The sequence below is a fragment of the Lytechinus pictus genome, chromosome 10 (genome assembly GCF_037042905.1).
Source record: "Lytechinus pictus isolate F3 Inbred chromosome 10, Lp3.0, whole genome shotgun sequence".
NCBI classification, from domain to species: Eukaryota; Metazoa; Echinodermata; class Echinoidea; order Temnopleuroida; family Toxopneustidae; genus Lytechinus; species Lytechinus pictus.
In genome coordinates, this window is record NC_087254.1 from 1985050 (window position 1) to 2106945 (window position 121896).

Genomic DNA, 121896 nt, shown 5'->3' on the forward strand with positions numbered 1-121896 from the left:
TTGTCATTTGAGCTTGGTCGCGTCGCTGTCTCGCTTTCAAGATTTTTTTGAGAAACTTTACGCGCGTCCTAGCTGCTCCCTCCCCCCCCCCCCCCGGTAAAAATTCTGTGTAAGCTAGGCCATGATGATAATGTGATAAAAATAATGAAAATGAAAAGTACATATAAATCAATGTGTCATATGCTCTTTTGAGCATGGCCGTTCACAGAATTTCTTTCGGGGGGTGGGGGCAGACGCGCGTAAACGTTCTCAAGTTGAAAGCGACACAGCGAAGCGACCAAGCTTGTCATTTGGGCACTTTTTGGAGTTTTAAAAGTGAAATACGAAGGCTTTCGTGCACACTTTTGGTGAATTTTGTGATAATTTTCAATAGAAAAATAAGTTTTTAAAAATTTAGGGGTCATCATGCCCCCGTATTGCGATCGTTGCGAGCATTTTGGGGCCAGGGTGAAATCGCCCCAAACGCCTCAAACAGACACTCCAAAATGTATTTGAAGTGCATTATTAGAACTGAAACTTATCTCTACACCAGGAAAAATTAACTTAACAAAAAAAGCAACAAGAAATATTTATAAAAAGTAGAAGGGCCTGTACAAGTACACTGATATTTCACTCTCTCAGCTCATATGCACTTGATCGACTTCCATCGAGGATTCGGGCTAAATTCCGCCCGCCACTTCCGGGGACCAACCAACGTAGTATTTCGATGAAGAGCACTCCGTCGATTCACCGGTTGTCCCTACGATACACGCGCGCCTATGGGGATTGTGAACTGTAGGAAAAATCGTATAAAATTACACTTTTTGATATTTCTACGAAGACGAAGTTATATAGAAAATGAAGAATATTACAATCAGACCATATCCCTAGAAAATTGCTTCAAGAAATGTCATTATGAAGAGGAAATGGACAAAAATTTGTGAAGAAAAATCACGAAAAAGGAAATCGCATCATGAATATTCATATCATGGGCGGTCCCACATTTGCATGTTATAGCGAGTTTTCCATTATTTAATAAATAATGGCATTATTTAATAAATAATGGAATTATTTAATAAATAATGGTTATTTGTTTATAAATAATGATTATTTGTATATAATGGCAAACTGTAAAAATTGTTTATAAATAATGATTATTTATAAATAATGGGATATTGAAACAAAATTATTATTTATAAATAATGAAGTAGATATTTCTTTATTTAACAAATAATCTTTATTTATAAATAATGGAAAACTTGAACATTAAATAATGATTATTTATAAATAATGAGAATAATGGTGCACTCGAAAAAATTATTTATAAATAATGAAGTAGACGTTTTCATTATTTAACAAATAATCATTATTTATAAATAATGGAAAACTCAACAAATTATTTATAAATAATGAAAAACAAATAATCATTATTTATAAATAATGAAAAACAAATAATCATTATTTGTAAATAATGAAAAACAAATAATCATTATTTATAAATAATGAAAAACAAATAATCATTATTTATAAATAATGAAAAACAAATAATCATTATTTGTAAATAATGAAAAACAAATAATCATTATTTATAAATAATGAAAAACAAATAATCATTATTTATAAATAATGAAAAACAAATAATCATTATTTATAAATAATGAAAAACAAATAATCATTATTTGTAAATAATGAAAAACAAATAATCATTATTTATAAATAATGGAATGTCGAACTATTATTATTTACAAATAATGAAGTATTACTTGGAATTATATATAAATAATTAGAAATGATATTTTATAATATAGTAGTTATTTACAAATAAAATGCAAATTATATATAAATAATAGTTATTATTTAATGAATAATGATTATATAACAAATAATTGTTCTATATAATATTGGTACATTCGGCGCCTCATAAGGCCCTCCTGACCTTGAGTATTTAGCAATGTAATCTTGATGATTAGAATGAAACTGCACTCAATCTAAAGGCTCCATAAATATTAAAATCATTGGAAAGATGTTAACAGTCAAACTTTCCTGAAATGAAAAGACGTTTGAAATAGAATTCACATACTTGTAGTTGAATTAAACTTAATGACTTAACTAATCCCCCAAACAAAAATCAACAATAAGTGAGGATTAAAAAACACATACCTTTGAATTTGACAACTTGTGGGGGTGGACTTTATACATACATGTATGTTCTGCTGATGTGATGAGGGGTTGTATATAGGCATTGGTTTTAAAGTGACTAGACAAAAGTTACAAATTATGGGAAAATGGAATTATTTTTATGGGGGAAGGTAATGGGAGGAAGGTCTTCAGTCATTGTCATGTTCTTGTAGTGTTATCATTGTCAAGCCAACATAGTACACAATTCTATTTAGTTTTCTGTAAGCTCAGAAATCAAACCAGTTCAATAAGGTTTGACCCATTAATAATAATTTGAGTGATCAGAGTTATGGAACAGAGGAGAGATTTTTATTCGTGCATAATACTCTGCAATTTATACACCCAAGCATCTGGTTGTTAACATTTGAGCTATGCCCTATTAATAAAAGTCCTTGAATATTTGAATATCATGTATTTATAGATCAATATTCCTTTTAAATTTTCTATCATTTCCTGTGTGTAATATGCTCTTATATAGTGCATTAGTGTCCTTGACATCATGAAATTAATGAGTATAAACCTGCCAGCTTTTCAAAGTTGTTTATTGCCCTTTTAAAAGATTAATTGCGTTTTATGTTCTCTGTATTTCAAAATAACTTCATAGCCTGGAGAATGAGAATTTGATACACACAGATTTGTATCACATTTTAGGACGATGTGTGGCTAATTTTGTTTGTCCAGACAGGATATGACAGTGACAGCTAACTTTCGTATTTTCATCTCCAGAATATTACTATTATATTTCCTATCAGCAAGCTATGCCTGAATTATGAGCTTAATTTTGACCATGACTTTAATGACAGGAAGAGGAACAACTGCCCTCCCTCTCATTCCATGCCAAATCTACTTAGCCAGTCTTTTTTTTCTTTAGCTAGTGATAGAAATTTATGAATTTATGAAGTATTTTGGGGAGAAATGTTATTTTCTCATGTTATGGGTTAAGGTCCTCATTATACACCAGAATCATATGGTAATTATCTTTCTGTGAGTTATTCTGCACATAAATAAGCTTGTCAATTTTGCGCTTACATGAGCCATATGGTGAATACTTGAGAAGCAGGGAACAATACCCTGCTTGAAGTGATCCTCAGTTTATACTCAGAGCAGAAAATTAATTATCTCTACATAAATAGAACAAAATTCACCAAGCAAATTGCTGGAAATTTCATTAAAATCTGATGACAAATAACAAAATTATTGAATTTTAAAGCTTATCAATATTTTGTGAAAACAATAGTATGTACATCATGAATATTCATTAGGTGGGCTAATGATGTCATGTCCCCACTTTTCTTTTTCTTATGCTATTACATGGAATCATAATTATTGCATATTTTCATACAAGTCGTTGGTTTTCATCCGAACCCTCGTTTCAGTCAATTTTGGGCAAAAACAAATTGATTTTGAGATTTTGCAGAAAATATAAGTACAAGTCCTACTCAGTACATGATTAAATTGCAAGGGAGCAATTTATTTCAGTTTCTGAGATATGTGGGGATTTTCAAGACGATACCATACAAATTTTTGATAAAATGCGCAAATCCCATTGGGAACGTGTACTATTGCACAGCAAACAACAGCTGTGCATGCACACTTAATATGCAAATTCGCAGTCAGCCAAACTGTTGTATCTGCAAGGCATTGACTTTGCACGTGAAAAGAAGTGTTACGTTTTGCTGATCGTGCATTCTGAAAGTGTGGCCAGCATTGAATTCCCTTTGGAGTTTTTATACAGGGAAAATCTTAACCGCTTCAATCCTCTGATTTTAGTTTTTAAGGATACCAATATCAAGCAATTGTCGTGGTCTTTCCTACCATGTATTTTTCTAGCAATGAAAATGTTGTAAGACTGGGGATAAAAATGTGGAAATGATGGAAATCTTTGAAGTTGATTTTCTCTGAGATGGGTTTGCACCATCGTATCGTATTCGGCTGACCGTTGACGATGTGTGTATGTGCATAATGAGTTGCAGCAATGAATATTAAATGCATGTACATGTAATAAGTTGTCAATTCATATTTCAATTCATTGATGGCAAGATTTGAAACATATTTTCATAAACTGTAATATAATACAAAAAAACAAGTGGGGATGTGACATCTTTCATTTGCTCATTGAATATTCATGAAGACATGCATAGGACTGTTTCACTGAAATAATTCAAATCTTCAAAATGTCATAACTTTGTTTAAATTCCTTGTCTGATCTTGATCAAATTGTCTGTGTTTTGTCTGAATTTTCTTTATCTGTTCAAATTATACCATTTTCAGCCCGGAGTACCCTTTTATGTAGTGAGCTGATGACTGTCAATGTAAGCATTGTAAGAATTATTAGCAGTCTTAGTTTGGTTTGAACATCAGATGTTTATAAAAGGAGAATGAAACCCTTGGGACAAGTTACATGTAGTTTGTGTGAAAGCAAAAAAATCAAGAATAAGATGAACAAAAGTTTGAGTAAAATTGGAAAAGCAATAAGAAAGTTATAAACATTTCAATGTTGATTGTTGAGATCACTGATGCTATGAAGATCCTCCTATTGACAATGTGAACAAGATCTGTGATTTGCCTGTACAACTCCTCCCCTTTGGACGCTGAAAACATACACCCAAAACATCTCCTTTTGCTCATGAGTATAATATGAGTAATTCAGCCCTGATGTAATGCTATGAAACCTCTGTAACATGTCCTCTCATTAAAAAGAACGCTTGATCTTGCAATAGACTATAGATAAAAGATAAAATTTATGCATGGAGTTTAAAAGGGACCTCCAAACTCCTTGATTTAAGTGAAATCATGTATCACAGATCTTAGTTGCATTGCCAATAGGAGGAGGATATCCATACTGTAGCATTTGATTTATATGTAGCTTGTTTACTTCAGCAGTTTACCGTAATACTATATAATAAATGTTCAAAGTTTTCTCTTTATGCAAATACAAGGGCCTGATCATAAAGATGGTGTATAGATAAAATAAATATCTTACATGTATCTTGATTAGTGACTGTTATTTTGACATGTTGACAAATACATGCATCGCTGTAAGGCATCTGACCACCCCTTCCATTTTCTATGTAAATTAATGAAAAATATTTTTGTGAGTTCATTGGGTCGCCTGACCTCTGTTCTAGCCATGTGACTTACTGGTATGCTAATTTATGGTCTTTAGCATACCTTTTATCAATATAACCTTTGATTTTGGTTTTTATTTTGTGTGTATCTACTCTTTATTGGACTGCAATTTCAACCATATTGCATTCTTCTAGCCTCCCCCCCCCCACCGCATAGGGAATACAAAAGAATCAAATGAAAATAACAAAAATGTATCAAAACAAACAAGATGAAAACTATTTTTTTAGAATTTCATGGAAAGAATTAGAGTAGGTTGGGATGGGGAAGAATTATGTGAAATTGATATTGGCTAGTCGTATAAGTGTTTACAGTTTATGAAAAGAGCCCTGACAATATATTTGATTTCCTCTTCCAACCTCGAATGCCTAACATGTGTATTTCACTGTAGCCTGAAATAAAAAGAATACATGTAGATGAATAAAAAAGGCATTGAGTTAGATAAAACATGTTGACAAGGTTTGAAATATTAAAAATACTGGTCCTGGACACTGGCTTTCTGTACATCCGTTACAAGGTGCTTCAAGTCGAAACCTTTTTTTGTACTGTTGATGTGGTTGAGCAGAGAAACATATCAATGAATGATGAGGTTTTTGTTTGGCATTTTAATCTCTACCCCATCATTTTCTCTGAAAAGGTTAGCCTTTGTTGAAGGATATGGATGCTAGTTTGGCATATATCCACAATGTAGTTTGGCATATATCCACATGAAATGAGTCTGGGGAGCCAATGAAAAATAAAATATGAGGCAACTTAATAAGACTGTATATAATTATGTTTGACTCTGAAGCAATTTAATAAGAGAAGAAATAAAAATATGTGCAGATGTGGTTATTTTTTCAAAATGCTTGGCTATATATTTCTCTCAGCATAGTCAGGGTATATATCGTAAAACAAAAAAGTATATATTTTTTTAAGGAGGGGGGATGATGCTGTTTGAAGGGTGTTATGTCTTGCACACCTAAAACATGAATTAATTGAATTATTATTTTGTAAACATTTGTATAATGTTTAGAAAAATGCTCTATAATTATATAGTTTATTAAATGGATGAGATATGATTATGTTTTTTAAGTTGAATATATTTCTGCATAGATCTGAAGTGAAGCTTATGAATTCCCATTTCTACGTACCTTTAATTTATCTTGGAAATATGATTAAACCATAAAAGAGAGTTCCAAGCATGATATGTGCAAATCTCCCTTGTATGTTATCACATGATAGTGGATAAGGAGGGCTTGATATTGCTGATTTTTTACACTTTTTAACCTGCATTGAAGGAACTCTGTCCGAATACTATAAACAATATTGCAAATCCACAAAAAGTACAGTAATCAAGTAAATAAACATTAAAGGAAATATCTCTAAATATTTATAGAGGATAAATTTACATTGTTTTAACACTGATTGTCAGGTAAATCTTTAGAATTTTTGTATTAATTAGTAACGATTTGGTGCCAACCCATGCATGGTGTCTCTCTTTGACAATTTCTTAAAGTTAAATTTCCATTTTACAATCTCTTTCTTTTTCAAAATGTATTTACCCAGTGAAGGTCAGTTCATGAGAGATTTTTTTAAAATCACAATATTTGTTCATGGAGCATGACAATTTGAACCAGTTTTACTTTTGAGAGGGATGAGAATTGACCTTTAGCATGGTGCATTGGATTTGAGAGTCTACCATGTGGACAACACCCCCCCCCCCCTTTGATCTCATTTTAATCTACTATCTGCCAATGTTTCTTTTTGGTAGAAGTTTTGGAAACAGTATACTGTCATAAATCTTGCCAGAAAAGCACCAAATATTGTGTACATAACCCTTGCCATAGTTCCTTTGATAAACCCTTTCATACTAACCTCCTCCCTGTTACCTATTGAAATTGCCAACTCTTCCACCCATTACATGGTCTACTTTCATGGTCTAATGCCATTCTGTCCATCAACATTTCGTCTTGACAACCATTTGTTATCATTTGGTCCAATCCTTTCGTCTATTCACCAGTTCGTCTTTGACCATTTTGTCTCATAACCAGTCGGTGTAATTTCCCTTTTATTTTCATTCATTTGGCCAAATTACCACTAAGTCCAATTAGACCAAATGGTACATGGACTAAATGGCTATTGGATTAACTGGTTATTAGACAAAATGGTGAGTGGAAAAAAGAGCAATTAAACCATATGGATAGTAGACGAACTGATGGTAGACAAAATGATAGTAGATGAGTTTGTATTTGGACGAATTGGCATTAGACCGATTGAAAATAAACCTTGAAATTCACTGCTCAAGTTTACAAGCACTTCATTGGGGAAATATCCCATTCACACTACCCTCACCTGTGAATTGGATGCATCCAATGTAAAACAAGCTGCGATAATGAATGGCATGTGCATGGTATTAATGTTCTGGGTTGATCTGATCTTTGAAATTATTAAACAGAAAAATTTGTATCATCTCTTTCATTCAGAGAGTGTTAAATTGCTTTAGCAGTTAACTTCACCATCTCATGAGAGATTAAAGTCCCTTTTTCAGCTTCACGGATGCAACACGGATCATCCAGGATTGCCAATCCGGGGTTATCCGTGTACAGTCCTTCAGGATTACCATGCTCATACCTGCTACCCATCCAGTGCTATCCTTGATGTACCTGCATGTCCGTTGAAAGTTTTCAATTTTTCATCTCTGACTACACGGACGGATAATTATCCGTGTTCATCCTTGTAGCCACCTTGTACATCCGTGTAGCTACCGAATGCATCCGAGAGGCTCCGTGTAAGAATCGGTAGGTCTTTGTAAACAAAGGCTATATTCAGGGTCAAAATTTTCCTAATGTTTGCGAACATGAACAACAGTCGGTTTTTGTGGCCATCCAAATGTATGTGTCAGACATTGCAAAAAGGAAATAACTTCAATCTTGGCCAATGCTCCAGAGATATCCCAGTAGAGACAGTGAGTCACCATGAAGGTCCATGTAAGGACCCAGTATTAAACATACGTGTATTCCGTGTTGACTACTGGTAGCATATCAAGCATATCTGTAGCGCTACCTTGTCTATCCTTGAAGAAACCGCACTTTTCCATACAGTGCTAGAAAAATATTAATTTGGCACCCCGGATCACCTCGGACTGAGACCCTTGATGATCTGTAATGCATAGGTGTAAAAGGGGCTTAAGTTCATGGGAACTTTTCACATTTGCCTTTCTAATCATTGTCATTATGCCAATGTAGATTTCATTATAGGCCTACTTGTATATAACCTTTATACATGTTATAAAATGAAATCAATTACGGTATATTCATTAGACATTGCAAAAAGGAAATCAGTAGAGACAGTGAGTCACGAAGCGATCTTCCAAACCGGTTCATAAAGCCACCTCACAATGTAGTTTTCAAGATCGCTGTGCCTCGTTAAACTGGTTTTAGCGTGAGGACACAACCATTCTTCAGGAAGCTATCTTCATACATTTTGAGCACGCTACTCCACACACTGTGTGTAGAATGCTTACGCTGTGGGTTTAAATTTCGCTCGAAACATGTCACCCCACTGAGAGCGTTCCCATAGCAACAAGATCGCTTGATGTAAAGTGATCTTGAAAATCACTTTTGGGTGATCAAATGGGAAGGCTAGCAAAGCAATCTTCCAAACTGGTTTCCTGAACCGGTTTCCAGTAAACTAGGAGGCCGTTCTCATTACGCTTTCTAGAACTAGTTTACTGGAAACCGATTCAGGAAACCACTTTGGAAGATCGCTTTGCTAGCGTTCCCACTTGATCACACGAAAGTGGTTTTCAAAATTACTTCATGTACAGCGCTCTTGTTGCTTTGGAAATGCTCTCAGTGGGGTGACACGTTTCGCGCGAAATTTGAAACCGCAGCATAGGCATTCTACACCTGTCGTGTGGAGTAATGCGCTCAAAATGTGCGAAGATTGCTTCCCGAAGAACGGTTGTGTCCTCATTACGCTAAAACCAGTTTAACGAGGCAAAGCGATCTTGAAAACTACATCGCGAGGTGGTTTTCCAAACTGGTTTGGAAGATCGCTTCCAAGACCGCTTTGACCGTTCTCACTACGCGTTAAACTAGTTTCCACTAAACTAGTTTCCAGTAAACTAGTTTTAGGAACGTAGTGAGAACAGCCTCTAGTTTTATGAAGTGTTATGAGATCGGGGTCTTAGAAAGTATATAGACCTTGTTCATAAAACTTGGACATAGGGTAATCAAGTATCGAGTTTCAGGTCACATGACCAAGATCAAAGGTCATTTAGGGTCAATGAACTTTGGCAATGTTGGGGGTATTTGTTGATTTCCATTATAACTTTGAAAGTTTATGGACCTGGTTCATGAAACTTGGACCTAAAAGTAATCAAGTATCACTGAACATCCTTTGTGAGTTTCAGGTCACATGACCAAGGTCAAAGGTCATTTAGGTTTAATGAACTTTGATTATTTTGATTATTTGGGGGGAATCAAAACAAATTCTTATCCAAGGTTGTTTTTTAAATATAACTATGAAAGTATGTGGATCTAGTTCATGCTCCCTCCGTAGAAATTTTCAAATCGTCACTTAAAGCTCACCTTTTCTCATAACTTTTTTTTTTTTTTTTTTTGACCGATTGACTGTATATTATTATAATCTGCCAACCTGTGCGCTTTGAAACACCAGTATAAAGCGCCCTACAAATGTTATTATTATTATTATTATATGGACACTTAATAAGACTAATCAATCATCAGTAAACTTCCTGCGTGAGTTTCAGGTCACATGACCAAGGTCAATGAACTTTGGCCATGTGGGGGTATTTGTTCAATAGCTATCATCACTTTGAAAGTTTATGGATGTTGTTCATGAAATGTGGACATGAAGGGTAATCAAGTATGACTGATCATCTTGCACAAGACTTCTGGTCACATGATCAAGGTCAAATGTCATTTAGGCTCAATGGACATTATATTTTACCATCATATGAATGGTGTTTTTTGCGAATGATTATTCTATAGTCGTTTTCAAAGTCAGCACTGCTGCTATATTGAGTCGCGTAATGCAGGCGAGACTGCCAGAGGTGCTCCACTTGTTTTATTATGACGTACATGTAGATGGATAAAAAAAGAATAGCGAGCCATAAAGCCATATTATTAATGCAGTCTCTGACGGTGAGTCTTCGTAGACTGTAATATGACAGATATTACTTGATCTAGTTATTTGATAAATAACTCCCCTCTGAAGCTCTATTTTTCCCCTGGAGAACATTTCCCATCTGTGTTTGCATGCTTCGGGCAATAATCCCTTGGGAAAAATATAACTCCATTGGGGAAATTAAATATTATGTGAAAAATCTAGGTAGGCAATACCTATGCTCTCAAATTAGGTGGTTTCAGACCGCCTCGAAGTTCGCCAGTTTCAGGTATTCTCTGATCGGGAAATTTACCCCGATCAGAAAATACCAGGTATTTTGGCGGTGTGAAAGCAAACTACGCGTAATATCCCCGAAAGAAAATACCCGATAAATAGTAGGTACTTGGCGAAATTACGAGAACTTTCGCGGGGATTTTTCCAAGGTCGTGGGTATTTTGGCGGTCTGAAAGCAAATTACGGGAACTTTTAGCCCAGCGTGTCGTTGGGTGCGGCGCCGTGCATGGGTTGCTGCTGGGCTAGTGATTTTGAATTTCGCGCCTTGCTGCTTATCAGACCATATTGCGCATGCTCGTAACTTCAGGAACTTATTCCGAAGGGTATGTTTCAGGGCGGTGTGAATGCAGGAATAATTAATGGGTATTTTTTCAGCCTAAAAAAGTTCTCGTATTAAGGGGATTCTTGTGATCGAGGCGGTTTGAAACCACCTATTGATATATATTTTTTTCACACTGGTAATGTTTTTTTTTTAAATTTTACTTTAACCCCACCATTTGGCTATTATATATCTACAAAATGCTTCAATGAATTTGGTACTAAATGGAAGACATGCCTACAACTTTGTTGACCTAGCTAACATGTCTAAATGACAGGAAATATGTCTGAATGAGATAATACGAGTGATTCATACATATTTGTGTTGAGCTAGTGATTTCAGTTTTTTGGATCTTATCTTTTTTACTGATAATCTGAAGATCTTTAACCTGTAGTTCCTTTGAATTATGGATCTTTTCAATGAACTTATGGCTAATCCATAATTCATTGAATTTTAATGTAACCTAATATTGAAACATTTGCGTAGTATACATGTATATGGAACTATTCACATCTCTGTATAGGATATCTTTTACTTGACAAGCAAGTTTACAAGATTATAGTATTAAAATTTCCATGAGAAATTTATCAAATGGCTACATTAATTTTCAAGTATATACAGCACCCACATGCCTATGCCCAATGTACTTGGTGGCATGCAGAGACTGTAGAAGTTAAAGTACAAGTCCACCCCAACAAAAAGTTGATTTGAATAAAAAGAGATAAATCTAACGAGCATAAGACTGAAAATCTCATCGAAATTGGATGTAAAATAAGAAAGTTATGACATTTTAAAGTTTCGCTTAAAAAACAAAACAGTTATATGCACATCCTGGTTGGTATGCAAATGAGGAAAGTGATGACATCATCTACTCACTATTTCCTTTGTATTTTATTATATGAAATATTAAATATTCTAATTTTCTCCTCATTGACAAGTGAAACAACAATGATTCCTCCTTGAACATGTGGTATTAGCATTGTTTAATACTATATGGTTCAGTCAAGCTGGTCCTTATTGTTAAATCTGTAAAAAATGAAATAATGTTTAATTCAAACAATAAAAACAAAAGAAATAGTGAGTGATGGACATCATCGACTGACTCATTTGCATGTCATATCACTGTTTTGTGAAAAATAAGCGAAACTTTAAAATGTCATAACTTTCTAATTACACATTCGATTTTGATGAAATTTTCAGCAATATGCTGGTTTGAATTTTCTCTATTTATTCAAATCAACATTTTCCTGGGGTGGACTTGACCTTTAATTTGTATATACACTGTGACCTTGGAAAGTCCCTGTGAACATTCTTGTAATGTTGTACATACTCGTTAACAGTGTTTTCTTTCATGAAAATTCCAAGTAATTACAAGCAGATGTACTTTTACACTGATAAAAATACCTGGTATTATCAGGGAAGATATCCGGATCAAAAATGTAATTTTGGTATTTATGTAAGTCTGAAAGCAACATAAGATTTTGTTTCAGTGTGGGATATTCTATTCCTAACTAGAGTGGATTGTTGTCCCATGTAAAACAGGACACAAAGGGCCTACACCATTTATAAAGGGTTGTTGCAGTGTGAAATGGTACTGCATTAAGTGCAAGAAGGATCCTATAAAATGGTTAGCGGTGCAAAGTTGAGCACATGGAGGTGGATGGGGGCATACCTTAGGCCCAAAGTCACTTGGGCTTGATCTTACAAGCAAACATAGTCTGTATTCACCATGTGTTTAGGGAAGCTTAATGATTGTATTGAAGAAATAAGAGACCATTTACGTACAAATTGTCATTCACAAGGTAGAGAAGAGATTGGAGGAATTGCATTTTCTATTCATAGCTATACCCATGCATTGTGTCTTTTGAGAAGAAGAAAAATATGCGAGGACTGACATTCAGTTTGTGCTGTCCTAATTCACAAACTGTATATATATTATACTCTCTGCCTGCAGATAGGGGTACACTTAACTACATACATGTATATATGGCTAATGCATTTCTCTTGTAAAGGATTCAATTTTTTCTGGATTGCTTCTGTCTGATGTTTTACAATTATAATAATCATTTGAGGGGGAAATATCTAGATGTTTGTCTTCTCCACTTCTCTAGTCTACTCAAATAGGAGAGTTTGTTACAGTTTCCAACCTGATATCAGGGAGATGGGTCACTGCACAAGGAATTTTCTGTGTTATTGTCTTCGGTTAGTCATTCATGTGGATGAATAGCAGTAGTTAAAGGGATGCATCCCAGTTATTGAAATAAATCTGAAATTCAATGGTCAAGTTCACCAAAAAAATGACTTGAAGTTGACTTGAAGATATGCATAATGCTGAAAATTTCATCAAAATAAGGAAGTTATGACATTTTAAAATTCGTGATCGGAAGATGTATCAACCACTTCCAAAGCATTTCAGAGAAGCAAAAAAAAGTACAAAACATGTGCAAAAATATGCTCCTCAAAGTCCCAATGCTTGGTCAGTCAAAACGTTGTATCGCTTTTCACGTTCAAAGTCAATGCAGTGCCAATGGCCGATACGATGGTTTGGCTGACCGCGCGCATTGAAATCGCGGTCAGTCAAAATGTTGTATCGCTCTGCTACACACAGCACACGTTTCTAATGAGATTTCATTAAAAATTTTAATGGCATCACCATGAAAATCCCCTCATATCTCAGAAACTAAAATAAATTGCTGCCTAGAAATTTAGTTATGAATAGAATAGGACATGTACTTTCATTTTCTGCTAAAATCTCAAAATCGATCGGATCGGATGAACGCCGTCAAATTTAACAATACGTTATTTAATTATTGTACAATTGATAACAAAGAAAAAATAAATATCAATTTAATAAACAATGTTAAGTATTATTTACACAAATTTGTAAACAAGCAGGACAAACTGCAATCCGAAACCATGCCTGAATCAGCTTTGGAAAACTAAAAATGGCTCTCGAAATTTTTTCTAAATGGCTCCCCAAAAAAAAAATTCATTTTCCTCTTTACATGTATAATTTCAAATATTTTTAAAATGTGTTGAAAAGGTTCATTGTCAATTTGACAGTTTGAATAGTATCACTTGAAAATGAGTTTATAAACAAAATTCATTCACTTGACATGAACATTTTGTTTTCCAACAAAGATGACACGAATGATTATAACAGTATATCGTATACTGTATACATTAGTAATACCCACATGATACGTATGATTATTTGAACATCTCATATTGTCCTGTTCTTGTAAAGATATACATAACGGCCACGAAATCGTTGTGTTTTTGTACCCTGGGAGAAATTTGAATGAAAATAAACTTTGTTTAGTTTGAAATGTTTACTTTGTAAAATGATCCTTCATCTCTGTCTTAGTAACCCACCTAGTAACTGTCTGATGTAAGAACTAGCTTATCTTTGATGAATTCCTCTCTCCTGTGTTTGAAAAGCAAGAGTTAACCAGCATTTTGTTGTTTTCCCCCCAAAAAGGATGGAGTTGGTTGGAATCATTGTGTAGGGCTTGGATAATGGGTCCACATTCTAGCAGAGCTCTCTTGTGCAGAAGTGACAACAAAGGAAAGAGCCCCAAAACACTCCAAATACCCTTTTATTCCTGTTTTTGTTGTGTCTTTCCACAGGGAGGATCTTTTCACCAGTTTTGCCTATTTCCTTCCACACAAAAGAATGTCTTGGTGTAATTTCCTCTTATGAGAAAATTGATTTGATGTCATAGGTTTATTCAGACCGAATGGAAGTTTGAGAATAGCATGTTTTACCTGATCAGGAAATTTATTTGGATCCATCCTGATCACAAAATACCAGGTATTTTTGCTAATGTGAAAATAAAATGCTAGTAATATTCCTGAAAGAAAATACCCACTAAAAAGTAGGTACATGTACTCTTTGAATTTACAGGAACTTTCACAATTGATGCTTTTTCCAGGGTCACTAGTATTCTTGCAGTGTGACAGCAAATTACAAGATTTTTTTAAATCTGACGAGTAGCTGATTGTGGTGGCTGTGGGCTGCTGAGCTAGTGATTTTGAATCACACACACGAATGCATGCTTATCAGACCATATTTTACGTTACTCTATGTACGCAGCAGCCAATGTGGAGAACCTCTCGACAGAATTTTCAATTATTTTTAACAGGGGATCCCCAGGCATTGGCTGGTGCTTAATTTTATATATCTCTTTTAATGTTTCTATTGTATCTGTCATGTTTGTTCTTTATTATAAATGAATAAAAGAAAATATTGCACATGCTTATAACTTCAAGAACTTACCTTGAAAGGGTCTGCTTCAGGTAGTTATAAATGTGGGAAATATTTGTCACGTATTTTGTAGCCTTTAACAAGTTCTTAAAATTTAACAAATATTCTGGTGATCGTATCGGTCTGAATACACCTCTTCTGCTACACTTAGTAGTTCAGTTCCATTTCCCCTCTTTTTATTCAATCTGATATCAATTACTCCATTGCATCCATTAAATAACAACTGGTCCTTTAATGATTTCAAATACTTGATGATGTCAAATGAAATGAGCTACTAGTATGTATACTTAGTAAATGACCTCCAAGGAACAATTGAATTTCGATGTCATATTACAGCCTCTTATACTATTTGTATTAGACTTACTTATATTCAGCAATTATGTTTCCTTCATCAAATTTCATTGGTATGCATTATCTTTAACCCTAAAAGAGCTGGGTTATTTGGATCCCTCTCACGGGAGGGGGGGGGGGATTCCGGGGACAAAAATAGCCTGGCAATCCTATCTAACTACTCTAACAGAATAATCAGTAGCCCGGACTAGTGGTAGTCATTCATTGAATGCTTATCTCTGATTGGACTATTCATTGAATGCTTAAAGATAAATGAAAGTAGTTGCAGTAAACACTGATTTCACAAGAAAGTCTGTAAAACCAGGCTTAATTGTCACTATATCATCGAGGATCTAGATCTGGTACAGTTACATAAACTGAACTTTGTGAAATCTTGAAATCTACGCTGAAAAATGTTCACACTGAAGATCACCAACACAGATAAGTGCAAGTGGGACAGTGTATTATTATTGCTTTGAATGTCGGCCCGATGCTTGACCCGAATCCCGTGCCTATTTGCTAATTTCTCATCAATTACACAATTTCTTCCAGAATCCTTTGGCACATATTTTTTATTTATACAAACAGACACTTTGTGGTCATTTTATTAGATTCTGTATGAACTCATTTTGAAATCGTTACCACAACTGGCATTTATCTTTAACTCTGATTGGACAACAGCACTGTCTATATTGTGCTTAGGGCAAAAATGAAGCACCAACTGTGCCTTGGCCGGGTTAACCCTGCACTTTCAGGCTTAACACCGGGATTGCCAGCTAACTCTGCTATTTTACTATATTGTAGGTTGGGTTAGCCCACTATGCCAAAACACTGTGCTGTGAAAAGATGGTGGGCTAAGCTTTACCACGGACCATAGGTGGGGCTAGCTTGCCATTTATCCCCACCTGTAGTATGGGTTAAGGAAAATTTGGCCTGTGAGAAAAGGGTATTTATGCTAGGTTTTCACTAAGAGGCTGTTCTCATTACGCTTCCTAAAACTAGTTTACTGGAAACCGATTCAGGAAACCACTTTGGAAGATCGCTTTGCTAGCGTTCCCACTTGATCACACGAAAGTGGTTTTCAAAATCACTTCACGTAAATCGCTCTTGTTGCTATGGAAATGCTCTCAGTGGGGTGACACGTTTCACACGAAATTCGAAACCGTAGCATAGGCATTCTACACCTGTCGTGTGGAGTAGCGCACTCAAAATGTGCGAAGATCGCTTCCCGAAGAACGGTTGTGTCCTCACTTACGCTAAAACCAGTTTAACGAGGCAAAGCGATCTTGAAAACTACATCGCGAGGTGGTTTTCCAAACTGGTTTGGAAGATCGCTTCCAAGACCGCTTCGACCGTTCTCACTACGCGTTAAACTAGTTTCCACTAAACTAGTTTCCAGTAAACTAGTTTTAGGAACGTAGTGAGAACAGCCTCTAACACAATACACTAGATCTGTGCTGTGGTTATGTAACTTGGTCAGTCCTTCTTTTCATTTTATTTCAGTCTCTATACCTGCTCACTTGGCCCTCAATTTATTTTATACCCCACAGAGATAAATTTCTGAAAGCCATTTGTTTTTGTTTTTTAGATAGATCCTTAAATGTAACCATATTGTGTCAATGGAAAAGAGATTTGTGCATTCTTTTATTTTTCATTTAATGTTTGTAATTGCCCTTATTATCTAGCCAAATATAAAGTTAGAATAAAATAGAAATGCAGGTTTCATTATTAGCTCCCTTTTTATCTTGAGTGTGTGAATTTAAATTCTTTGTAGTAAGTTTAACTTCAGCCTGTAGGGCTCAAGCTTTTTCGTTAAAGGCACTGTAGAATAGCACTTTTTGACATTTCAATGTTTTTTTAATGCAGATATACTCTTTGTTATATGTAGCTTGTCAATTGAATATCAGTTGTTGGTTACTACCGTTTGACAGTATTATTAAATGAATCTGATCAATAAATGAATGTATGATATGAACAGTGTCAAACCAAGTTCATCTCTCTATTATTCTGGATCAATGAAGAGACGTGCAATCATAATATTCCTTCAGGCAAATAAATCAGCTAAGGTGAGATCACCATAATTATACTCCTAGTTCAAATATTGGTCAGAGATAAATAGAAATATGAGCTGCTTTGAGAAACATACAGTGGTGCTATTAAAAAGTTAATGAACCCACCAGAAAATGCACTCCTTCAATGCTGAGTATATAACGTAGACAACAACGCTGCAATGTCTGGCGAGCTCAGAGAAACAAACTGTATTGAATTAAATATTTTATCACTTCACAAGTAAATATCTAAAAGATGGCAGAATTTGAACACTTTTAGATATGTTCATTTTCTGTTGGTTTTCACTAACCTTTCAGCACCACTTTAGATGTTTCAACAGACTGAGAGGGAATTTGGCACAGAAGGTGGTTTCAAACCGCCTCGATCACAAGAATCCCCGTTAAATTACGAGAACATTTTTAGGCTAAAAAATACCCATTAATTATTCCTGCATTCACACCGCCCCGAAACATATCCTTCGGGATAAATTCCTGAAGTTAGGAGCATGCGCAGTATGGTCTAATAAGCAGGCAAGGCGCGAGATTCAAAACCACTAGCCCAGCAGCTACCCATGGCGCCCGCGCCCAACGACACGCTGGGCTGAAAGTTCCCGTTAATTGCTTTCACATTGCCAAAATACCTGCGACCTTGGAAAAATCCCAGCGAAAGTTCTCGTAATTTCGCCAAGTACCTACTATTTAGCGGGAATTTTCTTTCGGGGAAATTACGCGTAGTTTGCTTTCACATTACCAAAATACCTGGTATTTTCTGATCGGGGTAAATTTCCCGATCAGAGAATACCTGGAACTGAAGAACTTTGAGGCGGTCTGAAACCACCTAAAGAGGCCAGACAGAAGACGGCTGAATAACCTAGTAGGTCCATGGTCAAATGGATGGTCAAAATGACCTAAATATCCTTGAAAATATGTATCCAAATTAGCTTTACAAAAAAAAAAAGATTTTGAGTGTGCTTTAATCAACTAGCTTACACGTTGCCTACAACATTTTTGAATAAAATAATGATGCAGTGATGGCTAAATTATACTTGTTCTGAAGAAGCAATGCTCACTATGTCTTGTATGGACTAAAGACTACATTAGGATTGCATGAACTTTTGCCTCAAAACAACAGAGCAGGTACACATTCATTTTCTCCTCTGGCTCAATAGTGTATTTCCAGTCTGAAATTAATATTTCATTCAAGTTTCACTGAAATTAGATATTAAAAACAAAGTTGATAGCATATTTTGTGAAAACAAATTTATGCATGCAGTCTTGAATATATATGCAATACGGCTAGTGATGTCATGTCCCCAATTTTATTTTCATATTTCACTACATACATGAAATGATAATTTGTATTTCATACATGTGGGTAAAACATATCTCCCTTTTGACGAAAGAGGTTTCAGCAATGATCATATTCAAAGGATCTTAAAGCACAGTTGTGGTAACTACATGTATACAGTAGAAAGAGAGAGATTTATTTTTTATGAGAGAAGTGTTTTTGATATAGTTCAAAAGTTCATTGCTATTGTGTGAGGTGCATTCTTGTCAGCTCTTGTGTATGATCTTCTCTATAGCTTTTGTATATTTCCCTTTCAGTGGAATGTATCATCTAATAGAGAGAGGGGGGTGGGGGTGCATCGGTACTACTCGATGACAAAACACAAAATGGATAGAGAGTTGTGAATTGGTAGAGAATATTAGTAGGTCATTTCGAGAATATAGAGGGATTAATCTATAATTGCTCATTCGGAATAATTTTGTAGAGTAAGAACTCTGAGTAGATTGCTTTGATGAGTAGATTGCTTTGAACAAGGTGTGTGTTGAATGGGTTCAAGGAGTGGGATTATTGAAATCATACAATGTTCACCATATCCTGTAATTATCAGTTTATAAAGATATATTTTGAAATGAGATATGAATGATCACTTATTCCTGTTTTTGAAGTTAATAAAAAGCTTTCGGCGTACCAAAGCCATTCTTTTATATTTGATCGTTAGATATGAATCATAATTATTTATTCTCAAGTCCTTGTCACTTTCAAAGGGCATGCAATAATATTATTGCAGAGTTTAGGTCAGTCCAAAAAAGTGACCTCATTATTTTCTAGGGTTTTTGAAGAATTTAAGTTATTTTTGAATAAGTAAGAAAACACTTCAAAGAAGTATAAACATTCTGCTAACTTTTCTTGTAACAACTAACATTTCATGAATTCAGAATGGCATAATTCAGTTTGTTTGCATTCTTTGATTAATTGTGTAACCTCCAATGATGATGATTTTGCTTACATCAAATGCAATTAAAGTGATATCTAAGTCATTGATTTGTTAACGAGATGTATCATGTGTATCATGTGTATCATGTATGTGAATAATCAAGTGGAAAGGTTAACACAACAGCTAAACCTTTCTACATCTACCCCTTGAATTGTATTAGATTCATATAAAACTTGCTCCTATCACATCTTGAGAGTTACATGATGTACTACAGTCTAGGAATTATATGATTTGAACAAAGAGAATAAAATCATACAAACAGAACACTGGAATCGTATCAAAATTGAACAATTAATCACAAAATTATAACAGTTGAGAGTTTTGCATTATTTTGGTGAAACCGTTCTGTGCATGTCCCAGTGAGTATGCAATAAGCAAACTGACAATATCATCTCCAAACTAATTTTGTTTTTAACTATATGACATTATGTTAAAAAATTTTCCTCAAGGATTGTAAAACAAAAGGGATTGACGACATACTTTGTAAGATAATCATTGCTTAAACTTGTTTCATTGCGAGGGAGACATGTTTTACACTCATTTATAAAAATACAAAATCACTACAACCTTTATGCAATGAAATTAAAAAAAGTAAATGGGAACATGACATCAATATCCTACTTGTGGCATATTCATGATGGCATGACTATAGGCCTAAATTTGTTGTGTCGCCCTTAGCGAAACATTTTTGTGCCCCTCATTGGTGCAGAAAAGACCTTATGCGTGCTGCTAAGGGCGTTTTTGTGTGCTTGCGATGCGCGTAAGAGTGGTGTTGAGGTCGTTCTTGCACGGACGTGACAAACTGTTCTAAAAGTTATTGTTGAACTTCTGCTTGTTGAGTTTTACTCCATTTAATTAGTTATTATTTACACCCCTTTAACTGAAGCTTCCTTTCTAAATGATGAGCTTATTTTCAGATTGAACAACCTTGCTTGTTCCTAATTTGGTTATACATCCTTCTCACAAACTTCCTACAGTTTCCATCATCAAGACCCTTAATGGCCTTGGTAGAATCCTCATGACATTTCTCTCTTCATTCAGAAAACATTTTAAACAGTGTAGATCCAAAAAGCTTCTTTACAAATCAAATCTTGTAGAGCATGTCATGCTGCATCTTTTTACCTTAAAGCAAGTACAAACGGACAACATTGTATAGCACCAACTCAAGTCTTCAACCTCTCAAATCTGGAACAGGTTCCTGACCCACAATGCATCATTCTTAGCAATTTAGTCTTGTAATATAGGCCCTCTTGTATAATAACACATCAATACACTACTTGAGGCATTCATACCACAATAATTATGTTACCAAGTAACAAAACAAGTACTTTCCCCTAGAAATAATCTTATTTTCTCTCTACAAATCTATGAATCATTAATAGTTACCTCAAAAAGACTAGCTGATTATAACACACAGTCAATGAAAGATAATGCTTAGTGTCGGTCAGTTCATAGCCTCTTGTCGAGGCCCTGGCGGCTGCTTCCCGAGCGAAGCGAGGGATTCCCTAATTCGAGAAGCGAATTAGGCCTGGCGCGAGCCAGGGCCTCTTGACATCTGAACTGAATTATATATTCATGAGGAACGTCTTCCTAATGAATATACATGAGTCATGATATTACTGGTCACCGAGTAAACCAATGAAATGTCAGAGCTGTTTCGTTTTGGGTTCGGAATACTATATAGTATAGTAGTCCATTATTCTGCAGGGGATTCATTTAATTGCGGGACACTAAAGGGGATATAACCTGCAAAATGCTACAAGTAGTGGTACTACTACTACTACTACTGGCCGTAACAGACCCATCACCGCCCCGAAACTTCCCGGGAGATACTGCTCAGCCGCTGGTCAGACTCGAGTCAACTCCCAGCAACTCCACCCCAGCTTCCCTCACTGCACTGCACAGCGGAGATCGATAATCGACGCCCCGGTTCGACCGGTGGAATCGCATGAAAGATAACATTTTTTCCATATCCTGTGGGTAGATTTACAAAATCATCTTGTCCTTTCAGTGCAGAGTTAATTTTATCGACTTGCAAATCCTTAAATCGGTCAATATTCAGCATTTTAGAGGCATATTCAATGCTCTTTGATATTTCGTCGTCATTCTTCGCCAAGAATCCATGGGTCGCCATTCAAGATGAGCTCATGAATATTCAATATGACGTCATAGCAGCCCGCGCTCTCATTGGATGATTTTCACCGACCAGTTTTTGGTCGGTGAATTGGTAAAAACAATAAAAAACAAAAGAAAGTCAGTGAAATTCGGGTCAGATGTCCAGAGGCCCTGTCTCGCGGTGCTCTGCTTCGCTCTCTCCCTTGCTTTGCCATGTTCGCTCGGAAAGCAGCCGACAGGGCCTCGACAAGAGGCTAGTCAGTTCACTACTTCACCACATTCCAGTAAAGGAGCTATATCAAAAAGTGCCAGATTCAATAGAGTGGGGTTTTTGGGGGCAATTATATGATGCCAAATGAGTTGGTGCTGTCACAGGACTGGAACAGGTCGGATCCATGACTGGAATGATGTGGTCCATTCTTTACCCTCTCAGAAATCATCTGATTTGTCTGCCGGCACAGACCCTCATTAGCACTTTAATCATCCAACGATTTTATGGTCTAGAAGTGTAGTCATGCCTTAACTAGGCATTCTCGGATGCGCCTTGTAATGTCTTCTGGCGAATATAACTTTGGAGTAGCTTGTTCAATGTTAGCAAAACTTGGGTGGTAGATGCACTAGGGATACTATCATGTGTGTTTGTGTGGGGGGGGGGTGCTGTCAGAGGTCACATCTTGAGGTCAAAGGACATTTGAGGTCACACTGTTACAGTCTAGTAGCAACCAAACTTGGGTGATAGATTCACTAGGGAAAACATCATGTTGTAGTGCTGTCAGAAGTCACAAAGGTGAAATATTTATTATTTGCAAGACTCTAGTAATAGTACATGTATGACAAAAAAATTTGAAACCGTTGCTCCCTTTCCATTTCCATTCAAACTTGGGTGATAGATGACTTTAGAGAGACATGCCATGCTGTCAGAAGTCACATAATGAGGTCAAAGATCATTTGATTTAAATCAGTAAAGTTAATTTGCAAGACTCTAACATGACAAATAACTTTGAACTGTTGCTTGCTATTCAATTCAACTTTTATCATGGATGCACTAGGTGTAACATCATGTTGCAATATTGTTGTAGGTCACAGGGTGAGGGCAAAGGTCATTTGAAGTTAGACATTTAAGGTTAACTCTAAGGGTAGGTTTATGCTTCCATTTCGGAGACAGAATTAGCATTTTCAAATGTTGTTTCAGATCACCGATCGCAAACGTGGTTTCTTGGAGTGCTGTTAATGCTTTGTTTTTCAGAGGCGAAATCGTGATTTGCAGCTGGCTTCGCATCGTAATTTTCGTTGAGCAAGAAAGCGAGGTCAAATTGGGCACGCCACTTTTCGAAAGTTTTTTTTTTTAGTGCTGTTATATGGTCGACGTTATTTAAACCGCGAACAATTTCCGATCTTTTAGTGATTGCATGGAGCTACTTGACATAGTCATAGAATATCCACCATGTTGATGATAATAATAAAACAAAATAAAGAATATTAAAATATACATATGAAAATAATAAGGAATCATATTTTTTCATGGTTCTGGGGCTTCTGGCTCAGCGATGTCTCCTCACCATAACTCATGTTCTGGGTTTTTTGTAAATTCCTCAACATACATCGTGATGACAAATTAGATGAGTACGGTAGTTAATAATCACACATGCAAATGTACATTGGTCATGATTAGAACCAAGGAGATGAGAGGTAATTCCGTGGAGGCAAGTCCCTGTTAGAACCATGCGACTGTATTTGCCAGCGGATTTTCATCTCACCGGAAGCATGTACCAAATGACACGTTCACGATCAGGGTTCTGTTTATACTTCCCCAGAAACCCTGATTCTGGTCAAACAACGTTTTGAAACATGCATTTTTTAAAGTTTACGATTTGCGTTCTGAAACGTCGTTTAAATGAAAGTAAGCATGGACGCAACCATGTTTTGGACTAATCACGTATGAAAACGCTGATTCTGGCCTGAAAAGTGGAAGCATAAACATGCTCTAAGATATTTTTTGAGAAATCAAACTTGGTTAGGGATGTATTTGGGGGAAATCTTCATGTTACATGTAGTCACAGGTGGGCAATACACAATCTGGCTAATGTCTTGTTATTGTTGATCTACAGAACAGCTATCTGAAACCAGCTGAATGTGTGAACCCTCATTTCTAACCCCAATTAGCAAGGTGATGGAGTTGTGATTGAAGACCCCAACTCTGAATCAAGGGTAACAAGATGATGGTGGAAGTCTTGGATCTCATTAATAGGAGATGGGAGTCAGATACGTGCCTGTGATGTCTTAGCTGACTGCTGAAGTGGTTGGATTCTCATTGCAACCTTTTGTCGGCTTTCTTTGACACGCATCTAGTGTTGGCTTCTCTTTATCACCTTGTCAAAGTTAATCATTATCACACATTCATGCTTCTTGCTCTCCTGTTCCACTGATATCTGTTTCTCATTCTTTTCATGTCTCCCATGTAGTTGTTTGTATTAAGTAGTACAATCACTTGCCAGTATTCTGTTTACCTCACTCTTGTTATGAATGCTGCTTCTTTTTTTTTTCTTGTTACTTATCCTCACATTTTTTGGTTTACTTTCTTGTCTTCCTCTATTTCTAACAATCTTATTCTTTCTGTATGCCACCTAACATAACTCTTCAAGAATGTAAATCAGTCTTATTTAATGTCTCATTAGGCGGTGCTGCACCATCCCGAGTTTGCTCAATCTCGAGATTGTAGCCCGATCGGCCCTCTTCGCGATTAATCTCGAGATTCGAGAAACCCGGTCTCCACCATCCCAAGAAGAGCGATTTCTGCTCGAGCGAGGCATCGATGCATTATGGTCTGACGCCGTGAATAAATAATCCCGAGTGCGTCTGCACCTACGAATTAGCGCGATAATTCGTAAAATAGCGTGCTATTTTGCAAATAATCCCAAGTTGACTTGGGATTGCAATCTCGAGATTAATCCTACGAACTAGCACGATAATTGCGTCTCCATTGCAAATAATCTCGAGATTGTTCAGATCGGGATAATTTGCCGGATCAGAAATAGTGCGCTAATTTGAAAACTCGGGATGGTGCAGACGGCCCTTTTATCTCATTCTTATGCTGCTATATCCCACTCTCATTTTGCTCATTGGAGCCACATTATTTGAGAATCCTGTTCATGAATTCAAAGATGAGAGGCGGATTGCAGATTGAGTACTTTTAAAAACAGCAGTCAAATGACCCAGATCAACTTGGTCCTGGACCTTAACCTATAGTTTTATGAAAAGAAATAATCCACATCAGATCCACATCCAAGAATTTATGAATATGAATATACACTGCTTGTTGCCCCGTATCTCAACCAAGCCAGAATAGAGGTTAATGAAGTTGTATCTCCAGTTATTGATTACCAGTCTTGTTTTGTATCCAAACAATGTCATTCTTAATTACACTAATTAGCATCTTTTTATTATGATATGCATGGATCTATAATAAGTCTGGTATACTGTAGATCTGTATAATTATATCAGAGTGAGAAGCATGTGTGAAGCTAATTAGTGCTCTTTAGCCAGTTGTGTAGGTGTCCCTCCTGTAATGTACCTATACGACCATGTAGAGCATTCACTGTATATATAGTCCATATAATGTACTTCTATTCATTAAGAATAAGTTACACATTTTTGTAGATCTATAAAAACAACAAAACTCACAAAATGCCAAAAAACATTATGCATTTCCAGATAAAGTGTTCAACTTGGTGCTATGTCCAATATATTTGTACACCTATGTTAAAGAGAAATGCCAGTAGTTGCAGTAAACACTGATTTCATGAGAAAGTCTGTAAAACAAGGTTTAGCTGTCAGTATATCATCGAGGATCTAGATCTGGTACAGTTGCATAAACTGAACTTTGTGAAATCTTGAAATCTACGCTGAAAAATGGTCACACTGAAGATCACCAACACAGATAAGCGCACGTGGGACAGTGTATAATTATTGCTTTGAATGTCGGGCCCGACGCTTGACCCGAATCTTGTGCTTATTTGCTGATTTCTCAGCAATTCCAAAATTTCTTCCAGAATCCTTTGGCACATATGTTTTATTTATACAAACAGACACTGTACGAACTCTCAAAAATCTCAAAATCAATTTTTTGACCAAAATTGACTGATACGACGGTTCGGATGAACGCCGACGATTTACTCATTTGGGATTGATCACAAATCTTGAGGCTGAGTTACAAAGTTTGCAGCGAGATCGAGAATCAGCTGGCTCATTCATAATTATGTAGTGCTGATGTAGGGAGAATGCCGTGTGTTGCTGCCCTCTAATCACGCAAGATAGTAGCGCATACGCACAGTGTATTTTAGAATGTAAGATGGCAGGCCCAATAGGGTTCTTTGATCAAGTTACCTGGCGATAAATTATTGGTAAATTGGCGCTGATTTTTCATGTTTCCACAGTGGGACATTGTATGACAAAATAATTGGCCATTATTTGTGATTTATCCAAAAGTTGTTGAAATTTACTGTCATTTTTTTATATTTTTTTCAAAACAACCACTTGCCCAATTGGGCAATTGACTTCTAAAAATGCTTGCCCCCACGTCATTATCACTTGCCCTGGGCAAGCGGGTTTGTCACACCCTGGATGGGTTAAAAGAAAATGAGGATTTAATTCCAGTGCTTAAAAGAATTTGATGTCTGCTAAAAATACGAAGCGTACATTACTTTAGGTTGATTGATTGAATTTTCATTTTTTATAATTTTTTTTTGTTGCCTTAAGTCAAATTCTACTCTTTTATATGTCCAGGGGCCCGTTGCAGAAAAAGTTGCAATCAATCGCAACTCAAAAATTAATGCGCAACTTGATTTTCAACCAATCAACAGCGCGCATTTTTGACAGCGATTTATTTTTTTGACTTGCGTTTAAACGCAACTCTTTCTGCAACGGGCCCCTGAAGTTACATCAATAATAAAACAAGAAGAATCACAGTGCCAACACATGACTATGAGCTTTAATGTGTCATAATCTACATGTAGGGAGGTTTTTTGTTTATCATTGTCTACTATGATTGGATTGCAGATTATTTACAAATGAGATATAATTTCTTTCATCTGGAAATATTGTAGAGAGTATAGGTTAGAATGCTTCGTGTTGAAGCATCGATCCACTGATCTATAGATAACAAAGCCTGTCATCACTTACATGTAAACATCACTTCAGTAACCAAATGTCCCATTAGGTGGACAACTGTAACATAAATGCAATTTTGTAATTTTCTTTTTTTAAATTATGCATAGGAAATATGAGGTATTTAGCTATCTGTAAATCTAAATGTGCAACCCTATGGATATGTATTTGCAATGATTTGATTTTTACTGCCAAATGTATTAAATTATCTCAGACACTGTGTCTATTGTAACAGTGGTATATTGTAATAGTGGTATACCACTGTAACAATAGACAAATGATGCTTGATAATACTTTTAAAGGTTTTTTGTGAAGAAGAACACCATTTTGCTCAAAAACTTCATGAACATTGAGTCTAAATGGCACAAAATTTCCAGTAAAAATATATGGTATGAATGCAAATATAAAGCCTACAAATAATGAACATATAGTATATTGTAGTTATGCTGAAATCAAATGTCACAATATTTTACCCAACTATGTTGAACATCTTATTTTAGCTATCGCGGGGAGTTCAAAGATTCAATTAGTTGTAATGATAGATTTTATTATATTGTTCTTTTTTATCTCTTTGTCACATTTTTGTTTCCAGAAGTGGCAACGGCGGTGTTTCATCCTATATGAGAATGGAGAACTTTGCTATGCAATGGACTATGATGTGAGTATTATTTCCATCTTTAACATGCTTCTAATCAATCTGTCCAATTTCTTATATGAATAATTTATTAGATAAACTAACTCAAGGTATACCTTCTTATTTCATGCATGTTTGTATGAGGTGCTGTATGGGGAAAGAGTTGATTATTCTTGTTTATTTAAAAATGAAAATGAATACATACATACATCATATATTTATATAGCACTTTTCCAGTGAACATGCTCAAAGCACTTTATAATAATATTTAAAAAAAAATAGTAAATTCTACTCTCTAAGTAAGAAAATAAAAAGATATATTAATTATTATGGAGAAAACAATAATATCAAAATTTTTCTCATATTCAAAATCAAATTGAAAATATAGTGCACTAATTGAAAAACAACTATTTGACAGAACCATAGAAACTTTTTTTTTTATTCTGAAGTGCCATCTCGTCAAGCAGATAGCACTCCAGATTTGATATGGAAGTAGTTTAGACACTTCAAATATTCTTCCAGACAAAGAGACTAATAAGGCTGTTTTTTGCAAAAATCATAGTTGGCATAAATATATGCATTACAAAAGAGAAAAATCCAACTAGCATAATACCGAAAATTTCTTAAAAATCGGATATAAAACACATCCTGGTCAGTATGCAAATGAGGGGACTGATGACATCACTCATTCACTATTTCTTTTGTATTTCATTATATGAAATATTTGAATTTTCTCATTGTAATAATAATAATAATAACGGTATATTTACCCAGGGTAGCCACTTTAGTTCCGAAAAATGTTCTCCCAGCGGGCCCTGCTATTATTATTTTTATTATTGTCATGTAAAACAATTTTTTATTCCTCCTTGAACATGTGGAACTACCATTGTTTTTGTTCAGTCAAGTTGGTCACTATTGTCAAATCTGTAAAAATTGAAATATTGTATAATTCGAACAATAAAAAACACAAGAAACAGTGAGTGGGGGACATCATCAACTCTCTCATTTGCATATCAATGAGTTGTGCATATAATTGTTTTGTGAAAAATAAGCGAAACCATAAAATGTCATAACTTAATTTATATCTTATTTCGATTACTGTAGAAGCCGTTATTTTCGCGTACAGAATTTTTCGCGAATCGCGGGGGTCCTGACATTTTCGCGGGTTGTTAAATTCGCGATCGGAAGATGTAGTAAACATTTCCACAGCATTTAAAAGAAGTAAAACTAGTGCAAATCACTACGCTTCAAAGTGTTGTGCTGATGTGTCTTATGTACATAAGTATGTCCCTGTAAAAACAGTTACAAACTGTGGAAAAAGGTGGTTTAAATTTCAATTTTTTTACCTTTAGATCTGAAAATTCATCATGCCACAGTTTGATCTGTAATTTATAGGGTTAAGCAATCTTTAGAATTTGTGTTTTGTTCTATTAATTTTTCAAAAGGTTGGTAAAAGTGAAAAAATTTGGAATTTTGTGAACAGAATCTTCAATGCTCTAAAAGCTCTGGTCATGTGACTTATGAATATTAATGAGTATGCAAATAGCTGCCAATACGTGTGTATAGAGTCAATCAGATGACAATAAAATCAAATTATTTCATGGAAAATACATTTTAATATTACAGTGAGTGTATAGATATTGATAAAATAATGTTAGTAAATAGTTTAGGCTCTGATTTTGTTTGAGAAATTAAAAAAAGTGAAATTCTAGCTAACTTTTTGAATCACTAACTGTACTTTCTAAGCCTTATTTTTTGTACATATAGAGGTGCATATCTCCACTTTCTCAATACACAGTATGTTTTCAATAGCAAAGCTTTGCTGTTGGGGACATTGGCACTGGTCCACCCCAGCAAAAGGTTGATTTGAATAAAAGGAGAAAAATCCAACAAGAATTACACTGAAAATTTCATCAAATCAGATGTAAATAAGAATGTTAGGACATTCTAAAGTTTCGCTTAATTTCACAAAACAGTATTAATATGCACATCCTGGTCGGTATGCAAATGAGGGGACTGATGACATCATCCACTCACTATTTATTTTGTATTTCATGACAAATGAAATATTTTTAATTTTCTCCTCATTGTCATGTGATGCAATGTTTTTATTTCTCCCTGAACATGTGAACTACCATTAACATTTTGTGGTTCAGTTGGTAATTTTTGTCAAATCCGTAAAAATTGAAATATTTTGGAATTCAAACAATAAAAAAAAAAGAAATATTGAGTGAGGGTCATAATCGATTCACTTATTTGCATACCACTGACTTGTACATATATTGTTTTGTGAAAAATAAGCGAAAGTTAAAATGTCATCACTTTCTTATTTTACATACGATTTTGATGAAATTTTCAGTGTTATGCTTGTTAGATTTTTCTCTGTTGATTCAAATCATATTTTTCTGAGGTGACTTGACCTTTAAGTATAAAAGTAGAATCTTGCATTGGTTTTAAATAGATACATATCCTTTTATAGATTAATAACTGAGTGATGCACTTCTTGAGGTATCATACTGCTTTTTCATATTTCGGGTTCATCATCAGGACAATTTTGTAATTAGTTCCAGCTTTTGAGCCAGAGATGGACTGAAAAATTACCCAAATTCATTCTGCTCTGATGGAAAACAACTATACAGCCTTAATGTACAGTGTAGTTTTGTTCCCACAGTTTGTTAATGGTGTTTTGTTTGTTGCTGTTTTTTTACATACTGTGCGTGCCATGGTGTTACTTTGTGATTGCTTATTTCATTTATGTTGTATTTAAAAGGTACGGTATATTAACAATTATTGTGAGATTTCAACCCAATATTAGGGTTAAAAGGAACACTATAGAGGAATAGAGGCGTTTTTAGATCAGTTGGGAGAAATTAGAGCTCACGCCCTTCCTCATTCTCACTTCCCACTTAGATGGAAGTGCGTGTCATTAGGGAGATGGCACTATATTGCACAGAAATTTGAGTACTAATTATTCTGAGAGCATGTTACAAGACAATAACATAGCATATCAAGTAGATGTATCCAGGAATCTCGTGAATAAGAAAATCAGGTATTCTCATGGTTTGAGGGAGCGATTTCAATCTCTGCTCATAATGGTCATCTTTTGTATAGCACATAACACATAACAAATGAGTCTTCATGCGCTTGAGAAAACAAAGGAAAGGAAGAGAAGTGTTGGTGAGTTCATTTTGTTGAGGCAATGTACAATGTATGCATATGTGAGTATCTGATAATTTTCTTAATAAGGTCAAAGGTTACAGATGTCATTACCTGGAGTTAATAGATGTTTAATAGATTTTGAATGCATGGAGTAGAGAATCCATATTGTTATACTTAATGATCTTTGCTTATTTTTCTTTCAGCCCAACACAATACCACAGGGTATGGTGAACATGTATCAATGCACTAAGGTATTTAGTGCTGATAAACTAACTGGTCATCCTTTCTCTATTGGTATTGACACGCCTGATGAAACAACATATATCAGGGCAGAGACCAGGGAGGATAAAGACAAGTAAGTCTACTTCATTTTGCAATTTTATTTATTTACATGTATATATGTACCAAGACCTACATGCAAATATTGACCACCAGCACTGGCAGGAGGAGTCAATTTACTAATTACAGTAGTGATTTACAATATGGTTCCAAATCCAAAGCAGGTAATTCAAAACATGATTAGAGTACACTAAGTTCTAATTGTTGTCTGAAATCAAAAATTAAAATCTACATGCAAGATATATTTCATGACAGGTATAGAAATAAGGGGCAAACACAGGAATATTATTCATTCATCGTTTCAGAGAGGATTCAATAGATTATCAGAACTTTACTCAACTCTGAAATGAATCATCTAACTATTTCCTAGCAGTTACAACATACCCATAATTAAACATAATATGTTCACCTTATGACAAATACTTGATATCTCTTGAGATCTGCTAAAGAGATCATTATCAAGTGCAGACTATTTCTGTCTATATATAACCTTGGATAATTTTAGATAGAAATCCTCCACCATGTGATAACCTCAGAAATGACAAGAAGCTGAAATTCTAGACCTCTCAGCGGTTTCCACTCCTGTATAATGTTACATGTAGTGTACGTAATGAAGCGTGGCTTTTTCAGTATGCATGGGACTATAGGTGGTTTCAAACCGCCTCGATCACAAGAATCCCCGTTAAATTACGAGAACTTTTTTAGGCTGAAAAATACCCATTAATTATTCCTGCATTCACACCGCCCTGAAACATACCCTTCGGGATAAGTTCCTGAAGTTACGAGCATGCGCAGTATGGTCTGATAAGCAGCAAGGCGCGAAATTCAAAATCACTAGCCCAGCAGCAACCCATGCACGGCGCCGCACCCAACGACACGCTGGGCTAAAAGTTCCCGTAATTTGCTTTCAGACCGCCAAAATACCCACGACCTTGGAAAAATCCCCACGAAAGTTCTCGTAATTTCGCCAAGTACCTACTATTTATCGGGTATTTTCTTTCGGGGATATTACGCGTAGTTTGCTTTCAGACCGCCAAAATACCTGGTATTTTCTGATCGGGGTAAATTTCCCGATCAGAGAATACCTGGAACTGGCGAACTTCGAGGCGGTCTGAAACCACCTTATGTATTGCTGTTAGGGGTGGAAATCAGTGACTAGCTTCCATATCATAGGAGATAGTGTATTTTAGCTGCAGGAAATCTCAGAAAATTGCCGGTCTTCTGAAACGGGCTGTGATATGCACTCTTGAGTGATTTAATTTTGTTTTGAGGGGGCGTTGCTGCATGATTTAAGGGGTTTCAGATTTCTTTCTTTTTTTAATAATAAAATGATGTCTTGGTTGGGCAGATTAGCAATGCCTCTTTTGATCTTCTGTCTGCTTCTGTATGTGTGTGTAGTTAGTAAAAACAGGCCCTTATCAGTGTCAAATAATTTCTATTAAAGACCTGTGAACGTTATCACCTTATAGGGAGGGAAATCAAAGAAAAGGAAAGAGCACATATCCTGTTTGTTTGATTTTTTTCTGTAAAAACTTTTTGGGAAATTTAAAAATATATTTTATTTCTTAAGTCTCATTAAAAAAAACTTACTCTCCCTGATGTAAGTAGACCCATCTTTAACTAAAAATCAACTGAAACACAAAGATTGATGCATTTGCTCCATTAGCTTTTAATATCCCATACGTTCTCATCTTACTCGCCATGTTCAGACTATTTGTCAGAGAGGCAGGGTAATTTCTTGCTCCTCAGATTTGAATTTCCCATCTCCCATTTTTATCTTGTAGTTGCAGTTTGGAAAAAAAAGTTTGAATTAGGGAGTGACCTTGGTGTAATTTAAAGCTATTTCTATCATAATCATATATGCACAAAATTAGATTGAGGGTTGGTGTGCTATTTTCAGTGGCTTTGTATTAACACCAACATGAACAATTGCATCTGTATTCTCTCCATGGATACATTTGTGAATACTTGAACATTTCATACCCTTTTTACACAGGATTTTCTTAGCCCCGGACTATCGCTAACCCCGTACTATTTTTTTTCCTTTTCACACATGCCAAATTGTTATTGCTAACCCCGGATAAGGAATGCTTGCTTTTCACACACGAAACTCGCTAATCCCGGACTAGTGGTTTTTGTCGATCATTCGTATAGTACAAGTACTTCACTCGTACACTTTTTACACATGCTACAATTTCCTTATCCCCGTACTATAGGTGGGGCCAAATTGCCATTTAGCCCCACCTATAGTACGGGGTTAAGCTTAGCCCACTTTCGTTTTACACTAGCGATCTTAACCCCGTACTATCGCTCTTAGCACCGCAATTGCTGGGATAACCCTGCTTTTTTGCAGGGCCAAATAATCCCGTACTAAAGGTGGGGTTAGCCCACTTTGCAAAAATGCTGTGTAAAAAGAAAGTGGGCTAAGCTTAACCCCGTACTATAGGTGGGGCTAAATGGCAATTTAGCCCCACCTATAGTACGGGGTTAAGGAAATTTTAGCGTGTGTAAAAAGGGTATAAGAGATATGATGATATTCCCTCTGTCTGAATTTAGAGTTAACAATGAAATATGACAACTTGAAGATTCCTCTGTGACATATTACATAATACTGATTTCCCCAGGGACCAACCATAAGTAAGATCTGCATTTATATCACAGCTGTACAGGAATTCTGCTGGTAAAACCAGGGCCTCCTTTCAACCTGTCAATTTGTCACCATGGGTATAACTGTCTCATCCAGGGAACTCTCTCACCCTGCTCTCATCTACTTTCTTGAACTGGTTTCCCTTAACCCTAAAATGGCCGGGGGGGGGGGGGGTTGAATCAACCCCCCCCCTCAACATTTTCTGCGATCATTCCGCCGCGCGAATTTTTTTGACAGCGCCACTCGCAGAGTTTATACTTTTAAGTCTCGCGCATCTTTTGAGACCAAATTTACAACGCCCAGGTACGCGGTTCCGAAATTACGCAACATTTTGTAAGTGCATGTCAGACCAAAAATTGTTCCAAAACGTGATTTTGTGTACAAAGTCAATGCAAATTGAGTTTTCTCATCTTATTCATAAAGATATGATTATTTTTACTTTAAACAGCTGAAAGCAATTGATTTTAGCATAATTATGCTTCAAAAAGGTTGTGCAATAAATCTGGTGAAAAAAACAAAGAAAAACAAAAGGTTGAAAAACAAGGAAATACATAAGAAATTCATAAAACAATAAAATACATAAGAAATTGATTTCCAAACCGAATTTTTTTTCAATTGCCATTGTTAAGAATGCTACAAAGAATATTTTTACCAAAAATAAGCATTCTAGGAGCTTTATTTAGTGAATTAGAGCAAAAAGTATGATTTATGCATAAATTAGCATAATTAATTCATATAAAATAAAATCTCATTATTTTGGATAATTTTACCATACAGTCTTGTAGATTACATCGCACACTACCAGCGTGCAACTTTTTGCGGCGCTAGCGCGATCGGCGTCCGAGATCTCAGGGGGGGGTTGAATCAACCCCCCCCCCCCCCCGGCCACAGAACAGCCAAAAAAGACCGGCCTAGTTAGGGTTAAAGCAGTTCAGGAAATTAGATGAGAAAATCGCTTCACTAATGGTCATCGGAGAGCAAAGTTGGCTCAGTCGGTAAAGTGTCTGCCCGTCGAACCAAAGATCGTGGGTTCGAGTCCACCCCGGGTGGATGACTGAAGCCAGTGCGTTGTGTGTAACGTCTCTCCCCTGTTTCATAGATGCAGGCTATGTTACAGTGGAAAACACTCCGTCCCTCGGATAGGATGTTAAATGGAGGCCCCGTGTAGAGGAGAATCACCAACTTTGCACGTTAAGAACCCACTGCACTATTTGAAGTGTAGGGGGAAACCCCGGTGTAGTGGTCCACCTGCATTCCCCAACCAGTTATCGGGAGGAGAGACCTGCTGGTCACAGTTCTGTGTGCGCGCCCTTCTTGGCGACCCAGATTGGCTGGCTCCTCCAATGCGCCTTTGAATGTCTTTGACAGATATATGGCGTTATACAAATGCTGTGCATCATTATTATTATCTCATCACCATTTCTTAAACTGTTTTCCAAAATCACTTCATGTAAAGTGGTCTTGTTGCTATGGGAATGTTCTCAGAGGGTCACATGTTTTACATAAAATTTCTCCATCGTAGGCATAGCATACCCAACATGTACGCACTCTCTTTTATTTCCATGCAAAGATCAATTCCAGAAGAACCTTCTTGTCCTCATCTATACCCTTAAACTACTTTTAACGATGCAAAGCTGTCTTGAAAACCACATCGCGAGGTGGATTTCCAAACCATTTTAAATCACTTCCAAGACTACTATGACTCACTACCATCCTAAAACTAGTTTACTGGAAACAAGTTTAGTGCAAACTAGTGTAACGTGTAATGAGAGTGATTGAAGCGGTCTTGGACACCGTTCTCATTACAAACCTAGAAACTAGTTTACTGGAAAACAGTTCAGGAAACCAGTTTGGAAGATCACTTTGCTAGCATTTCCATCTGATCACCCGAAAGTGGTTTTCAAAACCACTTCAACCCGTTCTTTAGGAAGCAATCTTCGCACATTTCGAGCGCGCTACTCCACACACTGTACAGTATGTGGAATGCCTATGCTGCGGTTTCAAATTTTGCACGAAACATGTCATCCCACTGAGAGTGTTCCCATGGCAACAAGACTGAATAAGGTGAAGCGGTTTTAAAAGCCACTTTCGGGTGATCGAACGCTAGCAAAGCGATCTTCCAAACCAGTATTAGAAAGTATAATGAGAACGGTGTCTTTAGGCGGTGCTGCACCATCCCGAGTTTGCTCAATCTCGAGATTTTAGCCCGATCGGCCCACTTCGCGATTAATCTCGAGATTCAAGAAACCCCGTCTCCACCATCGCAAGAAGAGCGATTCCTGCTCGAGCGAGGCAACAAGACCGATATTACGAGCATGCGCACTTTCGGATCTTGGAGTTTCAACGGCCCGCGCTTTTGAATAACTTCCCGCGATATGCAAGCAATGTACTCCTTTCACTAGCACTTTCGCCGAATTCGACCGGTGTTATGCAACAATCCTCTCAGCTCAGCGAGTGAAGAAGTGATGCATTCTTCGTTAAATATGATGGCGGAGAAGGAGGCAACGACAGAGAGAGAGAGAGGGAGAGAAGGAGGAAAGAAATGCTATTTGCTCACATTTTGCGAAGGAATAAGACAACACTGCTGTCAGTGTTGTTATTGAAATTGAATATGACCATCGTCGATGAGCGCCTCCCCCTTCGGTCTGGTCTCTCCCAAAATCCATTCACTGGTGGGACACCATCGTTGCTGATTAGGCAATTGATGAACGCTATTCGCGATAATATCTATTCGCATGTATAAAGTTGACTTTCGTTTATGTTTATGTTTTGACCAAGGCGGAAGTGGAACGCGAATTGCATTATGGACTGACGTCATGAATAAATTACCCCGAGTCCAATCTCGAGTGCGTCTGCACCGACGAATTAGCGGGATAATTCGTAAAATAGCGCGCTATTTTGCAAATAAACCCGAGTTGACTTGGGATTGCAATCTCGAGATTAATCCTACGAACTAGCGCGATAATTGCGTCTCCACCGCAAACTATCTCGAGATTTTTCAGATCGGGATAATTTGCCGGATCAGAAATAGCGCGCTAATTTGAAAACTCGGGATGGTGCAGACGGCCCTTTTCAGATCTTTCATTACACTTTACACTGGTTTCCACTAATCTAGTGATAACGTACTGAGATAACAGGGTCTTTATCACAGTGAAAACTTGATTAATGATGATTGAGGGATGATAAAGGGGGGGGGTCATAAAATTATGAAAAATATGTACCTTGTTATATAGTAGATACATGTTGTAAATGTGCAAACGGGGGGGGGGGGGTTGTTACTTGAACCAACTTGCACTGCAGTAGTATTCTTCTCTAAATGCAATGGGAGAGGGGGTGTAGATAGTCATGTTCTTTTACGCAAACCAATTGGGATATACAGTACGGCTGCTTAAAAGGGTTTAAAGGTTATAGACTAAGTGATGTTAGACCAAATGGAAGTAGACGAAAATGGGTAGGCCTATATAGCCTAACTGGAAATACACAAAATAGTAATTGGGCTCAACTGTTACTTGACAAACTTGATAATAATTTGTGATCAAAGTAGGATTAGACCGTGTGGGTGAGACCGAATGGAAAGAAGATAAAGCAGGTGTGGACCAATGTACCCCTAGATCTAGGTGGTGTCTTTGGCTAAAGGGTATATCTTTCAGACTTCCCAGGGTTATGCCGGTTATGACATCATTCTCACAAATTCCACTGACTTATGATTGAAATTCAAAGAAACATATAGCTCCAAGGATTCTTTCTCCCAGGTACCATTGAAAGAGTCTACATGTCTTGGGGTTTTTTTTTGTCTCGCCTCCATAGCAGAGCAAAACTATAATAGGCGCCGCTTTTCCGACAGCGGCAGTGGCGGCATCAACAATGGTTAAGTTTTGGAAATGCTAATATAACTTAGAAAGTGTACGGGCCTATATAGTTCATGAAATTTTGACAGTATTAGTGAACATCCTGCCAGAGTTTGAGGTCACATGACCAAGGTCAAAGGTCATTTAGGGTCAATGAACTTAGACCATGTTGGGGGAATCATCATCAAATTCTTAAAGGACAAGTCCACCCCAATAAAAAGTAGACTTGAATAAAAAGAGAAAAATCCAACAATCATAATACTTAAAATTTCGTCCAAATTGGATGTAAAATAAGAAAGTTATGACCTTTTAAGTTTCGCTAATTTTCCACAAAACAATTATATGCACGACTCAGTGGTATGCAAATGAGAGAAATGATGATGTCCCTCACTCACTATTTCTTTTTTTTAATTGTTTGATATAAAATGCTTCAATTTTTACAGATTTAACCAGAATGACCAACTTGGCTGAACCACAAAATGTAAAAACATTGGTTTCAAGGAGGAATAAAACTTTGTTTCACATCGCAAGGAGAAAATTGAAACATTTCATATTTCATGTAATGAAACACAATAGAAGTAGTGAGTTGATTATGTCATCAGTCCCCCTAGGATGTGCATATAACTGTTTTGTGAAATCATGGACCTATGAAGAGATGGACATTCATCGCTTACCTAATGAATTCACTAACAGGTGACTGTAATTGTCCTCTGAATAACATTCTCTTCGTACTAGTCTTCTTTGGTTCAATGATCGTCACCGTGAGAAGGGACGGAAGCAGTTCGTGACTGGACATTTATATTTCACAAATTATATGCGCAATAGACAACAAATCACTTAAATCATGGAAAATCGATGTGCAGTTCTTTTTTACCTTTGGTAATCTTAGTTCCATATGTTTTATTTGGGAGAAATGTCTGCATATTTTAATATAGAGGCAATATTGTGATTGATTGTTCACCATTTGAAATTTAATTTTCCCAAGTTTCTCCATAATATTCCAGATATACGTGGTACATAACATATATAGATCGTGTATCTCTCAATGTTATTGAGGTCCTTATGTGTGAGCGGTAGTTAGCGGATCTATGATATCATATTTTATATCATAAAGATCGTCTGCTTCTCAAGTTTGCCGCTCCAAATATGAAGCATGTTGACTGAAAGGCTCATGCTAAAACAGGGTATCAGCCAACAAAAATCAAGACCGGGTAACTGTTCCGTCTTTTGGTAATCAGATACGCCTTGGTAGTCATGGTAATTGCTATTGTTACAACACCTGTATGTTCTCATTAAGATGTGCATAACCAAGCGACGGTGACTATCATTGGACCAAAGAAATGCTCGCGTTGATAGTCCATCTCTTCATAGGTCCATGGTGAAATTAAGAGAAATTTTTAAATGTCATAACTTTCTTATTTTACATCCGATTTTGATGAAATTTTTAGTGTTATGCGTGTTGGAGTTTTCTCTTTAATTCAAGTCTATGTTGTATTGAGGTGGACTTGTACTTTAATCGAAGGTTAAGTTTTTTTTAATGTCACCATATCTTAGAAAGTATATAGACCTAGTTCATAAAACTTGGACATAAATGTAGACTGCCAGATGTGCTCTACTTGTTTTTCTTTTTTGATAGAATGTGAGCTGGCCCAGAGTTGGTACTTTTTATTATTTTTTTGCCAGTTTTGCAATAAAATTTTGTATCAAATTTCAGGGTGAACTTCCCCTTTAAGGCTAGATTTGAGTTAAATGTGTAAAGGAAAATAAGCCTGGTGAAAGCTTAAAGCTAAATGACAGCAGTTGCAGTAAAATACTGATTTCGTGAGAAAGTCTGTAAAACTAAGGTTAAGTATTATTATATCCCTTACTTAAGATTGTTGTATTGAGAGTGTACACAAGGAGAAAAAGAATAGTTTTATACGAAAAATGTTTGCCATGAAATAGTTCATTTTCCTTGCTGACGTCACGCATAGTCCATTTTTTCCCTAGGGAAAAAGTGAACTATACGTTTTTTTACCCCGCCCCCTACTCGATTCGCGAGCTGTGCGGCGCGATGAGAGCAGAGCACTGCTCAGCCCAACGGTACTCTCTACTGCATGCCACGCGTCACGGGAAACTTTCGGCGAGCTGCACTAACCAGGTGCGCTCTCTGAACAGACGATCAATACGGCAAGGCTTATTGTTTTCTCAACTTCTCAACGATTGTTCCATCATCGACTTATTAAAAAATCGTTTTGCTGTAAAAGTCGGGTATCAACGAAGAATATCGTATGAAGAATATATATGAGTGGAAGGGATATAAAACAAATATACAATGACCCATTCTCAGAACTGGCTAAAACTATTCGCACTCAGGAACATCACATAGTACTATTCTCCCTCGGGGGAGAATAGTACTATATGATGTTCCTTCGATGCGAATAGTTTTAGCCAGATCCTCGAGTGTCATTGTATATTTGTATACTATATCATCGTGGATCTAGATCTGGTACAATTACATAAACTGAACTTTGTTAAAATCATAATATCTAAGCTAAAAAACGATCACACTGAAGATCGCCAACACAGATAGGCACACGTGGGACAGTGTATTATTATTGCTGGAATAAAGACCCGACGGAAGTGACAGAATCCGCGCTTATTTTGCTTATTTCTCAGCAATTACACAATTTCTTCCAGAATCCTTTGGCACATATTTTTTATTCATACAAACAGACACTTTGGTGATCATTATATTAAATTCTGTAAAAAGTCATTTTGAGATCGTCCCCACAACTGGAATTTATCTTTAAATGATTCATTGATAAAATAAACAAGAATGAGGTCCAGTGTAAATCATATTTCTGTATTTGAATAAAGTTTTTAATAATTGAGGTGAAACAATGACTATTGTCTTGTTGGGTAGTTAAAAGGAAATTACCATTTTCTAAAAACAAGTAATGTTGGCAGTTTGCTCCCAACTCTGTGATGCCTCCAAAGTAGCAGATATTTCAAGACATGCATCAAGACTTTTCTTTTTTCATTGTCGTATCAAACTTATTAAATAATAATATGATATTAACTAACATGGAATGCATTGATGTATATTAATGTGTATTTAGTATAATGTAGAATAAAATTGTTATGACACAAGTACATGAGCACCTGGAGAAGGATAAAAAACTCCCATGTTTGGAAATACTTACAATCGTCACCCCAATGCCTATCACAATCCAACACTCATTGTTTCAAAATTCTTGATACTGCCCAAACAGACTTTCAGCTCAAAAAACAAAAGAAGGACTCTTCATCAAATTGAGAAAACCCCAACTCAATCAACAGGTGTACAAATATCAAATAATGCTTTATGTTTAATCTACATGTACCCATCCAAACTGACCTATCACCGACATAATTGTTACTTTTACTTTATTTTTAAGTTCACCCTGTTCCACATACCGTTGTATTTTGAAATTACATTCTTGAAATAAATAGCAGTGACTCTGTTCTATGATTTTAGGCTGATGTTGAGGTGTGACCCTCGAAACATGTTCTGTTTATTAAAATGTTATGTTCTTTTCCTTATTTTCATCTTCAAGTTGATATTGTGTTGTTCTTTTGGAAATATTTTACTACAATGAAACTCAAATTAATAATTGTTCAATTTCTTATGTAATAAATAATTCATTTCTAAAGAGCATATAGAGATCAATAATGTTATGTACTACATAAGTACCATATTATTATCAATATTATTATGAAACGATCAAGATGTATTGAAAATAAATGACTTATATCACCTTTATCTTATGTGTTTTCTAATTAAAATATTCTATCTGGACTGTTTCTTGAGTGGTATACCCCTAGAGTTCAGTTTGGTGGTTTATTAAGTGTAATACAAAACTTGAATGAAATATTTATAGGAAATTGGCATTATTTACATTTGCCTTCTTCCTATCTCACAATCACATATTTTATTTTCTTTCTCTTTATTTATAATGCATATTTTAGTTGGTATGTGACACTCATTGAGTATCCTGAAATCAACAAGGAAGCAGAGAGACAGAAGAAAAAGAAGAGAGGTGTCTTCCCCATGCTTGAAAAGGTAATTGCTTTAATACAAAACCCATCAAGTCTTCCACAAGGTGCTATCATAGCATACCCTGTCAAGAAATATCAGGAAATGCATGGAAATGTCAATTGTAATTATCTCTTTGGAAAGAAAAGTATAATCCTGAATTAGAAAAGCCAGTCTGCTTTTAGATCATTTAGGAAGATTGGATGAAATGTTTGCAGGGAATTGGCTATGGAAATCAAGTAATGTCATGATTAAGTCCCCCTAGATACTGTAGGTTTAACTCTGTTGTAAAGGAGAAATCTCTACAGTTATTGATTGGAAGACTGTCTTTGGTAGTATCCTCAAATCAAACTTTCATTAAACATTTTTGTCTCACCTGCATAGCAGAGCGAGACTATAGGCACCACTTTTCCGATGGCAGCGGCGGCGGCGTCAACATCAAATCTTAACTGAAGGTTAATACATATCCTGCTGACCTAGTTTTATCGGGGACCCCTTACCTGAAGTTTTTAAAATCTATGTAAAAAGAGCTGTTTTCAATTGATGATAACAAAATTACCTTTATATAGATTGCCAAATTGGCATGTACAGACCAATTGGCGTGGGGGGGGGGGGATGAGCTAACCTATTGGCATGGAATATCAGTACTGAGATTACTCATAAATGAATTCATTTTCAAGTAATCCTCCTTGTTGATAGTCTTTTCAAAGTAGGTCCAGTGATATGTTAGGAAATCTTTCTTGTCACCAATTATCAATGAGATTTTTTTTTCATTTTAAGAAGTTGGCATGAATGAAGTCTTACATTATAAAGATAATATTACTTTTCCTATCATTATGTTTACAGTTACTGTTTGTGTTGAAAATGTTACTAATATTTAATATTTTAGTAGATATTTAGGGAAATGATGATGAGACTCAAAGTTCCATGCACTTGCGAAGGATATTGTTTCAACTTGCACAATTTCCAAGGGATTTATTCAAGTTTCTGCCAATTTTCTCATCTCTAGTCTAACTGTGTTTAGGGTGACTTTGATGTATCTCCATTGGATGTGGATAGGAGAAAAGAAATAGTGCTCTGGTGTTGCTTCTTTAAAGGACAAGTCCACCCCAACAAAAAGTTGATTTGAATAAAAAGAGAAAAATCCAACAAGCATAACACTGAAAATTTCATCAAAATCGGATGTAAAATAAGAAAGTTATGACATTTTAAAGTTTCGCTTAATTTCACAAACAGTTATGCACATCCTGGCTGGTATGCAAATAAGGAGACTATGACGTCATCCACTCACTATTTCTTTTGTATTTTATTATATGAAATATGAAATATTCTAATTTTCTCCTCATTGTCAAGTGATATAACGATTGATTTCTCCCTGAACCTGTGGAATTAGCATTGTTTAATACTATATGGTGCAGTCAAGTTTGTCCTTATTGTCAAATCTGTAAAAAAAAAGAAATATTGTATAATTCAAACAATAAAAAACAAAAGAAATAGTGAGTGATGGACATCATCGAAATAAGCGAAACTTTAAAATGTCATAACTTTATTATTTTACATCCGATTTTGATGAAATTTTCAGCACTATGCTAGTTTGATTTTTCTCTATTTATTTAAGTCAGCATTTTCCTGGGGTGGACTTGACCTTTAACCATGGTGACTATGGAATACAACATTAAGACCTCATTTCCAAAAAAATCTCAACAAAAGCTTAAAAATGATTAATGAAAGTTCCCAACAAAGTATCATAAGCAGTGAAATTTAAAAAAAATGAAAGAAAGGAAATAGTGTTGTGTCCATAATACTAAGTTCTGTTAATTGAGGGAGTTAGGAATGGGGAGGTAGGGCAGATTGTCTTATTACTAGACATTCATGGGTTTATTGATATTTTAAATGTTGCACATAATGAGTCACAGCATTGATTTAATAGTGATATGAGTAAAGGATTTAAGGTGTTTATCTGCTTTGTAAAACCCTTAGAATACGCCATGGGTGCCATCTTACATAGAGTTGCGATTAATCCTACTAAACACAACTATGGAAAGCCAGCAACACCAACATCTAAAATGTGTATGTCTATCTAAAATATCATGTATATTGATGCATACATCATTGTCTGGACAATGTCAATGTGCTCCTCTTTGTTTACAAAGGGATGTTGTGTACATTTCAAATTCATGTAGGAAAAATTATGACATCAACGGATTTTCCTAGTTGAGTTTGATGGGATCAATTGTAACTCTTTGTGAGATGGAGCTGTGGGCCCCGTCTTACAAAGAGTTACAATTGATCCAATCAATTGTAACTCCATCAGTGTCATAATTTTTTCTAAAGGAAATTTGCAAAATGTGCTTTGTAATCAAAGGAGAACACATCAAATGAATTTATGGATATACAGTCATATCTATAATTTTTTTTGAACAAATACACATTTTATATGTTGACTTTGCTGGCTTTCCATAGTTAAGATTGATCGGATCAATCACCACTCTTTGTAAGACGGGCCCTGGATCAATAGAACTTGAGCTTCACCTTGTAGTCATGAGCCTGGGGCAATGAACTTTGCAATAACAAAGCCATGTTATGATGACACCTTAAAGCATAGGTTAAGGGGGATGTCTAAGAAGGGAAGGGGTGAAGAAGAGTGAAAGATAAATAGAGAAGAAAGAACGCAAAGAATATTTGTTCATAGGTTTGGGATTGATTGCTTTATGAGTCAGACATTATGACTGTCTGCTGTCTTTGTATTCTCTTTCTACTATGTGTGTGTTATTGGTTTGCTCTATGTACATATCAACAGAGTCTGAGAGGTATATGGAAAAATAAAGAGACTTCGATGGGCAGAGAAAAGGGATAGATGAGTAAAGAGAAAGTAAAGGATTAAAGTCACCCCCATAATATGATTCAAATTTAGGATATAAGAATGTCCTGTATTTGTGTAAATGCATATTTTGACAAGATATAGGGCCTTTCAATACGTGAATCTTAAATCATCATTGTAATGATGATTGCAATTCGTCTTTAGAATCATGGACCTTTCACACGCTCACTCGAAAAATGTGATGTGGAATGGAACTGGAATTCACCTCAGGAGTAGAATTTGAATTTGTGATTAGGATTAGCATTCATGATTCTGATAATTTTTTAGTTTGCTTTGAAATGCTTTAACACATGTTAAACATCCGTCATTAGCCTTATTTTTCACTGGAATCATCATTCAAATCACAATTTCTTAACCTTGTGAAAGGGCGTATTGAATCATTGGCCAAACTTTACAAAAGTGGTTTGAATTAAGATCCTATCTTGGTCTCACATTGAATGGATTGAGTTTGACAGAGATTTATATTGTAAGGGTTGGTTATTATCTATGCTCAAGGTTATAAACAAACATATTACATTGACTCTCTATTAAAAATGCTCAAATTACAGAAAAATATTGGTGAAAGTTTGACAAATATCTATCAATGATTAACAAAGTTATGAATTTTGAAAGTTTTGACTTTGTGACCTCACAAACAAGCAAGTTCCTCCATATTTCATGTGATATGATTTCCCAAAATTCAATTTTCTTAAAAAAATCAAAGTAATCTTTATTATTTGTATGGTGAATATATCATCAGACACATTGTTTTGTTCCCTCTAAGAGAAATATTTTCATCATGTTCCATTCAAAATATTGAATTATGGAATTTATATTACTTGAAATGTGGGGGAGCTGCTTGCATATATGATGTCACAAATAAAAAATTTATAATTCTCTTATTCTTTAATGGATCTTCATCCAACCTTCACCAATATTTTTTCTCTATTTTTTCTTCTTTTAGTAAAACCTACTTATGATCTGGGTGAACATGCCCTTTAACTATTAAAAGAAAGGTACTCATGTTTCTTCATAATATTTTGTTGGGTCCTTCAACATTCCAAGCATATTATCAGTTGACCTGAAGAGGTGAAAAAAGGTGGAGTCTGCTTTGGACTCCAGAGTAGTAAAGGTATGAAGAGAAAAGAATATGATTGGGGGGATGGATAAAAAAATTACTCCAGAATAGCTCACCTGTTTTACAAAGTTCAAACATCCCATATGCCATACAATGTATTTACACCTACCAGAGCAAGTAAATACTGATAATAAGACCCCCACACACCCCCCCCCCCCAATAAATTGTAAAGATCTGAGTTTTGTTTTACACTCTATATCTGTGTGATCCTATATGCCTCATTAAACATCTTTCCAAACCCACATTTCAAAATGGAATTGAATACTAATCACCAGTGTACTATCTCTTCAGTTGTCATCAAAATAGATTACAATTATATTGCTTTTAATGAACTTTCTACCTCTGAACTTCATCTGACATTTTTTATCTTTTATCTACAACCTTTGAAAATTCTGATCATTGTCATGTTTCCATGCAAGAAAGAATTGATGTTTGACAGGAGGTTATGATTTATTGGTCATTTTCTGTATCGTTTTTGTAGTTGGAAAAATGGTTGTTGAATATTAGATGAGAAGGATTGAAATTTAGCAATTGATGCTATAGGAGTAGTACAGGGATATGATTTTAATTGTCCTGGAGAATGAGAGATAGAGATGTGAACAAAGAAATAATAAAAAGACTTTAATTGCTTCTTCATCCTCATAAAGCACAGATGCATGTGCTACAGAAATGATATGATTTATAAGTGAAATACATTTCAGTACAAAGAATGAAAGCTTGTATTATATCATTAACATCAGGCGGTGCTGTACCAGCCCGAGTTTGTTCAATCTTGAGATTTTAGCCCGATCAGCCCTCTTCACGATTAATCTCGAGATTAAAGAAACCCCGTCTCCACCATCGCAAGAAGAGCGATTCCTGTTCGAGCGAGGCATAGATGCATTATGGTCTGACGCCGTGAATAAATAATCCTGAGTGCGTCTGCACCTGCGAATTAGCGGGATAATTGGTAAAATAGCGCTCTTTTTTGCAAATAATCCCAAGTTGACTTGGGATTGCATTCTCGAGATTAATCCAGCGAACTAGCGCGAAAGTTGCGTCTCCATTACAAATAATCTCGAGATTGTTCAGAGATCGGGATAATTTGCCGGATCAGAAATAGCACGCTAATTTGAAAACTCTGGCCGGTGCAGATGGCCCTATCATGACCTTGACTTCTGTATTGATGAGGTGAATATTGCATTATCAAAGAAGAATACTTCAAATGACTTTGGGCGAGCGTATGAATATCATAACACCTCGTTCTCACCATCATGTGATCAGTTATGACCGTCATGATTGATCTCAAGTTTTTTAGACCAATCAAAATTTTTCCACTAGCATTATGATTATTCCATGATTAAGACCAGTGGGAACTAGGTATTCAGGAAAGAATTAATAAGTAGATTATAAAAAGGTGGCATCAAACCAGCAAAAGACCAGTCTCGTGATAAATTGTGACTATCTTAAAGGACTAGGCCACCCCCAACAAAAGTTGATTTGAATAACAAGCATAACACTGAAAATTTCATCAAAACTGGATCATGTAAGATAAGAAAGCTATGACATCAAAGTTTTCCTTAATTTCATAAATAAGTAATATATTCACATCCTGGTCGGTATTTCTTTTGTATTATATTCTATGAAATATGTAATATTTTAATTCTGTCTTCGATGTCATGTGAAACAAAGTTTTATTTCTCCCTGAATATGTGGAATTAGCATTACTTTAACATTTTGTGCTTCAGTAAAATCTCTAAAATTGATATGTTGTGTAATTCAAACAATAAAAAAAAAAAAAAGAAATAGGGTGTGAGGCACATCCATCGACTCTCTTATTTGAAAATCATTTGTGAAAAATAAGTGAAAAAAAAACAGTTTTCCAAACTGGCTTGGTAGACCTCTCAAAATTGCTTCCAACACTCCTTCAAGCATTCTGATTACACATAAAACTGGCATTCACTTCACTGGTTTCTACTAAACAAGTTTGAGAAAGTAGATGCGGGTTTATATCTTGAGATGATAGAGGGCAGTGTCTATCGTACATTATTGACATTTTTGAGATATGTTCACCTGTCATTCTGATATCTTGAAATATATGTATTACTATGTATTGTAACAAAGTGTTGTTAATGCAACAGTGAATGTGATTTTGATGGAGTTTATCTAGCTATCTGTATGCAACCATTTTGGTCCCCCTGTGCATTGCATTCAAAATGGGAAAAGGCGTATTTTTTTTTGGGGGGGGGAGGGAGTGGGGGTGGCATGGTCATCACTCATTAGACATTGCAGCTGGGCATTTTTCATTAATGAAGATGTAGTAAAATGTTGCATTGTGAAATGAGATTTAGGTCTTGAATATAGAATGGGGATAGGTTGTGTCAAGGGATAGGTTGTGTCAAGGGATAGGCAGTAAATAAAATTGGGGAATACAAGCTGGACAATGAAATAACCTTGACAGTTATTTTTTGTCAATATTCACCAAAATGTTGTATGGGAATGGAAAAGTGCCACTCTAACGAGTTTCTGTTCTTGGTCTATTCCATTTTGTTAAATTTTAAGGAAAAGAGCCTATATTTTTTTGTTGATCTTTGAGAATATTATCACAATTCATGTGATCTCTTATTTCTTATATTTGTAGTAAATGCTGAATGATCACTTAAGGTTTTGTAGTTTTTTTAGACTGCAGCTTTAGTGAGATTAGCATACTTGTTGTGTTGTTGGCATGACTTCAGAACTGAATATATGTTATAAATTCATTGTCACATCACCAGGCAATATAATGTGCCAATATTATAAATATTTCCAATAACCATGGCAATTTTGTCATCGAAGTATAATTTTGTTAAGGCCTTAAAATACCAGATAATTATTTGCCACATTCACACTGACCCAAAGCAGACTCATTCGGGGTAAGTTTGCGAAGTTACGAGCATGCGCAGTATGGTCTGATTAACAGGCAAGGCCACTGCCCTCATGAGCAACTGCTTGATGGGTTAAGAAAGTTCCAGTAATTTGCTTTCACACTGTCAAAATACCCATGACCATCTTTGAGATTGTTCTTGTCATTTCGGCAAGTAACCATTATTTAGTGCGCTCTTTTTTTTGGGGGGGGGGGTGGGTGAATAACTGAATATTACACATATTTTTCTATCACATTGGCAAAAACACCTGGTATTTTCTTATCGGGTAAATTCCCTGATCCGAGATTACTTGGTATTCTTGAACTTTGAGGCAGTCTGAATATGCATGATGTCTCTTTCATATTTCTATCATTTGGTTTAACAACCAACGTATGACAAGATTTTTGGTGATGAAGATTGAAATCCTGGCTATTATTAGATCCTTTGTTTATTAAGAAAGAAGGGTTTTGATGAATCAAAGTGTGATGTCTAGCATTAGTTCATGTTAAATGTGCACAATGGAGCAAAGTGATCAATATTCATGAGCTGTGCGATAGTCTGGTTAAGGAAATACAAAATATTATGGTGTAAAGAAAAATAGATTGAAACAAAAGAAAAAGATAGGGGTTAAGCATAGTATGGGGTTAAGGATAGGGGGGGGGGGTTAAGAAAATGTGTATAGTCTGAAAGCAGATAGATGTGTAAGAGGGGTGTTGCTGATTTTGCCTGTTGTGTGAAGTGGTTCTCAGGTGGTGGTTTCAAACCGCCTCGATCATAAGAAATCCCTGTTAAATTACAAGAACATTTTTAGGCTAAAAAATACCCATTAATTATTCCTGCATTCACTCCGCCCCGAAACATACTCTTCGGGATAAGTTCCTGAAGTTACGAGCATGCGCAGTATGGTCTGATAAGCAGGCAAGGCGCAAGATTCAAAATCACTAACTCAGCAGCCACCCACGGGCCCGTGCCCAACTACACGCTGGGCTAAAAGTTCCTATAAATTTCTTTCACATTGCCAAAATACCTGCGACCTTGGAAAATCCCCGCAAAAGTTCTTGTAATTTTGACAAGTACCTACTATTTAGTGGGTATTTTCTTTCGGGGAGATTACGCGTAATTTGCTTTCACATTGCCAATATTACCTGGTATTTTCTGATCGGGGTAAATTTTCCAATCAGAAAATACCTGGAACTGACAAACTTCGAGGCGGTCTGAAACCACCTTCTGTGGATGCTCAGAACATCTTGAAGGATATAGCAAAGACTGATGTCAAGATTTTCCTGAAACATTATCAGTTTTGCCTTGAGTGGCATTCCTGAAGATAACCTTTCATCCCAGAGAGTTGAGCTTGCTCAGTGTGGACAAGTTGGTCTTTAAATGCAGATTTACTTATATGCTTTTCACATTGCATTTCCTTAACCCCATACTATCCTTAACCCCGGACTATCCTTAACCCCATACTATCTTTTTTTGGATTCACCCCGTCTTTCTTAACCCTATACTATCTGCTTAGCCGGGGTTAACGCCCGGACTATCCCACAGATCATGAATATTGATGATTTTACCATACAGAGCATGATTATCTTGCAATTTAGACTTCTGTGATTGGCTATTGCTTAGCCCCACTTTTCCCTAGCCCAGTTTCGTTTCACACTGCATCTCTTAGCACCGCAATTGTGGTGCTAGCACCACAATAAGCCAGCTAACCCTGCTTTTTTGCAGGGCCAGATAGTACCGTACTATTTACCGTGTTAGCCCACTTTGCTAAAACAATAGTTATAACTATAGTAAAGCTGAATAGAGAGGGACATGGTTTTTGTCTCGCCTGGATAGCAGAGCTAGACTATAGGCACCGCTTTTCCAACGGCGGCGGCAGTGGCGGTGTCAACATTGAAATCTTTACCAAGGTTAAGGTTTGAAATGTCATCATAACTTAGAAAGTATATTGACCTAGTTCATGAAACTTAGACATAAGGGTAATATTTAATCACTAAACATCCTGCCTGAGTTTCAGGTCACATGATTAAGGTCAAAGGTTACTTAGGGTCAACAAACTTTGACCATGTTGGTTGTATTTGTGGAATTGTCATAGCTTTGAAATTTTTTGCATCTAGTTCATGAAACTTAAGGCCACCGCACACCTTTCGACCCTACTGGTCTGCGACTGAGTGAGGGGAGATGAATCGCAATGTAGTCATAAGCCTCGACACTGCACACCTTGCAATCTGACTACTATGCGGTCTGCGACTCGTGCATGCGCTTTGATAATGTTGGGGGTATTTGTGGAATTGGCATTATAACTTTGAAAGTTTATGGATCTACACATGTAGTTCATGAAACATAGACATAAGGGTTATCAAGTATGTTTTGGACACGTCTTAGGTCACATGATTATGGTCAACGGTCATGTTGGGTCAATGGACATAGTATTTTATGGATCTAGTTCATGAAACTTGAACAAAAGAGTAACTTTGTATCCCTGAATATCATGTGTGAGTTTCAGGTCACATGACCAAGATCAAAGGTCATTTAGGATCAATGAACTTTGGCCATGTTGGGGGTATTTGTTGAATTGGCATCATAACTTTGAAAGTTTATGGATCTACACATGTAGTTCATGAAACATAGACATAAGGGTTATGAAGTATGTTTTGGACACGTCTTAGGTCACATGATTATGGTCAAATGTCATGTTGGGTCAATGGACATAGTATTTTTATTATCATATGAATGTTTTCTTTTGTGAATAATTATTCAATAACTGTTTTCAAAGTCAGCACTGTGCTACATGTATATTGAATCGCGTAATGCAGGCGAGACAGCCAGAGGCTGTCTTTTTTTTAATTTTTTTTTTTTAAGAGAGACTACATTTAGGCCTACATATATGTGCACTATATAAATACCTTATATTATTATTCTTATAAATTTTGTTAACCTGTTAGAAGTGGGATATAGTGCCTAATCATCATTACTGAGCCCTGATGACTACAAAATCAATATTTTGCTAGCATTCTGGAACTTTTTGTGATTGTTCAGTAACCTCTACTGCTATCCAAAAGTGCAAAATGAATGGAACAACCATTCCAAAATATATTCATGCAGTCCATCGCCTAACTCGAATGGCCTGCTATGTATTTTAAGTTGATAGGAATCCGATGGTTCCTCTTTCAAGTTCATTTCCTCTTCTCAGCAGCCAATTATTTATATCACCCTATACCAAGCAGAAAAATAAATAGACACTGGTGAGAGAGAGCAAGATATTGACAGTGTTGAGAGATGTAGGTTTGTCTTGAGATTCATTTACACTGCAAGGGAAAATTGTATTAGTTTTTCACATTATTATTCAAAATCAAGAGCTTTGTTTTAAAAGTCATTACACCAATTTTTCTCCAAGTAGAAATGAAAGATTGTTTTCAGGTTGATGATCATTGATGAGGTCCTATTGGGCATGGACATCAATTAACCTTGGCATTAGTCAAACTAAGACAGTTTTCAGTCTAGTTAGTTTATGCAAAACGTTTTTCCTTTAGTCAAATTTCTGTAAAGTCAACGGATCATTGTAGCTACCTTTATTGTGCACATACGTACTATTCATATTAAAAATCCTAGGCCCTGGTACACACAGGTTCGCAATCAAGTGACATAACAAGATTATTGTTGTATTTATGAACAAACCTACTATCATTAATCAAAGTTGTTATTTGATATGTGTAATTGATTGCATATCTTGCTTGCTATTCTTTGTATCTTGTATTTGAAATTAAAGATCATTTCAATGGTGTTAGTTTCAATCTTCCTTTAAATCTATGATGGCATTTAGGTTGTGTAAATGGGTCTGTTATGACCGTACCTTGTTAGTACTCCCAGGGACATTTTATGATCTATCAGAATCGTTGCTGTTTAAAGACACAGTAAACACATAAATCAGAGCTGTCCTCTCCCTATTTCTTTTATGATATTATATTTTTTATATCATATAATACATGATCCTGTGGTATGCAATAGATTATGTGTTATTCTATGTGTGTATATTGCACTGGAAATTTGCAAATTGAAGACCTAATGTGAAAGGAACAGTTTCATCTTTATCCAATTCTTTCAAAAAGCTTCAGCTAGTTTTTAGACTATACATAATGCCTATACACAACACCGAGCAGATAGAGTGGTGGCCAAAATTATTAGAATTAGGCCCGAGTCATTACGTTTAAATGCTATTAATAAACATGTGTTTAGGGTTAACTGGCAGGGGTACAAAGAAAAAAGAAAAAAACCTTGCCCACAAAGTTCCAGAAATTTCACATTTTACACCTTTATATCCATGAAATGCCCATCTATTTTACACATTTCCTTTATATTGTTTTGATTTAGTTGGAAGCAATCAAGAAAGCGATGAATATTCACATCTTTCTTGACTCTGAAAGATCAACTCCACAAAGGTCTACATGTGGGACTACAATATGTTGTCCCACATGTAGACTTTCATGGTGTTGACTGAGACTGAAAGTGGTGAAAACTATCAGTTAATTTATCAATTTAGCAGACGATATTTTTTTATTATAAGTCTGTTTATGTAGTGTGCAAAATTGTGAACCTTTGTTGTATACAAGAGCATTAGAGGTATATACTTTTATTTTACCTTTACTCTTATCTAACTCTCCTTTAGACTGGTCATTAAAGAGTGTGCACCCCTGAAAAAAAATTGATCATTGTGTGAAGTTATAAAACCGCATTTTGAACAATATGTCTGCAATTAAGTTTTGAATGTACTGCAGTTGTTTATGATGAAGCTTTATGAATGAGTCTGTGCAAATAAGTCAATATTTATTTTCCTTTTATTTGCAGGATTTGGATAAACCCCAGAGGATAGAGGATGAGCCTGCTGAGGCCAAACCTGATGTACCATTGTCCAGTGATGATCCATTATCAGAGATTGAAAGCTTAGAACGAGAAGATGAACTTGGTACAGATGTCATTTTAACCACTGCCAGAGACACTACTGACATCTATACTGCTTCAAGCAAAGCTGCAAGAAAGGAGAAGTCCAACCTCAGAAGATCACACAGCGCCCTCGAGCATCGGCCAGAGAAGTATGAAAAACAGACAGTGAGGAGAACACCCTCGGCGCAGACGTCTTCGACCACTGCAGAAGCATCGTCTTCACCAGTAAGGAAGGATAGAGAGCAAAGGTTGAATCGGCGTCACACAACAATGGGTAGGTCAGAGGTCAAGGAAGTGCTTGGGAATGATGAACAGGTGACAGGAAAAGGTGATGCGTCAAGGAGACCGGTATCAGACGGTTCCAGCCATAAGTATTCAGCTAGTTCAGGGATGCGTAGTAGACATTCAGAATCTGCCCTGTCAGAGTTAGAAGCAGAACTTGGGGGTCAGGCTGACTCTGTTCTCAAATCCCATCGAGATTCACTTCCAGCTCAAACCAATAGCACAGAACCTTCATTACATAGAAACAATAATAATGTTTACAAGGATGTTTCACCCAGGTTGTCTCCTACGCAACAAGCAACAACATCGTCCTCCCGCAAGTCCAGTATCAGCGAAAGGAGTGTTTCACCATCCGACTCTCAATCTACCACCGACTCTCAATCAAAGAAACCTCAACCGTCCAAAGCAGACACGAATACCCAGAACCTGTTGTCGCAGGAAGAGTTACAACGCTTGGACGTTCCAAAGAGAGGGCGTTTGAAAATGAACAAAGCATTAATTGAAGGAGAGACACAATCTCCAAGCAAGAGAACAATAGAGAGAAGACGCCATGCACACGAGAGACGGAATAGGCATACTCTTGATGGTAGCTCTGTGCCGTTCCCGATCTCAGAAAGAAAAAGTCCACCAGAGGTAGGATATGGTCATAGAGGTGGAAAAATATCTAAAATATTGCGACATTCAATATTTTCCTATGTTCTTTGAAAAGTAACTTGTTTGGTCTTTTACAGTTAGTATAAACTCGATCATTGATTTTTCAATGATATGTCTTCATGGACCAGTTTGTTGCATTTCATCACAACTATCTCTCATTTTCTGTCTTAGTGCCCCTATCTTCTGTTTTGGGTCCCTGTCCTTACTTCATTTTCCATTCCTCCTTCCTGTCCTTGATTCATTCCTGATTCCTCAACTCTTTCTGTTCATCTTTCTCTTTCTTCTATTTCTATTTCTTCCTCTTTCTTTTATTCCCTTTACTTCTATTCTCCTCTCACCAATTTCTCTACAGACAAGTTCAAGTTTATTTCATTTCTCAACAGTAATAACAAAGCAAATTACAAATTAAACAAAATGACAAGACAGATGAATATCCAATGAATTAATCATTATGTATGCTGAGCAGAAAGAAGTCAAATAAATTTGTTTTATGAATACATCTCTTCATACAAGTGAAGCTGAGGAAATGGAGGAATCCACTAAAAAGCAGAGCTTGTTGATTGTTGATCCCTGAATTAAATATTGTGATAAAGTAAGTCGTTGGTACGTACAATGGCATGTATATGTTGTACATGATAAAAAAGGGGAAAATTGTGTGAAGGTAAAGTGAATAAAATAAATGAAATACACCTTGGTAACATATCATTCTTACATATATTTTTCTTGTTTGTCTGGTCTTATGTTCAGGGTACACCTAGGTTAAAACGAAGCAGCTCAGATCCAAACCTTGCAGACAATGAAGAGGTGAAACGCAAGGAGATTGCAGAAACATTTCCGGTAGGTAGCCTTAACTATTCTTTTATTTTTCCTTTTTTTTTTTTTCCCTCTGCTATCATTGTTAACCCTTACTGGGTGAATTCCTTTGATAGTGCAAAACCAACCTTGATGCAATAGACCCACCCAGATTCAAATGGGTTAGAAAGTCCTGGACAAACATGTTTTCAACTCCCTGCAGTGGATATTATGACATTACCAGATGCTCTAACATTGAACCTGTTGTTGCGGAGTGTCTGGCTACAAGGGAAAGAGAGAGAGAGAAGTAAGGGGAAATAAATTTGTTTCAGGAGAAAGAGAATCATTTGTTGTGAAATAGTCCACCGTGAAACAACCCGAGGACCGTGAAACAACCCGAGGTAGGGTACCATTCCAGTCATTGATAGGCATTCTTTTGGAATATACCAGCCTCTACTGCACTAAGAGAAATTTTTCTTGAGATTGATACCAAAGAAGATGTGTGATGGGTATCTTTTGAATGGTTGCCATGACGACACATGTCATGGATGTCTCCTTGAGCTTCATCTTGTGAATGTGACATTTGCAAAGCAAAGGGTAAGCTGATTTGATTCAACCTATGGACATGTATCTCACTTCATAAGCTTCACTCATTATTCAAACCCACAGACGGTCATTAGCTTTGTTATGTTCAAACATCATGCTGTCTATGATCTGTGGGATCATTTAAGTACCTGGGTCTTGTTGCGTAAGAAAATAAGTTATACTATTATGGTAGCTTTGCCATCCACCGGTAACTTCAGTGGAATCATTGATTTTGATTGGCTGTTGATCAGGGGTCTTCCCATGAGGCCGAGGGTCAACGAGGCCACACGAGGCAGAGGAGAGGGTCCACAAGGCCGATTTTTCTTAAATCGTATTTTCTTTTATCAGGATGTTTGTCTTCATCGATGTTAATCAACTAAGTCGCAGCTAATAACATAAACAATAATGTGTTGAATAAGTTGCGGGCATACTATGAATACTTTAAGTTACAATAAAATGTTTCAAACTAAAGTTCAAACTTTTACAAAGAATAAACTGCTGAATAGGAATTCAATGGACACACTTGATGGTTGGGATGATACTCAAGTATAAATCCGGTTGGCTGGATTTTCCAAACTTTAACCAAATTAATGTCTGTTATCATCAGCAACTTATAAGATTATATTTCAGTTTTCATTGGAGAATATGCTAAGTGGAAACTTTCCACTGATAAAGACAAACATCCTCATGAAAGAAAATTCAGTGTGAGAAAAATCGGCGTCGTGGACCCTCGGCCTCGTAGACACACCCCGTTGATCATGGTAACCATGGTAGTTACCAATGTGACTGGCTTAATTACCCAAATTATAAATTTCAGAGCAAGGGTAAATGGTTTGAATTCCACAACAGCAATACTATCCTATGCAATCTCCATTTAGCACACTCAACTCAGGTTTGATAAAACTGAAAGGATACACAGATTACTTTGGATGCTTCATATAATATCTAGGTCAGGTATCAAATCTCTGGTAGCATCTAGTCATAAGTTATATCTACACAGTACAACAAAGTGTAAAATTATTAATTTTGTAGATGAAATTACCCATATCTTTGCAGTTGCTAATAAAAGCTTTTGCATCTTCTCTCTTTAACATGATACGCCCATCTATTCTTTCTTTGCTTAACTTTACCCATCATGCACTTGACCTTCTATGAAATTGATGAGGGGGGAAGCAATAGAGAAAAGCAACATCCGTAATTCCCTTAACGATTTCTACAGATCTGGGCAGTGGATGGGTTCATAATGGTTGCTCATGTCTGCTGGTCAAATCATTTTGAGATTGATACGTCATTGATTGAAAATCCAGATCTGTGCCATTCCAATATCTTCCTGCCCATAAACTCCTGCATCTGTGCCATTCCAATATCTTCCTGCTCATAAACTCCTGCAAAATTGTAAATGGGATGATTCCATATGGTGATGTTGGAAGAAAACCTTCACTTCCAAAATTACAAGTGTATGTGTGATATCGTTGATAAGTTTTCAAAGTAACAATATTTATGTTGTTTGAACATTAATAGTTTCTTTGAGAACTGTTGAGAAGACTTTGTTTTCATTAATTGTTACAGCAATTATAATTGCAGGATAGATGATGAAAGGTTAGCTCCTGTAAAAAGGAACGTTACAAATTCATTCATTGAAAATATGTGAAATACTGTAAAGCAATGACAGTGTATCCTTTTTTATATATTCTTCTGCGTGTGCGTGCGTGCATTCATGTAGTTTTTTTTCAAAGAATAGGTAATCTGATATTTCATTATTATACAAATAATGAATGTTTATGAGTGCAATGGACAGAATACTTCATGAGGTGAAAGATGAAATGATCCATTGAATGCATCATTATTTCATCTTTCACCGAATGAAGTATTCTGTCCATTGCACGAATGAAAAATCATTCATTATACGGTTTATATGACACCTAAAAAAAGGCCCTTTTTTCATATGAAATTCATGAATTTCGATGCAAAACATGCTCATGCAGTGCGAGTTCTGTCTGTTGATTGTTACGTCATTACAACATGCGCACTGCTGGTGCATGAGCTGCAGGCTCGGTGCGCGAGTGCAATGGACAAAATCGTTTGGATCCAAAATTGCACGATGAATGGATATAAAATTGCACGGTCGATGACGTCATTGTAAAATGGGCTGAATGATCGATATCAAACAACCAATCAAATCACAAGAATCTATCTAGGTGTCATATAAGCACCAATATTGAATATGCACATTGTTTCAGTGCATTCTGTTGTCATTTGATAACACCTAACCACCTTACCACTAAACTTAACAGTTTATTATAACAATTATTATTATAGTTAATCCCATTCATCATTATGTACATGTGTGGGTCTATATCAATAGTATAAATACCCTCAATCTAATCCACTAATCTTTGTATGTGTTGGGGGGGGGGGCTAGATATCTTTTACCTCGATGTATTCTTGCGTTTGAGTCCTCATGTGTTTTTGTCATCAAACCCTAGTCAAGAATAATTGAGATGAATATTCCCTTTCATTTGAAATGACAGCACTATCTCTTTCAAATCCTTTCTCCCTCTTATCATCTCTTTCCTAGCCTCTTGTTCTATTTTCCTTATTATTTAGCATGTCACGGCATTTCTACCCCCCTTCTTCTCTGTCGTCTTCTCCGTCATTTCTTGAATCTCTTCCTTTTTTCTATCTCCTCTCCATTTCTTCATGATATTTATGTTTCTATTTATTTTTTTATTTTTTGCTTTCCTATTATTGTTCTTGTTTTCATCTTTCTTTTTCACTTTTGTGTTGATTCTCTTTTTTTTCTGATTCTTTATTCTTATTTATCATTTCTGTCTCTATCACCATTTTATCTTGTCACGTTTTTATTTCAATCTCTGACTGTTTTTAATCTCTATTATTCCGAAATTTGTTCTTGATATATTTGGTGAAGCTCAACAGTGTTAAAAAGGGCCTGTTTTTATTTCTTTTCTACCATCTTAAATCCATATAGAAGTTAATATTCAGGATAATTCCTTAATGATCATATATGCACAATATCTATTACAATCAAGTCAGTTAATATGTGAATCCCAAATACAGAGGCCATATACATTCTTGTATTATCATATCTCTCCTTTCATAGAAATATCTTTTTCTTTAAGTTTTCCTTTTCAAATTGTTAGAAAATGTCAAGAGGAAAAAGATCTGCCCCTAAATTTCCCCAATGTATTTCTGACTTGTCACCCTCAAACCAACAACCAACAAACTAGGAGAAAACATAGTTTGAAAGATTTAGATTTAGGTGGCATCTCAGCGAAACTTCCGATCAGTCTGCATAAAATAGTGTCAAATAATCTCCAGTATCTTGTCTTTTATTCAATTTTACAAACTCAAATTTTTCAGTATGGAAAAGAGTAATTACTCTTTCAGAGAAGCTAATTTTCCCAATTTTTTTTATTTTTGAAAACCAAACTATTGTTTTGTGTAGTTACAGAGGACCTTCTGTGGTGACTTATTGTTGGGTTAGGTACATGTACATGTATGGCTGGTGACATTTACCGTCTCATGCTTTTAGTGTAGGAGTTAATTATAAATAACATGCCATTCCTCTTTCTATGTATACGCTGATCTCAAGATACTAGGAATCAATTAGTTAATTAATAATTTTGATATTGTTTTCTTTCTCTCTCCTATACAGGGTTTATTGCATCTCAAGAATGGCTGGCTAATGAAAAGAGATTCAGACCTAGAGGTATATAATATTATAAATCATATTAAAATACATGTTCTTGAATTATCTTGTTATCTATTTATTTATTTGTCTGTTTACTATGTATGTGGTGTTTATTTATTAGCCAGGTCTGGGTTCCATTCCATTAAGGGATGTAAATATGGTAACTGTGTAATTATGCTAACTACATTTGGAGGATTTAATGATAGTAACAATAATGGTAAAGTTCCCATTAAAACTTTTGAGATGGGCTCCTGGTCTGAAAAACTTGTAGAGAAATGTAAAAGTAATTTGCACATTTGAGAAGCTGTCTGACACTCATTGAGAATATGATATTGTTTGACATTAGTATGGATATAACTTGGTGGGCATTATCTTGATATTTTCTTGGCCAGATCAAAGCTGTCATCATCAAAGGATAGTTCATGTATGTACCAGTGTGTACCAAGTAGTCTCTCTTCAGCAATGTATACTGCGTATGGAATGAAGTTATTGGCCCGAATTCACAAAGGTCGTTTTGAAAACCGTCAGTTGAACCCATGGTTTATGCAGATGTCCTGTAGGCCTATAAATTACGCTTAATTTACTGCTTATATTAAAAAATGTCTAATACTGATGCACGATTTTGTCACAAAATGCCTGTTTTCCTGGTTTAGTGTGCTATTTTATTCATGAATCCACTGTTGAATTAAAGGTCAAGTCCACCTCAGAAAAAAAGTTGATTTGAATCAATAAGGAAAATCAGACAAGCACAATGCTGAAAATTTCATCAAAATCGGATTTAAAATAAGAAAGTTATGACATTTCAAGTTTCGATCATTTTTAACAAAATAGTTATATGAACGAGCCAGTTACATCCAAATGAGAGAGTCGATGACGTCACTCACTCACTATTTCTTTTGTTCTTTATTGTTTGAATTATACAATATTTCAATTTTTACGAATTTGACGATTAGGACCTCCTTGCCTGAAGCACAAAATATTAAAATAATGGAATTCCAAGTTTTCAGGGAGGAATGAAACTTCATTTCACATGACAATGACGAGAAAATAAATATATTTCATATTTCATATAATAAAATACAAAAGAAATAGTGAGTGAGTGATGTCATCAGTTCCTCATTTGCATACCGACCGAGATGTGCATATAACTGTTTTGTTAAAAATAAGCGGAACTTTGAAATGTCATAACTTTCTTATTTTACATCCGATTTTGATGAAATTTTCAGCATTTTGCTTGTCTGATTTTTCTCTTTTTATTCAAATCAAGTTTTTGTTTGGGTGGACTTGTCCTTTAATGAGTCCACTTTTCAAAACAGACTCATGAATAAAATAGCGTACACAACCTTGGCAACGGGTGTCATTTTGGTGCACTGACAAAAGCACGCTCCAGCATTGGACATTTTTTAATATCTGTGGTAAATTATGCCTAATTTATACATGAAATCTGCATAAACCATGCGTTCAACCGATGGTTTTCAAAACCACCTTTGTGATTTCGGGCCAATAATTCTTTTTAAAATAAGCAGCCTGTATACTTCACCGTCTAACCATTCGTTCACTTGACGATATTAGTTTTATTCAAATTGCTGTATTGTGAATGGGGGTAATCAGTCACCTGTTCTAGTAATATGGGCATGTGACATTACTTTAGACACAGGGATTAAGCACTAATCCAGCGTCTGTAGATTACCCAAGTGAAAAATAGGCATGCACTAAGTATTTACCCTCATAGGCGGCAGGAGATTGAAAGGTATCTTTTAATCCCACATTTCTTTGATCTTAGTATGCTTTCCAAGGACTTACAATGTATTCTAGCATGATTATTTAGTTATAGGAAATGGCTTGTATGATAAAACAGGATTTTAGGGTATTTGGTGTCATCAAATGCATTGAAATCATTTATCATGTGATTTATTTAGAACTAAATTCCTTGAGATTGATAACTATGCTTTAAGAATATTTTCCTGACACAGGAAGTATTACATGTAAATGTGTTGTAGGAACTCTTTTTAGAAGCATGAAAATATTTCGTTTTTAAATTTCATGTATGCATATGACATGTTTTATACTAAAAGACTGCAGTAAAAATAACTGATTAAAGTGAAATGCATTACTAAAGGCATATTGGTGTCTTGGTTCAGACTCTCGCCTCAGAGGGTCGTTCTTTCAAGTCCCACCTTGGCTTTACCAGTCAGCATCCGTTGGCAAGGTGTCAACCCACATTTTGCCACTCTCCATGGGTACCTGGTAGGATCTTAAAGCCTATGTAGTATGCCTAGCAATTGAGTCTTGTTGGAATGCTCCCCAGGGAGTGGAGAAGGTGCAAAACATTATATGTGGGCATGTCAGGATCCGATGACCAGGGTAATGATATGCTGTAAAGCGCTTTGAGCCATTATGGGAAAAGCGCTATAAAAAAAATAGCTATTATTACATTTTCACATTGAAATAATCATCAAAATATAAACATGATCATTGTGCGTAATCCCCTTCCCTTCAACAAACCCACATCCTAAGTAAATATTTCCTTATTTAATCTATTTTCATAGATCTGTTAAGACGAGGTCATTAATCTAATTATAATATTTGAGGAGTGACTCCAGGTATGCTTTGCATGTAGTGAGGAGATTACTCTCATCAAGGGTAGCAGTTGATCTTTATAAATACCCCTTTATGTTAGGTTTAGAAGGGAATTAAGCCACTTTTATCCCCGGACATGAAATGAAAATATCCTTAGCTGCTTCAAAATGGGTAAAATCTGAACTGATAATTGATTTGAAACTATTTGTATAAGTTGATCCTGACTGGTTATTTTACTGTAGGAGTGATGAGCCTGTTCTATCTTGATCACTCTAATGTAATGTGTGTATTCAATGAAGGAAGGTGGCGGGGGGGGGGGCATATTAGCTGTAATGAGGTTCAGTTCATCTTAGTTGAGTTTTATTCAGTCGATGCAAACCTAATCCACATTCTAGAAGCCTTATGCTACAGTCCTACCAATAATATTAATCAGCTCTTGTAATATTCAGATCAGTGATTTGGGGGGGGGGGGGGGGGTCTCGGAGGCAATTTTTGAGAAATCAATTTGGTCATATTTTTGCAAATTTGGACCAGTCGCGGGTAGGGCGAAAAATTGAATCTCAACGGATCTGCTTTATCTTCTGAATATTGATGCATTTGGATGTTAGAAGATCCCACAGAGCGAAGACGGCTGATTTGGGGGGGGGGGGGTCTAATGGGCAATTTTGGAGAAATCAATTTGGTCATATTTTGGCAAAGTTGGACCAGTCGCGGGTAGGGCGAAAAATTAAATCTCAACGGATCTGCTTTATCTTCTGAATATTGATGCATTTGGATGTTAGAAGATCCCACAGAGCGAAGACGGCTGATTTGGGGGGGGGGGGTCTCGGGGGCAATTTTGGAGAAATCAATTTGGTCATATTTTGGCAAATTTGGACCAGTCGCGGGTCGGGCGAAAAATTAAATCTCAACGGATCTGCTTTATCTTCTGAATATTGATGCATTTGGATGTTAGAAGATCCCACAGAGCGAAGACGGCTGAATTGGGGGGGGGGGGTCTCGGGGGCAATTTTGGAGAAATCAATTTGGTCATATTTTGGCTAAATGAATGTTCCCCATCAGGATGTTCACTTCGGGAAATTTATTAAACAAAAACAATAAAAACCCATAACATTTCCACTAAATTAAACATTATATAGATAAAGACCAAATCTTTTCAGATTACAATGATTTTCCTTAACCCCGGGGAAGTAGTTAAGTCAAGGGGTGGTTTCTTAGCCCCTGGTTTTTTTTGTCTCACCTGCATAGCAGAGTGAGACTATAGGCGCCGCTTTTCCGACGGCGGCGGCGGCGGCGGCGTCAACACCAAATCTTAACCTGAGGTTAAGTTTTTGAAATGACAGCATAACTTAGAAAGTATATGGACCTAGTTCATGAAACTTGGCCATAAGGTTAATCAAGTATTACTGAACATCCTGCCTGAGTTTCATGTCACATGACCAAGGTCAAAGGTCATTTAGGGTCAATGAACTTAGACCATGTTGGGGGAATCAACATCAAAATCTTAACCTAAGGTTAAGTTTTTGAAATTTCATCATAACTTAGAAAATATATGGACCTAGTTCATGAAACTTATACATAAGGTTAATCAAGTATCACTGAACATCCTGCTTGAGTTTCACATCACATGACCAAGGTCAAAGGTCATTTAGGGTCAATGAACTTTGGCCGAATTGGGGGTATCTGTTGAATTACCATCATAACTTTGAAAGTTTATGGATCTGATTCATGAAACTTGGACATAATAGTAATCAAGTATTACTGAACATCCTGTGCAAGTTTCAGGTCACATGATCAAGGTCAAAGGTCATTTAGGGTCAATGAACTTTGGCCAAATTGGGGTATTTGTTGAATTACAGCCATAAATTTGAAAGTGTGTTGGTCTAGTTCATAAAACTTGGACATAATAGTAATCAAGTATTACTGAACATCCTGTGCGAGTTTCAGGTCACATGATCAAGGTCAAAGGTCATGTAAGGTCAAAGAACTTTGGCCACGTTGGGGGTATTTGTTGAATTGCCATCATATCTCTATAAGTGTATTGGTCTAGTTCATAAAACGTGGAAATAAGAGTAACCAAGTATCACTGAACATCTTGTGCGAGTTATAGTAGTTTTCAAAATCAGCACTGCTGCTATATTGAATCGCGTGATGCAGGTGAGACGGCCAGAGGCATTCCACTTGTTTAAATGTACCGGTAATATTTTATCACCTGAATCACAGGGTGCATTTTTGTATTTTCTTTGAATTATTATTGTCAGCAAAGCAGTGCTGGTTTTTCTCAATTTGAACTGACCTAAATTATGGTTAGTCTTGTTTCAGGTCATATAACTTTTGTTTGAGCTCTAGATTAACTTACCTAATTTTGTCATTCTGTATATTTTGATTATTCCCAGTGAATTAAAAGGAAATCTATCGAGGGATTGATTTTTTAATAATATTGTGAGTGAATTGGAGTCTAAATTACTCACATACAACATATCAATACAGTAAGATGAACTGTAACTCCAAAGTCCTAAAGGCTTGTTTTTATCAGACTTATTGTTTAGTTCTGGAAAATGTATTCTTGTTTCTTAACTTAGACTGTTTCTAGATCATGGCTGATTTTATTAGAATATCCTAGATTGAATGAACTTCCAATTCTGTCACTTTCATTTTCTCTTCCTTCATCCACTCTTCCCCTTTCCCCTTTCTCTCTCTCTTTCTCCCTCTCCCCTCCCTCTATCTCTCTCTCTATCACTATCCTTCCCTCTTACCTTTTCTCTGTCTTACATTTCTCTCTCCTCATTCTGTTTCAATTTCAGTTTAACAAAGCTTTGCCTATTTAAAGGGGAAGTCCACCCTGACAAAAAGTTTATTGTAAAAATAGCAGAAAAAATAATAAAAAATATTGCCAAAAGGTTTGAGAAAAATTCATCAAATAATTAAAAAGTTATTAGAATTTCAATTATTTGATTTGTGACGTCATATGCGAGCAGCATTCCTACACAGCGAATGGTAAAAAATCAATGAAATATCATTTTCTCAGAAAATTTAAAATGGTTTTCACTGTACCTTTTGTATCTCAATAGAGAAATCATTTCACACCCGATCATGAATAGAAAACAAAATTAAGTCATCAGGAACCATACAAAATTTTAAATTCATGCATTTTATATTACATAACACATGGGGCAGCTGCTCGTTTATGACGTCACAAATCCAAAACTTTGAACTCTAATAACTTTCTTACTCTTTAACCAATTTTCCTCAAACCTTCACCAATATTTTTTACTATTTTTTCTGCTATTTTTACAACAAAGTTTTCTTCAGGGTGAACTTCCCCTTTAAGGGATTTTGATATTTCTACATACATAGCTGCTGTGGTATCTCATCCTGGTACTATATGGCACACTTTGATAAATCAAACTTTGATTGCAGTTTGGACGCTCTTGCTCACCAGGGAGTGAAAGAATACATTGTGTGCGGGCGAGCCAGAATCAGATGACCGGAGTAAAGTTATTAAGCATGACAATGATATTATAATTCATTTGTCCTCAAAGTCATATATGTATTGTTTTATTTGTTTAATATAACACTGACCTTTATGTTGTATTCCTACCTCCCTTTCACTAGGATTGGAACAAATACTGGTTTGTACTTCGGGACAACAAACTCAGCCACTTCAAAGATTCAAGTGATGAAAACGTAAGTGTGCCAGCAAAATAAGGGCTCCCTCTTTAATAATATGTGTGCCTGGGTTTACATTAGGAAGACAACACAAGCAACAGTAAAAAAAATGTTTTTTTTTCATTTAGGCTATATTTAAAGGGGGAATCCAACCCAAATGCAAAGCTGTTTTTAGAGAAAAATAAAATAGATCAGACAAGTAGTTAGGTTAAAGTTTGAACAATATTGAATAAACAAGAAGAAAGTTATAAGTATTTCAAAGTTGTAAAAATAAGTTTACAATTAATAATATTCCTATGGAAACTCAAATTGGCAGCATTGGTGATGTCATGATAATGTAAGGCAAGGACTATTCCATTTACTTCAATACATAAAATGGCTAGAATGTATTTTTTTCTAAAAAGTTTTATTTCAAATTATTTTTTTTTGTCACGATTGATTGTAATCACTTTTTTTCAAAGAAAAGCAGTATACAATGGATGAACAAAGTCAAACAATGAAAAAGTAACAAGCAAAACCAGATCCATGAACCTATTCTGGTTCAAGGCAGGTTGAAATATACATAAAAAGTGAAATTACAAAAACATCAAGTTGCATATTAAAAGTAAATTTGCATTAACATTAATAGAATCTGCTTAATTTGTAACTTAATATATATATTGCACTAATGTAGTAAATTATCAGTCCATAATATACGTATTCCCATTCATCAAATCCAAGCGCAAGTCTTATGTACATGTTGAGTGTATGTGCGTGCCATGCAGGATGTGCGTATGCACTGTATACACTCGACCTCACAATTACTTAGACAGGATTACTTCATCAAGTTTGCGAATAACCTGACTTCGGAAGTACCATTAGGCATACAGTCAAAAATTGCTACAAATAATATGAAATACATATCATACAGCTATGGGCCTAAGAAGAGATTCGAGGATCACTGAATATGGTGTCTCATTCCAAGAGGTTAACAGGACTTGTTTTAGGGTTAATAAACATTAATAATAAACATTCATTTGTATAGTGCAGCATTTATTTGGATATATTCAGCTGAGAAATTCCTTCTTTTGTTTGGAATTACTTTTTTTTTTTACAATTATGATTCCTTTTTTTTTTTGGGGGGGGGTTGCACAAAGTTGGCAGATTTACATTTTTTCTATCATTTATAAATTCTCTCTCTCTCTCTCTCTTTAGCCAAGCAATCTAGCAGGAGCTGTAGACCTGGCTCAGTGTAAGGAGGCATCTGAAACATCAGCAAGCAGAAACTATGGATTCCAGATCATGGTATGGACATCTTAAATGGGAGGTGGTAGGGATTACATGGGTCAGGGTGATGTATGTAATGCTTTACATTCAAAGTGACCCATCATCTCCAGGGACCCGTTGCATAAAACTTTTGCCATAAACAAACTCCGGCTAATAAACAAAAACTCTGGCAAACAAAATTATGCCATTGAAAATTACACATTAAAAAGTCTGGCAAAAAGGTTGCCAGAGTTTTTTATGGCGAAAGTTTTATGCAACGGGCCCCCTGAAGTATTGATTGGGTGACGATCATCTCTCATCAATGTGGGCATTGTGCAAGGGCGTTTCTTCTCCAATGGGGTGCGTGTAAATGTGATTCAAAGGGCATTCTTACACTGACACAACAATTTTATCTGACAATTACTATGGTAACAATGCTTCTCAGCCAATCAAAACAAAGGAAAGTTGTCTACAACTTGTCAGACAAAATTTGTTAATGAAACGCTCCCAGGTTTATTCATACATTTAATCAATTTCAGATCAATATTATTTTCTGACCAAAACGTGAAATGTGCTGTATTAGCTCTTGGTGTCTTTTATGTTCAGATATTTCTAGGAAATTCATGAAAGACAATTACTAGGTTTATTATGTGTTTTTCAGGAATCAGTGGATAAGATAGATAATGCTTACAGAGAAAAAGTATATTTTTTATCTGGAATGTAAGTTTTCAGGTCATGGAAATGCCATGAAATAGAATAGTTGAAATGTAAGGTTCTAAAAAAAATTATTAACTGCAAACAGTAACTAAAGAAAAAAAAGAAAATAAGTTTTCATTTCATATCTCATGTACCTTGATTGCCATGTACACAGATTTTATATGTAATTACAAGGTTGTCATATTGTCAAGTTATGGTGTACAGTGTTTGATTTTGAAAGAAATAGGTGAAATATAGCGAGGAAGGGATGTACTATATGATAATAAAACAGAAGGTTCTGGTGAAATGTTGATGAGATAAAACTTTTTTATCATTGAAAATGGATAAAGGAAAATGTAATGAAGAAGGTATACCAATGCATTCTCTGCACTTGTTCCTATCCTTGTTTTATTTGATTGACTGGATCCATATTCGTACTCTATTCACTGAAACCATATCTCATGTTGGTATTGGATATGATGACGTTAATCAAGACATAGAGTGATCAGTTACATGTTAATAATCCCAGGGGAAACCTGATAATAGTGGCTGACACCATTGAAACAAGAGTCTCTAGGAAATCTAATGTATTAATCTCAATCCAATGATGATCTGGACGGATCATTTTATTTATTAATAATATCACAAGTTGGGCTGATTGTTGTTGGCAAGATATGATAACAGTTAGATTTGCTTGTAATGTGACTGTATTCATTTTCATGTGTGTTGGCCAATCAGTGTTGTGTGTGAAATGATATTACTTTTTAGAAGTGCAGCAGGCAATCTATCGAAATGGTCATAGATTGTCCTTTAGCTGATTGTTTGGGTGTAGCTTTATAACAGGAGAAGTTTTACTAGATACATGAATGATTTCATCATGCCCTCCATCGCTCTTTCCTGTTTTTACCTCTTCAGATGGAAGATGAATCCGTTCATCACCTTGGGGCAATGACCAGCAAGATTAGAACAAACTGGATTCAAGCTATTAACAAGGCGATTGCAACCGCCCAAAAAGAAGCAAGTCCCAACGTCCCTGAGAAAGAAGCTGTCAACCTTGTTCAAGTCGATGCAGCTCCTATCGAACAAGAAGAGACAACTCCTGTCCTGTCAGAGAAGCCTCCGCCCATACCTCAGACCACTCCTGCACCTGATGTCATACCTACCCCTCTCCCCAAACAGGACAGTATTGAAACCTCAAGGTCTAACCTGACAATAGACCTGACCTCTAGGCATAGGAAGAGCAGTTTGGACAGTAGGATAAGTGATACTGCTAGTCCAACAGAGAAAGAACCACCTGCCTTCCCAGAACGGCCAGGATCCTTCAGATATAAAGAGAGGCGGTCAAGGAGATCATCAAGAGAAGATTTCAAGCTGCAGAAGAGTTCATCAAGGTCTTCCATGAATGGTCGGTCATCATCGACATCTAGTGACGTATTTGAGACACCTCCAAATACCCCAACTCCTATTGAGCTTAGGATAGAGGAGCCTGTGAGAAGGACATCAGTAACATCAACAAGAAGTGAACAAGGCATCAGGGCAGAGTCTCCTATACAGATTCAGAAAATTGAGGTGAGTAATAATTGAATGGATGTGAAATAATTAAGGTCTCACTTTGAAGAAAGTAGGATATGTGAGATGTTGATTGAATAACAGCAAGATATCCTACTGCTTTGAAGAACATTGTCACAAGTGTAAGGTTAATCTGGCCACCCATGTCCAATGGGGAAAAAACTGGATTTAACGACTGACTTGTCATAGTCAAGAAGATAAGCACACCATCTGCTTTCAGATACAAGGTTAAAGACACAGACCCTACATGATACATGAATCTGCTTCATTGTTATTGATAGTTTTAAGCAGACACACATTATCCCAATACATCACTTCTTAAACTTTTCAGGTTTAAAAAAAGCAGGGGTGTGCATGTAAACAAATCCCTGTATTTCTATTCTACTCTTTATTTCTACAGCACAAGCAATTTTGTAATTTGGTGTACAGCAACTTTTGCAATTGACCTTTCATTTTCTCATGGTATACTAGTCTTCAGTGTCCATCTGTAATAGGGAACCACTGCATAGAACAGGTTACACACTTGTAGGTTACATTAATTTGCAATTGGGAAAGCTTCTATTACGTTGTCTGCTTTAGACTAATTGCCTATCATTTGGGTAGTTTTCATGATTGACCGTTTTGTTATTCGTCTAATGGGATGATAAACATATTTTAGTGATTAAAAAAAAAATACTCTGGTTTTATACCACCAATGACCTTCACCTTTGCTCATGTGCAAATTATAATAATGAAATGTCTTATTGTGCAGCTCCTATGTACAGTAACACATGAATAGATGAGTGTTTTGCAATGAGGGTAGATTTGTCTGACAGTAAGATACCATGGATTTCCTTTGTCAACTTTTGACTTGTCAAGATTTGTTGAAAAATTATGCATGAATTAATTGAATACTGGAATGTGAAGTTCAGGTCCTTGCAACAAAACTTACCGATTGATGATGGAGTTAATTTTGACTATTGATTGTACACAACTGCAACCGTTAGCCCCATGATCAATTGATAAACTTCATGCTCAGGGCTCTGTACTTCATACTCCAGTCACTGGTAAACGTATACATTATACGTTGTACATAACAGGGACCTTGGTGAAAAAACAAAAACAAAAAAACACAATAAACACACATTAGTAAAACTATCCTGATGTATTACAAATTATGAGCCCACATTTTTTTGTAATATTGTTTTTAAAATATTTCTGATAAACTCATTTACATGTAGATTGTCATCAATAGTATATAATATATACTTATTGATTGATGATCTTAGCTCATATTCTGAACTAGGCTTTAATTTTTACAATTTAAGAATTGTTGTCTGAAATTTTGAGTTATCTTTGGCATAAATCTCTCTAGGAACAAAGCTTCAATGTAATAACCACTTTGCAGTCAAACTATGAAAGTTTTTGGAATGATAACTGAATTGGTTTAATAAATTATCAAAACATATAGAAAGCATTAAACATAATATGTAAAACAAAATTTTGATATAATAATAATACATAGGGTTTATATAGCATCTTTTCTATTTTGATTAAATGCTCAAGGCACTTAGAAAAGAGCAAAACAAAAAAGTGAAGAGAAGTACAAGAAAAGGCACATTATAAATGAAGAAAAATGTCTGTCTTAAAACCTAGTACCTGCTGGTGAACAAATGCATTTTAGGTTGCCCTTAAAGGATGTTGCAGAGTTTAAGTTCTTCAGCTACTGTGGTAGTGAATTCCACAAGACCGGTCCAGTTTGAGCAAAGGCTCGACCGCCCCAGGATATTTATCGGTTTCCCGTAATTCTAGCAAAGACTCTGGCTTATTAAGTTCAATAGGACTTCAGAGTGTTTTTGTCATTATTTTTCAACTTAAACTTCAATTTTCTGAAATTCTTCAGCAACCCATTGGTTTGCAAATATTGCTGTCATAACTCATTTGTAAATCACAGAACAGCTTCTAAAACAGCCCCCATGCTTTCAGAACTTACATGTGTTGAAAGAAGTTAATATCCAGGGGAGTATTTCATGAATCAGATAGTCACTGACTATTGTTATAAGCTACCAAAATCCTTGCATCTGATTGGCTTAGGGCACTGATTACTGAAACACTCCTCAGATTGTCACTCAAGAGCAATGAGGGTAAGATGTTGATGAGGAACTAGGAGGCTTATTAGAGGGAAACTATTTCCCTACAGGAAGTGAATGATTGTTGTCTGAAGGACAATAGCCTGATAATGGTAATTATCAAGGCAAGATGTCACCACTATAATGTCATGAATGTTGAATGGAATTAGTGTCATACAGGAGTTAAACAGGAGTTCTGCTGATCTACAGAATCTGTGTCTTCATAATTTGTATGACAGATGTTCATATTTAAAGGGAGGTATATCACAAAGAATGGAGTGTGATTTACAGTTGTACTTGTTACATTGCAGTATGAAACTGTATTGGTCAAATCACAATAAAAGGGATGCGCTGTACTGCATATTAATCATTAATGTTCATAGGATGTCATAGGCATGTCAGCATTTTAATCATGAGTTTAAAGCACACTTGGGTCTTTGTGAAAGACTTCCTTCAGGTGATTAATAGCAATGGAATGACCTGACATACATGGGGAGCATTTCTTAAAAAGTTTTATCACTGATTTTTACTGACTTCTTTGCTTTCAGCCAATCAGATACAAAGGTTTGCAGTAAAGTAAAATTTGTTTTGTGAAATGCTATTCATACTCACCATTCAAATTTATAATGCTCCCTTTAAATATAATTCATTTATTTTGTGTTTTCATGTACAGTTGGAAATAAGAAAATCGGGGTCATTTTCAAGGAAATGTCTCAATTCTTGAGTTCATGTCTCAACGATCTTTTGGTACACGGCCACAGCCACACAAGAATGAGCATACATGTCGATAGAAAATATGCACACTGCATTCCACTTTCAGTGACCAGTAGCCCTGGGAGGGTACTTAGTATAAATGTATGATACGTATGTGCTGCGGTCGAAACCCTCATTTTCAGCTTAAATTTCCGTTCCGTTGCATCACTAATTTAGAAACCCATAGACATGATTCCTATTTTTTCCCCGTTCCAGAGACCCTCAAATTTGTGCTTTCTCGTTCGAGTGCCCGCTCAGACGCAGCGCACCACAATGGCAAAATGCCATTGACTGCGTGAATTCAATGGTTAGCTCTGCACAGTGGTTCGGAGACCGCTGATTGGTTCATCATGCAGAAACATCACAACCAATTTCATTCATATTTATGCAAAGCTCTGAACGTGTTTGATCCTAGAGCAGTTCCGGAGACCCCCATTTTAAGACCAAAGTTTAGTTCCAGAGCCCCTTATTTTCGTTTTGGTGCGGCACATAGGTATCATAATTTGATTACCCCCCCCCCCCCCCCGGCCAGTAGCTCCTAGATCTGATTAATACTGTACATATAAATGCAGATTACAAATTATTTTATTACAGATGATAATGTTATGGGTGTTAACAAATTTGTTTACATTTTCAAGCTAAAGTATCACTGGCTACCAAGCACATGTGATGTAATGGTCATCCGTCTATGTTATTGTTCAAACAAAATGGAACAGAAATTATGCAAGATTGCAGGCTACAGGCCAAAAGATTGTTGGGATAATGAATTGGGATGGTTTTTTTTAGAACGACCCTTCAGTCTCTGCATGCCTTTGAATCTTTAGATTTACTTTTTATCTTGTTGTATTCAAGTTAAATGATATTCTTGCACTGGATATTTACTTTCATGATAATGATAAATACCCAGAAATAACATGCAATTAATCATATAAATACCCCCCAAAAATGCATTTTATCACTGAACTTCATACACTCATTTCTTTGCATGTATTTGATTGAAATAAAAAGAAAACAAAGACTTACAGAGCTCTCCTTCCTAACATTCCCTGGTTCTCTGTTTATGTCCCATCCATTTGCATCTCATCCCATGATGTATCTAGTGTTCTTTTCTCTTCCTCTCTGCCTCTTTCTCCCTGTTTCTTTATCTCTCTGTTTCTCTATGACCTGTCTTCTCTCACTGTCTCTTTCAATCCAGTACATTGTAATTGTATCACTATTTTAAACTTTATATTTTATTGATACTGTCCTTAACTTTTTCTTGAAGTGAAGAACATGCACATGTTTATTCTTCTTTTTCTCCATGAATTTCTCCATTTCTTTTGTTGTCTAAAATTTCTTCTCTGCTTCAAGAATTTTCTTTATAAAACAGTGTAAATAAACTTCAACACTTTCTTTTCAATACTCCTCACAATTTTCTCCAGACGTACATATGGAAAAGACAAATGAAGAAAATGAAAGGTCAACTTGTCTTTGTTAGTTCACAAAACAATAGCAAATAAATAATACCTTACATACATATAAATGTACATCACTGAGCTCAAGTATGTCCTCTTCCAACTAGTACTATGTTGCTGGTAGTACATGATATCATGTTACTTTCAATAGTTTCAAGAGTTCTGTCATTACAGTACACAAGTAATAAACATGGACTTGCTTCAAGCTTCTATTCTCTTCCATGCTGTCTTGGTCATTCTCTTTTGTGAATTTGCAAAACTTGGCTACGCTCTTCTTATCGTTCTTTTAAAATGTCTAATGTTCATTCTGAAATTCTTGGTGAAAGTATTGATTTCTGCTTACATTAGAATGGCTCCATCATTCAGTCAGGTAAAGATACATTGCTATTATATTATACAAATATCGAATAGGCATGAGTGTGGTGGTATAAGTTTTCCCATGAGGTGAAAGGAAGATGCTCTATTCAACGAGGCATAGCCAATAAGAATATTTGCTATCTGTGTTGTACAATGCCTCAGAAATAAGGGAAACTACGAAGAATAATCAATTTTTCTCCTACGTTAATCTATGAAAATGAGAAAAGAATTATTGCAAGCAAAAAGTAAAATCCCTCAAGCATGCATTAATAGTAGTGCACATTTAGCCACTAGGCCCAATACATATTGGACTTGCATTTATCATTGTGTGACATCACCTCCTTAGCCATGCAACGGTACATTTTGGATGATACATGTGCAATGATACCATTCTACCTCCCATTTGCTTCTGTACAACAAGCTAACTAGGCGTTCTACAACATCCCAAGTTGATTTGTTGTGTACACAGTTAAATGGGGGAATGAAATTTTTATTTATCTAGAAGTTGGTGGGACAATTTTGATGTTTTTTCTTGTAATGTCAGTGTATGCACTACAATATTGACTATAAGTGTTGGTCTAACATGTATTATTGTGTACTATAATATTTCCATTTTAATGCACCTTGGTGAGCAAATAGACTAGATATGTTTCTTCTGAAGGTGCTGGGTCAGCTTGTCTTTACACGCTTTTCAGACTACAAAATTTTCCTTAACACCAAGAAATAGGTGGGACTAAGGGGTGTCTCAGCCCCACAAATTTCCCATGGTTCAGCTTATCCCACTTCAATTTCAAATTACATTTTACCAAAGTGGGCTAGAAGTACCTGGCCCTGCTCAAATATAGGGTGAGCAAGCTTATTGTGGTGCTAGCCAGACAATCGAGGAGATAAGAGCTATAGTCTGAAACTAAATCAGGCTACAGAAAAGTGGGGCTAAGCATAAGCCAATCAGAGAAGTCAAAAGTTCATGTTAAACATACATAGTCTGGCACAATCATCAATATTCATGAGCTGTGCGATAAGGCGTTAACCCTGGTTAGGCAAATAGTGTGGGGTAAAGAAAGTCTGAAACAAAAAATATATAAACAGATAGCCATGGGTTTAAGGATAGTCTTAGGGTCATGGAAAATACAGGATTAAGAAACTAGTCTGAAAAGCATATTAGTTACTGAAGACCTCTACCCCTCCATCATAACATCTGGGGCCGTATTCTGAAAATTGTCTTAAGAGAAATATTCTTGTATCTTTAGAGTTACAATAAAATCCGTATTCCAAAATATCCTGTATCTTTTCTTGTGAATTTTCTTGTAAATTTCGCTGAGCGCATATGATGTCAGGGCTAGAATTATGCGTAAAGTTAAAAACGGCGCATAAATATCCTTTTGGGCAAGATAACACATCGAGATAAAAGGTATTCTGAAAATTCTCTTATCTTTGCGTTCTGTTAACTTCCTTGCAAAATACAAGAAAATTTACAAGAGGCAGGGGGCTATTGTAACTTATTGTTGCATGCGATATTTGTCCGTCTGCAATAATTATTTCTTGCTGCATCCCGCAAGAACATTATGTTTTACAAAAGGAGACATTCCAAAGACATTATAACGACGGATTGGTAGGCTTTTCAGCAAATAAATATTGGTGTTCGAGACGATGAATCTTTTCAGAGAAAATATGTCTTTGAGAAGAGCCACGTGTATTTTTAGCTCAGAAGCGCACAAGCATAAGCGTTTGGGGGCGCAAGGAAATTACGCCTCATATCAACAATGCGCTTCATTATTTTTCAGAAGAGATGCTTCTATTGGTTGACCTAAGCATATAACAAGCTTAATGATTGGTTGATTATGAAATATTGGGCATGTCAGAGATAAAATAGGAGACGTCCATACAGAGATAATTTTCAGAAAACCAATTTAAGAGAATTTTAGTGAGCTGTTATCTTGCTGACTCACAAGAAAAGTTACAAGAAAAGACAATTTTCAGATTACCACCCCTGGGTTATATCACAAATCTACTCATTTTTATGCCTGAATTGTATGCTGGTGCAATTTTTCAGTCATAAGAAAAGATTTAGCATAAATCTAAAGATTGGAGTATTTTAATTAACTTTAAGAATATAAATGTTGTCTTGAATGAGATATGGTCTTTGTGGTTTCTTAAATGCATTGAATTCTGTTCTAGTTTCAAGCAAAATCAGTATACCCTCTGGTGATAAATGACTTGTCCCCATTAACCTATGATTCAGGATCAATAAAATAATGAGTAGAAAGTAAGAATGCATACTCTAGGGACTTTTGTGTGTGTTTGTTTGTTTATTTATTTGGGGGGAAAAATCAAAAGAAAACAATCACAAAAAAATCTGTAAATTGGTACTGTGATGAAAAACAAACCTTTCAAGTGCAAAGTGACTCCCTTTTAAGTTCTACTCCATCAATTAGTTTTTGAGATCGGATACTTGCACCTTTAAAAGAAAAATGCATCAATGAAAAGAAAATACCAATATGGCTATTTTTGAAGTACTAGAGAAGCTACCATCAAGCATCACAAGTTAAACTCTGTTCATCATATATCCATATCTCTCTTCTCTGTGATCTATTCTTTGCAGGCGGACAGTGTGAAATCTCAGTTCGAACAACAGAATGAGAGTGTAGCAATTGAGAATACTGAGCAGAGGAAGAATTCTGATGGTTACCACAGACTAAACTCAATGGATGGTGATGATGAACAGAAGGCTCTTGTCTCTCAGGTCAGTTCCTAATCTCATCACTTCCTCTCCCTCATAACAGTCTCTATTCTCCTCCATTGAATTTGTTGTTTGCCAATCAAGTTTAAAGGTTGTGTAACAAAGTGGTGATCACAATTTTGAAAAGAATTTTGTGATTTAGTTAGATAATACTTTGAGATGAATACTTCATTTTGAGTTGTATTGATGTGTACTTTGATGATCAACTATTTTGATGTTCATTTGGAATAATTACAAACTATGGGTGACGTGTCTTTGCAGCCCAAAATGTATTTTGTTGAAAGTATATTCTCTTGAAATATTTTAGCAGTAATTAAAGTCTAGATAGTTTGCATTGGTTTAGCTAATGAAAAAGACAAGTGTAAATTGTGTGTGATTTGGCATGGAGCAGACTATTAATAGATGAGGAAGTGGATTAAAGGAGATATCACCAAAGAGATGAATTCTCAGTGTGGATCAGTCATCAAGTCCTCCCTCAAGAATATGTTTCATGCTTTGCATCGTCATGCATGTAGCATAGCCATAGGCAATACCATGACACAATGTATCATCTGTGTGTGTTTGGACACATATTGGCAATGTTTCATGACAGTTGGACAGTTCCACAACGCAATATTGTGGAGGATTAGGACAGTTGACATGTAAATATTTTGATCACTGTAGCAGAATTGACTTAAATACATATTATTGTTTGGAATACCAATCAGTCTCAACGTCATGGCCTGGAATACCACAGGAAATTATGTAAGTCAATGGAGCAAGTGCCAATATTGATGAGATTAAGAAGGGTGCCATAGAGAGTGAAACAATAAATTATCTTTTTTTCCCTTGTACTTGCTGGTATGGCGCCAGTTATTGGGCTACATTTATATTTTTATACATATTTTTGGTTTTAAATGTATTGTTGCATGTTTATAAGAATGAATTTAATGTTTTCTCTGTTCTACTTTTTCTTGAAAAACGTGCCCTTGGAACTCATGACATCTTTCTGTTTTAATTGTATCTTGCAGCTTGAGACAGTGGTGAAGAAACTGAGCCAGGTGGAACTACAGAACCAAACCCTTCACATGGAAGTCAAGCAGGCACGCAATGCCAGTGAGCTGGTCAAACATGAGAAGGAAGAATTGCATGACCAGCTGGAGACTGCAACTGGAGCTCTGGATAAGAGATCTAAGGAATGCAAGACCATCCAGGCCCGTTTTGAGAAACTTGTCTCAGACTATCAGGAGAGTGAGAAGGAATTGAGCAAGGCCAGATCCTCTCTGAAGGCAGAAAGGGACAAAGCTGTGACAATGATAGAGAGACTCAACCAACAGATTGAGATTGTAGAAGGGGAGAAGAAGGACTACAGGGAAAGGGCGAAGAAGTGGGAAGGTGAACTCTCCACACAGAACAAAACTATGATGCATCTAGAAAAGAATCAGGAAGAATCTCAGAAAATAATCAAGAAGCTTTTAGCCAAGCTGGAAGGCTACAAGCAGAGGATAGAATCCAAAGGAGTGGAAGAAACTGCAGCCAATAAAGAACATATAGCAAAGCTTGAGAAGCATCAGCAAGAACTGCAGGCTGTGAACATACAGCTCCAGACCAGACTTCAGGAGATGGAACAAGAGCTAGATGCAAGGTCTTCAGAAAACACTCAAAGATTTGATTCTGAAAGCGAATTTGAAACAGAACTTGCAGACATGAGGATGGAGCTTTCTGATCGTGATGAGCAGATTGAACAACTCAGTGAACAGCTGGAGGCTGAATTCTCAGAAAAATCTGAGCTTCAGAAGAAATATGATGGCCTTCTTGCAGAGTCTGCGCAGTTTGTACTTGAGGGGCAGGGTGATAAAGTACCAACAGGGTCTGCAGGTGATGTGGACTTGGACAACAGACTGAAAGAAACATCAGCCAAATTGGAAAGCCTCAAGATACAGCTCTCTAATGAGTCTTCTTTAAGAAAGCAGACAGAAGACAAGTTAAATGTTGAAGCATCTGCAAGGAGGGGGCTGGAAGATCATATGAAGGAAATGGAAGAGAAGTTTAGGAATGCCACTGAAGAAATGCACCACACATCTCAAATCCAGGATGACACAAAGAACTTGATGGAGTTGCTGCAAGGGAAGAACAAAGAAGTTGAGAAACTTCAGACCGAGATGAAGAGGATGGATGCAGACAGGATATCGTTGATGGAGCAGACTGGTATACACCAAGCAACTGTGGATGCACTCAAACAGCAGCTGAATGAATCTGAAGAAGCAAAGACAACCTTGGAAGGAGACTTTGATTGTGTGCTACATAGTAAAGTAGACTTGGAAGAGTCTTCTAAACAACTAACAGCAGAATTGGCCACTGTCAAGTCAGAGTTAGAATTGCTGAGGCAGGCTTCGCAGAATGCTAGCAGTGCTGAAGCAGAAGAGGCAGCCAAAAAGGAGGCGACAAGGAAAGAAATTCAGCTGCTTCAGGCTCAAGTGGAGAAAGTTCAAAGCATGTACACTGAAGATATGTTTAAAAAAGAGCAACTTCTAGCTGAAAAGCATGAATTCTATTCAGAACTTGAGAGAAAATTTGCGAATCTCCAGTCCCAGTTGACCCAGAAGGAAGAGGCACTTGCCATAAGTGATCGGAAGTCCGGTGAGAAGGTGCTGGAGATGAGACAACAAGTGGAACAATTGGGACAGAAGGTTGATAGGGGTGACAGGGAGCTTAAGCGGTTGAGACAAGAGCTCAAGTCATCCCAAGATAACTATGACGCTTTGGAATTAAAGCATATGCAGAGTGTTGAAGAAGCTAAGCAGCAGCAGAAGAGCCAGCAAGAACAGCTTGAACTGATGGGTAGGCGTATCCAAGACCTGACTAGCAAGCTGGGCTTAGCAGAACGCAAGGTGAGAGACCTAACCTCAATAGAGGCTGGGTGGAGTTCTTTTGGTGGTGGTAATGGTGACATTAGTGTTAGTAGGGTTCATGTAGGGGAAATGAGTGGAACTGGGTTGAACAATTCACATAATTCACAAAGCATTGGGATCCATAGCCAATTGATGGAAGTGGAACAAGTTCTAGGGAGTGCTGAGAGCCGCATTCAACGTCAACACCAAAGGGCTAACGCACTTGAGGGAAAGATAGATTCAGTTGAGAAACATATGGAAGCTATAGAGCAAGCTGGCCCTTCAAACAGTATTTCCAGCTTCGATCATGATGTATCTGTCAATTCTTCTTCCTCACCCTCATGTAATTCCTCCATTAATCAGCTTGCAGGGGCAACTTGTACTGCTTCTAAGACAGCTGATACTTCTGAGAGCTCTGACTGTCCATCCAGTGATGGTGCAGATGGAGGCTTAAAGATTAAGGTGTTGGAGTCACGTCTGGCAGAGATGGAGAAGAAGCTTAAGCAGGTGACCCATCGGTTGGTGGATGTAACTACCAGGGAGCTTGAAAAGCGCAAAGCTTACCAGGCCAAATGCGTAACAGAGAATAGGCTCAAAGATCAGGTGCGTGGGCTGCAAAGAGAAGTGCTTGCCCTGAGACAACAGACAGAGAAGGTACAGTCCCATTCTGAATCTTCAGCCCGCCAAACGCACCATATATTGGCCCAATGTCGCCAGCATCTAATGCGTATTCAGCCTGCAAAACCATCACAGTCCATGGGGGAGAGTGTTTCTGATTTTTCAAGGGTGTCCAAGGAATCAACTAACACTGCTAATCCAACTGACAAAACCATCACTGCTGTCCTTTCATCCGCTACCACCTATCATGTAACGGATGCATGCCACACACTTGATAAAGCAATAGATCTTTTGAATTCTCAATTTAAATCCCTTGAAAACCGTAAGAGAAAGTCCCTTACAGAATTTTCAGAGTCAGTCATTCTTAGTCTTGGTGACTTATCAAGTCTATCAGATGGGGATAATCCAAAATCTCCCCGGAGTTGCCCTCCTAGTCCATTGTTTTTTCCCACTAGTCCTCCCCTCTCTCCCGATACTTCCCCTAGGGGCTCAAAGCACACAAGCAAGGTGTCCGATAAACGTTTTGGTCAGTTCAAGTTTCCTACCAGAGCAGCTCATGGGGTAGGTTCCCAGGCATTCAGTAGTAGTAAAATCCAGAGGATCAGGTATTGCCATTGTCTTTTAGAAGTGGAGTATCTCAATTCTTTCTTGGTAGAAGTTTCGTCAAGTGCTGTCGGAGAGGAGAAGGTCTTGCAGATTTTGTCTTGTCAACGTATGATAGAAGCTGAAGACAGGGATGGTGTCATAGAAGTCCTGCTCCCAGTTGACAAGAATGTCTCTGGATATGCTGCTGGCCTTTCAAAGACAATTATTAGAGAGGCAGAGAGTGAATTCTTGGCAATGAAAGAGCCAATTGAAAGCTATCCCACCATCGGATCTAATGAGATAAGTGCAGTCTACACTGCCTGTACCACCTTCTTCACTAGTAATTGGGAATTTTCACATTCCTTGGAAAAAGATTTGGAAGTGAAATGTGATGATCTTGCCAAGATCCTTGCTGACGAGACAGTAGCCAAGAAGAATGAATCACCAAGTGAAACCAAGAAAGGACTAAAACCAAAGGAATCTGGATATAATAACCCGCAGAGGATAGCTGGAAAGAATGACTCTGGTCTAGGGTTGGATTCTGACTTGGCACCATTTGCAGAGGGAATTGCCTATGAAGAGGCATTACGTGTTGCTATGGAATGTGTCAGCAGTGAGCTTGTCCTTGCAGAAGCTCTTCAGTGTGTTAATTCTACAATTGAAGACTTTGTTGGAAAGATTGATTCTGAAGAGCTGAAGTGCAAACGAGTAATAAGTTTGCTGAGGGGTGTTTGTACTCAGAGGTTTGGCCTAATCAGGGATGCAATAGCAAGACAATTGGAAGCAACAAGTGGACTCATCAGACAGAAGTACTGGGATTACCTGCAAGAGAGTGAAGATGAGATAGAAACAAAGACGGAAGAGAGCAAGAAGAAAAAGAAGAAGTCAAAGAAAGAACCAAAAGATACCTGTAAAAATGGAATACCAAAGAGCTTGGAAGAAAATCGTGAAGGAGCCACTGAGAAGGAAATTGCTATCTTGGTCTTGATGAAAGCTGTTCTATCTGGTTTAGGTGTTCATTTGAGAAGTGAATTGAGTACGTTGGCTGAAGGTAACAGCAACCAGAACAACGACAGCACTGGAGGTTTGTCCCTTGATGTAATTGGAGATATTGTACTTCCCAGTGAGATTATTGATTATTCTGATCATGTTGCTGGCATGGTCAAAGAAGATACATGTAGCAAAGAAAGAAGACAGGAAATTGTGGATACAAATGCAGTTGTTCGATCAAGGACCTCTACTTTAGAGAGTATCACTGCAGAACACTCCAGGAACATTGCATTGGTGAGAGAACGCTATGAAGCCATCATCAAAGGAGAGAGGAGATTCCATGAACAAGAGCTGACCCAGCTTCGTCAGCGACTTGTGACTGCTGATAATACAGTTAAAGGACTTGAAGATGAAATCTCAGCCATGGGGCAAAGGGATGAAGATTCTCCCAGCAAAATAAACTTTGGATTGTTAGCTAGAGGGCAATTAGATCTGAAAGAAGCACATGAACAATTATATAAGATGAGGATGGCTGTCTTAGAGCTGTCAGAGTTGCATAAGATAAAGTTCAGTGAGATGGAGAAGGGGATCCAAGCAATTACAAGATGTTATCAGAAGGAAAAGGAGGATCTCCATGCCATCTATCAAGAAAAGCTGAGTGAGGTCCAAGACATTGGTAGACGAGACCTGGCTCACGCCCAGCACCACTACCAGAAAGGAATCACGGAGATGGAGCGCCAGCTTGAATGCCAGACCAAAAGGCTGAAGGAGGCTAAGGTAAGCCCACAGCCTGCCAATCAAGATTGAAGACACACCTCTTTGCCTGCATCGCATCCTGCATGCTTCTAATCCTCTCTCTCGCTCTCAAAAACAAACTGAGTGTTCTCTCACAAAACCTTAATCCAAATCAAGGGAGAAACTCTGAAGGGATTCCCAGAATATCAAATTTGCTCAAGCTGTGCTTCTCATACGACTCATCAACACCATATAATACATGCACAAGACTGTCTTGTCTAATGGGTAACATGCACTGTGTTGGAGAAAGTCCCCCAAGCCTGACATGCATGCTGACTTTTTCTTGTCCTGTTAGGATAGTCTTGGTCTTAATGATGTTTCTCTGTTTCATCATTTTATTCCTTGTCGAGTCCAATTCCTCCCATTGTGCTTATTATTTAGGGGTTTATTTTACCCTGTCTGCCCATCTTTTGTCATGTTACATGTTCCCCTTTCTGTTTTTGATTTTTGTTTTATTTGCATTTATATCCTGTGTGTGGCATGCATCGTTCCCTATAATTTTCCATCAAGAGAATGTCAGAATAATGTGAAAATCATTCATATATTCATAGATTCAAAGCTTAACACTGCTTGCTTATTCACTAAATAATAGTATGTAAGGCTAAATTTTGAAAAATGTAATTTCTATATGATGCGGACAACAGATGGTAAGTATAATCACTTTCTTTCAATGAATGTTCTTATTTGATGGCTTATTTTACATTTTGTTTTATGTTTCATTTAATTCTAATTTTATTCTTTTTTTTATCCATTTTCATCAAGGTGTATATCGTGAAATTTCAAAGAAATACCATGCAAAAAAATTTTAATTGAATTTTCTATATTCTGAAAAGAGAGGGATATGAAATGTGATAAAAGACTCTACCTTGCAAAATTCAAACCTCTATGTATTAAACCTGTTTGATTTTCTGATAGAATCCCAAATTTTAAAATTTCATGTCACTTTAGATCTTAGTCTTTTTGCAAATCTGTTTATAGAATTTGATATAATTTCTGCACGAACTGAACATAAAGGATGTCAAATGGAGACTCTGAAGTTTTCCCAAGATTTTAGAAAGTGTATTTTTAATAAGCTCAATAAAAATACTTTGCCTCATAAAAATGTTATTGATCAATAAGAATATGTCTAAATAACCAAACTTTGGTTGATGCAACTGAAATGAATAATCATGTGACATTCCATGTGCAAGTTGTTCATGAAGTTAAGAACAAGTTTTCAAACAGCTGTGTGTGAAACAGACCCCCCCCCCATGCTATAGGTAAATATGTCAGTCTGACACAAGTGAAAATCGACATACATGTATATAACATTTCACATTGAATGATGTAATCATGTTAAGTAACAGTATAGTTTATATAGCAGCATATATTAACAGCCTGAATATCATTACTGAGCAAAAACTTATAGCTTGTGATAAAAACCTAATTACCTTTGAGTATACTTAGATTGGCTTGTGCATGGAAATTTAGATTGACATCAATTTCAACTTTGCCAATGCTATAGGATGTTTCTGATTTTTTTTCCATTTTAAAAATTGGTTGAAGGTATTCAAATGGAAGACATGTATAGGTCACAATTGACTGCAGGAACTGAATTATAACTAGAGCTACAGTTATTTGTGAAGGTGTACAGTTTATGATGTATTTATTCATTTATTTATTTGATGCTTGATAACACAATATAGTAATATACATCAATTGAAATATAAAGACAAACTGAAATAGATCATCAAACAAATGCAGTTTTCTAAGGAGTGGGGATCATTGAATGCAGTTTTCTCATTCCCAGAGATTATCGGATCTATTTCAGATATCATACCTGGATTATGTTACTATTCCTCAACCACTATCGTACCATATTGTAAACAGATTGTATGATTTTTGTGAAGAGGATGTACGAAGGTTGTGCATTAGCTTTACAATCTTCATAGGATTTTTGTTCACTCTATATGTCTACCCCAAATTGTACCATCACTGTACGGTCAGCAAAGCCGCCTTTAGTTTCTGCGCATACATTCGTAATTCCGAAGCTTCGTTATTCCGAAGGTTCGGTTATTCCGAAGGTTCGTATTTCCGGAGGTTCGTAATTCCGAAGGTTTGTTAATCCGAAAACGAAATAAGGTTCGTAATTCCGAAGGTTCGTTACTCCGTAAACGAAATGAGGTTCGTAATTCCGAAGGTTCGTTAGTCCGAAAACGAAATGATTAACTAACCTTATTTCGTTTTCGGACTAACGAACCTTCGGAACAACGTACCTTATTTCGTTTTCGGATTAACGAACCTTCGGAACAACGAACCTTATTTCGTTTTCGGATTGACGAACCTTCGGAACATCGAACCTTATTTCGTTTTCAGATTATCGAACCTTCGGAAAGACGAACCTTCTGAATACCGCCACAAATGTTCAGATTAACGAACCCTTTTACGTTTTCGGATCAACGAACATCGAGGTATAGGCAATTTACTTGTTTCGGAATTATGAACCTTCGGAATAAAGAACCTTCGGAATTACGAAGTGTAACCAGTTTCTGTATAATGATCATTCAATCTGCCTATGGGCTACAGGCTTATAGATTTGTGAAATTTCCATTGAACAACCTGTTAAGGCTGCAGTGCCTATGTACTTAGTCCTTGAAGATCATATGAGAGACCTGTAGGAACTTATTTCATTGAGGGGTTGTAAAATATGGAAGATACAATGGCTCCTATTCTGAAGTTGGTTTTAATTTAAACTCTGGTTTAAAGTTGTAGTTTAACTATGGATAGCCAATTGTGACATAAATCTCAAACAGCAGAGGTTCAATTTATCAGCCAATTGAACTCTCAAATAATTCTTAACTGTCTTGGAAAGATGAATGTTATAATTGTCTTCATCATGGAATAATTCAGGAAGAGCACTGTAAAAATGAGAAACATACAATGTAAACAAATTTTGACATTTTTGGCTTTCCATAATCAGAATACGGGCCAATTAGTTGATATGTATTGTAGGGTCATGGTAAGGAGAATTTTACATTCATTGGCATTATTCATTCTATAAGTGAATTCATACCATAGCCATCTATTTGTTAGTGCTCTTGTCTGCATCTGTTACCTACTAGAATCTTATGGTCCATGTTCAAATCTTGGGGAAATGGAACATTCAGTTTTAAATACATGGAAAGTCTTTAAAGCTAGTATTATACTTTGTTTGAAAAATAATATTCAGAGAAAAATGGTGATTATCATATTGAAAATCCTGTAATTTTTTTAATTTTTTTTTTTGGAGGGGGGAGGGGTTAACCACTTTCAATAGTGCATTTTATAGCATGTTAGACAGAAAATGTAAAATGGAATTAATCATAACCTTTCACGCTATTTTGTATTCAGAGTATGATTAAATAACATTCTAATAGCATGTGAAACGATAATTGTATTTAACCAAAGTAAAGAATAACAAATGCTAAATGTATTTCATTTACAATAGAGCCAGCACTGGAATTTAGAATGCAAATATAATAGAGTTTTAAAAAACGAGCATCTGATGCTTTAATTTTGATATATATATATATATATATAGAATGCTTCATAGAAACAAAACAATAGAAAAAATACTGTAAACACAAGAAATAGCAGCAAGGATATTTAGATATAAAATTATTGAAGTGTTCTAAATTTTCATTGCATGTCAAGATTTTAAGGCCACTAAACATAATATGTGCATGGAACAAAAACACTTTTCAATCAAACTTTAAGCAATGCATTTTGGTTGAAATATGTATTTCTCATTCTCAGGAGTTTATGATTTTCAGGTAGTTTTAACTATTTGAATTGCCTGTACCCTATTAATTTTGTCTGAAATTAGCATATGATAAGAATGCAATGATTTATGCATCATGTGTTGAAAAACCATTGGCTTGTATGATTGGAAGGGTTTCCTCAAATATGAGTCATGATGTTCCATCTAATCATTAATATCATGGGATGTCATTTCAACTAAAATCATGCTGACAACTTTGACGGTGCACCTTCCAATAAATGTATTTATTCAGAGTGATGTGAAAACTATTGAGCATAGTGTCTCTTTTAAGAGCTACTTTTGCAAATTCTCTTTTTCCTAAGTGCTAGCAATTTATATGGAATATGATAGGAAAGAAAAAAAGTACTGAAAATATGATACCATACCTAGTGCATTATACAATGCAGTTCCTGAATAAGAGCTGTTTAACTTATAGTAATCATTAGCAATTTGATAAATACAACAAAATCACTGTTTAAAAGTTTGAATTGGTAACTTTTTGTAAAACTCACTGTTATATCCTCAATTTTGAATTGTGTTATATCCATATTTTAATTTGTCAAAGTATGAAAATGACTAGAAAATTATTGATAGTCTGAAATTGTTTGAGGAGGAAACAAGGATTATTATAGATCTTATGAAAGCTGCATACCTCTTTTGGGTTAATATTTATCGCTTTGTAATTGACTTTTATTTGGAACATTATTTGAAGGGGTGGATAAGGGATGATGAGACTGCCAGTAAATTATTATAATCTTAGATTTTTGCCATATCGTTTAATGCATCACTCTATGTATATTTTTAGCTAAATGTTAAAGACTTGGGGGGGGGGGTATACCCTATGAGCCAATGGGATAGCCATCATTGTAATGTGTTCAGTTGCTTGATATTATGAGATATAGGGCTTACACTTAGACAGGACTATTAAAATGTAAATTAAGGATGATTTTTCACAAATGAAGGTTCTTGTCAATCCAGCAGTGGTATACAGTATTTTCTGTTTTTGTTTGTAAGATTGTAATGATACTGACTGAAAAACATTTAGGACAAGTTACAAAACAAATATGACCTACCAAATTAGTATTATTTTGTAATCTGTATCTGCAACTTTATAGTTGATTATACTTTTATGCATAGATGATACTATATTTAAAATAATATAGTTTTTAGCCATTTTATGATTATCTACTCCATATCCTGTGGTTCAATTAGTCGTCAATTTGACCTGATTATTTTTTTTCTTGTTTTTACAAACTAATTTTGCATTTTTAAAGTATGCTAATATACCTGTTTCAGACAACCTTAGGGATTTTGTGCACAATGTATAACCTCATTGGTAGAAGCTTGTGTTCTCTGAGCATAATCTTATCAATATTGTCATGGACTGTAATCTGCATTCAACTGGGGATTTAATTGTGATTTTTATTCAGACTTTAAATCATTGTAAAACATCCTCGGGTAGATGTTTAATAAAGCTGTGACTTTATAAATAAATGGAAGATGATGTGGAAGAGGTTTATCGTGGTGATGGATTGAGTAGAAGAAATAATCAGTTGTCTCACGATGGATCAAACGTTGAAGAGCGACGTTTCGTCTGCAAGCTGCTACACTTCATCAGGCAATGACCCTCAAGCACCCAAGCAAAATTAACAGGGACAATGGCATTGAGATCCCTGATCAACAGTTACCATCCACCGATCACAGCTCGCGGCGCCCGTACCAGCGGATGCCTGACACCAGCGCGGATGCTGATTGGCCTTTGGCATCGACCAATCAGAGCGTGCGGTGCCCGCACCAGCAGACACCAAGCACCGGCGCGGACACTGATTGGCCGGCGGTATCGATGAATCACAGCGCAGCTCACACCCGAGTGGAGCCGGGCATACCAGCCCCTTGCCGACGCTATATAACCCATGAACAGCAGCGTCTTTGGTATCGATGAATCACAGCGCAGCTCACACCCGAGTGGAGCCGGGCGCACCAGCCCCTTGCCGACGCTATATAACCCATGAACACCAGCGTCTTTGCTCATTGCCTGACAAAGTCTAGCAGCTTGCAGACGAAATGTCGCTCTCCAACTACATTTGATACATCGTGAGACAACTGGTTATTTCTTTTACGCAATAAGATGGAACATGTTCTATCTGCACATAGGGATTTATTATTTAGACCAAGAAATGGTCACCCTAAGCTACTGACCACTGCATGTAGTTTTTAGTACTGCTTATGCAACCAAATTATAGCATTATTCTGGTTTATTTTTTTCTTAAAATATGATTCTCATTTTAATTTCAATAGAAATTTATGTCATATTGAGAAAAATTGTCTCTTTAAGTCTATTTTTTATGAAACTTCCACAGGTAATTGGCTGAATGTTATTTCAGGTTACTAGGTTGCACAAGATTGGTAGCTATCAGTCATGTGTATTACAAAGAGCTTTATGAAACACCCATTTAGTCTTTGTAACATTGGATACCCAGCAAAAATTATCTTGTTTATTGATTGATATGAATCCAACACCTCTATTTTAAACTAATTTATAATGAGTTTGCATTTTTCCTTGTATACAGTACCTGTGCAATAGACGCGTAATCTAATATTAAAAAGATATCATTATCTTGGGACCTGTTTCACAAACAGTGAAACCTAAATTCATAGTTAAGTGCAGTGTTGATTAGATCATTCTCAAGAGACTACATGTACATGAATCCATCGATGAGAAGTGTGTTCAGAGTTTATTGTGTATTTGCACTGTACGTATAACATATCTCTTTGTGAACATTCCCCATTAATCATATTGTTCATCTGTATCAACAGGCAAGAGTTTTAAAGCCAATAGATTATATGTAAGGAAACACAATATAAAATCTAGCTTTCAGCACATGAAATCTACTCGCTGCTTTTTACCCATACTATTTTCATACTTCACATTATTTCTTTCTACTACTTTGTTGTCATTGATATATATATCATGAAGTATGACTGTATTAATCTGATTATACCTGCTACCCCTACTTCTGCTACAGGAAGAACGGAATGAAGAGCTTCTCCAGGCCCAGCAGAGGAACCACGCCCAGATGGTAGAGGAGATAGAGAGAAAGCATAGAAAGGAGATGGAGGATAGAGAAACAGAGAGGAAACTAGAAAAGGAGAAAGAAGATGAGTCTGTCACCACGGGTGAGTTTATATTCTCATCATCCTTCACTCAAAGTTCATTTGGCCAGACTTAAGGAGTGTTTCATAAATCAAATAGGAAGTGATGTACACTGCTCTCAGCCAATCAGATGCAATGATTTCAGTAGCTTATAACCGTTTGTCAGTGAAAATCACTATTTGTTTTATGAAATGCTCCCATGGTGTTATGAATCTCACTTAGATCTTAACATGGTTGTTATCCAATCGTCTTGATCCATGTAAGAGGCACCTTGGTTGTGTGTTCTATGGTACTTTCCTCGAGATATATGAATCTACCGAATGGCTATAATGATCAGGGAATTTCATCCTCAAAGCTGTTCTATCATTCGGAAAACTTTTCTGTTTGCATTATTGATAAATCAACAGAGTATATTAATCCTGATGCCTATCCAGCATCGCCTCAAGTTAAGTGTTAAATTCTGGTGTTAGTGCTGTGTTATTATAAACAATGGCTTCCATGCAAACACCAGGAGTTAAAACAAACTACCCTTTCGTTTTCCTCTTCATTTGGAAGGAGCTCTCTACACCCCCCCCCCCCCCCTTAGGAAATAAAGGGGGAAATTTTTAATTGAATCTGAATGAAGTAATTTTATGTTCATTCAGGGGGTTTAATCCAATGAGCGCTTGTCAAACAGCTGTGGCCATTAATGCTATTTTCAAATTTAATGTGTTTGAAATAACTGTAAAAAACTGTTGTTTTGTCCCTTGCAGCGATATCAGTATTAAAGGCAGCATATGAAGCTGAGCTTGAGAAGGAGAAGCGCTTATCACAGGAATCATATCCAAAAGATGTTGAGACCATCATGAAAAGGCATAGGTGAGTTAAGATCAATGATTATAGCCCTCATTCTCAAATCCAATTGAAATTAAACCATGGTCTAATTCTGGACTAAAGTTATGAGAAGCTATACTTCTCAAACAATTGTTTCAGATAAGTTTACTGGGATCTTCTCCCATGTTGAAAAACTATTTTATTTATCATTTTAACAATGATTTTGCTTTGTGCTTAAAGTAATGATAAATTAATCATTTTGTTATGTTCATGTAGTTTGCATTGAGTTGGCTATCCATCACAACTTTAAACCATGGTTTAAATACCCTACCAAGGGCCCCTTGGTAGAGCAGTTTTGTAACTGAAAGGGCTACCCTGTTGAAATAAAACGGAAATAAATAAATAAATAAATAATAAAATCAAACCAGAGTTCAGAATTTGGGCCTATGAATATCATTTAATTTCATTGAATAACTGGAGTGATGTATGCCTTCAATATATAATTCAAATAATATAAATAAAGCAGTTTGGGCGCAAAGATGCAAAACATTCCTTGTAGACATGTGAAAAAATAGTTCAAGTATCTAGAAAATACTGTTATATTCCAAAAGTTTTCTATGTTTCCCAAATTGTTTGATTACATGTTGCATAGAGCTAGTCAGTTTAAGATGTTTTCTCCTTTCTGCAGTGTTGTTTGGAAGATTGCTATCTCTATGTGTATGTATGTATGTGTGTTGTTTTGTGTTGTTGCCATTTTTTTTCAAATTGGCAATGTCATCCTGTGCTTATTTTTGATGAATATGTGTGTGATGATCTACCTAATTTTCAGTATGACAAAGTCATATACTACTTTGGTTAAATTCATTTTGTCGTGTAGTTCCTAATTAACTGTGTGATGATGTAACCTAATGTTTTTCTTAACATGTAAATAATGCAATCCCATTATGTGAATATACACCACTGGTTTGAGAAGCAAGAGTTATAGGAATGATAAGGAAGGAGCTCTCTACATAGGTAGATGGAATGTAAGAAAAAAGTTGAGTATGAAATAAAAATAAGTTTATAACAGAGATGTAAGGTGCATTATGATTTGGTCCATTAAGAGTTCAATCATGATCAAATAGTGAAATCAAATTTGTTTATTATGAATTCAGATATTCCCTTTCATAAATGCTAAACTTGTTGATTCACTATTTTACCAATTTGTGGCATAAAAAATAAGTTGAATTTAAAGTAGAACACCTGTAATTTAATTAGAAGAATACAGTACATACATGTATTCATCCTTCAATTCTAGATTACACTAAACAAGTGTTTTGTCATGTTTTCCTTATCCTGAAATAATGCCTCAAATATTTAATTTTTATGATAGGGTGTAAAGTGTACCCCCTTTTTTCCCCCTGATTTAGGCCATTTTTATATCCTTTTCACTGTATGCATATACATCACCTTTTTAGATGTTTTTTTATGCATAAGCATTTTGTCCAGCTAGTAATGATTTGGGAGAAAAGCTTCCATAAGTGATGACTTCATTTGCTGAATACTTTGTTATTTGACACAGAGAGGTAGTTACACAGATGAACAGAGACTGGGTCATCCTGTCTACAAAGTTCTCTGAACAATGTAAGGAGAATACCATGTTAAGTAAAGCTCTGCGTGCCATGCAACGCTCACAGAAAGAGGCCCATGAGAAGCTACAGAAAGCCCAGGTAGATAATAGAAGGAAAGTCTCATCACTTGGAGAGCAACTTGAAAGAATAGAGATGGAGGAGGATGAAGATGATGATGATGACGAGGAGGAGGATGAAGGGCAAGATGCAGAAAAAGAAAGGAAATTGAAGGTGTTAGAGGTATGTTCATAAACACAAAATTACTTTTTACCTGTGAAATTTTATCCTGAGAGGATTGTGTGTCAACCATTTTTATCCTAAGACATACAAGATAGCGTAGGCTGAGAGTTAGAATTGAAAAATTAAAGATATTAAGTATCAATAAGTAGAGATTCTAGGATAAAAATGAAGTGTTTGAATAGGATTGTTATCACTTTGAACCAGAAACAATGATTACTGCATGATAATGCAAAAAGTCAGCCAATCTCTTGGGATATTACACAAATGCTTGACATGACATTAAGGACACAGCTTGCATACATGTATATGTATTATTAAATGTAGAAATTGATGAGCTGTGGGATCTTTTATGTATTTTTTTTTTCTGTTTTCTAGTTCACATGAGAAGTTTTAAAGCTCCCAAATTGTCATGGCTGGGCAGTTGATCAAGTGAAGTTAAAAGGAAAAAATGTGGGTTGGACTATTCCAATTGATGAATAGATGAGATTGTGCAAGTTTTTTTTAGTTTACTAAACCTTTAGGCCTGTATTCTGAAGTCAGGTTTAACTTAGACCATGGTCTAACTCTGTGCTAAAATTATGGAAAGCCAAAAGTGTCAATTTTTTTATTAAGTTGTATGTTTCTTATATTTACTGTGCTCTTTCCTGATTCATCGATGGTGAAGACAATCATCTACATGTATTTATCCTTTTTAGACAATTATGAATGATTTGAGAGCCAAATGAGCTGAAATATGATATCTCTACTGTTAGGGATTTATGTAACAATTGGCTATCCATACTTAAACCACAACTTTAAACCCGAGTTTAAGTTAAACCCGACTTCAGAATACGGGCCTTAGTGTGCAATATCTTTCAGATCTTGGAATGTCTAGAATTTCTCTCTGCCATGATGAAAATACACCAGAACTAAGGATGATTTACCCACACGATGTTATGAATAGCCTGTATAGATTAACTATGAGTTAGGCTTCGTACAAGTAAAATCTGATATGAAACTAATAATTGGGCAGATTTCTGATTTGTCTACACCTGCTTCTATTCATTCCTCATGGTCTAATCCAGGTCCAGTTTGTCTACTAACCATTTTATCTTAGGTAATTCCATTCAGCCCCACCAAATATTTTTACTTTTTGATTAGCATTTTTGGTGATAAGAGGAAAGCTCTCAACTAAGTTCTACACAGTCCTATGTAAAAATCTGCTACACAAAATAATTTTTGTGTAGCAGTCTTCAAAAAATGTGAGCGAATTGCGATGTAATACCAGGAAAATTTTTCTCAAATTGATAGTAGAACAAAATGATAGTAGAACACAATGATAGTCGACCAAATTGATAGAAGAACAAATTAAGACTACTACCAAATTGAGAGTAGACCAAATTGAGAGTAGACCAAATTGATATAAGACCAAATTGATAGTAGACCAAATTGATAATAAACCAAATTGATAGTAGACCAAATTGATAGTAGACCAAATTGATAGTTAAACCAAATTGATAGTAGACCAAATTGACTGTAGACCAAATTGATAGAACAAATTGATAGTAGACCAAATTGACTGTAGACCAAATTGATAGTAGACCAAATTGATAGAACAAATTGATAGTAGACCAAATTGACTGTAGACCAAATTGATAGAACAAATTGATAGTAGACCGAATTGATAGTAGACCAAATTGATAGTAGACCGAATGGGCAATTGAGTTTAGCCCATGTGGTATTAAACTATCTGATAAGTGGATTAACTGCTTGTTGACCAAGTTTATATAAAGCCACAATTGAATGAAAGGAATTAAGAAGTATAGCCCCTGTACATCAATGACTGTCACTAACATGTTAAACATGTATTTTGTATTCAGATGAATCTGAGATTACGAGAGCTGGAGCTCGAGTTTGCCCTCGAAGAGATAGATACTTTGAAACAAGAAGGAAGAGATAGACAGAAGACAATGGGGGAGAAGGAGGACATATCAGGAGCTGGAGAGAAACCTCGCCGGAGCTCTGTCACAACTCCACCAGAGTCTGGTATATACTGCCTTTCCTTTACACTTCAGTCCATTTCATTTTCATCTGTTTCTTCATTCCACTATCCCAATAGAGCTTTATATGAACCTTAACCCTAACAAGACTAGAAGGGCGTGATTCAGCCTCCCTCAACATATTTTTGCAATCTATCTGTTGCAAGAAAGTTTTTGGTTCACCAGACGTTCTTAAAGTCGCTCTTAACTTACGAACAGCTTTATGAAATGGCCTTCTGGGGGCTTATTTATCATCTTCCTCAATACTTTTTTGGTAATAAATCAATAAAGCAATATTACATGACTTTATGTGATTCCTGTAGAGAGGATATATTACTATTTTCATTGTGTATATATATATGTGTCAACTATTTTCATAATCTTAAGATACTTGGACCTCTTTTATTCCTTTTATATATTAATGACATGTGCAATGTATCCAGTAAACTTAAATTTATCTTATTCGCAGATGACACCAGTATATTCATGTCCCACAAAGATTTACAGACGTTACAAACAGAATTTAATGAGGAATTACAGAAGGTTACCGATTGGTTATACTTGAACAAGTTATCCCTCAATGTCTCTAAAACTAACTTTATGATATTTACAAATAAGAAAATAAACTCCAATGAAATTGATATAAAATTGTGTGGTTCAATGATAAAAGAAGTTTCATCTTTAAAATTTCTTGGTGTCATAATCGATAATAAATTAACGTGGTTAAATCATATTGATGCCATCTGCAATAAGATATCTAAGAACATAGGCATAATGTACAAATTGCATAATTTTCCACCAAATATTTTAAAGATGCTGTATTATGCTATTATTTCACCATTTTTAAATTATGGCATTCTTGCCTGGGGAAGTGCTGCGAATATTTATTTAGACAGATTACATAAACTTCAAAAACGTGCAGTCAGAATTATAAACAACTCCCCTTTTTACGCCCATTCTTATCCTATTTTTCATTCACTTAAAATTTTAAATATTTATGATATGTACAAGTATGAAATGGGACTTTTTATGTATCTATGTTCTAAAGGACTTTTACCTTCTTTTTTATTGAACTGTTTTAAATTAAATTATAATATTCATGAATACCCTACTAGAAATGCTGCAAACTTCCACCTTCCTAAAATAAGAACTTGCCTTTCTCATAAATCTATTTTCTTTCGTGGCCCACTACTTTGGAATTCTTTGCCGGTTAATTTGAAAACATCTTGTTCATTTAATATTTTCAAACGTAACTTCAGAAACTTTATATTTGATAATTAAACCTGTTTGTAAATATTTATATATATATATATAATCTAAATCTTACCATTTGTGTATCTATGCCTTTGTATTGTCTTCTAATTGTTTTTTTTTTTTACTTTTGATATTGTCAATAATTATTATTCTTTTTAAAGTAAGTTGGGTCGGCCTTTTTATAAGGATATTCTTTTCCTTTTTGGCTGCTTCCCTCTCAATGCTTTTTTATGTCTTTGATGTTATGTAAACTTTGTTCCTATGTATTTTACCACACTTGTGTTCATTTTTATGCAGAGAGCAAAATAAACTTGAATTGAAATTGAAATTGAAATTTAATTGGTTTTGTCTGGTTTTATAATATTACTTTCAGATGGTGCCACACGACCAAAAAACCGAAGAAGTCTTTCAGATTTAACACATATGTTTCACAAATCAAAAGTAAGTGAATAAACATTACTTCTTTTAGATCTAAGATATAATTCACATAGGTACAAAAGGTTTATAATCTGATTGAAATGCATTGTCAGCCTTCTTTCAATAGGGAGTGATTTGTCCTCATGCAACTGTTTTATATCAAAGAACTCTTGCAATTTTTATTAAAACTTACCTAACCTGTGATAATCAAGATCTGAAGAAACTTAAATTGTATCAGTTATTATATGCTTCTTTTGTTTGCAGATAATTATTTTTGAGATGAGGAGAAAGAAACAAATCCTTGTGATTTAGTCATCCTCAGATATTTAAAATGTTTTCTTTAATCAACTTTGTGAAATCATGGAATCCTAGCTGAAAACTGATAAACACTTACACAGAAAAGCATACATGGGACATTGTCCTGATATTGCTTTGAAAGACCCCAGACATTTAATGCAATGTCGTGCTTATTTTACTAATTTCTCAGCAAATACACGTTTTCTTTTTTATTTATTCGTATGAACACTTGGGTGGTCATTTTGTGTGAACTCATTTTGAGATTGTTACCACAACTGTAATTTATCTTTAATTTCATTTTCCTCCCTCTATTCCAGAAAGGAGAAAAGAAGTAACCAAACTCAAGGGAGGATCTACCATGATTAATTCGTAGCTCTGAGAGGAGTGGGTCAATATGCTGAATTTAGAACAAACCCTGTTACTAGTATTTATTAATCTCTTGCTCTAAATCCAGCATCAACCTATCTTAGTATGGATGGCGTTCAATACTTCCAATCCCAGTCTTCACAAAGGAACAGTTGGTTACCTGTGCTATACACGTCTGGTTGATCATCCAGACGGCAATTTGCCCCCTTCTTGAATAGCGCCCTCACAAGACTTGACAGATTAAATACTTGTGCTCGCTGTGGTTTCCTCTCAAATTCTTCTTGTGTCTTGGATGTCATCTTTGCATCCCTTCAGACGTCTGGCTGTTAGGCACTTGTGCTACAAGTCTAGAATCATGCCACTCTTGTTCAGCAATGGTCTTTGTAGGGTAACCTGGGTGCACCCGTTCTTCCATCCTCTGAAACATTCTGAGGATTCATCTCCCAAGTAACGACCTAATCAGTGTCTGCGCTGGTCTAAACTGCCTTTCAGTAAGAGAGAAGACTCCTATACCTCCTCTATTTCCTTTGCCTAGTAACTCTTGAAATTCTTAATCAACCAATACTTCAAAACTACCGACTGCCATAAGAACTGTAACCTTGTAGAGGTTACAGGATTCTAGTCACCCATCTATAGACCTTATACATCATGATATCATTGCTCCCTCACTCAGAGGATATAGGAATGTCAGCTTCAGATCACCAATGCATTCAAGGCATTGAGTTGAACCTAAAAGATGGTGACATAATGACGTTAATACATGAGGTTTATTTTTACTGAAATGCTCTTTAAAGTGTCTGCCATGATATATTCATCAGCTATTACTTCATTCAACCCTTTATCCTAACCATAGCTTCTATCATCAATTATTCATGTAGTACCTCAATCAGCAGTATTCATTTCTAGAAGCTGGTATATTCATCAATTCTTGCTCTCTTAATTAAGCCAAAGTTATATCAAAGTCATATGTAACAAATGTAATTCCATATTGTCTTGTTACCACTCCCGAGTGGAAGGGTGTGGGGGCACTCAGATATATTGGTGTACACACTCATATTCATAGTCCTTTAAGATACTTGTGGCATGTTTGTTCCTAAATTTATTCCCTGAACAAGATAAATCTAACCCTATATAAACCAAAATTTAGGATCACCCATTTTGACTCGCACATAGTCACCAGTTTGCCTGGGGTTGGAATAAAACAGGCACAGAATTCTTGTATTTTCCATTGATTTATATCAGTCTGCCCTGGCATGTACTACTTGGGCTGAATATCCTTGAAAATATCCTGAAATATTCCGTTCACATATTAATACTGATTGTGTATTGCATGATTCACATGAATATATGTATACATATGTATACATGAATGTGTATACCAAAATATTTGAATGCCCCCCCCCCCCCCTGGTGGTGCTACTTCACTGCTCTCATAATGAATTCACTTCAGTTGGCCAGCCCTGTTTTAGTAACTAGATTCACATCTTCTCTGTTGAATTTTTTTTTACTGTATATATCCGCAATTGATATTATTTTTGTATCAATTATCAGGATTGAAGACGATTACTATGTCAATTTAAACATTTTTTAAACTCCGCAAACTTTGTTTTCCCTTTAATTCATATTTGTTAAATCTCATCACACTTGTGTATAAAGGAAGATGATAGTTTTGTCATTTCTGATATAAGTCATTTTATATAGATTTTGTTACAGTGCTTTTTAGTAACCTTGCAAACTTATTTGCTGTATATATTTTGTTTATAAATCCTCCACATTCTAATATATTTGTTTTTGTTGTACAATATATTTAAAGAATTTTTGACAATAAATATACAGATAAACTAGACTAAAACATTATACTTTCTACTTCAAGAACCAATATGTCATCTTTGTTTTTTAGTTTCTTATGGAACCATGGCATTGTATATGAACATTGAATGTGTATCACATGTATTAACGTCCTTTTAGCAGAAATATCTGTATAACAAATCTGTTTAACAATCATAAAGTGAAACTGTGTGCTCTTATCTTGTTGACTTAAAGACGAGTGTACATATTAATAATATCACTGTGTATCCAGTGTGATAGATTCCCCCAATACCTCAATCTTACTGTGTCTTGCCCATTAATACACAACATATTCCTCATTAAATGAATCGATTTCCAGGCAGAGAACTCGCCTTAATGATATCAAATAAATGCCCGAGCAGCTCTTACTAATCATATTTATTTATTGCATGTCTTTGTAGAGTGTCTTTGCAGACCATTGATTGATTCCTATAAAGAGCTTCATGTATGACCCATGTATACAACCATGCTGCATGGTTTTGTGAAGTGTAAAATATGAATTTTGTGTGCATTACACCGTATTTTGAAGAGTATGTTTTTGCAACCCACCAAACTTATCTTACTGTACGAATGATGTAATTCAGTTTTAACTTCTTTCATAAAAAGTTCCATATTTTTAATTTTTGAATATGTTGTACTTTTACTTTATACACTTCATCGCATATTGAAAGGTATTTTACTTATTTCAGAATTACATTCGCTGATGTCAATCTACTGTTGTATTTTTATGTTGATTTTAGTGCTAATAACAAAAGAAGTCAATATAGATATTTTCCTTATTTTAACATAGTTTCTTCATCAAGGAATAATTATTATCTAGACAAAACAGATAAAAGCAAAGCATGTTGTTTTTGTGACCAAACAAGTTATGAGATATATTCCAAAAAGTTATTCCATTTTTTGACACTTGTGAACATCTAGGTGTAGAATAATCACAGTTAATATTTCTTTAAGAAAGATTTTTATGTCATGTTATTCAACCAAATATTTTTTTCCCATGATGTAGGGATTTCATATCATTCTTTGTTGGATATCGTCCTACTTTCTTTTATTTTATGTTGTGCTAATTTTTATGTTAACAGAGAGATTTTTTATTGTCTATGATGGATAAGAGTTTGATAGAACAGTCACCTTATTAGGGTGAAATGGATGAATGTATTATTAGTTAGACCTTTATTAATAAAACAAATTATCTACATCTTTTCTTGCAGATAAAGTATACTAGCTGTATAAGGTTTGTTTGTTTTTCCATTTGTATACATTACTATTAATTTTACATTGTTCATCTGATAGTTATCATTCATTGGATTTCATTAAAAATGACAGACTTTCTGTTTTAACCGATCTGTTACTTCACACATTCAGTTCTAATACATAATTTCCAAATGTTAGTATAATCAAGCCATGGGTTCAAACCACATCAGATTGCTTTGGAAGAAATGTCAATTTTAGCAGATTCTAATCACCTTTTCTATCCTTGTGGGGTGGTATTAGTGATCTGATATTCCTTAATAAATACATTATAAATTAATTTATTTAAATTTGAATGTAATCTTCCCAACTGTATAATAAAACGCTACTTCCAGATTTGTAATTTGTTGTTTTCTAAGCGCTTTTGAGTATATTTTCTTGCAAAATGTTTTCTACTCTGTGCTTTCAAAGTGTAAACAATTCAATTTAAAGCAATCTTTGTAAATACGTAAAACATAATAGTGTTCTTAACATTTTGAGAGGAGAGGGTTTTAGAAAATAGAATGTTAAGAGAGACAGAGAGAGAGAAGAGCATGAAAGAGATGATATAAGATTAATTTGAGTGGGTACAGACTTGTATTGTTATTTATAGTGAATGTGAATTTGAAGTCCAACCTACCTGATGATAGAGTGATGGATGTGTGTACATATCTAATATCTTCCTTTTCCTATAGCCTGTTTCCCTTTTGTTGTATAGCTCATCTATTTATTTGTAGTGGGAATGTGTAGTCGACCCTCATCATTTACAGATTTTATTTTATAAGCAAGATCAGTATTTTACTCTGTTTTATTCATGCAGACTATGTCTTTTGTGATACAAGAATGACCTTTTAGCTATGTCTAAGTCCATTTTGAGGTCACTTTTATGTCAACAGCAGAGATGGGAAAGAGAAGAATTTATGGAATGTTATTTGTATCTTGAAGGTACGAGTGTTGATACAGCCATTCATGTTTGTAAGTATTTTCTCTTGACAAAGAACAAATGACGAGTTTCAGACATTATATGTAATAAATAACATGTATTCTTTATGATAGTATTAATAAATCTACATCAATATTATAAAGCTTATGTTTGACATTGTTTATTAGTCCAATAGAAGGGTAGAAGAAGGAGAGAGAGAGAGAGAGAAGATCATACTTTGGAGGTACTGTAAAGGTTTGAAAGTTGATTATTTACCCAACCCATGCTGGGTATCAGAGTCTATTAAAAATACAGTAGAACACTTTACATGATAGCATTTGAATAATACATATTTAAACAAGCAATTTGAGAGTACATTAAAAAAAACAATACCTACAGAATACATTGAAGTAAAAAAATTTGAGTGATATAAAATCACCCAAAATAAACAGGATAAAATAAAGGATAAAATTAAAGAGAAAAAAGAAAAGCAAGCCAAGAAGTATATAGAAATATATACAAGAAGGGAAATTTGATGGGGAGAGGGTGAAGGTGGTGATGGAGGATGGAGAAGGGAGGAGAATAAGAAAAAAACAAACATTATTCATTACAAAATTATAGGCACAGCCTGAAAAAGAAAATTGACCATAATGGCTAAAAAAATATACAGATATACAGTGCATCCCACAAAAATAATGAAACCGAGATTTAGCGATGGAATTTATCATAACTTAATCATAAATAAAATAGACAAATGACCTACCAATGTAAAGCTTAGAATCTCCTCTTTCATCTGAAATTACTTACAGGGGAGCATTTTATGAAAGGAGTTGTCGGACGTTTTATCCGACAAGTCCTACTTTATCCGACAGTTACCATAGTAACACTGCTTCTTAGCCAATAAACATGAAGGAAAGTTGTCAGATCTGACATCGTGTCGGACAAAAATGTTGATGAAACGCTCCCCAGGTCTCGCTCGGGACTTTGCGCGCTGACGTCCCAATGGATGAACTGGTGATTTAACACTTGCCGTTTTCTTATGTTATTACATAAAATCACATTTTTTTTTCATTATTTCATACTTGTGTGAATAATATGTCTCCCTTATAATGAAATAAGTTGCAGCAATAAATATCTAATGCACTAAATCAGTTGTCAATCCAATATTTCTAATTCTTGGAGGAAACAATTTGAATAAACCTAATTTCATATAATAAAATACAAAAGAACAAGTGGGGATGTGACTAATGAATATTCATGGCGACTGCTTTCACAAAATATTGCTAAAATTTAAAATTCAATAGCTTTGTTATTTGTTATCCGATTTTGATGAAATTTTCGGCATTTTGCTCAGTGAATTCTACTCTATTTATTAGGCTATAAATACTTTCAGCCCGTACCATCCCTTTAAATGGCTTTGTTATCAAGAAGTTCCGGGGGCTCTTCCCCGAACCCCAACTGCACAGCACTGCCGTATATGAGTATGTAAGGGTTGGGCCATTGGCCCCAAAAAGTTTTACAAACAAGAAAATAAAGGAGGAAAGAAAAGCAAAGGAAAAGTGTAGGATATCATTTTATTTACTGAATATAATTTTAAAAATATCTCAAAGTTAGATTCTCATGAAAAGATGATTATGTGTCATACTGCACCCCTCGTTTTGTTTTAATAATACCCCCATTCCACAGAGAATTGGGCTCATCGGTCACTCATCGGAAGCAAAGTTTTTTTCTTCCAGTAACCCACCGAAGAGTATCGTATCACACTCCGATGAATCCGATTTGTGTTTGTCGACTATCAGGTCAGTGTCCGACGTGTCGGGCGTAATCCGATGAGGCGAAATTGTCCGATGAAGGAACTAAGCTCAGAGCTTAGTTCGCCATCGGACGCCATTTCCGGTCGCAAATCGAGTCAGCGTCGGATGAATGTCGAGTCAGTCCGATGTGTGTCAGAATCGTGTTGTGCAACTATCGGACCTGTCTAGCCGACGTCCGACGGCAATCTGATGAGTGTCCGATGATTTACTGTCATCTGACGCTCATCTGATTGCAATCGGCGGTCTGCCCGACGCGCCTGATAGCCGCCCATCACCAATTCGATTCTCATCGGCGGTTAACGTGATAATTAGTACCGTCCGATTGCTATCCGTTGTGACATCGGAGGGTAATCGCTCATTAACCAAACTGCCATCCGACACATATCGCATAGCAAGCGGCGACATCTGAAGGCCAACGGACTATGAAAGGAGGGCCAGCCGACGCTGACTTCACATATTTTCTCGGACACTACACAGCACCAAGATCTTAAATATGGCTCCAAGAAAAAACAGAAATGTTCGAGGACAGAAGGCTAAGAAGAGACCTCCCGACACTCCACAACAATCTCAAGTGGCAGAAGAATCCTCTGTGCCTTCTCCTGAGGATGCAGAGACGGAGGATAGGCCTATTCAGGCCCCAATCACTGCTCAGCCACACGACTCTCCTTGTGTTATTGGTAAGTACAGCTGAGTTAGGAATATCAAAGTGAGAAAAGCAAGTCAATATGTTTTTATAATGAATTGAATTGTAATTTTGAAATATTTGTAATCAATTCTTATCTAAATATTTGAAGAATTTTTGAGATGGAATGGAGTTTTATGTAGGCCTAAGTCATGTAAAGCTGTTTTTTTTTTCATTATAAATTATCAGGCACCGTGAGGCCAGGCAGCACTGCTGCTACCACCAGCATCACCACCGTCATCACCGCCACAAACTTTACTGCAGGTTCCACATCCACTGCCTCCACAGCTGCTACTCCTGCTTCTGCAGATGAAGATGACGATGAAGATGAGACAGAAAAAGGCAGGGACACTGATGGAGAAAATGCCCAGCCCCCTGCAAAGAGAAGGCGTAAGGCCCCGAGGCCTCCTGTCGTCCTTTCCGAAGAAGAAATGGTGGAGGTAGCTGAATTCCTCAAGGAGAACGATAGCCTGTATAACAAATCAAGAGACCTCTGGAGGGACACCCAGGCCAGAGCACGTCTGTGGGATCAGCAAGGACAGGCCATGGACAAGACGGGGTTGGAGCTGCAACAGTGGTACGAGAGTCTGAGGACAAAGCTTGGACGGCTAAAGAAGAAAGCACAAAAGAGTGGATCTGGAGCTGAGGTCCTTACTGATGCCAACAAGCGCCTGCTGTAGCTTTTTGACTTCCTCACCCCTCACATGTACGTTGTGTAAAGGAGGAACATAGTTAGTGTAAGTATACTTAACAACAACAAAAAACAAAAAAAAATTGTGAAATACATCATATCACGAAAAATGGAATAAAATTTAACAAAAAATTATTTTGAATTATTTTATATTAACTTTGATTTATATCTTAACATTTCCTCATCTCAAAACATTCTTTGCTTTGTATCTTTTCAGCTACAGGAACGTATTGAGGCCAGAGGACAAGCACCTCGGGAGGAGGAGGAAGAAGAAGAGGACCAGGAGCGAGGGGTGGAAAGACAGGTAGAGCCAGCCCAGCCAGAAAACCAGGAGGAAGCTACCACTAATCAGCAGTCTTTAGATGGAGCCAGCAAGGAAAGCACTCCATTCCCCAGGGGCAGCAGGTACAACAAGGGTAAGGCACCACAAAAGTCCCCGAGACAGCAGGAGACGGATGTTCTGGATCATCTTATCAAGAACCAGCAAAACAGCGAGCAGCTGATGGCCCTTTCTGCCCAGGTGTTGCGTACACTTGACAGGCCCCAGTCACAGCATCCAGACCGTGAGCAGTTCACTAACTACGTCGGTTCGGTGCTGCAGCAACTCCCTGATGACTTGTATAGGAAGGCAAACAGACTGCTGAGCAACTTGCTCCTTGACATACAAGATGAAGCCAGCACCAGACGCCAAGACTCTCTGTTCATGCAGCATCGACACACATCACTGCAACCTCCCTCGGATCCTCCAATAGCAAGACCTGGTACAAGTTCAGGGGTCAGTCAACCCCCCTGCGGAGATGGATGGCAGCCCCCACCACACCTTTGGCCTACCAACCCAGTTTCCACCAGCGTTTGGCACTCCATGAAGCAGTCCTACATGGCGAACGTGATACCTGGGATGAACGACCATTCAACGCCCTCCTACACCACCATGCAGCCACGCTCCGCCAGCGCCCCTTCTCTCTCAGCAGGCAGAAGTTCTAGGGAGTCAAGTGACTTTAGTATGACAAGCTTCTTGGCAAGCCTGAATGATTCATCTCAGACGCCCCAGCAGCAGCAGACCCAGCAATGTTCACAGGAAGATTAGGGTCACCAAATGCAGAGCAAGGATGGCAAAAAAATGAAAAGAATAAAAGCAATTGTTTTTTTGTTTTCCGGCTTTGGACTTTTTTGTTTATCAGACTTGTCATTAATGAGGAATGAGCCAGGAAGACGATGTAGATTTTTTTTTTGGATTAAACATGAGAACAATACTGAGAAGGAAACGAACATAAATCGGTCTTTGTTTTCATTGATTTAGTTTTTAGGAGTTAGACCCTTTATCATTTATAAGTTTTTTATCATTGACTTGTGTTTTGCTATGTTTGTAAAGATTGTTTTTGTTGAATAAAGTACGCACAGGTTGCATATTAATGTTTAGAATTATCTTGCGTATGATTTGTCATTCTTGAGTGAAACAAATCATTATTTCCCATCAATCTCTCTCTCTCTCTCTCTTAATGCTTTGGTTAAGAAATGAATACTTGTATTCGACTCCATTAATAAATTCAAATTTGAAGATTTGGAACGTAGAATGAATCAAGAAATAACAATTCAGAAAATTTACATTGTTCACTTTATTGAACACTATGCAACTCCCTTTTTAGATACATTGCCTTGGCTACAAGCTTCTTTGGCAATTCAAAAACACATCATATCCAAGTACAATAACTGATAATAATACTTGATGCAACTCTAATGTAGTACAAAATATTTTGGCAACTCAGTTACTCAGAAACACATCACTTTCATTAACTGATGTGTTTTTTTTTTTTATTGATTGATTTTTTAAAATCAATAAGGTTTTTTGCAAATGCAACCTCACGGCATTTTGATTGAATTTTTTTTTACACACAAACATATTAGTCGCCGTTCAGACGACAAATCATGAACATTGCTTAATAATTATGACAATTAGTAATTTCAAGGCTCAACATCCATTGCAGTATTCTAACAAATGCTGGCAACAAAATAGTTAATCATAGTAATTGTCATCTTTATCTATGTCCACTTCAGGTAACAAAAGTTTATACTCCGTTATCTCAAATCATCCTCTCCTGCAAGGATTGTTGAAGTACAGTCTTAGGGTTTCACGCTGTGCTTTGGCCTCTGCTGTGTCGCGGAAGGGTCCTCTTGGAGTTGGTACTTCATGCATGGGAGCCATGTTCCTCCATTCTCCTGGTATGATGTTATGGTCGGTATCCTCTGTATCCAGCTGACCATGGTGCATGGCTGGGTGCCGTATTCCAATCAGGTTGTGGAGACAGACACATGTTTCTATGATGTTCCGCACAACATCAGGTTGTTGCTGTAGTGTTCCTAGAAGACACTGGAATCTGGCTGCTAGTATTCCGAAGGCATTTTCCACGACTCTTCGGGCTCTACTTATGCGATAGTTGTATATCCGCTCTGTACGATTCAGGTTCTTTCTCGAGTAGGGCTTCATCATGTGGGTTCGCAAAGCAAAGGCGTCATCCCCGATCATGAAATATGGCATGTTCTGGTTGTCATTGGTCATTGGCTCAGGTGGGGGGAATCCTATTTGACCACTCTCCACTGTCTCTTTGAGCTCAGATGCATTGTATATCTGCGCGTCAGACATGTGTCCTTGAGCACCGGTGTCTATCCACAAGAACCGGTAGTTAGCATCAACAAGTGCCATGAGGACTACTGAGAAGAAATGTTTATAATTATGGTAGAGACTGCCGGAGTTCTCTGGTTTCCTGAGTGCCACGTGCTTGCCATCAAGTGCCCCCATTACATGTGGAACGTTCCAACGCCTCTCGTATTCTTCAGCAATTGCACGCCATTCTTGTTCAGTGGTGGGACACTGGATCACTTCATTAGCATACTCATCCACTATGGCTTGACAGACTTCGGGGATAAACTTGCAAATGGTTTCTCGAGCAACCCTGAAACTGTATGACAGTGACGGATACCGATCGCCAGCTGCAAGGTGCCTTATGGTACAGGCTAACTTGAGACCAGGTTCAAGGGCTCTCCTGGCATTGGTATCGTCCTTCGTGAGTCTTGGTGCGAGTCTCTGGAGTAGTTCATCAAAAAATTCTGGCGTAACTCTCAAGAAATTGAAAAATGCCGTTGTATCCTCCATTCTTAGTTCATTCAAGAGTCTGGTGTAGTGCCCATATAACAGCCTTCTCTCAGCTTGCAGCCATGGTCGAACCCAATAACGACGTGGTCTTCTTCGCCTTTTTCTCAGCCTCTTTCTCAGGACCTGAAGGGCTATTGCGTCTTGTTGCATAGTTTGTTGCTGGAGCATAAAAACACAGCTCAGGGCTGCAGCGTTGCGAAGAAGTTGATCCATGTCTAGTATTGTCAGGAGGTGCAGCCTGCTTTTATACTCGACTGCCGATTTTGGCGAAAATCCGACCAGTATTGGGTCAGTGTCAGATTACCCTCCGAACAGCAACCGATTTGTCGGGTTGATGTCGGGAGAGTGTTGGAAGTGTCAGATTAGTGTCAGGCCACCCTCGAATTACAATCCGACCACATTCGAATCAATCGGACGCTGCCGATGAAAATGGCGGACAGACATCGGGCCGCTACCAGTCCTTCATCCGATTACCCCGATCAATGTTGGATCTTTATAGGATTTTACGGAAAACAGGGACCAAAAAAAGTGGATGTCGGGTGAATTTTCATCGGAACTCATCGGAGCGCTGACATTTTTGCAAAATTTGGATCAGATTGGCGTCAGATCAGGTTCCGATGGTCAGTGGAATGGGGGTATGCAAATAATCCTGTTCACAGTGGCGTACAGACCACAAAAAAGGAATGGAATGAGAAAAGAGTGAAATATATTATTTTCTGGATATCATGTCAAAATCTATCACAAAATTTGATTTTTGTATTAAAAAGGTAAAAAAATTTGCTCGCTCGCAACTTTTTTTAAAGATAAATTCTGTATTCTCCGATACGCAATATCTGGCCCTCTCAAAATAGTCGCCTCATTACACCTGTTTATACCATGAAATGACCGGGAACGTTTGGCTCTTGCCCCCCCCCCCCCCCCTCCCCCCTGGCCACCGACCACTGTTACGCCGCTGAGAGAGAGAGCGAGAAGGAGCCGGGGAAATGGAGGTGGAGGGGGGGGGGTACATATGACTTTTATTTTGTAAAAGAACACAAAGAAGAAGAATGCCCTTAAACCAAGTCTTACCATATCTCGCCCTTTTGCTTGTAAAGGGTACCATCACATTACACTGACACTCGCGAAAACACTGCTGAGGTCCACAAGATGAATACGCTACACTAAAATTACAATTACTGTTCACTCATGCATTAAATTTCAAATGAGCAACTCATAAAAATTTGCCTAAGAAACCAAAACTTCTTTCACTCATTAATTTAGCATAACACCCTAAGCTTTGCAAGTTCCAAAGGACTAACCTCTCAAAAATCTGTAAGGCTAATTCATGCCCAGCCTAGCCAAGCTTATTCTCTCAGGAGGAGAGAAGTGGGGGCGGGGGGTAGAGATGGAGGGAGGGTTTGCTAAATGTTCTGCTGACCTTTATCCCATCAACGTACTTCATCCCCCCCCCCTATTCTCCTGACTCTCATGAACACATTGCTGACAGCGTATAAGGTCCATGCTGAGATCCACATGATAAAATCAAAATGCAATTCGTGATCACTCGTGCATTCAATTTCAATTTGATATCTCATGAAATTTTCTCGAACAACAAATTGATCACAACTGATCATTAATTCATCACAAAACCCTCAACTTTGCAAGTTCCTAACAAAAAAACCTGAAAAAATTGGAAGGCTAATTCCAAGAGATAGAGAGAGCAAAGATAGGGGAAGAAAGGGCGAGTTCTTGAAAATGGAATGCAGAAAAGGAGAGGGAGGGAAATGGGGGGGATAGATCAGTGAGTAGCCGGTGCAGAGTGAGTTATTATAATATAGAGAGAAAAAAACAGAAAAAGGGCAGAAATTGATATAGATAGATCGATCGATAGAGATAGATAGATAGATAGATAGATATATAGATCAGAAAGAATCACTGTTTAGACAAACAATTCGAGTAAGTCAAATGTGATTTTTATCACGCTGAAAATGCCAAATGAAATATTAATAAATGACAAAAAATTCAGATATCATGATATCGTAAAACGGACAAAATAAACTGTGATACTATTTACTAATTTCACTTTCAAGGTTACTTGATAATTCAATTCAAAACAACAGAATGAAGATAAATACATCATCCTTTTTTAGTATTCCCCTTTCTCTCTATCTTTCCCACTCTCTCACCTATTTTCCTCTCTTTACTCACTTCTTACTGCTATCCACTCCCCCCTCTCTCACTCCCTTTCTCTCTCACTGTTTCTCGATGTTTTTTTTTCCTCTCTCTCTCTTCCTCTTCCAAAGACTATGTCTCTTATCATTTTAGGCATTTTCAGAAAAGTAAACGTGGAAAATTAATTACAAATAGAACACATTCAACGCCAAGGTCAAAGAAATAACAACCCATTACATTTCTTCATTACAAGTCACTATTACCGTAAATTTTAAAGTTGCATTCCACAACTTCTTTATCAAGTTGAATTTTGCATTATTTACATACGTGTCTATTCAAAGCAATTAACTGTTTATATCATATTGTTTTCATTCCGCCTACCAATTTTTCTATTTATTGGTTAAAATTATGAACAAAAAGTTAACCACAAGAGTAGAAAAACCGGTATGAAATTCCTGAGGATTACTTTATTCTTCCCGTATATTATATTATTATTATATTATTATATCATATTATCTCCCCGTAGCTCTCTTAATCTTAGAAGTAATACAAAAATAATGCGCGGGTGTGTAATGCTTCTCAATGGTCAATGGGCAGACGTATTCCTTTCAACGATATCTATAAAATAAGAAGCTGGATGGATTATTCTTTTTAGTCTGTGCTACAAGCAAAACCTGAAGACGGCGAGATCATTATTCTGATTCTGAGTACTGCTTTCAAATGGTGGTAAAATATCTCTCGGCATAAGTTATTTTTGACAATTTTGCAATTTTAAAGAAAATTCTAATCAGCTCTCACGATTTCAGAATTCTTTATAAGTTTAAGATGGCAAACTTTTCAGAAAGCCCAGATACGTATACCCTTTTCTTTGAGAATGTTAGCGATAACATTTACGCGACCACGGCCGACCTCGTTGATGTCGGTGACGGCGGGACGACGCGCTACAAGTCTATTAACAATCTCCAAGGGCTGATCCTTGGAACAAGCCTCGTCATCCTTATCATCTTCACCAATCTCCTCAGCCTCGGGGCCTTCGCCGTCGAGAAGCGACTTCGCACTTACAACAACTACTTCATCATCAACCTCGCCATCGCCGATCTCATCGTCGGGATCATCCAAATCGTCGGCGTCATCCACACGTTCTTGGGTTACTTCCCAGGAGGCGGGGAGTTCTGCAAGGTCTACCTCGGCCTGTGGAACGCGATGTTCTCCGTATCCACGGTCGGCATCGTCGTCATCTGCATCGATCGCCACAAAGCGACCTACGACCCGATCAACCACTACATGACGCGAAACAAGCGCAAGGCTGTTATCCTCAACGTCTTCACCTGGCTAATTTCGTTCGGATTTTGGATGTCGTTCGCGACGGTCTGGGACTTCGTCGTCGATGCCAACTCCGGGAAGAGTTGCCTGGCGTCGTTCTCGAGGTACCCCGCTGCTAACATGTTCCAGACGTGCCTGACCTTCTTCCTACCTCTGGTCGTCATCTCCGTCCTCTATCTCCGCATCTACATCAAGATCAAGGAGACCGTTCGGGGCAAGAGTGTCAATAAGCATTTCAAGGAGGTCGGTGGAGACGGGTTGTCGAAGTCAACGAGCACGACGACGGTTTGCAGTGACCTGCCGTCGGGTGGGACGATGGAGTTGAAGGAATCGAGTGCTGATGTGAAAATCAGTGGCAAAGCAGGAAAGGTGAGGATCGTGATGGTGGTAGTGGTGATAATTGTGGTGGTGGTGATAATGATGATGATCACCATCATCATAATAATGATAATAATAATAATAATAATTAGTAATAATAATAATAATAATAATAATAATACTAATAATATATGTGATTTGTAATGCGCCAAATCCACTCGGCAGAGTGCCCAAGGCGCAGTGAAAGAAAGAGAAAAGTACAAATATAATAGTAATAGATTCAGGAACAATTAAGAGTAGGAATCATTGAATAGACGATCTTAAGCTAACGTTTAAATGTGTCAATGGAACTGCATTCACGGATTACCAGGGAAGATCATTCCAGAGAACAGGGACAGCGTGAGCACAAGCCCGACCCCCATGTTTTAACGGATTTGGGAATAACTAGGGAACCAGAGTTGGATGAACGTAGGGACCTAACAGGAGTGTATTCGTTAATTAGATTAATATTGTACTGTGGATCAGAGCCGTTAATTGCATGGAATACAAGGGGAAGGATTTTGAAGATAATGCGATCGTTGACCTTTAACCAAATTCTAACAAAATAAGCAAGCGCTTGGCTATGGTGAGATATGTATGCTCTTTATGAATTTCTAAAGTAAAGTCCTTAAATTTTCCCTGTTTGGGGTCAATATATACACACACAAAAATTCAGCTCGCGCTTCGCGCTCGCATTGTTTGTTTAGTGTGGCAAGAATGTATCATGATAGTAAAAATTGCTTATAAGGTCCCTTTTTAAGGTCTGGATATAAAATTTTCAGCTCACGCTTTGCGCTCGCATTAATTGATCAATGAGATACATATTCGTTTAGTGGCACAATCCTTAAAATTTCTATTTCAGGTCAGTATAGGCCTACCTTTTTTTGCTGGTGCCCCCCCCCCCCAATGCCGTACCCCACGGTACGCCATTTACCCTACATTTGCAAATTTGATATCATCAGGAAAGGTAGGAGACGCAAGAAATGAATTAATTATATAATTTAAAGGTTTGTACAAATTTCTTGCCCCAACTTTTAACAATTTCGCAGGTATCATATCTAGACCAGTACTTTTTGATAGTTTCAATTTATTTGGTTAATGGAAAGGCTTGATTACCAGTTATTTTGGTTTGTTTTCTCTAATTACCAAACCAACTCGCGTAACGTCATTTACAGTAACCCTTATTGATAATATATTTACTAATTGTGTTCATATATTTACTAATTGTGTTCAATACAATATCTGTTCAGGAATATTTTGTTCTGATTTCTCTGATCACATTCCGATTTGCAGCATAAAAAGGCAAAGCAATCATTACTATATAGTAAAGAAAAGAGTAAAATGTTTAGACGTGTTATTTTACTGAAGAAAGAATCAATAACTTCAGACAAGATCTTCTTAACATAGATTGGTCTAGTTTATATAATTTATTTGATGCCAATATTTCCTTTAACTATTTTAGTGACATTTTTTCAAAGTTATATAATTTACTTTTCCTTTTAAATTTAATTCAGTGGCGTAACAGGCGGGGGGCAGGGGGGCAAGCTGCCCCCTGGCGGATTTCACCGGGAAAATTAAAAAAACGGGGTAAAAAGAAATAGGAGGGGGAGAAAGGGAAAGGGGAAAGGAGGAAAGGGAAAGGGAAAATCAAAAGAAAACGAAGAAATTATCTTTTTTAATGGAAAAGGAAGGAAAGTGGGAAAAGGAACGAAAGAAGAACATTTGAGAAAGAACAAATCATTCCGAAATAGGCCTATGGAAAGCAATAGCATGATGGGAAATAAATTTAAAGATGACAAAATGGCAAACAATAGCGGGAAATGAAGATAGAATGGAATTAGTCAAAAGCTAACTTGGAAAACAAAGAACAAGAAAAAAAACTCTTAATAACACGACCGGGCTGCCGAGGATTGAAAATAAAGAGCAGGAAGAAAGATGAACTGCATGCATCCAACATTGTGCTATATAAGCTTGCTAAATTTTATGCAAAAAAAGGCTACCAGGGCTTTGCCCCAGACCCCAAGCAGTAGGGGCTCTTCATTTAAAGGCCTAACATTCAAATGGCACTATAATAACCCCCCCCCCTCTGTAGGGACCCTTCCTACATTAAGCTTTTCATTCAATCACTGGCGTACAGGTGTGGGGGGGGGGGGCTGGTTCCACAAATTATAGGAGACAAAGTAATGAATCGAATGGAAACAATGAAATGTGTTATTTGCTGAAAATAATGGAAAAATCTATCACAGAATTAGAATTTGATTTCAATAGGAAATTATTTTTTTCCAGCTCGCTTGCGATTTTTTTACAAATTTTCCCACATTGCTGTGTTTTTCCTTATCAAAATATTTGGTTCATTACGCAACTGGGTTGAATAAATGTGTTGTGTAAAAGCTATATCCTGTATATACCCGCGATTTGATTTAAAATAGCGGCAATCTGCGTGGTTTAAATGGCTGTGATATCAAAAAGTTCCGGGGGCTCCGCCCAGGACCCCAACCGCATAGCACTCATAGCACTGCCGTATATAAGTATGGAAGGGTTGGGCCACGGCCCCAAAAAGTTCTGCAAACAGAAAAAAAAGGAGGAAAGAAAAGCAAAGGAAAAGTGTAGGACTATGATTTTACATTTGGCTTGAATTTTGAATATAATGTCAAAAATATCTCAAAGTAAGATTTTGTCTTACATTTTGATGTGTGTATGCGCCCGGATCACGCATAGGCTTGATAGGATCAAGCATAGGCTTAATTTCGATTTTATCTGAGCAATTGCTGCCTAAGCAAATGGTTTAATGATGTAATCCAGGGGATTAAGTGTGTTGGTCGCGTGCGAGTAACCTCCATATAATAGGATTTGTATTGGATTGGATGTATTTTTTAATAACAGCTTCTGCTGGTAATAAAATAAAAAAATAATACTAATGCTGAACATAATAATCCAAACGATAATCATAATAAAAATGGTAATAAAAAATATAAATGTTAATAAAATTTTATTGATCGTTACCTAGTGTTGACAATGTTAAAGGAGAATGAAACCCTTGAAACCAGCTGAATCCATATCAAAGAGAAAAATCAAAGAAACATATTGTTGAAAGTTTGAGGAAGATTGAATTAATAATAAGAAAGTTATGAGCATTTGAATATTGAGATCACTAATGCCATGTAGTTCCTCCCATTGGCAATGCGACCAAGATCTGTGATGTCACACACGTACAACTCCCTCATTACCTTAGTATTTATTTCACTTATATTCTCACTTTTATAGAGTCTATCACAAGGTGAGGTGTTCTCTTTATGAGAGGACAAGTACAGAGGTTTCACATTATATCATTGATGAATCGTTTGTCATATGATTAGAATGAGCAAAAAGAGATGTTTTGGGGTATATTTTCAGTGTCCAAAAGGGGAAAGTTGTTCATCTGTGACATCATAGATCTTGGTCACATTGCCAATGGGAGGATCTCCATATCGTTAGTGATCTCGACGTTCAAATGCTCATAACTCTTCTATTGCTAGTCCTATTTTACTCAATTTTTTGTTGATCTTATTCTTTGATTTTTCTGCTTTCACAAAAGCTAACTTGCTCCAAGAGTTTCATTCTCCTTTAATGACGATAAAAATGATAACAGTTTAACATTTAATGTTTTTTTTATCATAATCCATGTGAAATTTAAAAATTGAATGCATTTCAATTTGTATCCACCGATAGGCCTACTGGCCTATGTGTGTGTATGTGTATACCCAATTACCCATCCTTTTCATGATTCACAAGACATAAATAGAGTAACCTTTTCTCAGGTCTGAAATATCTTTTCATTTTCCGCTCGCGCGTCGCGCTCGAATCAATACTTTACTTATTTTCTTATCCCGTTCGTGATTACAAAAAACTGTTCAGAATGTCAATTTTAGGTCGGAATGCAGAAAAATTGTGCTTGCATTGTTTAAATGTTGAAACCAGGGGCGGTGGAACCGGGGGGGGGGGGGCAAGTGCCCCCCATAAAAAAATCCTCGGAGGAAAAATTCCCTTTTTTCAAAATTAAATGTGCCCTTTTTCAAAATGAAATACTCTTTTTAATGCTTGCATTGTTTAATTGTTGAAACCAGGGGCGGTGGAACCGGGGGGGGGGGGGGGCAAGTGCCCCCCATAAAAAAAATCCTCGTAGGAAAAATGCCCTTTTTTCAAAATGATATGTGCCCTTTTTCAAAATGACACTTTTGAATAGTTTTCAGGCTGAAATATTACAAATTTTCAGTTCGCGCTTCGCACTCTCAATTATTCGATTGGTGAAATATGTATCCTAAAGAGGTCACTAAATGCAGTCCTTAACATGTTCTTTTTCTGGTCGGTATATTTAAGCTCGCGTTTTGCGCTCGTGTTAATTCTTTAGTTAGATGCACATCTTTTTAATGACAGCAGAAACCTGCTCGGATTTTAAAAATTTTGTTAATTTTTTATTGAAATGACCTAAAGTTTTAGCTTGTGATTAACGCTCGCAACACCTCGCAATAATGCCATTTTAACAATAATTGGCCCCCCAAAACGAGTTTTACAACTTCAGCTTAGAATTTTGTTTTCCAAACCACTCGCTCATTATACTCTCTCGCGAAAAATAATGCCTAAATATTCGGAACAACGAACCTTATTTCGTTTTCGGAATCTTTCCATAATCAGAAGTCACTTAGAAAATGCTTTTCTCTACTTAATTACTTTAAAACACACAATGACTTCACGCAGATGATAATCTCAAGGTGAAAATATCACCAATGTGGCCATTTTGACGTATGAGTTTCATTTTTGGCTTTGCCCCCCCAAACGAAAATTCGTTCGGCCGCCCTTGCCTTCCCATCCTCATAACAATTAAACAGCAACTTGCTTTCCCGGTTTTCATTTTTCGGATTAACGAACCTTCGGAATAAAGAACCTTATTTTGTTTTCGAATTAACGAACCTTCGGAACAACGAACCTTATTTTCTTTTCGGATTAACGAACCTTCGGAACAACGAACCTTATTTTCTTTTCGGATTAACGAACCTTCGGAACAACGAACCTTATTTCGTTTTCGGATTATAGAACCTTCGGAATAAAGAACCTTATTTTGTTTTCGGATTAACGAACCTTCGGAACAACGAACCTAATTTTGTTTTCGGACTAACGAACCTTTGGAACAACGAACCTTATTTTCTTTTCGGATTAACGAACCTTCGGAACAACGAACCCTATTTTTTGCGGATTAACGAACCTTCGGAACAACGAACCTAATTTTGTTTTCGGACTAACGAACCTTCGGAACAACGAACCTTATTTTCTTTTCGGATTAACGAACCTTCGGAACAACGAACCTTATTTTCTTTTCGGATTAACGAACCTTCGGAACAACGAACCCTATTTTTTGCGGATTAATGAACCTTCGGAACAACGAACCTTATTTTGTTTTCGGATTAACGAACCTTCGGAACAACGAACCTTATTTTGTTTTCGGATTAACGAACCTTCGGGGTAACAAACCTTCGGAAAATGAACCTTATTCCGTTTTCGGATTATCGAACCCTTGGAATAACGCCACAAATGTTCGGATTAACAAACCCTTTTTCGTTTTCGGATTAACGAACATCGAGGTATAGGCAATTTTCGTGTTTCTGAATTACAAACCTTCGGAATTACGAAGTGTAACCGTATTTTCGACCAACATCTGTTCATGAAATTTCTAATCATGTTTCTACTTTACAACCATCACAGGCGTGCAGCTCTGATGATATTTCTCCAAAAGTTATTAAAAATTGTATTAAATGCATTGTTAATCCTCTATGTGATATTTTTAATAAGTCTTTGATTCAAGGTATTGTCCCAGAAGAACTAAAAATAGCTAAAGTAATCCCAGTATTAAAAAATAATGACTCTAAAAACATTGTGAATTACAGACTTTGTTACCCATATTTTCAAAAATTCTCGAAAAAAATAGTATACAGTAGACTTAATGGCCCGAATCAATGAATTCCTTCAACTTCATAATATCTTGATTCCACAACAAGTTGGCTTTCGAAAGAATTGCTCTACAAGTATGGGCGTTTTGAATTTGGTAAATACTATTATCAGTGCAATAGACAATGGACAATTTTGTGTGGGTGTGTTTTTAGATCTATCAAAGGCATTCGACACGATTGATCATGATATTTTATTAAACAAACTTTATTGCATTCGTGGGGTAGCCTTAAATTGGTTTGAAAATTACTTAAAGAATAGATTACAGTGTGTACTGTGTAATGATCAATGGAGTCAAATCACAATCTAGGAAGGTAAATTATGGGGGTACCCCAAGGTTCAGTCTTGGGTCCCTTATTGTTCTTAATTTATATCAATGACATTATAAATTCATCAAAGTTGTTTACATATTCACTTTTTGGTGATGACACTTGCTTACTGTCCTATCACAAGGATTTGAATAATCTTATATCTGTATATTGTCAACAGATAATGAAGTTAAAATATATTTGCATGGTTTTGTTCTAACAAGCTTTTATTAAACACTAGTAAAACACAATATGATGAATTTAGAACAAGGGGTAGGAGGATCCCTGATGATATAGATTCATTAACAATAGGAGGTCATCAGATCAATCGTAGTCAAGATGTGCGGTTTCTGGGAGTTGTAGATTTATCATGGAAAAATCAGGTCAGCAATGTTTGTACCAAATCAAGGAGTGTAGGCGTGATTTACAATTTACGTTTCTTTTACGTTAATTTACGTTACGTTATATGTACATCCTGGTCGGTATGCAAATACAGAGACTGGTGACATCATCCACTCACTATTTCTTTTGTATTTTATTATATCAAATATAAAATATTCTAATTTTGTCCCCATTGTCAAGTGAAATAACGATTAATTTTTCCCTGCACATGGAAATATCGTAAATTCAATCAATAAAAAAGAAGAAAGAAATAGTGAGTGAATGATATCGACTGTCTCATTTGCATGTCCCTGAATTGTACGTATCACTGTTTTGTGAAAAATAAGCGAAACTTTATAATGTCATAACTTTCTTATTTTACATCCGATTTTGATAAAATTTTCAGCGTTATGCTAGTTTGATTTTTTTAATTATTCAAACCAATTATTTGGGGGATGGACTTGACCTTTAATAAAGGAAATGCTAGATGATTTTTGATCATTTTATTACATTGAAAATAGGTTTCTTTTGTGTTTGATATTTTTAGAAATTTGAATAGCCCTTAGTTTAATGTATTGGCACATATAATAATATGTAAAAAAAAAACAACGATGAGACTTTCAAGAATTACTATATTACATCACACGCACGCTATAGGCACTTAAGGTCATAGGAATATAATGTAAGTAGGGCTTTTGAAATGAATTTTAATACATCAGTGTTTGAATAAACTGTCGTCAAGAATCCATTAATTGAATCTAGGGAGTTTAAAATGTCTTGAATGTGCTTTTGTGCGTTGTCGTGAGTGAATCTTTTCACACCCTGAAAAGATGAATGCGTTAAGTGCCCATGCGAGAAAGACTTTCACTTAAAACCTGCGAAAGAAGAAATAGCATGTATGCCCGCATATATGATTTTATACATTTCTTTTGACTGATGAATTCAAAGCATAATTTATCCCTATTTCTATAAGCTTTGATGCTTTAGTGAATTCCCCCTCAATTGAAACGGTATTTTGATGTTTTGCGTGGTGATTTTTTTATGGGCAAAACCTTGTGAATTATAAAGAAGTCTCATAATTCTTCAATTTGTCCATATCTTTTAAGGTCTTGAAGTTTGACAGAAAATAATTTAGAGTATGGTGATAAATTTTAACCACCCCCCCCCAAAAAAAAAGCATGCCTATAACATATCCGATTTTTGTATTTCCTGTGATAGCAAAGCACATGCTTTGCATTATACACTGAACTTGCTCTTTTCCATCTCCATAATCTTTGGAAGCCCGCAACTATACCTTTTCAAAAAGATTATTGACTCTTTTTTTTATGTATAAACAGGATGACGCCAGTGGTAACCGGACTACGACGGCTAATCGGGAATCCGCCAACGAGATGCAGAAGGCTACCCGAACCCTATCCTACATCGTTTTCTCCTTCGCCATCGCTTGGTTTCCCAACTCCATCATCTATTTCCTCTACTCCATTGAGCCCGAGTTGATCGCCTACAAGAACCTGCCGAGGGATGTGAAGCAGTTCTTCGTCTGGCTTCGGTTCGCAAATAGTTTTCTGAATCCGATCTGCTATTTGGTGTCGCAGCCGCTCTTTCGGAAGACGGTCATTAACATGCTTTGCCGTCCCCGCCGTTATTGCTAAAATGCCCTTTCCGTTATTTTAGGAGCCCCCTCCCCCACCCATGACAAGTCATTTTTTTTAAATAATTATATTGAGATTAAGAGTGAGTTAATGAGGTATCTATATATAATGTAAAAATTCCCATGCGTAAAAATGGCATCCTGTCAAAACAAATGCGCATAAAATTCGATTTGCATATGAATTAATCCATTTTAAATATTCTTTTTAAACACGAGTCAATGTAATTTATTTTAAGGACAAGTCCACCCCAACAGAAAGTTGATTGGAATAAAAAGATAAAAATCCAACAAGCATAACACTAAAAATTTCATAAAAATCGGATGCAAAACAAGATTATGACATTTTTAAGTTTCGCTTAATTTTACAAAACATCCCGGTCGGTTGGTATGCAAAATGAGGAAACTGATGAAATCACTCACTATTTCTTTTGTATTTTTTTATTTGAGATATTCTAATTTTCTCCTCTTTGTCCTGTGAAACAAAGTTTTATTTCTCATTGAACATATGGAATTACCGTTGTTTTACATTTTATGGTTCAGTCAAGTTGGTCCTTCTTGTCAAATCTGTAAAAATAGAAATATTGTACAATTCAAACAATAAAAAAAAAAATAGTGAGTGAAGGACATCATCGTTTCTCTTTTTTGCATGTGACTAAATTGTGCATATAACTATTTTGTAAAAAAATAGGCGAAAACTTTGAAATGTCATAACTTTCTTATTTTACATCCGATTTTGATGAAATTTTCGGCATTACGAATGTCTGATTTTCTTTATTGATGCAAATCAACATTCTTATGAGGGGACTTGACCTGTAAGCTTTAGATTGGTTCTTTTTGTATTCACATTGACATTTATTGTAATTATCTTACTTCACAATGGCGTTTTAAAAGTGATATATTGAAAGCAAAGAAAATTAAAATCAAATATAAATGAGATGAATTTTGAACATTTTTGCATCTGTAGACGGTTATATGAATTTATCTTTATATTTTATTGACTTGTGTTATAAGTGTTACGTCAAACTTTGTATTAGAACATGAATTTATGTATTAATGATATTCAAACGAAATATATGAAAAGATGTTTCATCACAAATTAGTGTATATTTGATTTATCCTTTCATGACTTTACACGAAATAGACTCGTATAACAATGAAAGAAAAAAGAAAGAAAGAAAGAAAAAAGAAGGAAACAAGAAATAAAGAAAAAAAACAAGAAAGAAAGAAAGAAAGAAAGAAAGAAAGAAAAACAGAAAGAACGAAAGAAAGAAAGAAAGAAAGAAAGAAAGAAAGAAAGAAAGAAAGAAAGAAAGAAAGAAAGAAAGAAAGAAAGAAAGAAAGAAAGAAAGAAAGAAAGAAAGAAAGAAAGAAAGAAAGAAAGAAAGAAAGAAAGAAAGAAAGAAAGAAAGAAAGAAAGAAAGGAAGGAAGGAAGGAAGGAAGGGAGAAAGAAAGAAAGAAAGAGAGATAAAGAGAAAGAAACAAACAAAGAAAGAAAGAAAAAGAAGAAAAAAAAAGAAAGAAAGAAGAAAAATTCCCTTTTTTAATTTTTAATTTTTTTTCTGTTTTGATACTGGTATAAGTTTTCACCTTTCACTTAATTTCTGACCTTCAATATTGATAAACAACAGCAACGTAAAAAAACACAATTATTTTTTTACAACAAGTTTAACCAACAAATTTTAGTGAGAATGATGATCGTAATAAATTTCGGTATTGTTTCGAATATTCTTTCAAAAAGAAAAATGTTTAGAAATTGGTAATCTTTAGTGTCATATATTATATCGGTCAAGGTTTTTTATGCTAAACGTTGACTACAATTCGACTAATATAATTTGCACTTGCAAGTAATACAACGGACTTGTTATTAGAACGCAAATTAATTTTGAACGGTGTTTTATGGAACACAAATAAACTAGGAAAAGTGAGAGAAGCAGTCAAGCAATAAAATTGTAATGAAATTTAAATGAATTCGTTGAAATATATTTATGCCTATTTCATTTGAAATCGAATTAGTTTCTGAGTTGCTGTGTCGAAAGTCATTCAACTGTTCGCCTCGTGCCGGTGAAAATTTACTTTTGAGACAACTATATAAAATTTACTCGAAATGTACTCGAAATTTTAGTTATGTAGAGGTAGTGTATGACCCAATCACTTATCTCAGTTCCTCCGTTCTGTTTCCCCTTCTCTCTCTCTCTCACACACTGAGTCCCTCATTTCCTTTTCTTAATGGCCCTTGCCCCTCGATCTTGCTTGATGTAATCTCAATATTTAAAAAAAATCCATGGGCGCAGAGTGTTGAGCACGGTATATTCCTTTCTTTTATTTGTCAAAAAATTCTAAAGAAATGTTTGTTTGATAAGTAAACTTATCGCTTTTGAGTTCTCAATATGAAACATAATGGTGTCCTGCGTCATCTGTTGAGTTGGCCTCGCCTCATCTCATTATATATATATATATATATATATATATATATATATATATATATATATATATATATATATATATATATATATATATATATATATATATATATATATATATATTATATATATATACAGTGCGTATCTTAGAAAAAATCCTGTAAAATTATAAATTTGTGATATCTTGAAGATTTTTCTACATTTTAACATTGGTACAGATCCATTCAAGCAAATGACGATATAACTGTCGAAAAATATTTCCGCTTGA

At 36.2% G+C, this 121896-nt stretch overlaps 4 protein-coding genes across 5 annotated transcripts; 3 read left to right on the forward strand and 1 right to left on the reverse strand.

Moving 5' to 3' along the window:
- The first annotated feature begins 53625 nt into the window (after window positions 1-53625).
- Window positions 53626-100882, forward strand: LOC129269589 (protein outspread-like). 2 transcript variants are annotated; one of them, XM_064105114.1, is made up of 15 exons: window positions 53626-54633; window positions 55402-55491; window positions 59708-59761; window positions 65939-66010; window positions 67187-67276; window positions 68849-69502; window positions 76777-76917; window positions 77925-79784; window positions 80148-82754; window positions 89577-89727; window positions 90457-90562; window positions 92079-92367; window positions 94227-94392; window positions 96013-96080; window positions 96671-100882. In XM_064105114.1, exons 1-15 carry the CDS (start codon window positions 53989-53991, stop codon window positions 96686-96688), a joined length of 7011 nt encoding a protein of 2336 aa, XP_063961184.1. In that variant the 5' UTR covers window positions 53626-53988; the 3' UTR covers window positions 96689-100882. The 2 variants fall into 2 exon arrangements, with proteins under 2 accessions (XP_063961184.1, XP_063961185.1); XM_064105115.1 differs by lacking the exon at window positions 80148-82754 and having other exon boundaries at window positions 53627-54633.
- Window positions 100883-102645: 1763 nt separating this feature from the next.
- Window positions 102646-104993, forward strand: LOC135155717 (uncharacterized). The gene is made up of 3 exons (XM_064105772.1): window positions 102646-103210; window positions 103405-103874; window positions 104124-104993. Exons 1-3 carry the CDS (start codon window positions 103027-103029, stop codon window positions 104991-104993), a joined length of 1524 nt encoding a protein of 507 aa, XP_063961842.1. The 5' UTR covers window positions 102646-103026.
- A 999-nt stretch (window positions 104994-105992) lies between these two features.
- On the reverse strand, window positions 105993-107270 carry LOC135155718 (putative nuclease HARBI1). The gene has a single exon (XM_064105773.1). The coding sequence runs from the start codon at window positions 107268-107270 to the stop codon at window positions 105993-105995; it is 1278 nt and encodes a 425-aa protein (XP_063961843.1).
- Window positions 107271-109861: 2591 nt separating this feature from the next.
- Window positions 109862-120295, forward strand: LOC129269729 (muscarinic acetylcholine receptor M1-like). Its single transcript, XM_054907226.2, has 2 exons — window positions 109862-110900; window positions 118894-120295. The coding sequence occupies exons 1-2, from the start codon at window positions 110034-110036 to the stop codon at window positions 119206-119208; spliced, it is 1182 nt and encodes a 393-aa protein (XP_054763201.2). The 5' UTR covers window positions 109862-110033; the 3' UTR covers window positions 119209-120295.
- The last annotated feature ends 1601 nt before the right edge of the window (window positions 120296-121896 follow it).

Excerpts from the sequence above, each read along its gene's own strand:
- LOC129269589 (XM_064105114.1), top strand. The coding sequence starts at position 53,989 with ATGGGTAGGTCAGAGGTCAAGGAAGTGCTTGGGAATGATGAACAGGTG. Across the intron at positions 90,563-92,078 it reads ACCATCATGAAAAGGCATAG|AGAGGTAGTTACACAGATGA; the intron begins GTGAGTTAAGAT and ends TATTTGACACAG. Across the intron at positions 94,393-96,012 it reads CACAACTCCACCAGAGTCTG|ATGGTGCCACACGACCAAAA; the intron begins GTATATACTGCC and ends TATTACTTTCAG.
- LOC135155717 (XM_064105772.1), top strand. The coding sequence starts at position 103,027 with ATGGCTCCAAGAAAAAACAGAAATGTTCGAGGACAGAAGGCTAAGAAG. Across the intron at positions 103,211-103,404 it reads CGACTCTCCTTGTGTTATTG|GCACCGTGAGGCCAGGCAGC; the intron begins GTAAGTACAGCT and ends ATAAATTATCAG. Across the intron at positions 103,875-104,123 it reads GAGCTGAGGTCCTTACTGAT|CTACAGGAACGTATTGAGGC; the intron begins GCCAACAAGCGC and ends GTATCTTTTCAG.
- LOC135155718 (XM_064105773.1), bottom strand. The coding sequence starts at position 107,270 with ATGGATCAACTTCTTCGCAACGCTGCAGCCCTGAGCTGTGTTTTTATG.
- LOC129269729 (XM_054907226.2), top strand. The coding sequence starts at position 110,034 with ATGGCAAACTTTTCAGAAAGCCCAGATACGTATACCCTTTTCTTTGAG. Across the intron at positions 110,901-118,893 it reads TCAGTGGCAAAGCAGGAAAG|GATGACGCCAGTGGTAACCG; the intron begins GTGAGGATCGTG and ends ATGTATAAACAG.